This window comes from Bubalus kerabau, chromosome 19 (genome assembly GCF_029407905.1).
Source record: "Bubalus kerabau isolate K-KA32 ecotype Philippines breed swamp buffalo chromosome 19, PCC_UOA_SB_1v2, whole genome shotgun sequence".
Classification (NCBI taxonomy): domain Eukaryota; kingdom Metazoa; phylum Chordata; class Mammalia; order Artiodactyla; family Bovidae; genus Bubalus; species Bubalus kerabau.
In genome coordinates this window covers 31,714,573-31,823,387 of record NC_073642.1, presented here as the reverse complement: position 1 = coordinate 31,823,387, position 108,815 = coordinate 31,714,573, and the positions used below count along the sequence as shown (strand labels likewise).

The 108,815-nt window shown below is 39.7% G+C and overlaps 2 protein-coding genes and 1 non-coding gene across 8 annotated transcripts; all 3 read right to left on the bottom strand.

Moving 5' to 3' along the window:
• Positions 1 to 3,043: 3,043 nt before the first annotated feature.
• Positions 3,044 to 29,366, bottom strand: FBXO22 (F-box protein 22). Of its 6 annotated transcripts, none has more exons than XM_055555968.1 (8): positions 29,241 to 29,366; positions 28,532 to 28,670; positions 18,839 to 18,925; positions 17,895 to 18,033; positions 14,219 to 14,383; positions 13,298 to 13,411; positions 6,921 to 7,086; positions 3,044 to 4,231 (listed from the first exon to the last, which is right to left on the bottom strand). In XM_055555968.1, exons 3-8 carry the CDS (start codon positions 18,890 to 18,892, stop codon positions 3,814 to 3,816), a joined length of 1,056 nt encoding a protein of 351 aa, XP_055411943.1. In that variant the 5' UTR covers positions 18,893 to 18,925; positions 28,532 to 28,670; positions 29,241 to 29,366; the 3' UTR covers positions 3,044 to 3,813. The 6 variants fall into 6 exon arrangements, with proteins under 6 accessions (XP_055411943.1, XP_055411940.1, XP_055411939.1 ...); XM_055555965.1 differs by lacking the exon at positions 29,241 to 29,366 and adding an exon at positions 29,060 to 29,233 and having other exon boundaries at positions 17,895 to 17,990; positions 18,838 to 18,925; XM_055555964.1 differs by lacking the exon at positions 29,241 to 29,366 and adding an exon at positions 29,060 to 29,233.
• Positions 3,049 to 3,172, bottom strand: LOC129634632 (small nucleolar RNA SNORA3/SNORA45 family). The gene has a single exon (XR_008705810.1). It is a non-coding gene; the product is annotated as a small nucleolar RNA SNORA3/SNORA45 family (small nucleolar RNA).
• A 1,808-nt stretch (positions 29,367 to 31,174) lies between the features above and the next one.
• UBE2Q2 (ubiquitin conjugating enzyme E2 Q2) lies at positions 31,175 to 96,662 on the bottom strand. Its single transcript, XM_055556795.1, has 13 exons — positions 96,227 to 96,662; positions 83,836 to 83,937; positions 79,212 to 79,316; positions 71,833 to 71,889; positions 68,917 to 69,057; positions 65,689 to 65,773; positions 64,236 to 64,296; positions 63,391 to 63,481; positions 53,307 to 53,365; positions 39,445 to 39,493; positions 38,916 to 39,011; positions 34,937 to 35,003; positions 31,175 to 32,835 (listed from the first exon to the last, which is right to left on the bottom strand). The coding sequence occupies exons 1-13, from the start codon at positions 96,413 to 96,415 to the stop codon at positions 32,804 to 32,806; spliced, it is 1,134 nt and encodes a 377-aa protein (XP_055412770.1). The 5' UTR covers positions 96,416 to 96,662; the 3' UTR covers positions 31,175 to 32,803.
• Between the last annotated feature and the right edge of the window lie 12,153 nt (positions 96,663 to 108,815).

Here is a 108,815-nt window from a genome sequence, read left to right as displayed (position 1 = left end):
TGGTGTCATCTACATATCTGAGGTTATTGATATTTCTCCCAGCAATCCTGATTTCAGCTTGAGCTATTTCACATGATGTACTCTGCATATACGTTAAATAAGCAGAGTGACAATATACAGCCTTGACATACTCCTTTCCCAATTTGGAACCAGTCCGTTGTTCCATGTCTGGTTCTAACTGTTGCTTCCTGACCTGCATACAGCTTTCTCAGGAGTCAGGTAAGGTGGTCTGGTATTCCCATCTCTTTCAAAATTTTGTAGATGTTGTGATTCACACAAAGGCTTTAGTGTAGTCAGTGAAGCAGATGTTTTTCTGGAATTCTCTTGCTTTTTCTATGATCCAGCAGATGTTGGCAATTTAATCTCTGGCTCCTTTGCCTTTTCCAAATCTAGCTTGAACATCTGGAAGTTCTCGGTTCACATACTGTTGAAGCCTTGCTTGGACAATTTTTAAGCATTTCTGTGCTAGCATGTGAGATGAGGACAGTTGTGCAAGTTTGAACACTCTTTGGCATTGCCTTTGTTATTGGGATGAAAACTGACCTTTTCCAGTCCTGTGGCCACTGCTCAGTTTTCCAAATTTGCTGGCATATTGAGTGCAGCATTTTAACAGCATCACCTTTTAGGATTTGAAATAGCTTAGCTCGAATTCCATTCCCTCCACTAGCTTTGCTCATATGAAAAGGCAAAAAGATACGATGTCCACAGAACACTAACTTTTATAAAGCCTTTCTGAAATGAAATGCTCCATACACTCAGTACCAAAACATTAAATGGTGTTTATTGGCTTCTGCCAATGTTTTCTGCTTTATAGTAGTGTATGTTCTTCTGTCTCCAATCATGGCATAGTGCAGAAATGAAATAAAACAAAAATAACATGTCTCGTATAAATATTTGACTTTTTCTATAAATGGGCCAATATTAAAATGACTTCCTGGTAACACTCTTTTACTTAGTATAGGTGTTACTTTTGTTATTTAACAAGGATGTTATTATTAATATTCACTATGTTTTAGGACTTTCATAAAGCAAGACTCAAATTGTTTCTACGAGTGAAAACCAAGTCAGTCATCTAAAATCTCAGTTTCAAATCAAGAGGATTTAGAGTCTTCTGTTTTTATTAAAATGGAATTTGTGGTGGTGTTTAAATGGGTTAGGCTGTGTGGGCACAAAATGACAAAAGTAGATTTAATTATTTTCTCAAAAATTTCTGTAGAATGCATAGGAAATTATCAGATTTGTAAAAGTTTATTTTACATTCTTTCATGTTCACTGTGTTAAATTTGTAGTATAAATCAGTGGCAAAACCTTTGCTGTTTGGCTTCTCTTGCTAGATTGAAAAGTGGTTTTATTTACCAATGGTCCAGGTTTAAGCAAAGCTGAGAATTACAGCGATGAACTGGCCTTCTGGACCTCTTCATTAGTCTAGGTCACAGGCTATTAACTAACAATATGCAGGATGTCTGTTTCCAGGTCTTAATCCCAAGCTTCCGTCCTCTTCCTTACATTGTTACTTGGCTTTTCAAGTTTATTCCTTAAAGCAGACTTTAACAAGGCAAAGCGTAGCTGCAGCAAGATTCTGCTTTGAAAGCACATAAGAAAGCATTTTTTAAACATTTTGATTGAATAAACAATCCTGTCAACCCTGTCTCTTGATAGAAGGCAGTTCAGTATGCGAAGACACTAAGAATACATCTTTAGTTTTTTTGTGCTTGTGTCAATTTTTTCACGTGATCATTTTTCCGGTTTTGCAAATGAGTATACAACAGTTGCCATTCTAGGAATTTAATATTTTTAGCTGAAACAGTAATAATGCTTGCTTTTAAGACAAGCCTTTCAAATACAACTAAATACTAATATTCAAAAATATTCTATTGCAATCAAACTTTTCTTTGGACTTTCTTCTCACTCCAGTACTCTCGCCTGGAGAATCCCAGGGATGGGGGAGCCTGGTGGGCTGCCGTCTATGGGGTCACACAGAGTCGGACATGACTGAGGTGACTTAGCAGCAGCAGCAGGAACTAATATTGCGGATAATCATAATTTAAAGAAACTTTATTTTCATCATTCATATAAATAAGTAGCAGAAAGAAAATCTTTTGGAGTAAAAATTGGTTTAACAAATTATTGAAAACAGAAAAGTGTGACTGTTCATATATTTTGATTTCACTTACCTTGCAAGTTTCCTTCTATGCTGTTAGAACTACTGACTGTTACAAAAGGGCCATATATTATGTCATACTGTATTAGAATATGCTAATACACATGTCCTGTAACAAAGACCTGGGAAAAAAACAAGTGGCTTTTCTGTCTTGTAAAACAGTCTAAAGATAGGCAGTCCAGATCAGTTATGCACTTCAGCAAAAAACTGTATCCTGTTCTGTATGGCTCTCTTCCACAAACCAGCACCGGCCCTGCTGTGGAGTCTAAGATGGCTCACTATCAGATCCGCTTCTAAGCAACAGGCTGGATTAAAGGAAAACTGAGCAAAAATGGTCACACTGTTAAAGGAAATACTATCATTTCCCTCACACTTCACTGTCCTGAAGAGTCATACTTGCAAGGGAGACTAGGAAATGTAGGCTTTATTCTGGTGTGCATGTGCCTAGCTAAAAACCAAAGGTGTTATCTGTGTGAACAGGAAAGAATGGGTGTCAGGAGAAAATTGGTATTCTCTGCACCTGTTTTGATATATTTACAAATAATTAGAAATTTAAACTTGAAAATCCTTTTACTGGAAATGTGCCAGGATTTGCTAGCTGACAAATACCATCATCCTGGGTGTTCCTCTTAGCTTCCTTCACTCACTCATGAAAAGTGGTGAAGGAGATGGTGAAGGACACGGAAATATGCCATGCTGCAGTCCATGGGGTTGCACAGAGTCGAACATGGCTGAGCAACTTAACTGAGTTTCCAAGGTATGTTATATTGGTATAAAATCAAAGAAAGGTGATGTAATTGCCTGATCTGCCAACTAGCTATATAGAAGTAGGTGAAAAAGGAATCTTCCGATGCATTTTTTTTTTTTTTTTTTTAATCTCAACATTGATGTTTATTTGCTGGTGACTATGCCCTGAGGGCCACAGTGAGTGACTAAGGTCAGCAGTTACTCTTCAAGGACTCCAGCACACAAAGGCAACAGCTGATACCCAAGTGTGACTCTAGCTTCGATCCTTTGTCCATGATGCAAAAGGAAAATGTTTTCCCTTAGAATATGGATTAGTCTTGGCAATTCATTTGACTAAGCAACTTTATAGAGTACTAAAACAAAACAGTTCTTTAATATACTTATCAAGTAAAAAGTCAGTAATAATTTTGTTACAGCTTCTGAAAAACATGGTGAAACTGTAAAGCAGAGAAAAATTTATCAAGCCATCTGTATAGTTTTCTCTTTTATTAAGGAAGGAAAAAAAATCTTCATGATGCTGCTGAAAGATCGTCTCCCACTGCAGAGGTAGTCATGGAATGTCTCAGCTCTCCTTCCTTTGATGGATCCTTTCTCAGTCTTTCCATGCAGAAGACTATGTAAAGTCCTGTCATACAGCAGTCACACAGCCTGGTGCGCTAGTCATAATTGTTCACTTGTGCCTGATGCAAAAGTTCTCAACTCTGGGTCCCCATTATGTTATATACAAAGTTATCCTTCCTCTAATACATTAAAAACTGCCAAAAAAAATCTTTAGAGTGTCAAAGCTATAAAACAGATACATATAAAGTTTCTTTTGTCTGAAATATACACCTCCCAAGTTTCCATTTTCCAGAAAAGGCAGAGCCTACAAGCCATATATTGTGAAAGCCACTTTACAGGTGGCTTTATTTAGATGACCCAAGGTGAATCAGCGCCATTATTGTTGTATAGCTGTGAAACAGATCGTTATAGTTAAACTCATTACATTTCTTCAATATGAAGTTCCCAGTGACTATGCGATCACATCCAATTTCTCCATTTCCAAAGAACCCAAATAAAGGAACACTAGGAAAAAACTTTCTAAATGCATCAGCCTCCACATTCTTCTTGGCTCTGTAATACTGAGAACCCCTGCCGACGCATGCAAACATGAAGCCAATGGTGTTCTGCTCTGGAATGTCCGCTGCCTTGAGGCGCTGCATTGCGGCGTCAGCAGTCTTCTCGTCACTGACATCCTCGCTGAGGAGCACTGTGGCACCCTGGACTTGGTGTCCGCTAAATGACAGTCCGACCACACCAGTGGCATCAATGTCCAGGGGGCTCCTAGGAAATTAGAAAGGTGGTGACGTGTCATGAAACACAATTCAGATTTACACTGTAAAAGAAAAGAAAACTCCCAATTCTCACTGGTTGAGAAGTGCTGCCTTAATTTACGGTTAGTCTGAGGTGCTCTCTCCCTGATCAGAGGTAAGGCAGAAAGGGTTGAAAATGAAACTACTGAAATTAAAACAATACAAGAATGCAGAAGGCAGATCTGGGAGAAGAAAGCAATTATTTCTTCAAACATAGATACAAAGGGGCCAATGCATCACCACAAAGATTCTAAAATCCAGCCTGGGCTTTAGAGGGGAACAGCATCCTTACCTTACCCTCTTCCTTAGAAAGGAACCTTACAACTTTACTCATATATACAATGCTGAAGCTTTCGGCATTATTTACAGCTTCAGTACCTTTTTTATCTCCTACCTCAGCTTGTCAAATTTAATATTCAATCATGGAGGATAATTTTATTAGAACCCATAATTCCAGAAGTTTTAGCTCTCTTCTATTTGGTCCATAAAGAAACAGGTTACACTGCTGTGTCTTATTTATTGCTTTGAGCCAGTAATTAAGTTTAATCTGAAGGAAAAAATCATACATTTTCTTTTTGTTTCTATTTACCTGGCATTTTTTAAAATGAAATACTTTATGGTTACTAAAGAAAATATAAAGTGTTAATAAAGTTGTAACACCCACTGGGGGAAACCAAGTAAGTACCTTTTTTTATCAGGCTTAGCAACATCTGAGTCTGTGAACAGGCAGGATTCACTGGGTTAAAAAGAAACTGAGACTTAAAAGGCATAAGCAGGAGGTCCCTTAAGGCTAACCAGTGGCAAAACGGGTCTCTGAGGGGCAGAATCCATCTTCCGGAGTCTGCTGCTGCTCCTTTAACTTTATTGCATTTCCTCTTCAGTGTCCAATGGCGACAGGTGTCTCCTGCCTAAAAGAATCAGTCTTCTTTTTTTTAGAGGGAGAGGGGTTTACATCTGGACACCACTAACATGAAGCACTGATATACTCGATGGCTTCCCTTACTCAATGACACAGTATAAAGACCACATTAATGTGTCACGTAAAAGGGTAATGATTGCTGGAGGGTGTATCTCCCCATATTAGGTAGAAAGGGTGTGTTATATACAGACAGCCATGCTAAACTAACTGGCCAGCATCTCAGATGGTACATGTCTGAATGAGATGGCATTTCAAAGATAAACTGTAAGCTAATCACCATTGCCCTATCCGTATATAATTTAAAAGTGAAAGACAATAAGGAAGATTAAACAAGAGGGGAAATAACCCACACACAGCGACCAAGAATCAGGTATACTTATGCATGAAATCCAGTGCTTAGAGTTCAGTGCACTTGGCTTTCCTCCCTTCTTCCTCAAGTTCCAGGAAACTCAACTTAGCATCTGCTTTCCCTGACCTCTTGGTGCTGACAACCAGGATGGAGATTATGACTGGGATGATTTAAATTGCTCTTAAAGATACTGATCTCTAACAGTCCGTCTCCATGTCACTGCTCTAGGGTCCAAATACTAAAAATGAATACACAAACAACGAGGTTTGCAGGAAATATTTGGGGTCGGGGGAATGTTTCATTTTCTTCCTTTTGGAACAGCTGGTATTTATGTCCACTTAATTAGCTGAAACTCAAAATACTACATACTTTCAATGGACATGGTAAAGTAGAAATAGTTCAAGATAGAAGAGCAAATATTTTTATCTTTGAAAACAGATGCCTTAGTAATAAAATCAAAGAGATATCATTTTTGAACTTGAAAAAGCCTTTCAAAAGATCTAGTATAGTATTTCCCAAAATGTGTTCCAAGCAATATTGCTTATACATGGAATCTGAAAAAATGGTACAAATGAACTGATTTACAAAACAGAAATAGTCATAGACGTAGAAAACAAACAGGGTTATCAAGGGGGAAGGAGGGGGGTATAAACTGGGGGCTGGGATCGACATACACACACTATATAAGATAGGTTAGTATATAGCACAGGGAACCCTGTTCAATACTCTAATGGCCTATGTGGGAATAGAATCTAGAAGAGTGGATGTATGTGTAACTGATTCACTTTGCTGCACACCTGAAACTAGCACAACACTGTAAATCAACTACACTCCAATAACATTTTTTTAAAAATCTAATACAGTATTTTTTAAAATGTGTGCTGAATAATACCAGTAGGCCTGCAAGATGCTTCAGGGACAAAAGGTTCTGTGGCCAAATGTATTTAAGAACTGCTACAAGTAACAGTATTACCCCTCCCTCTGAAAGATCCAAAGCACTGAGCACAGTACTAGGGGTTCCAAGAAGTTTTACCACAAAGCTGTGCCACTGAACCACACATTTCCTTTAGAGGAGAGCAGAACCAGAGAGGAAGTGATATGCTGTAGTTACAGAGTGATGGAGCCATCAAGAAACGCAATAATGTTGAAGGTCAATTTTAAGGAGAGTGTAAATCCAACTAGGAATAAATTCTTAAAAGGATAACATATATAAATTTTGTTCTTCAAAGATAAGCAAAATTACGCTGTGTAAGCCCTTCAACCTATGTCTGCTGCAAAATGGGATGAACTATTAGCAATCCTTTAAACATGATTTTTAAAAAACCCAAAGTAATGTAAAGCTGAGAACATGACCCATCCCTGCAGAAGAAGTCAAAAGCACTTCAAACATACTTTTCAGAAGTCAGCGACGCCAGGTTGTCCACCTGGCCTCCAGCCAAGAGGACATTCATATCACTGAAAGTGCTGACGACTCGCTGCAGGTAATTACTGGCTCCCACCTTACAGCAGTTATAGCCAAATACAAGGACCACGCGAAGCTCAGGGTTATCTAAAAGACCTGCAGAAAAACGAAGAGTGACAATCTAAAAAGAGAGTCTTTGAAAGAAATCCTTAAAAAGGAATTGTGAATCATTTTTCAAAATGAAATGTTGTTGCTAATGTCTTATATGCCTAATTAAGTACAACTTAGTGCTTAAGCTGTCAAGTCTTCCATTTTTTTTTTGCAAGCTCTAACATTACTCAAAACCTTTGCTATAATTAATTTTTAACCATTAAGAAAATTAAATGGCTATTTGAAAATAATATAGTCAACCTTCAACACAAATAAGGAAGTAGCTGTGTAACCGAGTAGCACCCCTTGGTGGGCCTGGGCACAAGCCATCTCCACTCAGGCCGCCGCCTGCCATGGAAGGGAACACTGGTTTACAAAACAGAGTTAGATGCAGTGGGAATTTAAACGTCCAGAGAAAATGAGATGCCACGTACCCCCTGTAGAGGGTTGAATGTGATCTCCCCCCACATTCCCAGGAACGAAGAATGTGACCCAACTTGGGAAAAGGGTCTTTGCAGGTGTGATTAAGGATCTTAAGATGTGATCATCGGGACTGTCTAGGTAGGCCCTAAATACTACACAAGTATCCTTACTAGGGAGAGGGCAATGGCACCCCACTCCAGTACTCTTGCCTGGAAAATCCCATGGATGGAGGGGCCTGGTGGGCTCCAGTCCATGGGGTCATGAAGAGTCAGACATGACTGAGCAATTTCACTTTCACTTTTCCCTTTCATGCATTGGAGAAGGAAATGGCAACCCACTCCAGTGTTCTTGCCTGGAGAATCCCAGGGACGGGGGAGCCTGGTGGGCTGCCATCTCTGGGGTCGCACAGAGTCGGACACGACTGAAGTGACTTAGCATAGCATCCTTACTAGAGAAACAGACAGAAGAGGCAGTGTGACCTCAGAAGCAGAGACTGAAATGATGCAGCCGTAAGGAATGTCAGTGGCACCAGAAGGAGGAAGAGAAAAGAGATCCCCGCTCCCGGAACCGCCTGACTCCAGCCTTCTGGCCTTCTGTACTGAGACAGAATAAATGGTGCTTTAAGCCACTGAAGTTTGCAGTAATTTGTTACAGCAGCCTTAGGAAACCAAAACACCACTAAAATACAGGCCTTATCCACATATTCCAGGAGAGAGAAGGTGGTTAACCATGGGAAACTCATTCCAAAGCAGGGAAATACTCAATTCTGGAGCCCTTCTGGGATGTAATTCTGGAATGAAAAGCAGCTACCACTAGAGGGCAGCACAGTCTGGTCAGGAGGCAGGCAGGACACACACATCCCCAACAACCTCCCAGGCTTTCATATGTGCCTCTGGCACCCTGTTCATAGACTATCAATTTGAAATCTGACAAACAGGTGGCTCTGGGAGAGGAAAAAGAAAAAAAAAATCAAACACCTGACCCACATTTGAGTATCCACTGACTCAGCCACATGACTTCCACCTTCATAGGGTAAAGGCTGCCTGAAGTAAAGCTCATTCAAGCAAGCTGGGGTGGGGTGGAGGTGAATGACCAGTTCCTAACACGAAGTAATGACTTCTCCAGGGAGACTGCCTCTGGTCCATTTCTAATTCTCTCCATAGCATCACTGATTTGGACGGTAAGAAAGTGAAAGTGAAGTCACTCAGTCGTGTCCAACTCTTTGCGACACCATGGACTGTAGCCTACCAGGCTCCTCCAACCATGGGATTTCCCAGGCAAGAATACTGGAGTAGGTTGCCATTTCCTTCTCCAGGGGATCTTCCTGACCCAGGGATCGAACCTGGTCCCCTGCACTGCAGGCAGACTCTTTACTTAAGTCTGAGCCACCAGGGAAGCCCACATTGCATGGAGAGTAAGAATATTAGTAAAAGCCAGTACTTTCAAGACACCATATACCCCAAACCATTACTAAAGGGCTCTTTTTCTCCACACAGACCAGGCCAGCAAATTTTCAGAAAATGTTTCTTTTTCTTTTTCCAGAATGACTATTTCAAGTCAGAAGAGGCCTGTGGGGTCAACAGTGTAGTCTTATTTTACAAATAAAGGCTGCTAATCTCAGGAAAGCGACTGGCCCAGGACATCTTAGCAGACTCGACCCACCTCTCTTGACTCTCAGTTTTAAGTTTTAGAAACCTGAAGACTTCTAATCTCTCCCCTTCCCACTGTTTTCTAAGCTCTAGACTCTTTTACAGTTGCCGACTAGGCACCACCCTCGTTCAGCCAGCGCATACCCGGTGCTTTCAACGTCTCCCTCCAGCGGTCTTGTTCTACAGCCGACCACGCACACACACACTCATCTAGAAACCAGACCCACTTCCCTCCACCCAACTCAGAGAACAAGTCCACCGCAGCCCAGGCTGGCTGCCTGTCAAGGCAGACAGGTCTCTATCATGTACCGGAAGGAAGGTTCAAACGCCACGCCACTCAAAATTGAGAGGCCTAAGATTCATGAGCCTGAGAAGATGACCACCCAGCTCATTTTGAGAGGCACTGCCTTCAGTCCTGCCTCTGGTGAAACAAGGGGGTCCTCTACTCGGTACAAGTGTCTCAGAACGTTCAACTTCAAGAAAGCAGGCTAGCCATCTTCCCAGCTCTGATGTTTGCTGGGCAGATGACACACTCAACCAGTGAGCTCCAGGTCCCTGTTCCTGGAAATCCAGCGTGAGACGGAAGTCACAGCAGACGGTGCCTGAAGGGCACGTGGGCCAGCCATTCCCTTGGCAGCCCCAAACACGGTTCGATCGCACACAGTGCTCAGTGCCCAGGCCTCACTGGCTTGGATCCTACCACTGCTATTTTAAGGAATCACAGCTGGGGTGATGCCACTGGTGTTCATAGAGAGACATGGTATGAAACAGCTTGCAAGACCCAACGTGTTTACTGTAAAGGCATATGGAGCCACTAGAATGTATCACAGTTCTCGGAAGACTGGGTAGAGTTCTACTTCTGTCCTGGCTCAGCAAACCAGGGCCCCACCTCTAGCAAACGCTGACAGTCTGCACCTCAGGTACATGGCCCTGGCTGCACTCTGCCTCTCCTACATGTGAGCCTCAACTCAGAATTCCTCCACCGATCGTCTACATATCTTTTTTGTAAGCTGCCTTAAATTCATTTTCAAATAAGGCAGAATATAAATTCATTATAGATATGATCAAGCTGGAAGGTTAAAAGGAAAAAACTAAAATCTAGACACCAAGACCAGCATCAGATTCAGGAAAGCCTACTATGAAGAACTATTCCAAAGACCAGCCAGGACTGCCTGAAAAAACTTTAAGTCTGTGTGTTCAGATTTCTATTCTTTTTAGAGAAACCTCTCTCTGAAGACAGCTCTTTTATGAACTATTTGAAAGTGATATAATCTAAACGCATGTAGAATATCGATAATTACTTTAAATAGGTACGCAACAAGCAACAAAGTTTTATTGTATAGCACAGGGAACAATGCCCGGGTAACTCAGCTGGTAAAGAATCCACCTGCAATTCAGAAGACCCCAGTTCGATTCCTGGGTCGGGCAGATCCACTGGAGAAGGGATAGGCTACCCACTCCAGTCTTCTTGGGCTTCCCCAGTGGCTCAGCTGGTAAAGAATCTGCCTGCAATGCAGGAGACCTGGGTTTGATCCCTGGTTTGGGAAGATCCCCTGGAGAAGGGAACAGCTGCCCATGGGAGGGACATGCTGGCATCACGTCAGGGTCAACCAATCAGCAACATCAGCTGCTGAACCTCCTTCCCCTCCTCCTCCAATTACTGTGCCAGCTCCTTTTTCTTCAATCACCATTACCTGGTGTTCCCAAATTTCCATCTGTGGCTGAGACCATTCTCTTGAGCTTCAGACCCACATATTAACTGTCGAATCAATGTTCCCATCTCAGATTCAACGTGTCCAACCCAGAACTGGCAGTCTGACTCTTCTGACCTCCGTCCCCGTCTATTCTGTTCCTCAGAGCGCCTGCCGTGGCAGAAACCTGGGTAGCAACACTGCCACCCTCCTCATTCTCAACTCCCAACGTTTAAATCCATCACCTCAACCTCGATTCCACCTCGAAACTTCATCGTGAATCCATCCATGTCTCGAAACTCCACTTGTCACAACCACAACAGCCCTGATCTTCCTGCATCCTCTCTCGTGTCCCTCCAAAATGAGCACGCCACAGCCAGAGGGGCAGCTTCAGAAGACTTAGCTGGCTGTGCCCCTCCTCTGCCTCGAGTCCTGGCTTGCCGCTGTCCTTATGTACATAAAAAGCCTTGGTGTGTCCCCACAAGGCGGAGCCGGCCCCAGCCTGCCTCCTGGCTCACACCACACTCCCTCCCCTTCCATCTCACTGTTCTCCAGACACACTGGAACGCCTTGTATTTCATAAATGAGCCAGTGGCTGCACAGCAGTCCTGAAGGTGAGCTGCCAGGCCCTTTCTATTTCCTGTCCTTTGATCTATTTTTGTCAATAACCGGGAAAGAAGGCACAATACTTGTACGATCCTCTTCCTGACTCCACATGTGAGGGATTCCTGCCCACTCCAGTTCACTCCTCCTCAGGGCTCTGCCCAAATGTCACTTTCCCAAGACCCCAGGGTGGATTAAGTCCTGTGCTTATGTTTGCCAGCACTTCTGTGCATCCACTCAGTAACACTCACACATCGGTGTACCGCATTCAAAGTCAGCCTGGCCCGCTGAACCGGGAGCTCCAGGAGGCATCTCCACGGCCCCGCACATGCAGGCCTGGCAGAGCATCTGCACACGAACAGTTTCCAATGAACCAACACTGGCTTTTACAGAACATGGTATTTCTGCTTTCACTTCGAAAGAATCAAGTGCTGGCCCATCTACATGTGTATATCTATATATTTTTTTTCATTCCAGAGACTATTTTTTAACATGGAGTGGATACCATACAGATCTCAGAACAACCTGTGTCTCTTTAGGGCTTCACTTGTGGTTCAATCGGTAAGGAATCTGCCTGCAATGCAGGAGATCGGAGTTCGATCCTAGGTGGGGAAGACCCCCTGGAGAAGGAAATGGCAACCCACTCCACTATTCTTGCTGGGGAAATTCCATGGACCGAGGATCCTGGCGGGTTACAGTCCACGGAGTCACAAGAGTTGGACACAACCTAGCGACTAAACCACCACCACCACGCCTCTTTTAAAAAACACGCCATTTTGTTAAGTTCTTCAAAAAGAAAGTAACCAGGGTATGTGTGTGTGTATTATATATATGTATATTTATATATATAAAGTAATATGTACTGGGATGCTGGGTCTGATTATGACACACCCTATATACAAGGTCTAGAAGGACTATAATATCTCATGCAAGGTCCCTGCCCATCTCGCAGGAGGCTGAGGGGGCTTTGTTTATTCACCACACGCTTTCCACACACCACCTTCTACTCAGAGCAGCCAAGTCTACAACGCAGGGGAACACAGCCCAGGCACCAAATCTGGCCCCTTGCCTTTGCATATAAAGTTTTACTGGAACAAAGCTGATTTTTTGTGTACTGTCTACAGCTGCTTCTGTGCTCCAATGGCAGAGCTGAATAGACGCCACTAGGCCGCATGCCTGGTGAAGCCTGAAACGGTCACTACCCGGCCTTTAGAGAAAGTGTGCTGAGCCTGTGGGACACTTGAGGAACAGAGTGCCGTCCACGGCCACAGAACGTGGCTGGCAAGCTGCGCCGGGCATCTGGCTCAGGGCTGCAGGCTGGGGCTCTGTGGAGAAGGGATGCCCACATCACAGCCTCCCTCCCTGCCCCCCTCAAATGCCTCCATCTTCCTGTCCACATACAAGGCAACAGTCCAAACAGAGAAGTACAGAAAATAGTACAGGAAAGGATAGAGATTACCATCTCAATCTAGGCAAAGCCTCAGTTTCCAGAAGGTCATGAACAGGATGAAAACAATGCCTTGGAATAAGTCAAAACTGTTGCCAGCAAACAGTTCAGCGAAAGGACACCAATAAAATCACATCACAGAGCAGAAAAATGCGGGGCTCTTTTTCCTGTCACTTTTCTGATTCCTATACTTACAGCCACAATGCAAACAAGGTCTAAAGCAAATCCAGTAACTATTTGATTATAAAATAGATGGTTACTCCCACTCAAGATTTTGAGTCTTTCTTAAAAATGGACAAAACTAGGCTTCTAGCTTCAAGCAGTGCTACCACGAAGACCTCAACCATGGATCCCCAGGCTACTTTAAAACAGAAGAAAACATGCCCAGGAGGCACCGTACTCACTTCCGGACAAAAAAAAGAGACAGCACAGAAGAAGAAACCATATGATCTTCAGCAAGAGCACCAAGTCAAAGGCCAAACAAGTTCCTCTTAACAAGTTAACCCCAATCAGTTCACCTGCAGAGTAGATGAAAGGCCTTAGCGCTGCTTTGCTTGAATAGTTTAATGCTTCCTATATTAAATTAAGCTTTCTCATTAGTGCTTAGAAACGGAGCCAACCCTTTCTATCAACTCTCATGCATGACCTGTCTACATCAGCCAAGTCTCCTGCCTGGTATTTCCTAGTAAACCTTTGTCTGATAGACTTTGCTTTAACTTACACTATCTGCTGCTGCTGCTGCTGCTAAGTCGCGTCAGTCATGTCCGACTCTGTGCGACCCCATAGACGGCAGCCCACCAGGCTCCTCTGTCCCTGGGACTCTCCAGGCGAGAACACTGGAGTGGGCTGCCATTTCCTTCTCCAATTAAACTATCTCTAAAACTTATCAAATTCATCACACTTATTTCTTTCTAATTAGTCGGTATTGAACTAACCTGTATCTTCTAGTTTTTTTAAACAAATGCTTATTACTATCACAAAAGAGAAATAAAACCTTAAACTTTTCAGCTTCAAAAAACAAAACAGGACAAAATGATAAGAAAATATTCAAAGAGGAAGAAGTCCTTCAAAATTCAGAATTAAATACAAGGGAGTTTTTAATCAATGGAGGATGTGGAAAATTCATCTCTAGTTCTCTCAGGTTTTAATGTAAGTAAAATAATTTAAAAAGTGGGTCTATTCTATCAAAACTATTGCACCAGCCTCTGTTAATCACTAGTTTGAACTGTCCATCTCTGCAGTAACTTGTACTTAATTCAGACTCTCTTGCGAACAAACAAATCAATCAACAATGTGGGCAATTAATGGTAAATGTAACAACTTACCTACTTCAGTGAGCTGATGCCTTTCTAGAGTTAATTTCTTTGGATCCTTAATAAAATGAAAGGTCTTTATTTTTATTCCTTCAATTTGAGGAAATAATAGAGCGAAACCAGATTCTCCAATCTCTATCTCCTGAGGTCGATTGCTGCGTGATCCTATTGGTGTCACTAGGAAAGAAGTTAATCCATTTTGTGAACAAATTCAATGGAGGCAGCCTCACCTCATACACATTACCCAGCCACACCCAGGGGACTGCGGCTCAGTTTACTAACATCGTCAATAAGATAATAGGCCACTTCCCAAGTAAAAGTTTCTCAGCTTTCACATGTTTAGGAGTAGAAGGTCATGATGCCTACAGTTTGCTTTCAAACTGTTTAGAAAGAAATGTTTTCATAAACACAGAAAAAGCACATGTTTTTCACAATGGTGATCTAGATGAAGGCATATGGGTGTTTACTGTACTATTCTATTATTCTGCCAACTTTTCTATAGATTCAAAGTTTTGCTAAATAAAAAGTTGGGGAGGTAGTAATTACAACTTCACAGCAATTCTACTTCAAAAACATTTATCATCAATGGCTGTTTTAGAAATAGTTACTAATTGTAGCCTAAGAAAAAGGAATCCAATCAGCTGCCGTGGTGGAAGTGTTGTTGTGACATGTGTGGAACTGGCTCAAAGAAAGCACTCAGCTGCAGGGGAATGAGAATCAACAGACAGGGTGAGGAGTGGGTCCAGGTCCCGAATAAAGGGAGTTGGAATGATACTCCCTCCCAACATCAAGATAACACGGGAACTTAGGGAGAAAGATGCGCAATGCTCTGAGCGTGAGAGGAAGGCTTCAGGTAGACTGCCCACCCCTCACTATGGGGTCATGGAGGCAAGAGTGTCGCCTGGGTCTGCCTGCCCTCTCCTGTCCCTGACCCCCAACTCAAATTTTAGAGTTTCTACTTGCTCATGCTTTGAGGAAGTCACAGCGGGCAGCGTGACTGCACGCACACAGGCCCAACAAAATTAACTCAAAGAACAAAGAACTCAAAGCTGTTTTTATAGAAGCACTTGATAATAACTAATAATGGGTAACTAGATCACTCATTTAAGGAAAAATTAAGAGTTAAAAGAAAATCAGTCACTGCCATCCTTTTTTCAATCCAATGAGAAACAAAATTTGTGATGAAGGGGCTGATATAATAATATAGGAGCAGGAGCTAATTGCAGGAGGCATGAAACAGTCCCCATCAACCATGTATCTACCCTTCAGATCAGATCAGATCAGTCGCTCAGTCGTGTCTGACTCTTTGCGACCCCATGAATCACAGCACGCCAGGCCTCCCTATCCATCACCAACTCCCGGAGTTCACTCAGACTCACGTCCATCAAGTCAGTGATGCCATCCAGCCATCCCATCCTCTGTCGGCCCCTTCTCCTCCTGCCCCCAATCCCTCCCAGCATCAGAGTCTTTTCCAATGAGTCAACTCTTCGCATGAGGTGGCCAAAGTACTGGAGTTTCAGCTTTTGCATCATTCCTTCCAAAGAAATCCCAGGGCTGATCTCCTTCAGAATGGACTGGTTGGATCTCCTTGCAGTCCAAGGGACTCTCAAGAGTCTTCTCCAACACCACACTTCAAAAGCATCAATTCTTCAGCGCTCAGCCTTCTTCACAGTCCAACTCTCACATCCATACATGACCACTGGAAAAACCATAGCCTTGACTAGATGAACCTTTGTTGGCAAAGTAATGTCTCTGCTTTTGAATATGCTATCTAGGTTGGTCATAACTTTCCTCCCAAGGAGTAAGCGTCTTTTAATTTCATGGCTGCAGTCACCATCTGCAGTGATTTTGGAGCCCAGAAAAATAAAGTCTGACATTGTTGCCACTGTTTCTCCATCTATTTCCCATGAAGTGGTGGGACCGGATACCATGATCTTCGTTTTCTGAATGTTGAGCTTTAAGCCAACTTTTTCACTCTCCACTTTCACTTTCATCAAGAGGCTTTTGAGTTCCTCTTCACTTTCTGCCATAAGGGTGGTGTCATCTGCATATCTGAGGTTATTGATATTTCTCCGGGCAATCTTGATTCCAGCTTGTGTTTCTTCCAGTCCAGCGTTTCTCATGATGTACTCTGCATATAAGTTAAATAAACAGGGTGACAATATACAGCCTTGACGAACTCCTTTTCCTATTTGGAACCAGTCTGTTGTTCGATGTCCAGTTCTAACTGTTGCTTCCTGACCTGCATACAAATTTCTCAAGAGGCAGATCAGGTGGTCTGGTATTCCCATCTCTTTTCCACAGTTGATTGTGATCCACACAGTCAAAGGCTTTGGCATAGTCAATAAAGCAGAAATAGATGTTTTTTTGGAACTCTCTTGCTTTTTCCATGATCCAGCAGATGTTGGCAATTTGATCTCTGGTTCCTCTGCCTTTTCTAAAACCAGCTTGAACATCAGGAAGTTCACGGTTCACATATTGCTGAAGCCTGGCTTGGAGAATTTTGAGTATTACTTTACTAGCGTGTGAGATGAGTGCAATTGTGCGGTAGTTTGAGCATTCTTTGGCATTGCCTTTCTTTGGGATTGGAATGAAAACTGACCTTTTCCAGTCCTGTGGCCACTGCTGAGTTTTCCAAATTTGCTGGCATATTGAGTGCAGCACTTTCACAGCATCGTCTTTCAGGATTTGGAATAGCTCAACTGGAATTCCATCACCTCCACTAGCTTTGTTCGTAGTGATGCTTTCTAAGGCCCACTTGACTTCACATTCCAAGATGTCTGGCTCTAGGTCAGTCTGTAAACACTTGAAATCCTTTGTACTTCCCTGCACAGGACTTAATATCCAATCAAAAGTCTTTCAGTGAAGATTACAAATGCCAATTGTGGAGTAGTACTGAGGGCAACAAAGTAAAGGATCACAGCTAACATTCACTCCCTGCTCACTACATGTCTCTATTCTAAACACTGCACGTGTGCAATTCACTGACTCCTCAGACTCTCTGGGAAAGGTGCTGTCAATCACCCCCATGTCAGAGAGGGGGAAACGGAAGCTCCATGAGGTCAGCGACTCGCTCAAAGTCATGCAGACATAGAGTGGTATAGCTGAGATTTCCACCCAGGATCGGAACCACTGCACCATGATGGCCTCAATGGGCTCTCCCTCCCCCACGAGCTAGAGAACAGTCAAAAATAATTAAAAGCAGCAAAAACTCACCAGGAGCAAACCTAAAAAAGAAAACTTCATGCTATACGCTTCAAATAGTGGCAGCCAAGGAGAGAAAGAGAAGTGTCTGAGGAAGGTTGAAGGCAGCTCCTGCCCAGGCCGACCTCACCTCCACCCACCAGAAAGAGTTCTGGCTGAACTGCCAGAAGTGGGAATCCTCACTAATACTTTCTAATTTGTAGACAGGATGAATGAGATCTTTGTCTTTCTCTGAATGGCTACTGGGAAGATATGAATTATTAATACATGTGGCTTATATGGACAACCCTGAGATTTGAAATATTAACCACAATAACCTAAGGAACATGAATGTAAGTCAAATATAACTTGAAGGTATAGAAGGCCAACGTTATTGTACTTCGGATGGCCAAAAACATAAATCTGCTTTAAGCTACAAATAACCTACCGATCCATAGGACCCCACATTAATGAAAGCCAGGAAATCAAGTTGGTATTCTCTTACCTACAATTCCTGGGGTAGCAATCCCAAGGACTTGGCATTGTTTTGGGAAGAGCTTCTCAAGGGCAAACGCCGCTTCCATAGTAGTTCTTTTCCTGGCTGCAGTAATACAGAAGATTATCCAGGCCATCCATTTAAGGTCAAATTTGATGAGGAAAATAAAAGCAAATATTAAATAAAGTTTAAGTCACTTAACACTAGAACACATTACAAGGACGTCTAAAAGCTTTGATTAAAAACAAAAGTCGTGTTTTGTTGTTGTTATGAGTCCCTGTTTTATAAGTTAAATTCTAAATCTGACCTTCAGCACTGCCAGTTTGTCTTTTCCAGTTGCTCACATACTGCTTTTGCCTCAATGACACAAGCAGTAGCCGCTGAATTTCAGATGTACTATTCTTTCTGTTAAGCTGATACGAAATCATGACTTTTCTAGAGCACAGTCATCTGGAATCAAATCACACAATGATAATCCACTAAGTCTTAACTCTGGGGTCAGTGTGCCCATCATGGGACACAGTCTGCTTCTTCACTTAGCAAGCCAAGAAGAATGCACAGTACTGCCAGAGAACTTCGGTAAATAGTCATCCAACACAATAAAAGGCTTGAACAGCCAAAGACAGACATTCCATTTTAATAGTAAAATACAAATGCCTGCACATGCAAGTCTTTCAAAATGAGAAAACAGCTCTCCAAAGAACTTGTGTCAACTGCACCACAAGGTTAGGGATCTCTGGACAGACTCTCTGAATCTTTAGACTGCAAGCTGTGCAATCTCGGACGCCAACGCTTCCCCAAAAGTTCAGAGACGCTATATTCCTGCATTCTTCAGGGAGCAGGCCCACAGCCTCAGAAAGTCAGTAACTCTCAGGATGAAAACAGTGCTCATCTCCAAACAGAGGTGCACAAGGAAGCAAGAGCATCCAAAACTTTGTCCTCTGCTGCTCACCTCTCTTATGGCCACGACACTCCTCCAGATTAATGAAATTTTCTGAATCAGCCATGTAAAGAACTGTCTGTGGTAATATATGGACATTCTGCAAAGGAAAAAAGAAAAAAAACAGAATTTGATCACACAAATCTACCAATGCTTTTGTGGAGCTTTTCGAGCTTTCGAGTGGAGCTGCCCTGCAAACTGCTGTCGCCCTACCCTTCTTCAGGCCAGGGTTGGTGTTCTGAGTCCATCTACTCATTCGTGTTTCACTCACGCTCTTTCCTTTTCAGTCCATTCATTTGTTGAACATATATTATTTCTTGAGGTCACACTCATTCCAGCCTGACTCAGGAAGTTCATTTTCACAATAATTTACGCTCTTAGACAAAAACATTAAGTACCAGCAAAAGATTCCACTGGCTCTATGTGAACAGGTATCACAGCAACAGAAACATCTCAGCAAGAGGAAAGGTACAGACTTGTATCACTCCTCTTTTCTTTGCCAAATTAAATAATCCAGGCCTTCACTTCCGGCTTGGTAACTAGTTCCTACAGGAATCTATCGCTCACCATTATCTGGACAAGCTCACGTCTGTATTTATCCTTCTGCAGCTTTCTTCCTTTTGCTGAAGATTGTTTTTCTCCTAAGAAAGAGCTAAGTGCCACACTCCATAAAACCTTTTCCTAGACTTCCTAAGGACCTCTGGCCTCGTGTGTGACACCTGTCTTCCTAGTCCTTCTTACTTGTGCCTTATCTCTTACAAGGGACAGCTGTAAGCCCTTACAACCTGGGCTTATTCAGACTCATGTTTTCCACCAAAATACATATAACAGACAAGTGGCAAAGCAGCTCAACTAAATGAAAAGGGTGTACACAGTTTTCCTCCTAAGCTGGTTACTTTCAAAGATTTTTACTATCAAAATGGAAGGAAGAAGATAGCATTCAGCAAAGCCTCAATAGGAGTTAAATGAAAAAGAAATGTTGATCTGGGAAAGTTAAGTTGTTCTGGAGTAGATTCCATATAGACAAACTCATAAAAGATACTGAGACAATGATGACCCTGTACTGGCCTCAGGGCTGGATAATGAACTATGGATATAGTTTCTGTGGTCCACAAGGCATCTTCAAAGAATATAATTTGGGGAGTAGGGGGCAAGATAACAGTAATAAGACCTTCAGCCCACATCCTACACTCCAAATTTACAATTATTTACAGAGGAACTACTGATGGGAACAACCTCAAGACTAATGGAAAAAAATTTCCACAGCTGAAGACATACAGCAGGAACCACCATGAGAAGGCAGAAGGGGGAAACTGGAGATACAGCACAGCGGAGACCACACCCTGAACAGGCAACCTACAAATGTGAGGATAATCACAACCGCAGAGGCTGTCCCCAAAGAGGAAGGGATCCGAGCCCCACACTGGACCCCCAGCCCATGGGCCCTAAAGCCGGGAAGATGAGGCCCTAGAACATCTGGCTCCGAAGGACAGAAAGGCTTGTGTACAGAAGAGCCAGAGGGCTGGAGGAAACAGAGACTCTATTCACAAAGGGTGTACACAAAATCTCATATGCTCTGAGTCCAAGCTCAGAGGCAGTAATTTGAAAGGAGGCTTGGTCAGATCTTGGAGAGCCTCCCGGAAAAGCAGGAGGCAACGGGGACTCTCCCCTAGGGACAGAGATGCTAGCAGCAGCCATTCTGGGGAGCTTGTTCTACCAGGAGGACCCTGATGCCGCTAGCACCACTGTGGAGTCCCTCGTCTAGCCTATTAGTGCCGCGGGCTTACCTACCTACCAGCCCTGGTCCTCCCTTGGCCACAAAGCCAACTGCACTGGAACCCAATGCCACCCGCCAGCAGCCTCCACATGAGCTCCTGGCAGCCAACCGGGCTTGGGGGCCAGCCCTGCTACCAGCACACCCACAGCAGCCAGCTCCGCCACAAGAGATGAACCCTCGCAGCCCACATGAGGGGTGCTCCTAGAGAATACAGCTCTGGTGATCAGAGAGAACTGTGCTTCTGGGCCCCCTAGGACATCTGCTTCTCCAAGATCAGGAAGCATAACTGATCTACCTGATATAAAGAAATAAAAACAGAAAATCAGGAGAAATGAGGTGACAGAGGAGTATGTTCCAAACGAAGGAACAAAACAAAATCCCAGAGGGAGAACTAAGTGAAATGAGATAAGCAATCTACCTGATACAGAGTTCACGGTAATGATCAAAAAGACACTCAATGAACTCAGGAAAAGAATGGATGAACACAGTGAGAAGCTTAAGAGTGACTTATAAAGAAGCAAACAGATCAGAAATACAGTAGCTGAAATAAATTTAGCTACAATAGAAGGAATCAACAGTTGATTAGAAGACACAGAGAAATGGATGAGTGAAGTTAAAGAGTAGTAGAAACATCTCAAGCTGAAAAAAAAGAAAAAAAATCTTAAATGACAGTAGTTTAAAAAATCTCTGGGGTAACATCAAGAGTACTAACATTCACATTACAGGAGTCCCAGAAGTTGAGGAGAGAGAAAGTGACAAGAGAAGTTACTGGAAGAATAATAGCTAAAAACTTCCCTAACCTGGGAAAGGAATATCCAGATCCAGAAAGCACAGATCCCAAACAAGAAGAACTCAAAGAGGTCCACACCAAAGCACATTATAATCCAAAGGGCAAAACTTAAAGCGAGACTCTTAAAAGCAGCAAGAGAAAAACAACTAGTTATGTACAAGGGAACTCCCATAACATGGTCAGTTGACTTTTCAGCAGAAATTTTGCAGGGCAGAAGGGAGCAGCAAAGTATGTTCGATGTGATGAAAGGAAAAAACCCACAATCAGGAGTAGTCTATCCAGCAAGGCTATCATTCAGATTTGAAAGAGCAATAAAGAGTTTCACAGACAAGCAAAATCTGAGTTCAGCACCTCTAAGTAGAATTTACAAGAAATGTTTAAGAGACTTCTCTAAACACCTCACCTGGAAATATAAAAATCTAGAAGGAAGGTTAAAAGACAAAAGTAAAGTAAAATCATCAATATCCACAAAAAGTTGTTAAGGGATACAGAAACCAAAAAAAGGGAAAATACGATGTCAAAAATAATAAAGGGTGGGGGTGGATGTAGGTTTGTTTGAAATGTGTTCAAACTTAAGAATCACCACCTTAAAATAATCACACACACACAGAGGACAAAGGAATCCAAACTTAACACTAAAGACAGTCATGACATCACAAGGGAAGCAAGCAAAAGAAGGAAAAAAAGGACTACATAAACAATCAGAAAACAGTAAACAGGAGTAAGTACATACTTAATTTTTATTACTTTCAATGTAAATGAACAAAATGCTCCAATCAAAAGACACAGACTGGCTGAATGGGTAGAAATTTAAAATAAGACCCATATATATGCTGCCTACAAGAAACTCACTTCAGATCTAAAGACACACGCTGAGAGTAACGGGATGGAAAAAAAGTGTTCCATGGAAATGGATATGAAAAGATAGGTAGCACTACTTTGATAAAGAGATTGATACAACAAGATATGACAATTGTAAATATATATGCACCCAAAAAGAGAACACGTAAATACATAAAGCAAGCAGAAACAAAGGGAGAAAGTGCCAGTAACATCATAATAGGTGGGAACTTTAACACCCCACTTATATCAATGAACAGAATCGTCCAGAGAGAAAATCAACAGGAAACACTGGCCTTGAACAATACATTAGGACAGACAGACTCAATAGATATAACATATAGAACATTCCATCCAAAGGCAGCAGAATACACATTATTTTCACGTGTACAAGGAACATTCTCAAGGATAGATAACATGCTAGGCCACAGAACAAGTCTTAATAAATTAAGAAGTCAGAAATCACATCAAGAATCTTTTCTGACCACAACACTATGAGACTAGAAATTAACCACAACAAAAGGAAACACTGGTAGGCCAAATATGCAACTAAGTAACCAATGGGCAACTGCAGAGGTCAAACACCTGCTGACAAATGGAAATGTGAACACAGCCCAAAAATGGTTCCAAGAGATAAGTGTACAGCAATACAAGCCTACCTCAGAAGACACGAAAAATCACTATTTAAAAACCTAATCTTACACTAAATGAACTAGAAAAAGAATGCAAAAAAACCAAAGTTAGCAGAAAAATCATAAAGCTTAGAGCAGAAATAAATGAAATAGAGACAGTAAAATAATAAAAAAAGATCAAAGGAACTAGGAGCTGGTTCTGTGAAGATAAAACTGACAAAACCTTTAGCCAGACTCATCAAGAAAAAGAGCCCAAATCAATAAAACAAAATGAACAAGGAGCTATTACAACTGACCCCAGAGAAATACAAAAAGATTCAAAGAGATTACTATGAACAACTATAAGCCAACAAGATAAACACCTAGAAGAAAGGGATAAACTTCTAGCAACACATAATCTCCCAAGAGTGAATCAGAATGAAACAGAAAATATGAACAAACCAATTACTGACAATGAAACTGAATCAGAAATTTAAAAACTCCCAACAGACAAAAGTTCAGGAGCATAGAGCTTCACCAGTGAATTCTATACCAAACATTTAGAGTTAACACCTATCCTACACAAATTATTCCCTAAAAATGAAGAGGAAGAACGACTTCCAAACTCATTCTTATGACATATACCCTGTACCAAAACCAGATAAAGACACCACAAAAAAGGAAAATTACAAGCTAATATCCCTGATGAACAAAGATTCAAAACTCCTTAAAAAAAAAATCAGCACATCAAATTCAATAATACATTAATAGAGTCATGCACATGATCAAGTGAAATTTATCCCAGGGATGCAAGGATAGTTCAATATATGCAAATCAGTCCATGTAATACACCACATTAACAAAATGAAGAATAAATACCTGATCATCTCAATAAATGCAGAAAATTTTTTGACAATACTCAGTATCCATTTATGAAAATAACTGTACAAACTGGAGACAGAGGGAAAACACATCTACATAGAGGACAAAAATCACAGCTGAAATCATACTCAACAGGGCAAAGCTGAAAGAAAACAACTCATAACATAAGGAAAAAGACAAAGATGTCCACTCTTGCCACTTACTCAACATAGTATTGCAAGTTCTAGCCATGGCAATCAGACAAGAGAAAGAAACAAAAGGATACAAATTTGAAAGAAGAAGTAGAACTGTCATGGTCTGCAGATAACACGACACTACATACAGAAAACCCTAAAGACACTACCAGAAAACTACTACAGTATTAAATGAATTCAGTAAAGCTGCAGGATCCAAAATTAATATACAGAAATTTGCTGTGTTACTATATGCTAACAATGAACTATCAGAAAGAGAAATAAATAAAATAATCCCCAAAGAGTAAAATAACTAGGAATATAACAACCAAGACATAAAGGACCTATACTCAGAAAATCTTAAGACACTGATGAAAGAAACTGAAGATGACACAATGGAACAATATACTGTGGTCACCAAATGGGAGAATATTGTGAAAATGACCATCTACCCCAATGTAATCTATACATTCAGTGCAATCCCTACAAAAATACCAATGACATTTTCATATAATCTAAATCAATAATCTAAAATTTGTTTTGATTACTGTAATATAGTTTGAAATCATGGAACATGATACCTCCAGCCTTGCTCTTTTTTCTCAAGGCTGTTTTGGCTATTCAGGGTCTTTTGTGTTTCCATACAAATTTTAGAGGCTAAAATCCAAAGAACTATCATTTGACCAGCAATTCCACCTCTGGGTATTTTTCTGAAGGCAAAAAAAAAACTATTTTGATAAGATATATGCTGTAAAGAGCAATATTGCATAGGAACCTGGAATGTTAGATCCATGAATCAAGGCAAATTGAAAGCGGTCAAACAGGAGATGGCAAGAGTGAACATCGACATTTTAGAAGTTAGCGAACTAAAATGGACTGGAATGGGTGAATTTAACTCATATGACCATTATATCTACTACTGTGGGCAAGAATCCCTTAGAAGAAATGGAGTAGCCATCACAGTCAACATAAGAGTCCTAAATGCAGGACTTGGATGCAATCTCAAAAACGACAGAATGATCTCCATTTGTTCCCAAGACAAACCATTCAATATCACAGTAATCCAGGTCTAGGCCCCGACCAGTAATGCTGAAGTTGAATGGTTCTATGAAGACCTACAAGACCTTCTAGAACTAACACCCAAAAAAGATGTCCTTTTCATTATAGGGGACTGGAATGCAAAAGTAGGGAGTCAAGAAAAACCTGTAGTAACAGGCAAATTTGGCCTTGGAGTACAGAATGAAGCAGGGCAAAGGCTAATAGAGTTTTGCCAAGAGAACGCACTGGCTGTAGCAAACACCCTCTTCCAACAACACAAGAGAAGATTCTACACATGGACATCACCAGATGGTCAATACCGAAATCAGATTGATTATATTCTTTGCAGCCAAAGATGGAAAAGCTCTATACAGTCAACAAAAACGAGACCAGGAGTTGACTGTGGCTCAGATCATGAACTCCTTATTGCCAAATTCAGACTTAAATTGAAAAAAGTACAGAAAACTACTACACCATTCAGGTATGACCTAAATCAAATCCCTTACGATTATACAGTGGAAGCAACAAATAGATTCAAGGGATGAGATCTGATACACAGACTGCCTGAAGAACTATGGACGGAGGTTCATGACACTGTACAGGAGGCAGGGATCAAGACCATCCCCAAGAAAAAGAAATGCAAAGAGGCAAAATGGTTGTCTGAGGAGGCCTTACAACTAGCTGTGTATAGAAGAGAAGTGAAAGGCAAAGGAGAAAAGGAAAGATATACCCATCTGAATGCAGAGTTCCAAAGAATAGCAAGGAGAGATAAGAAAGCCTTCCTCAGCAATCAATGCAAAGAAATAGAGGAAAACAATAGAATGGGAAAGTCTAGAGATCTCTTCAAGAAAATGCGAGATACCAAGGGTACATTTCTCACAAAGATGGGCCACAATAAAGGGTAGAAATGGTATGGACCTAAAAGAAGCAGAAGATATTAAGAAAAGGTGGCAAAACTACACAGAAGAACTGTACAAAAAAGATCTTCGCGACCCAGATAATCATGATGGTGTGATCACCAACCTAGAACCAGACATTCTGGAATGTGAAGTCAAGTGGGCCTTAGGAAGCATCACTATGAACAAAGCTAGTGGAGGTGACGGAATTCCAGTTGAGCTATTTCAAATCCTGAAAGATGATGCTGTGAAAGTGCTGCACTCAATATGCCAGCAAATTTGGAAAACTCAGCAGTGGCCACAGGACTGGAAAAGGTCAGGCAATGCCAAAGAATGCTCAGACTACCACACAATTGCACTCTCTCACACGCTAGCAAAGTAATGCTCAAAATTCTTCAAGCCAGGCTTCAACAGTACATGAACCATGAACTTCCAGATGTTCAAGCTGGATTTAGAAAAGGCAGAAGAATCAGAGATCAAATTGCCAACATCCGTTGGATCATCGAAAAAGCAAGAGTATTCCAGAAAAATATCTACTTCTGCTTTATTGACTATGCCAAAGCCTTTGATTTTGTGGACCACAACAAACTCTGGAAAATTCTAAGAGATGGGAATACCAGACCCCCTGACCTGCCTGAGAAATCTGTATGAAGATCAGGAAGCAACAGTTAGAACTGGACATCAAACAACAGACTGGTTCCAAATAGGGAAAGGAGTACGTCAAGGCTGTATATTGTCACCCTGCTTATTTAACTTCTATGCAGAGTACATCATGAGAAACGCTGGGCTGGATAAAGCACAAGCTGAAATCAAGATTGCCGGGAGAAATATCAATAACCTCAGATATGCAGATGACACCACCCTTATGGCAGAAAGTGAAGAACTAAAGAGCCCCTTGATAAAAGTGAAAGAGGAGAGTGAAAAAATTGGCTTAAAGCTCAACAGTCAGAAAACTAAGATCATGGCATCTGGTCCCATCACTTCATGGCAAATAGATGGGGAAACGGTGGAAAATTGTGACAGACTTTATTTTCCTGGGCTCCAAAATCACTGAGGATGGTCACTGCAGCCATGAAATTAAAAGACCTTTGCTCCTTGGAAAAAAAGTTATGACCAACCTAGACAGCATATTAAAAATCAGAGACATTACTTTGCCAACAAAGGTCCATCTAGTCAAAGCTTTGGTTTTTCCAGTAGTCATGTATGGATGTGAGAATTGGACTATAAAGAAAGCTGAGCACCGAAGACTTGATGCTTTTGAACTGTGGTGTTGGAGAAGACTCTTGAGAATCCCTTGGACTTGGAGATCCAACCAGTCCATCCTAAAGGAAATCAGTCCTGAACATTCATTGGAAGGTCTGATGCTGAAGCTGAAACTCTAATACTTTGGCCACCTGATATGAAGAACTGACTCATTGGAAAAGACCCTGATGCTAGGAAAGATTGAAGGCAGGAAGAGAAGGAGACGACAGAGGATGAGATGTTTGGATGGCATCACCGACTGAATGGGCATGAGTCTGTATAAACTCCCGAAGTTAGCGATGGACAGGGAGGCCTGGACTGCTGCACTCCATGGGGTCACAAAGAGTGGGATACGACTGAGTGACTGACTGAAGTGAACTGATGCACTGCAGCATTATTTACAATAGCCAAGATATGGAAGCAACCTAAGTGCTCACAAAGAGATGAATGGATAAAAATGTGGTACACTTACTAGACAGTGTATTAAAAAGTAGAGACATCACTTTGCCAACAAAGATCTGTATAGTCAAAGCTATGGTTTTTCAGGTAGTCATGTACAGATGTGAGGCCTGGACCATGAAGAAGGCTGAGTGCAGAAAAATTGATGCTTTCAAATTGTGGTGCTGGAGAAGTCCAAATTCCTTGCACTGCAGAGATCAAACCAATCGATCCTAAAGGAAATTAACCCTGAAGATTCATTGGAAGAACTGATGCTGAAGCTAAATCTCCAACACTTTGGCCACCTGATGTGCAGAGCCTATTAACTGGAAAAGATCCTGATGCTGGGAAAGACTGAAGGCAAAAGAAGGGAGCAGCAGAGGATGAGTTGGTTAGATAGCATCACCAATTCAGTGGCAGTTTGAATAAACTCTGGGAGTTGGTGATGGACAGGGAAGCCTGGCCTGCTGCAGTCCATGGGGTCACAGAGTCGGACACGACTGAGCAACCGAACTGAATTGAAAATGCCCAGTATGTGGAGAATGGTCAAAGAAACCATGGCTCATCCTTACAATACGCAGTCATTAAAATTGCTATTTATAAAGTCTTCATGCCCCGAGAAAAATTTCCCTAAATTACAGAATAGCATCACCAACTCAATGGACAGGCGTTTGAGTAAACTCCGGGAGTTCGTGATGGACAGGGAGCCCTGGCGTGCCTGAACTGAACTGAAATGCTGTGCTTAGTCGCTCAGTCGTGTCCGACTCTGCGACCCCATGGACTGTAGTCTATCCATGGGGTTCTCCAGGCAAGAACTGGAGTGGGCAATTGCCATTTCCTCCTCCAAGGGATCTTCCCAACCCAGGGATCAAACCCAGGTCTCCCGCATTGCAGGCGGTCTACTTACCGTCTTGAGCCACCAGGGAAGTCAGGCCATATACGAATTGTTTTAAAGTATTTAATCTCAACGACTGACCCACCAACCTTGCAAAGGACTGTACGCGACACCCTTTACTTGCCTCAAGCTCTTCAGCTACCACGCGGACCAGGCAATGCTGCGCCAGATGGCAGGGATCCGACGAGAGCGCGGAGATCCAGGTCACATTCCGATGAGTCCGCAACACTCTGCGCACACACTCCCTCCATAAGCGGCACACGCTGGAGACGCACACGCACAAAGGACTGTGAACGGACGTTCACTTCCCTTTCTCCCGCAGCTCTCTACAGACCTCCCTCCGCTCGCCACCACCCATAACCTCAACAGCAGGAGATCGCTACGGGATCCCGAGTCCCCAGGACGGCGAGGCGTCTAACACCGGTTCGGAGGCAGAGCTGGGGGCGGAGAGAACCGTAGGGGGAAACTGGCTCCTCTGGGAAGGGTCCCCGGGAGCACTACGGCAGGTGTGCAGGGGTACGGGAGCGCCACCTGGGGACACGGGGTCCGGAGCCGGGGTCAGCCCTGGGTCCCGACGGTATCCGCCCACCCACCAGCCCAGGCAAGCCCGAGCCAAGTCCCGAGGTCAGCTTCCCGCCTCCTCTGCCCTCACCCGGCCACCCGCAGCAGCGCCTTAGCGGGCAGGAAGGTGAAGACACGCTCCACCACCTCCGCTAGGTTACTCAGCACGAAGGTGCTTCGCGGGTCTGCGGAGGAGGAGCCGCAGCAATCGCCGCCGCCGCCCACCCGCTCCATGCCTCACCAACCCCACCAACCCCACCGGGAAACAGTACGGCGGCTCGGAGGGAGCGGCTTAGACAGGGCCCTCGGCGCACTGAGCAGGCGCGCGCGCCACTTCCGGCCGATCCGGGGAGGCGGAACTGCTGCAGGGAAGCCCACGTGACTCCAGGCTAGTATGTTTCCGGCGCTGGCTTTGGATGGCGGGCAGGTGTTTGGAAGGGGAGGTTGGCGGACTCAAGAGTCCATGGGGTAGCAGAGTCGGACAGGACTGAGCGACTAAGCACAGCACACACACAGTCACGCGTCCTGTAATTCTTCTGGGACTTTCCCGGAGGCTTCACGGGAAACCAGATCCACCTCATTCTGTGCCGCTCACTGCTCTTGTAGCCGTATTTCCAAGTCTTTCATGAATTCTTGGAGTGAGACTAGAAAGTGTTTTATCAATCTTTACAGTCCCGATGTCAGTTAACAACAGCATGAGTCTGATTTTTGAACAGATAGTATATGCTTTTAAAAGTGTGAAAATCAATACCTTTATTCAACACCGTGTAGCCCTCAAGTTCTGAACGTGTAAATCAGCTTACAGAGTACCTACCATTGCTGTGAAACCACGCCCCAAACAGCATTAGTTCCCTGCCTATAGCATCAGATTCACCTGGGAAATACTCGGCTTGGCGCGTTCTCGGTCCCCACCGCAGGCTTACTATGCGGGCTGGGGCCCAGCAGTCGGAGTTTTAGCTTTACTGTGATTTAAATTTACCCCTGATGCAAGTTCAAGTTGAGAACCACAGACAGAAAAATGTAAGCACAGCAGATACTGCTGTCTCCCCAGAGAACACCCACTCCTCCTGTAGCTTCCTTGCTGACAAGGCCCTGGTCTGGTGCCCAGCTTTTGGCTGGTAAATGTGATAAGTCTAAAAAAAGCAGGTCTCAAACATTTTGACTTCAGGACTGCTTCACATTCTTAAATACTGACAACGCCAAAGAACTTATTTACGTGGTATATTTACGTGGTATATTTATCATACTAATTCACTTAAAATAGTTCATCACACAGAGTAACTTATGAAAAAATAACCTTACCAGATCTCCACCCCACTCCCCAATATTGCATAGAGTAGCATCTTTACATCTTATAAACCTAGTTAGTATTAGACAGCTGGATCTGCTTCTGAATTCAGTCTGTTCAATATCATGTCTATCACATCATGTAGCCTCTGGAAAACGCCACTGTACACTTGGGAGAGAATGAGAGTGAAAATATCAAATAATGGTTTAGTGTTGCTTTGACCTTGAACACCTCCTAAAAGGGTCTCAGGAGTCTCCAGAGTTCTCCAACAAATTATACCTTGAAAACCACTGATCCAAACTAATCATGATAGTTTTATTCTTTTGACCAGCCATTAATTTAGGGGTAGACAAATGCTCTAGTTCTAGGCCCAGAAAAAGTTGTGTTTTTTTGGGAGGGGGGTAGGGGGACCTCTAAAGACTTTCTCACTTCCTAAGGAGACACTAGACCACAAGGCCATTATCTACCTCTGGATGGATTTTTAAGGTGGCTGCACATTCAAGTCTATCCAAAGATGAAACCAACACAGAAAGATCTCAAAGCAGCAGAGGTACTATGCCTGGAGTTTTCCTACCTCTGTACTTCTTGTATGTGAGAAATTGACAATTGTGTGAAGAGGCTATGGGTACACTGAACAGGGAACAGATTACTGTACCTTGGGGAATTAGGAAAGCGATGCAGAAAGTAGCACCTGAATTTATATTAAACAATCAGTGTGGGCAAGGGAAGAGGTTGAGGAAACCCTGAGTATGCCAAGTGTATACACACCAATTCTGGGTTCTCCAGCTTTCTCTTGTGAAATCAATCTACCTTAAGCCTCTCCTCACCCCATCCCACCATATATGATCCTATTCCAGAAACCCAACAGAGCCTATAGAAACTCAAAGAGTATCTGTTACAAAAGGAAAGTGAAAGAGGTTATTTTTTAAATGGTTCTTTATTCATAAACTTGATGCAAGTTTACAAAATTTACTGTACATTGCCAAATAAATCTGCAATGAAAAATAAAGTCCAAACCCCCCCCAAACCAAAAACCAAAGCATGCCAAATGTGCAGCTGTCAATCTGCTAGCCATCAGGATATTAAAGAATTCAATAATGTATTCAAGATTTAGCCTTAGGTTTAAGGAACTTTAATGCTTTAAAGAATTTTGCCTTGTCACTTGTTATCTGAGCAACTGGCAATCCGAATTGTATACAAATTAACCAAGTGAACAAGAATGCCAGAAAATCTTTTTCCACTATCCTCTTAACCAAAATAGGAAAAAAAAAAAAAGGAAGAAGAAGAAGAAAAGAAGGAAAAGAAATTAAACACAATAATGCAGAAGTGCCAAGTCTTTCAGATGTGGTTTACAAAGTTAAAAACTGAGTCTTAAAGCATAAGACACACTTTTGAACTTTGTAACTGGTTTGTGCAGAAAAAAATGTGCTTCTGGGTTTCTTTTTAAAAGTGCTTAATAACTAGAGTTTACTTTTAAGTCAAATTTGGGTATATTAAAAAAAAAAATCTATTACCAACCCAACAGGACTAATTCAGGTAAGGCAATAAAATGGAGAGTACACTGATTTGAGTCTAGATTTTATAAAAGAATTAATATATGTAGAATTCCTATTAGTCTTTCAATGTAAAAGCCATTATTATGACTATAGAAAAAATTTAAGTCTCCAAATTAGATACTTTTTGTACTTAACTGCAGTTTTGTTCAAGAAGTCTTTGTGCCAATCACTTTATAAGATTATTAGTTTACAACTGATTGCAACATCCCGTTAATAAAATGGAAACGTAGAATGACTTAGTATTTTAAATAATTCAAGCTCTATACTTCAAGCTCTTCTTCATAAGAAATATTGAACCAACAAGAAGCAGATTCAGCTCAGCAAGACTCTGATGCCCCAGTGGAAATTACTACGTACAAGCTGAATTGACACAGCCTTGCTTTGCTCTGCCTAAAAAGTTCAACTCAATTAAGAGCAAATCTTCGGGAGATAGTTCAGATCTTCATAGCCATTAAAAAAAAAAAAAGTTTAACAGTTTAACAAGTACATTTCCTGTCATTATTTTGGCAATATCATAAAATAGTTTTAACCTGAAAAAGCTACTGTGATTCAGAACACCTTAAATTTTCTAAACCAATATTAAACATTGATTAAACTTTATTGGCTTTAATGGAACAATATATTGTAAATCCTCATAACACACGAGCTCAAAAATGGGAAATTTGCCCTCAAGTCATAACTTCAGTAACCTGATGCTGACTTGTCTGCTTAAGACATTTCACCTTTAAGAGAGAGATGATTAGGAGTGGCCAGTATGTGTATTTATCAGAAAAAATACAGTAAAGGCCCCACTGCTCAGTCCAAGATACCTAAAATGAGAAAAATGGAAAGGCTGTAACTTATACTGGATCAGTTGACAGATTATCCACTAAAATATCTATTAGCTAACATCTTCGGTACTGCTGTTATAGGGGCACTCAAAGCTTATGTCTGCATGTTGGAAAGATTTTCTTTAAAGCAACACTGGTCCAAGCATACAAAGTCAACACATTTAGCCATCTTCCTTTGGAGGGGTGTACCAGCCTGAAAAAGAATGGGAAAAAAAAAGTTAACATATTTTAATTCTTAAACCAGCTAGGAGAAGCGAAGGCAATGGCAACCCACTCCAGTATTCTTTGCCTGGAGAATCCCATGGATGGAGGAGCCTGGGAGGCTGCAGTCCATGGGGTCGCTAAGAGTCGGACACGACTGAGCGACTTCACTTTCGCTTTTCACTTTCATGCATTGGAGAAGGAAATGGCAGCCCACTCTAGTATTCTTGCCTGGAGAATCCCAGGGACAGAGGAGCCTGGTGGGTGCCGTCCACGGGGTCACACAGAGTCAGACACGACTGACGTGACTTAGCAGCAGCAGCAGATACTTTCTCTACCCATAATTTTCTACTCATAATTTCCCTGTTTAAACCTTCTTGTAAAAATTAAGCTTATACTTGGGTTGGTAACACAACATTCTGATATATTCACAAGTTATTTTCTATGAATAAACTGTACTTGAATTTTCAAGGTGAGATTTCTGTATTAATGGCATTTCTACCTAAAGAGAAGAGTGTGGACTATTAGACAACAAGCTAAGTTTTATATAGGAAACTGAACTAAAAATAACTGTCCCCCAAACAAAATCCTGGTATTTGCGAGTACGAGGGACTGTCATCAGTGCAGTGATGTCATTTTGCCAGTGAGGGTGCCATCTCAGCAGGTGCCCTGATTCAGTGACTAAGCCCAAGATCAGATTTAGCAGCAGCAGGTTAACCAGAATCCATCTCCTGAATCTGAATCTATTGCTCTTTCTTCAAAGCTAATTATACACAAACTTCCACATTTTTGAATGCTGACTATAATGTCTAATTTAACAAAAATACGAGATAAGAAAAACGTGTTTCTATGCTCAACAACAAGATAAGCTCTCTCTAAAAAGGCAAATGAGACTGAGACAAAGTATTGTTTGGTACGAAGCTGCCCTTCCAACAGTATAAATATACCAAGATTTGTGGAGTGTCCACGTGCTTAATAAAGGAGCATGTAGGCATCTTTGGGTCTATTATTTTATCGTGCTAGGGATGATTATTATGAAAAGCCAGCTTTGTCCTCAAATTTTATCATTTTCCTCTTCAGAAGCTTGAAAATTGTTTTGAATACTATTCTTTCAAAAGTAAGCAGTCACTGCAAAAGCGACACGTTTGCTCTATCACTTAAATGAAAGTGAGCACACACAAAACACAAATATGAAGTCACAAGCTACCACATTCTAACTAAAGAACACTTTACTGTAGATACTCTTGAAGAAAAACTACTTCCTATCAATTAACCTCCTCTGCACAAAAATGCATCCATTCCACTACCCCAGCTACCTTGAATATCAGCACACTTGGTTATTAAGTGCTGCACACACACACACACACATAGCTTATCTCCTTCCTCACATTTGGCAAGACAGACATCATACCAACTTTAGAGATGAGAGAACTGAGGCTGAGAGGTAATGGGACTTGCTCAGGGCCCCAGAGCTAGTGAGTGACGCAAATGGCACCTGGTAATAGGTCCTGACTCCAAGTCTACTTCTTGGTCATCTCACTATTAGAGACAAAAACTCCAAACATGCCTTGTGAATACAAGAAAAATTGAAAATAAGTCCAATAAACTTTTGAAAGATATTTTTTTTTAATTTACAATTCAAATATTTTTAAGTGTAGACTGAAGTTAGAACTTTTTTACTTGAATAAATAAATCTGCACAATTGTCAAAAAGCATTAAGTGGTCTGAAAATGGTTCAGCAACTTGTTCATGATCCTGATTGCACTTACTCAGTATTAACAGCAAGAACTCCACCTTTAGAATTGCCTTTAACTCAGTTCCTATCCCAGTATCACACATTTCAAGTGAGTAAAGTGATTCATTCATCAATCTACTCAAAAATGTTTGACTCAGAGATTCCCAGGCCAAGTATTTAGGATACAAAGATTTTGAATGAAGCACAGTATGTGTATCCTCAAGTTAAATTTTTTCACTCTGGTAACCATACTTTGTAAGAAATTAAAGCAAAAACAGAAGAATAAAACAAAATAAGTAAACAGTACATTATGTAAAATTTCACATATGGCAATAAATACTTATTGAAGTAAACATACCATTTTTCTCATGTATCTGTACAATGGAATTATAAGATTGCTGGGCTCTTGCTAGATTATATTGATTCTGAAAGAGAATTATACATTTTATATCAAAACTGTAAGTAGATGAAAATCATTACAAATAATTGATGGATTATTTGCATCACTGCTGTACTTAACACAAGAAACCAAGTATTTCCATTTCAAAAATAAACTTCCCAATTTCATTATTCCCAACTATTTTAGAGGGATAACAAAACCAAAATTGTTTTCTAATAAAGATCTACAAAATTCACAGTTCATTTTCTAAGTCCTCCTGCCACTGCACAAGTACAAGGCTTTATGAATAAAGTTAAAGGATGTTGTTTGGATGCAAGGAGAATGTACATGTACATATATATGTGTGTGTGTGTGTGTGTGTATATATATGTATGTATAACAAGCACTGCTGTAGAGCAGAAATTAAGACATTATAAATCAACTGTTACTTCAAAAAAGAAAAAAACATTTGTATCTAGAAATATAAAATTATAAATGTCCACTGACAGAAAACTCTTCCTTGTAACTTCCATCAAAAAACAAAAAAAGAAAGAAACTACAAAATACTGCCTTCAGGTAAGGAAACATGAGGTTTTAAGGCCTATACATATGGATAACAATTTGGGTTAAACACGTGAAGAATGCCCGTAAGTGATATCAAGTCACACTACTAAAGGAGTCTTCTTTTGTTAACCTCTACAGATTAGAATGTCTTCTAAGGGACCAAGTTTAGGATTGATTTTATTAATTTTATCCCCATAAGTACAACTTGCCTACATCTTAACTTCCAATTCTCCATCGTGGAGAATTATCATAAGCATTCTCTATAGTGGTTCACATCTATTATGTTATGTCACATAATTTTTTAATAAATTCATAGCATAAGAATGTGTATAAACACATTCCAAATGACAGCTTTCATTCCTACCTGGCCTGCTACCACCCAGTTCCTCCTCTCACCCACCTTCCTTCTTCCATTTGAATAAACTACTCTTATGAGTATCCCTGTATATCCTTAAGATTAAATAAGAAAATTAATGTACAGCCTATTGTTATTAGTCACTGTCCCCTGCTTTTTTTAAGAAATGATAGATAGCATGACCTAGAGTATAAAACTATATCCTCCTGGTTAAATGAGACTTTTATCATTAAATAATCACTAATGCTTTGTTCCAAAATCACACTGTTTACACAGCTAAATCACCTTTGTCAGTGTACACAGGCAAACCTCATTTTACTGCCCTTCACTTTACTGCACGTAGCAGATACTACATTTTTTCGTTGCTGTTCTTAACAGTTTGAAGATTTGTGACAGCCCTGTACCAAGCAAGTCTATTGGCTCCATTTTCCCCCAAGAACACCGGCTGACTTTGTGTGTCTGTGTCACATTTTGGCAATTTGAAATACTTCAAACTTGGTCATTATCATGTTTGTTACAATGATCTGGGATCACTGATTTTTGGTGTTAACCACTACAACTAGCTGAAGGCTCGGATGATGGTTAGCATTTTTTAGTAATATTTTTAAATTAAGGCATGTACATTGTTTTTTAGACATAATGCTATTACACACTTAGGAGACTGCAGCGCAGTGCAACTGTTAGACATACTAGGAAACCAAAAAGTTCATGTGGTTTGCTTTGTTGTGATACTGGCTTTACTGAAGTAGTCTGGAACTGAACCCATAATATCTCCAAGGTGTGCCTATACTGGTCTATCTCTATTATCTTCTTCCTTAAAAAAAAATCCCATCTCTTTGTATCCCCACATGTTAAACATACTTCTTGTGACAAATTACAATAGAAGATTAAAAAGAATATATTCATAAATGTGTAACTGAGTCACTTTGCTGTACAGAAAAAAATTAACACTATAGATCAACTATATTTCCAAAAAACTTTAATAAAAATAAATAAATACACTTCTTAAAGACCACTTAATTCAAACTAACTGGTAACTTTTGTGCATTTATATTTGTTATGATTTATTTATTTGGATTTGCTTTTATAACTTCACTTTCTGATTTCTATTCCTCACTAAATATGATTTTATTATCTCCTCCTGGGATTCAAATAAGACATGTTTTAGACCTCATTCTGATCTGTACCTCTTAACTTCTGCTGTCTATTCCTGGGTCCCTCTGTGCAACATTCTGAGTTATTTCTTCTAATAATTCTCTCTTCTGACGTCCAGTTTCTCATTTTAACATTCTTCATTTCTATAGATTCTTTTCTCTGAGCACTAGATATTACACATAAGTATTCATTTTCTCACAATGTTAGTATCTGCTACTTCCAGAACTTCAAGTCTTTGTGACTCTGTGTCTCTTAGTCATTGTTTCTGCCAGTTCTCATGTATGTTAGGTTGTCTACTTGGGTGCTTGTCATCTTCACTGTCAAGTGAAAAAGCTGGCTTAAAACTCAACATTCAAAAAACAAAGATCATGGCATCCAGTCCCATCACTTCATGGCAAATAGATGGGGAAACAATGGAAACAATGACAGACTTTATTTTTGAGGGCTCCAAAATCACTGCAGATGATGACCGCAGCCATGAAATTAAAAAAACACTTGCTCCTTGGAAGAAAAGCTATGACCAACCTAAACAGCATATTAAAAAGCAGAGACATTACTTTGCCAACAAAGGTCCGTCTAGTCAAAGCTATGGTTTTTCCAGTGGTCATGTATGGTTGTGAGAGTTGGACTATAAAGAAAGCTGAGCACCTAAGAATTGATGCTTTTGAACTGTGGTGTTGGAGAAGACTCTTGAGAATCTCTTGGACTCCAAGGAGGTCAAACCAGTCCATCCTAAAGGAAATCAGTCCTGAATATTCATTGGAAGGACTAATGCTGAAGCTGAAACTCCAATACTTTGACCACCTGATGCAAAGAACTGACTCACTGGAAAAGACCCTGATGCTGGGAAAGATTAAAGGCAGAAGGAGAAGGGGATGACAGAGGATGAGAGGGTTGGATGGCATCACCGATTCAAAGGACATGAGTTTGAGCAAGCTCTGGGAGTTGGTGATGGACAGGGAAGCCTGGCATGCTGCAGTCCACAGGGACACAAAGAGTCGGACATGACTGAGTGACTGAACTGAACTGAACTGATCTTAATCTCTGAGAATCTTATACTCTTAATTCAGAAATCCTTTCTTCTAAAGAGTATTGGCATTTGCTACTGATGAGAACTGTGGATACAATTAACATGAGACCACTTTAGTCCCCTTAGGGAATCAATTTTCTGCTTCCTCTGTGAGTTAAGATTCCAGTGAGCTTGTGACTTGATGTGCAATACAGTTAAGAAATACTTCCTTAGATTTCGTACTATTTGGATAGGTATTTAATACAAAATTCACAAGGAATTTTAGGAACATACAGAATTTTTTAAAAAATGTCAGGTAGGGATGATTTCCATCACACACTTTTCCAAAATATACTAACTTCAGAGTTTGTTTTGGTCTTAAGTGTTCACAGATAAACTATAATTAGACATGAAAGATATTTCTGATATAGTAAGTGAATAAAGAACAGAACACGGTGGGTAAGAGCAGAGACTAACGGCCAGAACGTCTGGTTCCAATCCTCACTCTCCACCCGTGACCTTAGATGAGTCACCTAACTTCTCTGTGCTTCAGTTTCCTCATCTACAAAATGAGGACAATAATAGTACCTACTTCTAGGTTATTAAGAGGATAGAAAGTTAATACAAATAAAAAGTTTAGATTAGAGCCTAGGACATATATGCTTACTAGGAGTTAACTATTACAATGGGATCTCAATTTGGGGAAGCATGTAACTACATATAATTTTTTATTCACTAGTATATATAAACCAATAATAAATTTTAAACCATAGACATTTAATTATAGTAGAAATAACAAAGACTAAAAGAACAGGTAGAAGCTTCTTAACAGGAAAAGTATCTCATAGTTAATGCAGCATTCTTAATAAAAGTACCTTATTTGCTCCAAACTGCACTCTGGCTTTGCCTTTAACTAAGGTGGCATTGATCTGCATGATGACCGATTCTATTGAATAGGCACTGCTCCAGCCCTATAGAAAGAAGAAAACACTTCTCTAAAACACTGTGGTATTCCTGATTCTCACTCAGGAAAGCTTAAGAAAATGGCATATAACAACTTAGTAGTATCAAATTTATGTTAAGTTTGTAGTCAAGGAGTAAAATTTGGACCATTTCCAAAATCTCACAAAACAAAGAAAGCTGTGTTGTAAGAGCAACAAATGAGCAAATTATAACATACATCACTCTTATTGCCCATTCTAGCATAGATTAAGCACCAAGTACAATGTCATTTTACTGGTTTCAATAGCTTTCATTATTAAAATAGGTGCTATTAGCAAAAAAAAAATTATTTTAAAGTGGGTACTATTACAAAGAGCTCTCTGTCCACTTAGAATCTAATTTACATAATTAAAACACTCTACAGAGGTTGAAATACTTGAGTGCCATAAGAAAAATAGTCACCTGTTTTGTGAGTAGTTCCATGCACAGTGCTCCACCACCCAACACGTACCTTAAAAAGAAAAAGGAATCATATAAAATTCTCTAGATCTTGGTATTCTTTCTTCAGTTTTTAAAGTATCACTACTCAGAAAGCATGCATACAAGTAAAGATTAAAAGATAACATGCAAAAATGAAAATAAGTTTTTAGGGTTACAGAACTATGGGTAATTCTAAAATTCTGATGTCATCATCTAAATGTCTTTTTTTTAACTAAATAATGGTTCTTAACAACAGAACACTTGAAAACTTTTAAGGTATCAGAAACTAAGAACTTAGCCCTAAACATTCCAGAGAATGGGGGCAGGAGAAATCTTCCTTAAATGGTTTTCAACTGTTCTACTCATCTTAAGATTTCTCCAACATCATGTTAAATAGCCAAGAGCTTTTCCTTTGACAGCAGTGATGATTTTACCCTATCTATAGTAATGAACATCTGCATTTATAGTTAAAATATTTCTCATTCTGTTGTGAAGATCAAATGGTTCTGACCAAGGAGCCTCTCTGGAGCTCCCCTATTTCTCTTTCTAGTCCTGAGGACTCTTCTCTGAACCAAGGACAACTACAGGGGATTTCATTAGAAATCTGCATTAGATCTCCCTTAGAAATCATTATTTAGATCAAGATTCTTCAGCCTTTGACATTTTCTCAAACAAAGTAACTCCTCCTTTAATGTTAAACTTTAAAACACATTAAAAATAAAATTTAAAACACATGCCTAAAAATAAAAGGAATGGTAATTACAAAAGAAAAACTGTGGCAATCTTGAAAACACATAAGGTAGGACCGCTGATTAGGTCTATGTGAAAACTGTGTCCACCACAAGTTTTGTTTGTCCTCTGGGACTCTGTCCATGACTTTCCCTTGCCTGAGATTCCTTCCACTGCCTACTCTCCCAAATGCCTGTTCTTCCTCCTGCCCCATAAACCTTGCCAAGACCATTCGAGCCTGTAAATTTTGCATTCTGGCTAAGCAAATGAATCCTTGTGTTGACTAAACCAAGTAACAGAGAAGTAAGGAATCTAAAAACTTCTACTGTAGACCACTAGTAATAATAGTTACAGTGGAATTACTAACAGAAACTAGTCAATAACTCTCCCCTATCCTGGAGAATGTGGTCCACTGGAGAAGGGAACAGCAAACCACTTCCGTATTCTTGCCTTTAGAACCCCATGAACAGAACGAAAAGGCAAAATGATAGGATACTGAAAGAGGAACTCGCCAGGTCAGTAGGGGCCCAATATACTACTGGAGATCAGTGGAGAAATAACTCCAGAAAGAATGAAGGGATGGAGCCAAAGCAAAAAAAATACCCAGCTATGGATGTGACTGGTGATAGAAGCAAGGTCCGATGCTGTAAAGAGCAATATTGCATAGGAACCTGGAATGTCAGGTCCATGAATCAAGGCAAATTGGAAGTGGTCAAACAAGAGATGGCAAGAGTGAATGTAGACATTCTAGGAATCAGCGAACTAAAATGGACTGGAATGGGTGAATTTAACTCATATGACCATTATATCTACTACTGTGGGCAGGAATCCCTCAGAAGAAATGGAGTAGCCATCATGGTCAACAAGAGAGTCCAAAATGCAGTACTTGGATGCAATCTCAAAAACAACAGAATGATCTCTGTTCGTTTCCAAGGCAAACCATTCAATATCACAGTAATCCAAGCCTATGACCCAACCAGTAATGCTGAAGAAGCTGAAGTTGAACGGTTCTATGAAGATCTACAAGACCTTTTAGAACTAACACCCAAAAAAGATGTCCTTTTCATTATAGGGGACTGGAATGCAAAAGTAGGAAGTCAAGAAACACCTGGAGTAACAGGCAAATTTGGCCTTGGAATACGGAATGAAGCAGGGCAAAGACTAATAGAGTTTTGCCAAGAAAATGCACTGATCTTAACAACCACCCTCTTCCAAGAACACAAGAGAAGACTCTACACATGGACATCACCAGATGGTCAACACCGATCAGATTGATTATATTCTTTGCAGCCAAAGATGGAGAAGCTCTATACAGTCAATAAAAAGAAGACCAGGAGCTGATTGTGGCTCAGATCATGAACTCCTTATTGCCAAATTCAGACTTAAATTGAAGAAAGTAGGGAAAACTACTAGATCATTCAGGTATGACCTAAATCAAATCCCTTATGATTATACAGTGGAAGTGAGAAATAGATTTAAGGGCCTAGATCTGATAGATAGAGTGCTTGATGAACTATGGAATGAGGTTCATGACATTGTACAGGAGACAGGGATCAAGACTATCCCCATGGAAAAGAAATGCAAAAAAGCAAGATGGCTGTCTGGGGAAGCCTTACAAAGAGCTGTGAAAAGAAGAGAAGCAAAAAGCAAAGGAGAAAAGGAAAGATATAAGCATCTGAATGCAGAGTTCCAAAGAATAGCAAGAAGAGATAAGAAAGCCTTATTCAGCGATCAATGCAAAGAAATAGAGGAAAACAACAGAATGGGAAAGACTAGGGATCTCTTCAAGAAAATTAGAGATACCAAGGGGACATTTCATGCAAAGATGGGCTCGACAAAGGACAGAAATGGTATGGACCTAACAGAAGCAAAAGATATTAAGATAAGGTGGCAAGAATACACAAAAGAACTGTACAAAAAAGATTTTCATGACCCAGATAATCGCAATGGTGTGACCACTGACCTAGAGCCAGATATCCTGGAATGTGAAGTCAAGTGGGCCTTAGAAAGCATCACTACAAACAAAGCTAGTGGAGGTGATGGAATTCCAGTTGAACTATTTCAGATCCTGAAAGATGATGCTGTGAAAAGTGCTGCACTCAATATGCCAGCAAATTTGGAAAACTCAGCAGTGGCCACAAGACTGGAAAAGGTCAGTTTTCATTCCAATCCCAAAGAAAGGCAATGCCAAAGAATGCTCAAACTACCGCACAGTTGCACTCATCTCACACGCTAGTAAAGTAATGCTCAAAATTCTCCAAGCCAGGCTTCAGCAATATGTGAACCATTAACTTCCAAATGTTCAAGCTGGTTTTAGAAAAGGCAGAGAAACCAGAGATCAAATTGCCAATATCCGCTGGATCATGGAGAAAGCAAGACAGTTCCAGAAAAACATCTATTTCTGCTTTACCGACTATGCCAAAGCCTTTGACTGTGTGGATCACAATCAACTGTGGGAAATTCTGAAAGAGATGGGAATACCAGACCACCTGACCTGCCTCTTGAGAAATCTGTATGCTGGTCAGGAAGCAATAGTTAGAACTGGACATGGAACAACAGACTGGTTCCAAATAGGAAAAGGAGTATGTTAAGGCTGTATATTGTCACCCTGCTTATTTAACTTCTATGCAGAGTACATCATGAGGAAAAGCTGGGCTGGAAGAAACACAAGCTGGAATCAAGATTGCCGGGAGAAATATCAATAACCTCAGATATGCAGATGACACCACTCTTATAGCAGAAAGTGAAGAGGAACTCAAAAGCCTCTTGATGAAAGTGAAAGAGGAGAGTGAAAAAGTTGGCTCAGAGCTCAACATTCAGAAAACGAAGATCATGGCATCTGGTCCCATCACTTCATGGGAAATAGATGGGGAAACAGTGGAAACAGTGTCAGACTTTATTTTTTTGGGCTCCAAAATCACTGCAGATGGTGACTGAAGCCATGAAATTAAAAGACGCTTACTCCTTGGAAGGAAAGTTTGACCAACCTAGATAGCATATTCAAAAGCAGAGACATTACTTTGCCAACAAAGGTCTGTCTAGTCAAGGCTATGGTTTTTCCTGTGGGCATGTATGGATGTGAGAGTTGGACTGTGAAGAAGGCCGAGCGCCGAAGAATTGATGCTTTTGAACTGTGGTGTTGGAGAAGACTTTTGAGAGGTCTTGGACTGCAAGGAGATCCAACCAGTCCATTCTAAAGGAGATCAGCCCTTGGATTTCTTTGGAGGGAATGATGCTGAAGCTGAAACTCCAGTACTTTGGCCACCTCATGCAAAGAGTTGACTTATTGGAAAAGACTCTGATGCTGGGAGGGATTGGGGGCAGGAAGAGAAGGGGACGACAGAGGATGAGATGGCTGGATGGCATCACTGACTCGATGGATGTGAATCTGAGTGAACTCCAGGAGTTGGTGATGGGCAGGGAGGCCTGGCGTGCTGCGATTCATGGGGTCGCAAAGAGTCGGACATGACTGAGCAACTGAACTGAACTGAACTGATCCTGGAGAATTCAGGCAACCATCTCTCTTACTTTCTTGTCCCAACTTTAGGGAACTTTCAAAGCAAAAGTTGAATAGGAAGAAAAAAAACCTCTAAAAAAATTAAATCAGGAAGGAGAATCATGAGATTTTACACTTTGCAGGGGAGGAAAAAATTGGGAGATTGGGATTGGCATACACACCACTCTATATAAAATGGATAACTAATGAGAATTTACTGTATAGCACATGGTACTCTACTCAACACTGTGTAATGACCTATATGGGAACAGAATCTTAAGAAGAGTGGATATACATAAATATATTAATTGATTCACTCTGCTGTACAGCAGAAAGTAACATAACATTGTGAATCAACTATACACCATAATTTTTTTTTAATAAAAGATAAACTGTGTATATTCTCTTATGTTCCTAAAACTCAGAAATTTGTCTACAATTCTCTAAATCTCCCACTGGGCTCAAAGTGTATCTTGCATATTTAAAAATCTTGCAGCTTTAAATATGCATTTGCTGATTTAACAGAATTACAAGATACAAGTTCTCATTTGATTTTGATTTCTCCAAAACCAAAGTCTAGTAATCTGTTAATGAGTTAACACCATTCTTGGTCCTTACACTTCATAAATGCTAAAGAGAAACTTATTTTAGGAAAAGGACATATGTAGTTAATGCTGAGCTACTAATTATCTAATCACCACCTTCCCCTTTCGCACCCCACTCTTCATTTTGGGGGTGGAGAGTCTTGTCAGGAGTGAAGGGAAAGTTTTCATACTTGTAGATTAGAAGAAAGTACATTTTCTACAAGCACGTTCTAACTATAACAGTGTTTGATATCTCAACACAGGACAGAAGTAGTTCTAGTACCTGTATAAAAAGTGAGCTAAGCATATATTAGTGCGTAATAAACTTTCCTTAGTATATACAATTACTAAATTTCTCTTTCATATATACCACCAGCAGCATTTACATATGAAAAAAAGTCAATTCTACTTTTGTATTGCATCATTTTATCAGCATGTGTTCTAAGCTCCTATTGCTCTTAGGGTCCAAACAAAAAGCTCCTGCAGAATATTGAGACAATGCAAGGACACTAGAAAAAAAAATAATCTAAGGGTCATTTACAGATAAAATGCCATATACATATACATGGGCACAGTAACATTTTAAACTTAAAAAATTTTTCAGTTGCCAAAGTTATATAGCAAAACCTATCCTAAGTTCAGCCTCTTCAGGCATTAGTTTATAAAATTTTTGTTTTACTAGGAGGTTCTTGCAAGAATGTTTGCCAGCTAACCTCCCCACCCACAATCTAGGATGATCACTTAATTGCTATGAGGGGACAACAGATACCAGTACTTAAGTGGACAACAAATACCATTCATCATGCAACACTGATTCTTGCAAGGATCCAAATAACAGATGAGAAATAAAATTTTATATTAAGTCAAATTCTTGATAATGATCACATTTTTTTTTAAAAAGGCAGGCTTCCAACACAATACTCTAAAGCAGTTATCCTCCAATTAAAAATAAATTTTTAAAAAAGGCAGATTTATCAGCCTACATAAAACAGTCATGATCTTTCCCTTTGTTGAGGTAAGGAAAGGGGCCATGGATAAGAACAGAGCCCTAAAAGAGCAATAAAGTTCTGGCATTTAAAACCAGATTCTTAAAATAATGTTCCCTCAATACAGACAAAAAACCCATGGTCATATAGAAGTAGAAGTATTCTCTTTGTGAATGACTGGGACACAAACAATACCTCCTATTATATCAGCCAATAAAGCATCTTTAGTTGCTTACAAAGAGCTCTCTAATAATGTATTGTATTACCGCCAAATAATCTTTCTGATTCTCACTACACTGTAACCTGGACTAAGCAAGAAAGACAGCCAAGTTTTGATGGCTCAGTAAAGCAGCTCATAAAACACCAGTGGATTGGAAATTCTATACTACCCTAAACTGCCTATTTACTGTATTTGCCTACATCTTGCTAACTTATTATAATAAAGCTATAAAGCTAAAGGCAAAGGAAAGATATACCCATTTGAAAGCAGAGTTCCAAAGAATAGTAAGGAGAGATAAGAACGCCTTCATCAGTGATCAGTGCAAAGAAATAGAGGAAAATAACAGAATGGGAAAAACTATAAGATCTCTTCAAGAAAATGAGAGATACCAAGAGAACATTTCACATAAAGATGGGCACAATAAAGGATAGGACCAGAAGATATTAAGAAGAGGTGGCAAGAAAACACAGAAAAACTATACAAAAAAGATCTTCATGACCCAAATAACCATGATGGTGTGATCACTCACTTAGAGCCAGACATCCTGGAATCTGAAGTCCAGTGGGCCTTAGGAAGCATCACTACAAACAAAGCTACTGGAGGTGATGGAATTCCAGTTAAGCTATTTCAAATCCTAAAAGATGATGCTATGAAAGTGCTGCACTCAATATGCCAGCAAATTTGGAAAACTCAGCAGTGGCTATAGGACTGGAAAAGGTCAGTTTTCATTCCAATCCCAAAGAAAGGCAATGCCAAACAATGTTCAAACTACCGCACAATTGCACTTATCTCACACGCTAGCACAGTAATGCTCAAAATTCTCCAAGCCAGGCTTCAACAGTACATGAGCCCTAAACTTCCAGATGTTCAAGCTGGATTTAGAAAAGGCAGAAGAACCAGAGATCAAATTGCCAACATCTGCTGGATCATCGAAAAAGCAAGAGAGTTCCAGAAAAACATTTACTTCTTTATTGACTATGCCAACGCCTTTGACTGTCTGGATCACAACAAGCTGTCAAAAATACTTAAAAAAAAAAAAACTTAAAAGAGATGGGAATACCATACCATTTTACCTGCCTCCTGAGAAATCTGTATGCACGTCAGGAAGCAACAGTTAGAACTGGACATGGAACAACAGGCTGGTTCCAAACTGGGAAAGGAATATGTCAAGGCTATATATTGTCACCCCGCTTATTTAATTTACATGCAGAGTATATCATGCGAAATGCAGAGCTGGATGAAGCACAAGCTAAAATCAAGATTGCTGGGAGAAATTTCAATAACCTCAAATATGCAGATGACACCACCCTTATAGCAGAAAGCGAAGAAGAATTAAAGAGCCTCTTGATGAATATAAAGAGGAGAGTGAAAAAGTTGGCTTAAAACTCAACATTCAAAAAATGAAGGTAATGGCATCTGGTCTCATCACTTCATGGCAAATAGATGGGGAAACAATGGAAACAATGACAGACTTTATTTCCTTGGGCTCCAAAGTCACTGCAGATGGTGATTGCAGCCATGAAATTAAGAGACGCTTGCTCCTTGGAAGAAAAGCTACGACCAACCTAGACAGCATATTAAAAAGCAGAGATATTACTCTGCCAACAAAGGTCCATATAGTTAAAGCTATGGTTTTTCCAGTAGTCATGTATGGATGTGAGAGTTGGACTATAAAGAAAGCTGAGCGCCAAAGACTTGATGCTTTTGAACTGTGGTGTTGGAGAAGACCTGAGAATCCCTTCGACTGCAAAGAGATCAAACCAGTCCATCCTAAAGAATGGACTAAATATTAGAAGGACTAATATTGAATCAGTCCTGAATACTGGAAGGACTAATGCTGAAGCTGAATCTCAAATACTTTGGCCATCCGACATGAAGAACCGACTCATTTGAAAAGACTCTGATGCTGGAAAGATTGAAGGCAGGAGGAGAAGGGGATGACAGAGGATGAGATGGTTGGATGGCATCACCGACTAGATGGACATGAGTTTGAGCAAGCTCTGGGAGTTGGTGATGGACAGGGAAGCCTGGCGTGGGGCAGTCCATGGGGTCACGGAGTCAGACACGACTAAGCGACTGAACTGAACTGCTAAGTTACTATATTTTCTTATCTCGTTCATTCATTCACAAATATTTACTGCATATATAGTAACAGTATGTATGCATGCTAAAAACTGAAGCAGACACAAGAATATACAATGAAGACGTGTATGACAAGTATGACTTGTACAATGATGACTTGCCTTCATGATGTTTGCAATATAGTAAAGATTAGATGTTAAATGAACAATAAAGTAGTGGAGGGGGTCCCAAAGTTCTGTAAGAAGGAAAAACCAGAAGCATTTTAAATTTGGTGGTCAGGAATAATATACCTACGAGTGACACACAAGCTGAGACTTGCAGGAATTAAAGTGTGGGTGGAAACAAGAGGACTGAAGAGGCAAGCAAGGGCAAGATGACAGACAGTGTATGGAATATGGTAAGGACATCAGCCTGCAGGAGCAGCGGGAAGACATGGGATGTGTTTAAGCAGAGGAGCAACACAATCAGAACAAATCTGTAAAAGCTCACTCTAAAGAGCTTTATGAGTGAGGGGATAGAAGCAGGAGTCTGATCAGAAATTCTCTGAAGTGATCCAAGTGAGAACTGATGGTGGTAGCAACAAAACTGGAAACTATTGGATCTGAAAACCCTTTAAAGTGGAGAAACAAAGGAAAATGAGAAAAAGATGAGATATAAACAATGACTCTAGGTTCATTAAGTGAGAGAAGGAAGACTGGCGAAGGGAGGCTGAAAAAGAGATGGGCTCAAGTTTTTGTCCTGAAGGCCTGTGTAAGAGACATTCAAGTAGAGGTGTCAATAAAGCAGAAGAATATTGGAAACACCAAAGACATAGGGATGTGCGATACAAGCCTAGGAGTCACTGGCACACAAAAATATTTTAAAAGCCATGGAGCTTTTTCAACAAATCAAACAAGAGCAACTGGACTTTAGGTAAAAATCTATGATCTAAACCTCATACCTTATACAAAAATTAATTCAAAATAATTCACAGGCGTATCTGTAAAATGTAAATTGTAAAACCTTGAGGAACAAAAATAGAAGAAAAATCTTTGGGATCTAGGACTAGGCAAAGAGTTCTTAGACTTGATACCAAAAGCATAATTTTACTTCAAAGCTAAAATATTTTGTTCTACAAAAGATTCTGTTAAGATGAAATTAAGCTAAATACTAGAAGAAACTAAAAAACCACACATCCAAAGGATTACTGTGTAGAATGCACCTTAAAAACTTTCAAAATTCAACAAAAGAACAATCCAATTAGAAAACTGGCAAAAGACATGAGCAAGTATCTCTTGGAAGAGTACATAAAGTTGTCAAATAGGCACATGAAAGATGCTCAACACTGAGGAGTATTCATTACGGAAGCGCAAGTTAAAACCACAATGAGACATCACTGCACAGCTAACAGAACGGTCAAAATAAAAACCAATGACATCATCAAGTGCTGGCGAGGGTGTGCACAAAGTGGATCACTCACATATTCTTGATAGGAATGTAAAATGGTAAAGCCATTCTGGAAAATAGTGTAGTAGTTTCTTTTAAAACTCAATATGCGATAACTGTGCATGTGTGCAATGGTGCTCAGTCGTGTCCGACTCTGGGTGACCCTATGAACTGTAGCCTGCCAGGTCCCTCTGTCCATGGGGTTCTATGACCTAGCAATTGCATTCCTAGACATGAATCCCAGACAAAGGACAATACATTCACATTCATTCACACACATATACACACACACTGTATACAAGTATTCATAGCAGCTTTATTTGTAATACTCTTAACACTGAAATCAGTCTAGAGGTCCTTCAGTGGGTTACTGGTTAAACAAACTGTGGTACATGACACACCATGGAATACTACTTAGCAATAAAAAGGAACAAACTAGTCAGACACTTAGATGACTCTCCAGGGAATTATGAGTAAAAAAACAAAAAACCAGCTAATCCCCAAAGGTTACAATACAAAACTTTTAAGATTTCATTTATGTAACTTTTTTTATAATGACAAAATATTAGGAATGCAGGATAGATGAGTGGTTACCAGGAGTTAAGGGATGAGGGACACTAGAGGAAAATGGGTCTAGTTTCAGGGGCAACAAAGAGGATCTGTGTGGTGCTGGAACTGTACAGTGCCTTGACTGCTGTGCTGCATACACACATCTACTCAATACAAAATTCAGTACACACATACGCATGCAAGCACGCCAAGGTGCTTCAGCCATGTCCAACTCTTTGCGACCCCATGATCTGTAGCCTATCAGGCTCCTCTGTCCATGGGAATTCTCCAGACAAGAATACTGGAGTGGGTTGCCATGCCCTCCTCCAGGGGATCATCCTGACCCAGGGATTGACCCCACATCTCCCTCATTGCAGGCCAATTCTCTACCATCTGAGCCACCAGGGATGTATATGAGTTATACATAAAACTGGGAAAATCTGCATAAGCACTATATATTGCATCCCTGTCTCTGTATCACTATTTCATAATACTATACTATACAGCTTTGCAAAAATCGTACCACTAGGGAAACTAGGCAAAGGGTACAAAGTATCTCTAATATTTCTTACAACTATGTGCAACTATACAATTAACTCAATGAAAAAAAATTTTTTTTAAAGGCAAAGGAATGAAGGGAAAAGAAAAGACAACAGACCTAGTACCAAATTCTAAAGAACCCCAACAGGTAGAAGTTAAGTGAACAAGGAGTTCCCAGCAAAAAGAGACTGAGAGGAGGCAATCAGAAACCAAGGGAAAAATGTTTTGGTGTTGCTGAGAAATCTAATAATCAGGTATGATAGAACCTGAAAAGGTACTTCTGGATTTACCGAACTCCCTAGTGGAAATACCAGACTGGGAGGAACAGTAACAGCTAATGCCAAATTACATGGGGCTGAAAAGTGAACAGGAAGGAAATGAAGAGAGTTGGTTACATACACACTGCTTGTGGGAATGTAAATGGTGCAGCCACTTGGTAGAAGTGTGGCACTTGATAAAAAGTTAAAAAGAGCTATTACCAAAGGACCTAGTGACTCCTCGCGTAGGTATATGTGATACAGAAATGAAGATGTGCACACAGAAACCTGTCTGTGAAAGTTCATAGCATTATTCATAACAGCCAAAATGTGGCAACAAATGTCCACGGATAAATAAAATGGAATGAGCTACTGATATATGCTGCAACATGGATGAACCTTGAAAAATTTTAAGTGACAGAAGCCAGTCACAAAAGCCTGTACTTGGTTTGCTTCCTTAAATGAAAATGTCCAGAATACGCAAATCCATAGAGATAAGAATTAGTAGTTGCTGGTGGGTGGAGGGATAGGAGAGAGGAATGAGAAGTGATTGCTAATGGGAACAGAGTTTCTTCCGGAAGGTGATGAAAGCATTTTTAAATTAATGGTAATGGTTACACAACTGAGTATACTATACCACTGAACTGTACACTTTAAAAGGGTGAGTTTTATCATGTGTGAATTGTATCACAATGAAGCTGTTATGTTTAAAATATTTTTTGACAAGAAACAAATAAGGAAGTAGCTAGGAGATGTAGGATATAAAATACCTGGAACAAAAACTGTTCAATAATCTGTCCAGAGTCACAGTGTTTAATTAAGCATTAGCCTGAGTCAGAGATCGCAAGCTGTTCTCTCAGGCTTCACACTTTTTAGTTCTTCCCATGTCAGTCATAATTCTTACTTTTTACTTAATAGTTGACCGTGAAGATCAAGTCATATTGATTTTGCCTCAAATTACCCTCATCCTTCATTCATCTTTCCATTCCCATCACTACTGTAACAACTCAGGTTGTTATCACTTTACCTAAGACAGTGGCATCAGCTCTTAACTAGCCTTGCATTCTTCCAGACTTTGTGAATATAATTTGTCCTGTAGTATTTTCTACTGTCAACAGATTTAGCTTTCCAAGACATTCTTTTTACTGTTATTTCCCTATTTCTGAACCAGTTAAAGAAAAATAAATTAAATATCCATGGGTAATAGTTTGCTCACCAATCTATGCTCCTATATAATTACAAGCTATTGTCAACACAATTGCCTATAATTCTTCTATAGGAACTCTACCCCTCATGTGTTATAGCTCAAACTGTTCTGGTAAACTGAATACACCATGCTCTTTCCTAAATGTGTGATTGTGTTTACTTTTCACCTATGTAGACAATTTTCCTTCAACCTCCATAAGTTGACCAAACCCCACCCAATACTTCAAGACCTAGCTGAGATCCCACCTACTTGTCCAAGTCTTCCCAGATCACTATTGCCAGAAGCAATCTCCTTTTCCTTTAAGGTCAGAGAACTTAAGTCCATACTTAACACCTGACAAATCAATTGAATACTCAATACTTCTAATGGTTTATTATTGTTGCCTTTTGGTATAATGGAAAAAACATTTTATTAGAAGATATAAAGTTTATTTGGATAAGTCACAAACTGACTTCTTATTCTATTTATTTGAATAATGGGAAAATAACCCCATTTGGTAAAAGTAATCAACGAAGAGAAACTATATAGCAGATTTTAAAACTGAAAATGGCATGATTTATAATTTAATTATCTCCACAAGATGGTAAACTACTAAGACCATAAACTCGGGAATTTTCTCCACAACAGAATATGAAAAAAATCTATGCTAGTGAAGTTTACATCAGATTTCAAAATAATTTTACAAAAATATTTTTTATACATTTATCCTGAATTTGAAAAAAGTTTCCAAATATTTTCCTTAATCATTTATAGCCACCCATATTGTTTTAATCTAAATTAGACTATTACTATATCAAGCATAGAAATGATCAAAGGATTGGATATTTTTAGATTTTAATTACCATAATATGATTGTTTCACAGAGTGGACTTGATCAGCTGAGCATATCACAATTCTCAAACTATTTTAACTCCTGTTATTTCAAGGATCTACAGAACCTTCCACAACTAATCTAGGTACAAATTCTGATCTTTTTCCCATCATTCATACGATTTCTAATCACCAAAAAAAAAAAAAATACAAGTTTCAATAAAAAATGCCAGGCAATTACCATTTAATTCTACCAAACTGAGACCACCCCTTTAGAAAATCAATGACCAGCTCCATAGGCCTGTGAGATTTCCTGTGATTATTCCTCGCATAATGGGCATGTGGGAATCACTCTCTAATCCTAACTTTCTCTAAACCCTCAATCACAACTTACATTTGAAAAACATTTGATTTTTTAAGGTGAAGTATATACACATAAGGGTCATTTAAAAACCCCTATAAACATAATGAGTTATACCAGTGATGCTTAAATTATGGTTCGCAGCCTGGAACATCAGCTTCACCTGAAACTATCTTAGATATGGAAACTCTCAGGCCCCATGAGGAAGGCAATGGCACCCCACTCCAGTACTCTTGCCTGGAAAATCCCATGGACGGAGGAGCCTGATGGGCTGCAGTCCATGGGGTTGCTAAGAGTCAGACAACTGAGCGACTTCACTTTCACTTTTCACTTTCATGCACTGGAGAAGGAAATGGCAACCCACTCCAGTGTTCTTGCCTGGAGAATCCCAGGGACGGGGGAGCCTGGTGGGCTGCCGTCTATGGAGTCGCACAGTCGGAAACGACTGAAGCAATTTAGCAGCAGCAGGCCCCATAACAAGTCCTATTGAATCACAAACTTTGAGTTAAAGTTTAGCATTCTAGGCCTCCTGGCATTTTACTAGCCCTCCAAATGATTCTGATGTATACTATCAAAGAAAATAATCACTTAAACTTACCCTCCTGAGAGAACAGGTAATACCACTCGAACAAATGGAGGATCAAATGGAAAGTTATCCTAAAAAACAAATAAGCAAGTTTAATTTTAAGAATATCCTTAATATTGTATTATTTAGAAGATTTTAAAATAATCTATAAAGAATGCATACATTTATTATCTAATGATGAATGAGAGTCATAAACGTAAAAATAGTCCCCCAAAATGAAATGAAAACCAAAGCAAATAAAAATGAAGATCAGGCCCAAATAGAACAGTATATTTGCAAAATTATAAAATACAGAAAGAGGTTCCCACTTCCCAGAGAACTATATAAAGGAACCATTCCAATAATGATGGACTAGGTAATTTGGATCAATCCTCTGGCCATGAACTAGAAAAGGTAGACAAATGTATAACTACAGAGCTAAGATCAAGAAAAGGGAACCTCAGAGTGCAGCCTTTTTTTCCCTTTGGATTTTCTTTCAATTGGAGGAGAGGAAGATAAGAGGTTAAGAAGCTGAGAAGAACAAGACTCCTTACAAGTCGCTATAGCACACGTTAGCTTGGAACCCTGAAGGACAAAGTACAAACTACACAGGTAGAGAACAAAGCCCATCTTTATATCATCTCACTGCCATTTGGGATTCAGGGATCCTGGGTTACAATGCCCAAGTACCTGATGGGCAGACATACATCTTCTATTTAGAGGACTAGCATCCAAGGCTTCAAAATAGCTCTCTAATCATTCATATATAACATCTATCACCAAAAATAACCAGTCATATGAGACTTAAAGACAGCATTATCAGAAAATGACAGACAAAACTACAAGGTGTCAAGATAAAGGTTATCTGACACAGATTTTAAAATAACTAAGCTGAATATTTTGTATGCAGGTCAGGAAGCAACAGGTAGAATTGGACATGGAACAACAGACTGGTTCCAAATAGGAAAAGGAGTTCGTCAAGGCTGTATATTGTCACCCTGCTTATTTAACTTATATGCAGAGTACATCATGAGAAACGCTGGACTGGAAGAAACACAAGCTGGAATCATGATTGCCGGGAGAAATATCAATAACCTCAGATATGCAGATAACACCACCCTTATGGCAGAAAGTGAAGAGGAACTCAAAAGCCTCTTGATGAAAGTGAAAGTGGAGAGTGAAAAAGTCGGCTTAAAGCTCAACATTCAGAAAACGAAGATCATGGCATCTGGTCCCATCACTTCATGGGAAATAGATGGGGAAACAGTGTCAGACTTTATTTTTCTGGGCTCCAAAATCACTACAGATGGTGACTGCAGCCATGAAATTAAAAGACGCTTACTCCTTGGATGGAAAGTTATGACCAACCTAGATAGCATATTCAAAAGCAGAGATGTTACTTTGCCAACAAAGGTTCGTCTAGTCAAGGCTATGGTTTTTCCTGTGGTCATGTATGGATGTGAGTGTTGGGACTGTGAAGAAGGCTGAGTGTCGAAGAATTGATGCTTTTGAACTGTGGTATTGGAGAAGACTCTTGAGAGTCCCTTGGACTGCAAGGAGATCCAACCAGTCCATTCTGAAGGAGATCAGTCCTGGGATTTCTTTGGAAGGAATGATGCTAAAGCTGAAACTCCAGTACTTTGACCACCTCATGCGAAGAGTTGACTCATTGGAAAAGACTCTGATGCTGGGAGGGATTGGGGGCAGGAGGAGAAGGGGACGACAGAGGATGAGATGGCTGGATGGCATTACTGACTCGATGGATGTGAGTCTGGGTGAACTCCGGGAGTTGGTGATGGACAGGGAGGCCTGGCGTGCTGTGATTCATGGGGTCACAAAGAGTCGGACACGACTGAGCGACTGAACTGAACTGAACTGAAGCTGAATATTCAATATCACAGTAATCCAAGTCTATGCCCCGACCAGTAGTGCTGAAGAAGCTGAAGTTGAACGGTTCCATGAAGACCTACAAGACCTTTAAAAACTAACACCCAAAAAAGATGTCCTTTTCATGTCCTAAGGGACTGGAATAAATAGCAAGTCAAGAAACACCTGGAGTAACAGGCAAATTTGGCCTTGGAGTAGAGAATGAAGCAGGGCAAAGGCTCACAGAGTTTTGCCAAGAGAACACACTGATAATAAAAAACACCCTCTTCCAACAACACAAGAGAAGACTCTACAAATGGATGTCACCAGATGGTCAGCACTGAAATCAGATTGATTATATTCTTTGCAGCCAAAGATGGAGAAACTCTATACAGTGAGCAAAAACAAGACCGGGAGCTGACTGTGGCTCAGATCATGAACTCCTTATTGCCAAATTCAGACTTAAATTGAAGCAAGTGGGGAAAACTACTAGACCATTCAGGTATGACCTAAATCAAATCCCTTATGATTATACAGTAGATCTAAGATTTAAGGGACTAGATCTGACGGACAGAGTGCCTGATGAACTATGGATGGAGGTTCGTGACATTGTACAGGAAACAGGGATCAAGACCATCCCCAAGAAATGCCAAAAAAGCAAAATGGCTCTTGAGGAGGCCATACAAATAGCTGAGAAAAGAAGAGAAGCGAAAAACAAAGAAGAAAAGGAAAGATATACCCTTTTGAATGCAGAGTTCCAAACAATAGCAAGGAGAGATAAGAAAGCCTTCCTCAGTGATCAGTGCAAAGAAATAGAGGAAAACAACAAATGGGAAAGACTAGAGATCTCTTTAAGAAAATTAGAGATACCAAGGGAACATTTCACACAAAGATGGGCACAATAAAGGACAGAAATGGTATGGGCCTAACAGAAGCAGAAGATATTAAGAGGTGGCAAGACTACACAGAAGAACTGTACAAAAAAGATCTTCATGACCCAGATGATCATGATGGTGTGATCACTCACTAGAGCCAGACATTCTGGAATGTGAAGTCAAGTGGGCCTTAGGAAGCATCACTACAAACAAAGCTAGTGGAGGTGATGGAATTCCAGTTGAGCTATTTCAAATCCTGAAAGATGATGCTGTGAAAGTGCTACACTCAATATGCCAGCAAATTTGGAAAACTCAGCAGTGGCCACAGGACTGGAAAAGGTCAGTTTTCATTCCAATCCCAAAGAAAGGCAACACCAAAGAAAGTTCAAACTACCACAAAATTGCACTCATCGCACACACTAGTAAAGTAATGCTCAAAATTCTCCAAGCCAGGCTTCAGCAATACGTGAACCGTGAACTTCCAGATGTTCAAGCTGGATTTAGAAAAGGCAGAGGAACCAGAGATCAAACTGCCAACATCCGCGGAATCATCGAAAAAGCAAATAAGTTCCAGAAGAACACCTACTCCTGCTTTATTGACTACACCAAAACTTTTGACCATGTGGATCACAATAAACTGTAGAAAATTCTGAAAGAGATGGGAATACCAGACCACCTGACCTGCCTCTTGAGAAATCTGTATGCAGATCAGGAAGCAACAGTTAGAACTGGACATGGAACCACAGACTGGTTCCAAATAGGAAAAGGAGGAAGTCAAGGCTGTATATTGTATCCATGCTTATTTAATTTATATACAGAGTACTTATATCATGAGAAACGCTGGGCTGAATGAAACACAAGCTGGAATCAAGATTGCCGGGAGAAATATCAAAAACCTCAGATATGCAGATGACACCACCCTCATGGCAGAAAGTGAAGAGGAACTAAAGAGCCTCAGGATGAAAGTGAAAAAGGAGAGTGAAAAAGTTGGATTAAAGCTCAACATTCAGAAAACGAAGATCATGGCATCCAGTCCCATCACTTCATGGCAAATAGATGGGGAAACAGTGGAAACAGTGTCAGACTTTATTTTTTTGGGCTCCAAAATCATTGCAGATGGTGATTGCAGCCATGAAATTAAAAGAGGCTTACTCCTTGGAAGGAAAGTTATGACCAACCTAGATAGCATATTAAAAAGTAGAGACATTACTTTGACAACAAAGGTCCGTCTAGACAAAGCTATGGTTTTTCCAATGGTCACATATGGATATGAGAGGTGGACTATAAAGAAAGATGAGCACCAAAGAATTGATGCTTTTGAATTAGGGTATTGGGGAAGACTCTTGAGACTCCCTTGGACTGCTAGGAGATCCAACCAGTCCATCCTAAAGGAGATCAGTCCTGAGTATTCACTGGAAGGACTGTTGTTGAAGCTGAAACTCCAATACTTTGGCCACCTGACATGAAGAACTGACTCATTTGAAAAAACCCTGATGCTGGGAAAGATTGAAGATAGGAGGAGAAGGGGACGACAGAGGATGAGATGGTTGGATGGCATCACCGACTCAATGGACGTGAGTTTGGGTGGACTCCAGGAGTTGGAGATGGACAGGGAGGCCTGGTGAGCTGCAGTCCATGGCGTTGCAAAGAGTGATGATCGGACATGACTGATCGACTGAACTGAACTGAAAGCGAATATGTGCAAGAAAAGACAAGACTGAAAACCATGGCAAGAAAACTAAAATTATAAAAATGAACTATATAGAAATTCTGAAGCTTAGAAATAAATAAATGAAATTAATAACTTGATGGATGAGTTTAACTACCGTGGAGACCTGGAAGAGAAATTTACTATACTGGAAAAATAAGTCAGAAAGCATCCCAAATGAAGCCAAGAGAGAAAAAAGTGGAAAATACAGATAATAAGCAAGATGTAGGAAAATGAATTGAAAAGGCTAATCATATATGTAGAGTTCTAGAAGAAGAGAGAATGGGATAGAGGTAATATTTGAAGAGATAATGTCTGAGAATTTTCTATAAATGATTAAAGATTTCATAAGATTTACCCACTGTAAATACTTCAAGAGAAACAATGGAAGCTATAATAGAGGAATGACATCTTTGAGGTAATGAAAGAAAGGAATTTCCAACCTAAAAATCTATACCAAATGAAAATACTTTTCAAAAATGAAATCCAAATAAAGATATTTTCCTATAAGCAGACCCACTCTAAAGGAAACAAAAATGGATATTCTTCAAGCAAGAGGAAGGTAGTAGATGGAAACATGGAGAATAAAGACCATGAAGAGAGCTAATACATACACAGGCCCAAAAGAATACTGATGAGTTATGTAATAGTGACATGTAAGGGTTTAGATAAATATAGAACTAAAAGGAATGACAACAAGAGCACAGAGTACGTGTTCTAAGCTCTCTGTGTTGACAAGGAAAAAGAAAAACACTAACAAATATACATTACACTTTGACAAGCTAAGGATATGCGTTGTAATTGTAAGGTAGTAAAGAGTAAAGGAATGATAAGCACCATGCTAATAGAGGCAGGGGAACTAGAGTAATTTCTCAAAAATCTGAACAAAGTGAGAAAAAAGAGATGGTTCAAGGACAAATAGAATGAGACACTAGATTGAAACCCAAATAGCAATAACAACATTAAATGTCAATAGATGATCGCTTTGGCAAAGATCAGGCTTGACAAACATATAAAGAAGGCAAAATAAGAGAAAAGAATCTTAGTTAATTCTCAGGCTGCACAATTCTTTCAAATTTTCAGTCCTGGAAACTGAGGTTTCCAGAACAAAACTTTTTCTCTCAGTGAACTTAAGCAAAGACTGTAGCTGAGGTAGCCTCAGAGTGTCAGAGGTCTTGGCCTCTGACAAAGTGTCAGTGTCAGATGAGTCCAAAAAAGGTCCCAGCCACTACAACAGAGGAACAAGGTAACGGCATACTGCCTCCCATGAAGATATGTCAGGAAGTCTAAGAGAAATTACCAATTTCTATGTTCAAATAAAAAAGAATTAGTCAACAACTAATGCCCCTTAAATAAAAAATCAATCTGCAGGTAAAGGAGCTAAACAAACATTTGTTTCATCCAGTCATTTCTAAGAACGCAAAAATACAATGTTTACTTCTAAGAAACAGAAAAATAACAGTGTTTATTTCTAAGAATACAAAAATACTGTGTTTAACTCCCTACCTTTACCTATCCTCCAGCAAGGCTCTGAGGAACATATAAACTATGAAAATTAAATCCTAATAGGAGAGGGAGATAAAAAACATACTTCTGATGGGTAGAACAGGTAATCTTAGCTATCTATTGTAAGGCAGAAAAAGAAGAAATCTATCCACACAAGAAACCAACTTAATGACAGTTATTATAATCTACTTCTGAATAAGTAGCTCACCTTTTTTCTACAATAAAGAAAGGCATAGATGCAAAGTTTGGTAAAGCACAACTTGATTTAATTTCCTATATTTTAGATTGTTGAATGTGTGATTCCCTATGAGTGACTACAAACCTCTCTCAATTCATTATGTGACAGTGAGGTTTCCCTTCACTTTAAGTAATGCCTCAGATTAACTACTCTATCAAAACTTAGGGATTCTATTCCACAAACTCTGTACCTTGGAACTCAGTAACCAAAATTTTACAGAAATAAGGTGTCAGGGTGGGGGAGGGTAGGTACAGGCACTGGGGGCAAGAGAAAAAGGTTTCTGTTAAAATAGATATATGAGAGGGAATTCCCAGGCAGTCCAGCAGTTAGGACTCCACACTTTCACTGCCAGGTTCAATCCCTGGTGGGGGAACTAAAACCTGCGAGCCATGCTGTGTATCTAAAACAAAAACAAAAATATAGATATGCGAGTTACTGTGGTGTATTAACTCAGAAACTAAGAAGATCAGAGTTTACAGTGATCTCACACAGTTATCTAATTTCGAAATAAACTGTCTAGGCCTTCCAAGCTATTCTTAACGATGAGGAACATTCTATTTTTGAATGACTACATCATTGGATGGCTCTAAATAGTTACAAATCACTTCCTTATAGTGAGTTGAAAACCGTCACTTTACAGTCTGACTTACTAATTGCCATGCCTTGTGTTCATCAAAAACAAAATCAAACTAATACTTCCTCATCCTCAGTCCTTCAAATAGTTGAAGACAAGCTATCACAAACCCCCATGTTCTCCTCTCCAAATCTACAATCCCACCATCTTAGGACATGGCATGGAATCTCTAATCCCAGCTGCTATTCTCTAGATGAACCCAGACTTGTCTAAACAAACTCTTTTTAAAGTACTACCTCAGAATTCAACTCTGTAATTCACACGTGGCCAGAAAAGCCAGACCACCACTTCCTAACCAAGCCGCTGACAAATCTAATACCCTCTGGCCTCTTTCGCCTTCCCAACCTGGTGTCACACTGTATCTCAAGTTTCATTTTCTTCTTCTTCAGGACCCTCAAGGTGTCACTGTGGACATTCGAGGCCTCGAATACTATTCCTGCTCCTTCTGTGGATCCTTCTTTCTGAGTCATATCTGCTATACTCCAAAATCTATGAATTGAGATACTTATAACTTGGCAACTGAGTTTAAGGTCCTCTTCACAAGGCCAGTTAGCTCAGGGCAATCTTAACCTTCCCAGGCCTCTTAAATACTTCAACCCTAGCAAAGGCCCTTCTTTCTGGTATCAGAAACCATGGTCCAGAAACACAAATCCAACAGAATCTCAGCCATTTATTTACCTCCCAGATTGTCCTCCCTGAAGTTCTATCTAGAGCAAGAAAATGTAGTGAAAACACTATCCGCAGTCACAAGTCTCAAACAGTTTCCTGGTCAAGATTTCATATTCCTTTAAAGATATGTCTGAAAGGAGAATGTGGGAGGGGAGTGGCCCGCATTGGGCTTCAAAGATACTGATATGGTTCTATTTCTTAAGCTTGGTATTGGGCATATGGTTTAATTATTTAGATTTTAAGTTAAAAATAATTTACATAGGGGAATTCCCTGGCAGTCCAGTGGTTAGGACTTCATGCTTTTACTGTCAAGGGCCAGAGTTTGATTCCTGGTCAAGGAAGTGGGACCCCACAACCCACACAGTATGGCCAAAAATAAATAAAATAAAAATTTGCTTTTTAAAAAAAGATACATTTCTAGGTTCTTTGCACCACATGAATCAGTAAATATATGCCCAGGAAGGTAACCCAGCTGATAGCTCAATAATTTCTACAATAACAAAGCTGTGGGAAAATAGTGACATTTGACATTTGGGTTATTTGAAGAAAGTTCAATCATAAATGAGGATATAAGCCCAAACAAGAATATACACACACAAACAAGCAGCTTTCAGAAAATTACTCCTTTCTGCAAGTGTAAAAGTATCCTTTCATGTCTTTTCTTCCTTCAAAACATCTCATATTTATCTAATGGTAGTGAAAGTCACTCAGTCGTGTCCAACTCTTTGCAACCCTGTGGACTGTACAGTCCATGGAATTCTCCAGGCCAGAATACTGGAGTGGGTAGCCTTTCCCTCCTCCAGGAGATCTTCCCAACCCAGGGATCAGACCCAGGTGTCCCACACTGCAGGCAGATTCTTTACCAGCTGAGCCACCAGGGAAGCCCATATTCATCTACTTTCATCTATTCCTACCACTACCAATCTTCATTACTCTTCCGCCCAGATTAAAATCAATGCCCCCAGCTTGTCTCCCAGAAGTCTACTCTATCTTATCCAAACCCTACTCTGATGCTGATGGCATACTAATTGTTTTTTAAAAATAAAGTAAAAAGCCTAATAGATCAATCCTACCCCTGCCTAAAAACCCCTGCTACCTTTTTAACTACATAAAGGTAAGCTCCCAGACTCTCCATCATGATCTCCACAGCGCCTCAGTTTTCATCACAGATTTCTCTCCAGAAAGACGACAGGTCCTTAAAGAACAGGGATTACACTTTAGATGCCTCACGTCCTCAAGCCTTCTATAGCAGGGGTCCCCAGCCTCCGAGATCTAATGCCTGGTGATCTGAGGTGGAGCTGATGTAATAATAATAGAATAACACAAAAAATGTAACACACTTAAATCATCCCCAAACCACCTCCAGACCCAGTCTGTGGCAAAACTGTCTTCCATGAAACCCATCCTGGTGCCAAAAAGTTGAGGACTGCTGTTCGTTCTATCACACTAAAATGTACTGAAGTCTAACTGAAATAGAAAAAAAATGTTTATCTGCAAGACAGCTGTTACACAATTTCTCAATTTCACAGAACAAGTCAAAAACCAACTCCAAATAATTAAAACATAATCCCTTAGAAACGCTTCGCAATGTTTTTAAACAAAGGCTTAAAACCACTACACTTATCCAGAGTCCATAGTAAATCAATACATTTTATCTAGATTCCATTGCCATTCTTCTTTAACTTTTGTTTCTTAGCAACTTGGAAAAAAAAAGTTGTTAAATACAACACATAAATTTAGAAAAGTATATAGGTATACTGTTACACATTAGCACGAAACTGTATCCACACAACCACCACTCTGGTCAAGAAACAGACAACAGCCAGTATCCAAGAAGCCCCGAAATGTCCCTTTCAGCTCACAACTCCCTCCCTCTTACCTAGACGTACTTGCTATCTTAACTGTATGGTACTCACATCTTCATTTCCAAGTATGAATCCATTAATGTTTCTCAGCCTTCTTTTCATTTCTGTCCCACTAACAAGCCTTTTTAAGAGTATTTTTTTCCTAATTCTTCCCTGTCCTGCTCCCTCATCAAATTTTAACACCTCAGACATAGTGTGTGTGTATATACATACTATGGTCCCTTGAACGGCTACAGGCCATCTTAACATCTAAGCCTTTTTCACTCCAAGGTCCAATTTTCACTGCATTGGGTGTGGGGTGGGGGAGCGAGGAAGGAGAGAGACCTGCCTTCAATGAGAATGCATGCCCTAAACAATTTAGTTTTACCTTTTTTTGAGCTCTATATAAATGAAACTGTACAAAACATGTTTCTGGATCTGCTTTCTGCTCAAACCGTGTTCAAGATTCATCTATCTTGTTGTACATAGCTCTATTCCATTTTATGAATACCACAGTTCTCAATTTTACTGGGAGACACTTAGGTTATTTTTATTTGAGCCTATTATAAACAATGCTGCTTTGAACATTCTTGTGTTGGTCTCCTGGCACATTTAAGTACTCATTTCTTGCAGATTGTGTATCTAGAAGGAGAATTCCTGGACCATAGGGTACAAGTATCTTCTACTTTGCCAAGTTATACCAAATAGTTTCCAAAGCAATTGCACAAATATATGTTGCATTAGAAGCATATGTAGTCCCCTTACAATTTTTCTTACCTTAAAAGAGAAGTTAAGCAAAATATATTCTATGCCTTCTTTTTCTTTTAAAATCTGAAGATCACTGTGCAAAGGACTATCAGGATCCACCCTAAGAATTACAAAACAGAAAAACAGTTCAAACAAAAAGGTCAGATTTTTTTTCTTCACTAACTTCAAAAATGAACCATTCCAAAAGCTAAAAACAGAGCCCCTAGGGTAAGTTTCAAACAGAGAAAGTCTAAAGTTGTTCTATGGTGCCTAGAAAAACAAATTACTATAGTCTCCAATTCCTTGAGATTAAATGTCCAAAGAAGAGATCACAGTATTCTAAATCTCTTTTCTCAAATGGCATGCAAAGTTAGCAGTTATCCTAAAGGAAAGGGTCATATGTACACAGTCTTCTCAAGAACTCAAAAATTTAATCTGCTTCTCTCAAACTAAATTATTAGACAAAGGGTTCAATGAGAGAAATTTACCAAGGACAAGTGAAATCACTAACAAAACCTAAATTTGTCTACAACTGTTTATATAAAGATCTCCTCATTTCTTACTTTGAGTACACAATGGATACTAACTCATCAAGTTATTTATACACTTTTGTTTGTATAGTTCCTAATTGTCTCACTAACTCCATGAAACACTTTCTCCCACAGCTGGCCCTCCTTTTCCTCCTCCTGCTTTCTCATTACTTATTAAGCCCAAGAAACAGCTCATTTTAACAACCTAAGAACTACTTCTATACAAACAGGATCTAAAGTTCTAAGTAAAAGCCATAGTAAATAGGTACCAAATTAAGCAGGGAGGAAATCTCATTGTGATAGTCTACCATTAAAAAGAGTGGGTTAGCATAAAAAAGCACTTACTTCTGCAGTTTAACATGCCAGTCATATAAACTGTCATTTATGAGTTCCACTGAATAAATCCCTGTAATGATATAGGGCATGTTAGTTACTCTTTACTTATAACTGTTGCACTTGATCTTATAACTATTGCTCTGCTGTAAATGTACACACTATATAGCCAACAAAATCAAGAAATTTTGCTATTAAAACATAACAGCTAAGTTGTAATGTAATAATTCTTGTGATGGAACAGAGTATCTTATGCCCTAAATAGATAACTAAAGTCATCATGAAGAGGATTGTGGGGTTGAGAAACTGTTTACCATTCACTGCAAAAGGAAAAAAAAGATTATGCAAAATCACATGTACTTAAGACTTTTCCCCTATGCATATACAAACATTTCTATTAAAATGGAATCCCTCTAACATATAGTTTTATAATCTTTCAGGGGGCATTTTTCCAGCTTAGTATATAGAAATTTATTGTTAATTTTTAAAATAATTCTACAGTAATTTACTTTATGGATAAGCCATGATTTAACTAAGCTCACTATATATCTGGTTATTAATTTAATTTTTTAATTACTACAAAATAATGCCATAACAAACATGTGATGATTTTCGCTATAAATAGTATTCAAATATTAAACTTTATTAGGTTTATACACACAAACTTTCAGACTTCTTATAAGAACTGTTAGGACACCAAAACTTGTAATAATCTCAGAAACAAGTTTGACTTATCTTGTTCTATAAAGGGGAGAGGCTGATTGTTTGGTTTTTTTGTTTGTTTGTTTGTTTGTTTGTTTTTAAGTAAGCTCTAATGATTTAGGTTTGATCACTCTGACAAATTCTGAATGAATTATAATGCTACTTTTTTCAAAGAAAGTAAAGTTTGGCTCTTTATCTTATACAGTACTTTTAGACTCTCTGCAATAGTATGAGGGAATTTTATGTCAGTTATGAAGGTTCCACAATATTTAAGTCTTATTGGTTAAGAAAGAACTCTTAAGTCAAACTATAATTTAAAAAAAAACAAACCTATTTTAACTCTCTCTATAACAGTTGATTATGTTTATGAGTTTGTCGTTTCAAAAAAAGGAATAAAAAACATAAATTAACTTGGCAATAGTTCTTTGTACAATAAAACATATTCATCTTATTTACTTTCTAAAGCAGCTATTTCTTGTACCTTTCTATACCCAGAAGATAAAAATCCTATGAATCCCTATCAACAAGAAGACAAAAAATGTGTCCATAAAAACAATTTCTAAAAATCCAAACAATAAGTGAACTCATGCTATTTTATCCCCTACATCTTTTGGTTACTTAAATTTGCATTTTCATTTCACATTCCTAAAATAAAGTTAATAAACATTTCTGTTTCTGTCCAGTTATACTATGAGAAATTAAGTTATATTATATCTGAAAACTTTAGGCATAAGGACAACAGCAGAGATCCAGAGGTCCTTACCTGTTTTATAACTCTGTGATCTGTATATGTCCCTGAGCTCTTTCATAAGTCTATCTGAAGCTTGTACAGACCCAGACACTGCACCCTGAAACATAAAACTTGCTGTTTACCAGGATTTATTGATTCAAATAACTAAAGATTTAAGGTATCTGAACCTGAAATAAATATTCACAATGAGACTGTAAAAATGGATCACCACGTAACACTTTAAGAAGTCAAAAAAATTAAATCAATGATCATAAAGTTGCAACAGGAATACAAATTTGGAACAGGTCTGATTCATTTACTATTTGTCATCTGAAAAAAATTTTTAAAAAAGACTAATTTATGTCCAGATCACCATGACCACTTCAATACCCTAGAACTAATAAGAGTCTATTTCAAATTCATCAATTTTTTAAAAATTTATTTTCTTTTTTGTGGTTTTACTGGGGTGGGAAGTTTCGTGTTCACAGCAAAATTAAGAGGACAGTACAGAGATTTCCTATATAACTGCTCCTCACAATCAATAGTCACCCTCATTATCAAGCATTCTTCAGGGGCGTATTTCTTACAACTTATAAACCTACTTGGACACATCATTACACCATCTTATGGTTCACTTTCGGTGCTGTACATTCTATGGATCTGGACAAACGTATAATGACATGCATCCACACGTTACAGTAACATACAAAGTACGTTCATTGCCCAAAAAGTCCTCGGCGCTTCACCTATTAATCCCACCCCAGCCCCCAATCCCTGGCAACCACGGATGTTTTTACTGTCTACATAGTTTTGCCTTTTCCAGAATGCCATATAATTGAAACACAGTCTGCAACCTTTTCAGATCGGCTTCTTTCACCTGTAACATGGATTTAAGGTTCCTCCAGGCCTATGTCTTGTCTTGACAACTCATTACTTTTTTTCTATCAGGGATTAATATTCCATTGCCTGGATGTACTACAGTTTATTTGCTTTCCTACCAAAGATTACCTTGGTTGCTTCCAAGCTTTGGCAATTACGAACAAAGCTGCTATAAAAATCCATGTGCAGGTTTTTGTGTGGACATAACTTTTCAGTTTATTTGGGCAAATACCAAGGAGCTCAACTGCTGGATTGTATGGTAAGAATATGTTTAGTTTTTAAAGAATCTGCTAGACACTATTTTTCTATCAGCAATCAGAAAAGTTTCCTGTTGCTCCATATCCTCACCAGCCATTTGGTATTGTCAGTGCTCCAGATTTTGGCCGTTTTAATAGATGTGTAGGCGCTCCATGCATTTTTTAAAATACTAGAAGACCCTCAACATGATACATTAACTAAAGCAGTTTTCTTATAATCAAGAATATATTAATGATCTATAGTTTACATATTAAGAAATAGAGAAACATGTCCACATACATACAACTGGTTTCAGTACTTTTCAGTGTTCCAACTCCTCTGAAGATTAAAAGGCACCAGTATTTTATCCTAAGACTGAATATGAATAGAACTATTTATCATAAGAAAAACATTTAGAATGTCTTCTGAATTAAAAAAAAAAGAAAACCTGACCTTGTAAAATTTTATTTTATTTTTTTGTTTGTTTTTTAATATAAATTTATTTATTTTAATTGGAGGCTAATTACTTTACAATATTGTATTGGTTTTGCCATACATCAACATGAATCCGCCACAGGTATACACGTGCTCCCCATCCTGAACCCCCCTCCCTTCTTCCTCCCCATACCAGCCCTCTGGGTCATCCCAGTACACCAGCCCCGAGCAACCTGTATCATGCATCGAACCTGGACTGGCGATTCATTTCACATATGATATTATATATGTTTCAATGCCATTCTCCCAAATCATCCCACCCTCGCCTTCTCCCACAGAGTCCAAAAGACTGTTCTATACATCTGTGTAAACTTTTAAATGCTGCACCTTAAAAATTGCACTACACTTTAAGGTGAGGTAGAAAATCTGGCTACGTTACTTGATGAGTTAAAACCCCAGTTTCACATCTGTAGAGTAGGAAGAATATTTCACACAGTGGTTATGAAAATTAAATGCAAAGGTATATACAAAGTTTAAAGGACTTAGTATATGTCATGTGATAGTATTCAATAATTTGTAGTTGTTTGACTATAACACACAAACTGGATGCAATCACAAGATATAGAAAGTAAGAGTAACTATCTTTAACTTGAATACCACGAGCTTTTATTTATTTTTTAATAATCAAGGTAAAGACTTGGCTAAATTTCTTTGCTCTCTAAAGAAAGATCTGCCAGTTACATTAGTACAGTAAGTAAGACTGACGACATGAGTAATCTTCCTGTTTACAACACTTCTCATCTCCTTGCACAACAATTCACTCCCTGTGTTTGAGAATCTGTGCTCAGGACAAAAGAACTGGTTCTCAGATTTCATGGGGTTGATAAATAGCTTTAACAGAAAGGCAGTAGGTAAACAGTTAAGTGTTGAGATGGAGAGCTAGACTTTCATTTGATATTTCTCTACACTGAACATTTTATATACATCATTCTCATTTATTATTTACAGAAATCATCTAAACGGTACATAATGTCCACATTATAGAGTTGGGAAACTGAAGCCACACAGCTGTGTTTGTTACCATGCTGCTTCATATAAAAGATGTTAAGTCAAAAGAAAAAGTTACTTTTGGTTCTGTCATGGCAGAGCAAACCAGATGCCAGCTTTGTGAAGAAGAGAGAATTTGAATTACACTTTGTAGGAGAGACTGAATTTAAATTTACAGATTCCATAGGAAAAGGGTAAAGAGAGAAAACAGGATAAGCAGGTTGGATAGTAACTGATTTCAGATGAACAGAGTAGAAAAACAGATGAACAGGGTAGAAAGGAACTATCAGTAGATGAGAAACGTTAGGGGAAAAAATAAAACTAGGGCAATAAAACATATGACTGAACCTACTACCAAGGCAGGGATGGAGGGGCCTGGCTGAGGTTGGTATCTTATTGAATTGCCCTGTATTTATATTATTCCTCTACAGCTGACTCTTGAACAAGACAAGTTGGAACTGCATGGATCCACTTAAATGCAGACTTTTTCAATAAATACATACTACACTATCTGCAGTTGAATCCTTCAATGTGGAACTGCGGATATAGAAGGCTGGCTGTAGTTACATGTGGATTTCTGACTGTGCAAGGTCAGCATCCAAGAGTCAACTGTAATCACTTAACCACAAAAGTTCAGGTTCTAGATATTTATACAATACTTACATTTAGATGGTCTTGCCTTTGAGTCTTCCTAATTTTCTCTAATATTGCCAAATTTTCTTTTTCAATTCCTTCATCCTCTGACTTTTTCCCACTAATAGGCTCTTCTTCCTTCATCTCATAATGATCCAAGTCTTCTATATCCTACAAAAAAATTAAAAATTTAGCTACTCAAGCTCATGCCAAAAGTTAAATTATTCTTGACCTAGAACATAGAAGAGAGAAACACATATATCCTATGAGGAGGGGAAAAAAGCTTTCACCATTCAATTTAAAAGGTTCTCTCCTTTTATATCCTATATTTTAAAGCTAGAAACTGAGTAAAGCATATTTAATAATTTTAGAGAGCCATAACGATCTTAAATGGCTTTGAATCTCCTATTAAGAGGAATTTTTGAAACAGTACAGCATGAAGTACCAAGAATTTTAACCTGACTTCTAAAAATCTATTAGATTTAGTTTAGTACCTAGTCTAAAATGTGAACACAGATATAGGCATAAATCTATTTGTCCATTTCAACTTTATAACCACAAAAACAAAATTTTCATGTGCAAAATATCAGAACAGTTAATTCAATGGAATGCCAGAAGACCGTTAAAATGCCAATACAGTATAATGGCTTCTTTTATATTAGTAATGAAATAAAAGACAGAATACAAAATTGAATACACAGAATGTTAATTATGTCAAAATAAGCACAGAAAAAAGAAAAGGACATATACTGAAATACTATTATCAGCGTTTTTTCTTCTTTTCCAAGTTTTCTGTAGTGAGCACATATTGATTTTTTATAATTAGGAAAAAAGTTAAAAAAAAGAATTCAAACACCATCTCTAGGTCAACATCATTCATCTCCACATAATTCTTCTCCCTCCTTTCCCTTATCATCTGCTCTTACACATTAAAAAATTCTGCATACATTTGTATAAATCTATTATCTTATTTCCAACTTTACTTCAGTCATCAAAATCTCTAAAGAAGTAGTCTATACTTTATCTCCATTTTATCAAGCAGATTAATTCATGATTTCTAGACCAGGCTGATTTAGACCACTTCCATCCAGACTCAATGATCTTTTTCTTGGACTGCCATCTCTTCAACTCCTATTCCTTTCTTATTTAGACCCTGTCTATGACTTCACGCTTCATAGAGCTGATTTCCCCTGGATTGCACATTTCAGCTATGATTTACCATCTACACTTGTTTTCTTCAGAGTGCTGGACTGTATCTCCTCCTCCAACTTCAACCTCAGCCATATCCCAACCCACAAAATTTCTCCACTCAGTATTAAACAACACAGAAGTCATCATTATCATCTTTACAAAACAATATTCATGGTACACTATTTTCTGCTTAAGGCCTTATCAACAATCACACCAAATATAAACAAATATTGTCTCTAATTCAAAACTCAGCCATCTGCTTTTTCTAGACAAACTTGCTTTCCAAGACTCCAACATATCAATCTTCTTCCAAAAGGACAACCTCCAATGTGCTCAAACACCATGCCCAGGGTTGTTCTGGGCCTTTTTACCACATTATTTTAGTTGCCTAGAATATCTTTTCACCTATCCTAATCTGACATCTCCAAAGTCTATCCTACCTTTCCAGGTTTCCCCAAATGTTGCTATCCTTCCTTCATATTATCTTGTGAATGGAAAAAAGAAAGGTACATAAACTCTTTGAGTACAATGTCTACTTTATTATATACTGGGCTCAATAAAAAGTTTAAAATTTTAATTCAGTTTATTCCAAAGTTAAACTTCATGTAAACATTAAAAAAAAACTTCCTATATCTCCAAAATTCATTCTAATTGGATAATGTTAAGAATTATTTTAGGGCTTCCCTAGTGGCTCAGTGGCAAAGATTCTGCCTGCCAATGCAGAAGACAGGTCCGATCCCTGGTCCAGGAAGATCCCACGTGCCACAGAGCAACTAAGCCCCTGCACCACAACTACTGAGCCTGTGCTCTAGAGCCCGGGAATGACAACTCTAGAGCCCATGTGCCATAACCACTGAAGCCCCCACACCCTAGATAGAGTCTGTGCTGGGCAACAAGAGAAGCAACCACAATGAGAAGCCCACGCACTGCAAGGAAGAATAGACCCTGCTCTCTGCAACTAGAGAAAAACTGGCACAGCAACGAAGACTCAGCACAGTCAAAAATAAAGTTATTTTTTCCAAAAAAGAATTATTTTTACTTTCGACTCACAAAACAAACCTCCAACTACATTAGTTATAAGGCATTCTAAGAAGTGAATTTTAGATTTAAATTTTTCCAAATCAAGAAAAATAAGGTAATAACCTGAATCAATTCTAAGACCCAAAACAGAAAATAAAACCAAGGTTGTGGAACTTGCCTTTTATCAGGTCAGTATAGAGAAAGAGATCTTCATTATGAAGTTTGAATTTAAATGCAAAGCTTCAGAGTCTGAAAACCTCTAAAATTTTATCAATGACTGGCAACTAAACTGATGTAAGCTCAGTGTCTTTGGAATTTCCTCTTTGACATTCTTAAGTTTTCAATATGAGATAGTTTTCATTACTTCTAATGAATAGTCCCTTAAATGTTCTCAAATTCCCCTTTTATTCAAACTTTTGAAACTTAGTAGTTCCTATTAAACCAAATCAGGTTAAGTATTGATTACTATTAAATGCAAATATAATTTTAGTACTAAATGTTAAGAGCTCTTATTTTCCATGAAATCAAATCCAAGGACATTAGATAAGCAATTTGCTAAAAAGCATATGATGAATTAGAGATAAAGCCAGATTTTTAAACTGTATTAAACTTCAAATACAATGTGCTTCTCATTATTCCACATTAACAATGGTTTTATAAAGGAGACTAGAAAATTACTAAAATGTCCAAAAATGAAGATATTTATGAAATGCTACTTTTACATAAAATACCTACTTCAGCCATCTCTTCCTCTTCCTCCTCTTCTGAAGTCACGTCTTCTGTTGTCCCATTCTGAAAAGAAAAAAAGTTTGCCAGGACTACACAGAACAAGTAAGCACACAGCATATCGGAAGACTTTAGGGACAAACTACTTGTCACTGCAATTCCACTAACAGCTCATTAAAACTGAAACATTTACTCTTAAATTCTGCTTTGACAAATATTTATCAGCTTTTTAAGAAAAATTTTGAAAAATTCAACTTAACAGATGCCTTAGAAATTAACAAAGGCCATTAGTCAAATATAAAGCAAACAGAAAAAAATTTTAAACATATTCTAATTAATATTTTAAATATTCTAATTTAAAATAAGAAAACATTTTATACATATCGCTATGCCTATAAGGCCAATGGCTTCTTTTTGGCTTAAAATACCCCAAACCAAGCGTTCCTTAAAAATATCTACCTTTTAAGGTTTGAAAAACCTGAATCTTTCCATAAATTCTACAGTTTACATTTTAAAAAGTTAAATGTGTTATAAAGGCATAGACACTGCACAAAACTAAAAGTTATAAAGTAATCACCATTTCACTAAAGAGCTATTTTTCTTTTTTTATAACATGCTATTTACCACAGAATATTTCTGTATAAGCTACAACTTAACTCTCATTCACAATGAGTCAGATGGGGTTTTAAGAAGAGCTTTTATATTTAGTTTAATCAGAGTTCATAAAGACAAGCTTCCTGGACCCAGAGCACAGTTCTCCAGGACACGGAGTTCTCTAGGACTTTAAAAACTTGGTATTTTTTCCCCCCAGAAATTCCTACTCTATTTGTCCAACTACAGCTGGTAAGGATCACACTCATATAGGAGGTCAACCTTGCTGGCCTCTCAGTGTCAGTGTCAGAACCAGAGGAAACAAATTTTTTTAATGTAACTCAATGCAGCAGCAAACTCTCCAAACAGATTTCTCTCTTCCTTTTACTCAGGAACTGCAAAGGCCACCTGTCAAGCACCTCCCATTCACACACCACAGGCAAAGCACAGGTTTGAAAAACCAGGAGAGGCTACAGCAGAGAAGAGTGACAACTGCTGAGGACACGCGTAACAACTCATACGCCATCTAAAAACGAGGAGATAATCGGGCATCACCAGATATTTCAAGAAACTAGCAATCTGAAAGAAAGGCACCAAGTTAAACAAGCAGAAGTGGCCTGAAGCATGATCAATGAAAGCAATAAAACAATTTAAAATCTGAATTGGAGGGACTTGCCTGGTGGTCCAGCAGTTAAGGAATCACCTTCCAAAGCAGGGGATATGGGTTCGACCCCTGGTCGGGGAACTAAGATTCCATATGCCGCAGGGCAACCAAACCTGTGTGCCACAACTACTGAGCCCTTACATCCTTGGAGCCCACACACCATGACTAGAAAACAGTCCATGCACTATGACAAAGACCCAGCGTGCCACAACTTAAGACCAAAAATTAAACAAATACTTTAGAAAATCTATCTGGAATCTTTAGCAGTAATTGAGAAGATACTGCATCCACAAAATCTAAAAATATTACTATGTAAAAGAACAAGAGAGTTCTGGGAAATCAAAAATATCTCCCCTCAAAGGAAAAAAAAAAACAACTTAGTAGAAGGGCCAGAGAGCACAACGGACCTGAATGAACAAAATATTTATGATTAAAGAAGACAACCAAACTGTGACATTCCCCTAAAATGTGGAGAAAAAGGAGATGGGGGGTTGGGTGGGAAGAAGGCAATTAAAATAAGAGAAGAGTTAAGGGAAAAGAGACCTGGAATATAGAGATCCAATATTCATTCAGAAAATGAGGGAAAGAAAGAGACAAATGTTACCAACCTAAAGAAGGATGTCAAAATATCAAGTAGCTCTGAATGCCCCAAAGTAATGTTGAAAAGTAAAACCCCATACTTTACAGTTAAAGAAAAAAAAACATATCAAGTTCCAGAGAGAAAAAGTATAAAGAACTAAGAATCAGACAGGTTTCAGACTTTTCATCTGTAACAAAATATACCAGAAGAAAAAAGTATAAAGAACTTGGAAAAGACTCAGGTATGAATTTAGAATTCCCTGAGTTCCATCAGGATGCAAGCCATACCTGTGTTTATTCAGCACCGGATCCTCAGCACTTACACAGAGTACTTTACACAAAGTCAAATAAATATATTAAATAAATAATAAAAACAGACACTGAGTATTCAAGGAACACTCCTCATATCCACCCTCAGAAATCCTTTCTAGAAAAAAGAATACATTATTCAGAGATATATTTCAGAGAGGGAAAACCACGGAGTACAAGAAACAGCAATAATCAAAGATATCACTGGTAAAGTCTAAGCAACTGCTGCTAATGCAGCTGAAAGTTTACAGGCCATATTCTGATCACAGTGAAAAACTAAAAACCCCAAAGCTGGCTGAGAATCTTTAAAAAATTTTTTCTCAATAATTTTTGAGAATTTTTAAGAAGAATTAAGAATTCTCTTAATTTGAGAATAATTAAGAAGAATAATTTCTTCTTAAATGAAGAAATTGACCTTCATATGCCCCTGTAATTCAATTCCTAAATACATGCCCAGAGACATACTTGCACAGGTGTACCATGTACTATAGACAAAAATGATCATGGTAGCACTGTTCCTGATAGCACACTGGAATCAAACCAAAAGTCAGTAAAGTCAGACGGATAAGTATGTATGGTACAATGGAATAAATACAGCAATAATAAAGAACTATAACTACACACCATATAAATGAATACACTCACAATGCTGAGCCAAAGACAGACATGAAAGAACACACAGATAGTATAACTCTTAATATGAAGCTCAAAAACAGGCAACACTAAACCATATTGTTCAGGGATGGATATATGAGCAATAAAACTAGAGAAAAGTAAGGGGAGGATTACATAGAGGAGAATGATAATCTGGAAAGGGCCTGGAGAAGGTTTCTGCAGTGCAAGCAATGTTCTATTTCTTTACCTGAGTGGTGGCTAGGCAACAGTTGCCAGGTATTCCCTATCACTAGTTATTATTCTAAACTTATGTTTATATACTTTCAATACATATTATTTAAATCTTTTTCTTGTAAAATATAAGAAAAGTAATATGAACTAGAGATGGACTCAAACTACTTAAGAAATACAAACTGTTTAGAAAATTAGTAAATTTTAAGATCTATGCAATAAAGTCAAACAACACTGTAAAAGAAAACAAATACCCTTACATGTTTCATTATAAAATTTAAATCACATTGATCCAGTAAACTAAAAGAGAAAAAGAAGAAATGATAAGGACTAGAGTAAAAAATAAAAACATTTAATAAATAAAACTAAGGGTCAATTCTTTCAAAAGACCATTATAATAAAACAGACAAGCCTCAAGATAAAGAAAACTTTAGAAAAGATTATAACCACAGATGAAGATGATGCAAAAAGTGAATACTTTGCATATCTTTCCAATAGCTTCAAATGTACAGATGAATTTATCTATTTTTTAGAATCTAAAATTACTAAAACTGACTGAAGAAATGGAAAATCTAAGTAGAATACTACATAGAAAAGAAAAATGGAACAGGCTCAGGTGTTTGTTTAAATCAGGGCTTCTCAAACTTGGAGCTATTGAGTTTTTGAACCAAATGACTGTTTGTTGTGGGGAACTGTCCTGACATTGCAGGATGTTTAGCAATATCCCCTCTACGCACAAAAAGCCAACAGCACACTCCCCCACCCCTGCCACCATGACAATACAAAGTATCTCCAAATACTTTCACATGTCCCATGGGAGGCAAAACTACCCTCTAGCTGAAAATTGATTTCAACTGTTTGAGATCTTAGGAAAAAAAAATACACAAAGCTTCCCAAGTCATGAGACTGCTTATATTCTGATACCAAAATTAAACAAGAGGAGCCTAAAAGGAAAGAGACTATATTAGACTCTACTTAAAGTAGAAAAACCCCAATATAAGGTATCATATCTATTGTGTTCTACCCCCGACTCCCAACCTACATAGGTACTAAATGTATATTATGTGAATGCAAGAAAGAGTCAAAATTAGGAAACTTATTCATGTAATTTATAAGTTGTATCCCTATATGGAATTATTAATATATGCATGGCCATGAAAAACAAGGTAGGTCTATATGTACTGTGTCCATGATATACTGTTAAGTGAAAAACCTATGTCTTCTAAAGAAGCAAAGTTGAACACAGAATGGACTTTTCTCCCATCTCTTTCCTGAGGCTCCACTAGAACTACGATGAAGACATACCATGAAGGTTGAACACTGTACACACACACAATGTAACAAAAAAATAAAAGAGGGCTACCAGCAGAAAAGACAACTCATGCTAGAAGATGACAGTGAACTGGAGAATGGTGATTTAAGTGGAGCAAACAAGCCAAGCCACAGGTTAGGGGATAAACCGGCAGGCTAATCTGTCCCGCAGTGCCCTGGAGAGGCTCCAGACGAAGACACCAGGACACCTGACAGCAGGGGTGATGGATGGAGCAAGACACAGACTAACCAAGGCCAAGGACAGAGTGACTGTCCAGCCCCAAAACACACCGCTCTCCTTAAGCAGAACTCTGGCAGGCATGAAACACAGACTAACCAAGGCCAATGACAGAGCGACTGTCCAGCCCCAAAACACAATGCTCTCCTTAAGCAGAACTCTGGCAGACACATCTATCTCAAGCAAGAGACAAGGTTTCATGTCCAGAGAAACCAGACAGTTCCAGCCATCACTTATGATTATACCAGGAAACAGGGCGTGGAGGATAAGGAATGGAAGCCAGCTTAAATTCCTCCAAAAAGCTGTATCAGTTGGCAAGTCTTGGCCACAAAGGACTCCTTATCAGCCTTTTAGTACCTCTTTCAAATACAAATGAAAAAAAAAGGAAAAAATATGAAAAAGCAACAGAATAAAGAGATACATGAGGAAAGTCTTCAAAAAGAAAAAAACAAACCAAGATAAATTAGAAAAAAAATTATTAAACTTATTAAAGAGAAATAGAGATGCTTGAGGGAGAATATCAAAGTAACTCCTTAAAGACACTTACGATTACATCAACAAAACAAAAATAGAATGCTACGAATAAGGAATAATCAGAGAACAAGCTTTTAGAACTTAACGGTTCGTTCATCTTTGGAGAGGACCCACAATGAGACACACTCCCGGCATTCGCCCCTTGTATGGACCCTGCCCACTGTCAACTTGGGCTGGCCCTGGGACTTGCTTTAACCAGCAAACATGGTGGAAATGACACTGTGCCAATTTCAGATCTAAACTTTAAAAAAAGCCTGACAGCTTCCACTTTTGTGCTCTTGAAAGCCAAAAATAAGAATTCTGACTACCTTTCTAAAGGAAAAGAAGCCACGATAAGAGACCTGGAATGATGAGATGCCATGCGGTAAGAAGGGCCATGAGAGGAAACAGCAGGCACCAGACATGCGAACAAAGAAGCCATGTTGGACATTCCAGTGCGGTCACATGTCCAAATAACGAGTCCCAGCCACTCTCTGACTGCACAGTGAGGTCAGCAGAAAAACTGTCCAACTAAGCCTAACCAACCCACACAATCCTAAGACAGAGAATAAAGTGTTGTTTAAGCCATTATGTTCTGGGGTAACTGGTTAACCAGTACTAAAGAGCCAAAATAAAACTTATAAAGTTATGACTGTTCAAATAAAATTTTCAAAAATTGAAAGGTAAATGTTTAAGAATTTGAAATTAAGACAAAGAGACAGAATATAGTGATAATAAGATACAAAGATTCAAGCAAGAAGGTCTAAAATCCTATTGGTAGGTATTCCAAGGTGAACAAAGAAAAGAATGGAAAGGAGAAAGTGTCACAGGAAAAAAATATAAGAACATCTACCCAAAAAGAAAGACTCAAGAGTCCAAATTTGACAAAATCCATCCATACTAAGTGCTCAAAAACAACGGAAAACCAAACAAACCACGACTCAGTAAACCACTGTGATATTTCAGAACACCAAGGGAAGGACAAAGTCCTAAAAGCTTCCTGAAAGTCACGCAGAGATGACTAAGACTAAGAATGGCATACCTACTGACTAGACAGACAACAGCACAGTCTGAAATTCTGAGGTAAAATTTTTTTCAACCAAGAATTACACATTGAACCAAACTATCAATCAAGTGAAGAATATAATAGCAGTTAACATTAATGGGCATTTATTATGCACCAGGCACTGCCCTAAATGATTTACATGTAACAACCTATTTAAACTTTTCATGTCCCCCCAGATATATGTATTACTAGCATTTCTCCCAGTTTGCACATGGGAAACTGGTGAACATACTGCTAGGTAACTAGCCTAAGTTAATTAGGTGATACAACTAAGGAGCAGTGATCAAGATTCAAACCTATGGTGGTCTGGCCTTTTTTTTTTTTTTTTTTTTTTAAGAAGTTAAGAACTCAGAAATGTACCACCTCTTCATGTTTTCTTAAGATTTTACTTGACTAAAATCATTTTACTCCAGGGAAATGAAAAGAGGTAAGCCAAGAAAGAAACATGAAATCTGAAAACAATGTATCTACTACTCCAGTAGAAGAAACAAGAAAAATTTCAAGATGACCGCTGAATAGCCAGCCCAGAAAACAACCTGCTGAGACTGGTACAGAAGAAACCAAAGGCTGAAGAAGAGAGGGGAGATCTCACAGAAAAAAGACAGGACATAACTTTTTTAAACTAAGAATTATTACTAAGGAAGACACCGCAAAGCAAAAAGCTGTACAAAGGAAATATAACAGGAAACTATACTACAAAGTCCTAATGATGATTATTCATATGACTAAATATAAAGATGTTTTAGGAAGGGGAGGTGGGTGGGTAAGTGGGTGGTATAAGAGTTAAATCTTTATTATAGTACAAGTCACGAAATTATACCTAAATAGGTAAATCCAGAAATCCAGAGAAGTTAGAGGTGGTGGTGAGCAAGTGGGTACTTCTGCTGCATGGAGGAGATAACATTCGAGTTAGGCCTTTCGAAGCACAAAAGGGCAGAGAGATGGCATTCTCAGGTGAAGGTAAGTAAATAAACAAAAGCAAACAACTGCAGAAGCAAGGAACAGTTATGGCAACCAGAAATATTAACAACAAAAAGGTGGTGATGGGGACAAGGGCAACTGTTTGCCTGTCATAGTAAATATAACCAGCAGCTCCTAAGAATGAAAAGGCTATTTTTAGTATTTAAAACAAACAAAACAATTCAACAGGAAAACAAAAACTAACTCCTAAATAAGTTGTATAATAATGAGAAATCATCCTAATTTTATTTGTGCATGAGACAATGTATTTTATATTTTAGCTCTTGAACACTTGAGAATTTTTACTTTACCTGACCCGTGGGTAGTGGTTGATCTAGCATCTCAACATCCAGGTGCTTAGGAAGGTTATATAATCTGCAGAGTTCACATATCAACCACTTCAACTGCTGACGAAGCTACAAAACACATTTCAGTAAATAAGCATTATGTTAAAGAGCCCTTAGAAGACATGCATAATGCTACAACTATTGTAACTAATCCAGTAGGAAATGGAAAAAAAAAAAAGTTTACTATTGCTCAATTACAGCCTACAGATAAAATAACAATCTTAAGAAATATTTTAGGGGCTGCCTAGCAGAATGACATGAAAAAAATGGCGGAGGAAGAGAAGCTCCAAACACTGCCTAATTTTCAGTTGTTAACTTCTTTTCTTAGTAACTTATAAGAGCACATTAATACATTAACAAGGCTACAGAAAACAGAAGCAGCGTTGTTGCACATGGATTATAAAATTATATATTTCACAGCCACTCATTTGAAAGTACAGAGGCAAATGTGGTCTAGCAGACAGAGCCTTGGAACCTAGGCAACCTTGGATACAGTACCTAATGCCCTGAGTCTGAATCTCCTCATCTGGAAAATAAGGAAATTAAAACCTTCTCATAAGGGTAAAGATTAAATGAAATCTTCTGCAAAAACACTTGACACCTATAGGCTCTTAAGTGTTTGTCAAAAAAAAAAAAAGGCCTCACTAGGAAAACTGCAAAGAATAACTCCTTTCCACTTTTAAATTCAGATTTGTAGAACATATTTACTTTAAGTAAGCAAGGTAAATTATATGCACAAATACATTTTTCATTGTTTAAAAAATATACATTGTTTTCAATGTATAAGTTTAGCACCATGATTTCAGAAGAATGGTCACTATCAGTAGACCTGACTGGGAGCAAATAAGGCAACTTACTTCAATTGGTCAGAACAGTTTCCTAGATGTTGCCAACCAGGAAAAGAGATGAAGAGAAAGAAGCAGATTTATGAAGGACTAAGGGAAAACAGAAACAGAATTAGAATGGGCTAAACAAAGCAAAGAACAAGCCTTTCCAAAGTGGACAATGGAGCAAATGAAAATGAGGAAAGCTGAGCAGTAAATTAGTATCAAAAGTATCCTCAAGCTTAAAAAACAGCAAAGCCCCACCGTGGATTTGTTCTCCATCTGATAAGCTCTGTTCTGTGCTCAGTACATAATAAAGAGGCGGCTGGGTGAGCTGGACAGACCAGGACACTCCACCCCCTGGTATAGGAAGAGCTCCCCAAGCACTGTGGGAGAGATGGCCGCGTGGTCGTAGAGGTGCACCAGGCAGTAAGAAGCAGGGCCATACACCTCCCGGGAATTTCAACGCCATGCTCCCCCAAAAAGGTGTTTAAGGGATCAGAAGAAGAAACTAAAACCAGGGGGGAAGAATTTAGGAAATATTTAGAAGGGAGATGAACAAGCCTTAGAAATTTACTAGATAGTTTGGGGTTGAGGAGGCAGGGGTCAGGAAACACTGGTATAAAAAAGAACTCTAAGATAGTTCCCACATTCAGGCATGGGTAACAACTTTCATTATTTCATTTTGCCCCATTCACAATCACAGAGGGAAATTTTTGAGGGGAAATGTGATGGGGGTGGTGGAGTACTAAGATGCAGATGAACTTAAATTTTAGATGTAATCATTTTGAACAGCCATGGCACACCTGAGTGAGATTCCCTGAATCTATGTGATATATAGACAAATAATGGGTGTCAAACTCAGGAGACAAAATTTTATCTAGATACAAATTTAGGAATCATTGGAATATAGGCCACAATTTAAGTACTAGGGGTAGAAGAGATTACTCAGAGAAAGCACAGAAAGAGAACAAAGAGGTGGACCAAGGAATAAGAGCTCAGAGAAGACCAAGGCAAGGTAGTAAGAGACAGAAACAGGATAAAGTGATTTGATGGAAATCCTCAGAGGACAGAGACAGGACTTGTCTTGTATACTGACCACTTATCACAAAGCCTGGCACAGAAGCCAGGCACGTTTTTAAAAACACTTTTCTGTGTCCTACTACTAATAGTTCCCTGTAAAACCCCAGGTAAAAAAAGGTACGTACAAACCAGTGTACACATAGATATATATTTACTTATATATTTTTTACAGCACTGTATACGTGCTTCCCTGGTGGCTCAGTCAGTAAAGAATCCGCTTCCAATGCAGGAGACTGCCTGTAGCACAGGAGACCTGGGTTCGATCCCTGGGTCTGGAAGATCCCCTGAAGTAAATGGCAACCCACCCCAGTATTCTTGCTTGGGAAATCCCATGGACAGAGGAGCCTGGTGGACTACAGCGCATGGGATCACAAGAGGCAGACACGACTTAGTGACTGAACCACCATACAAAAGGGGCCAGATTATAGAAAATATGCTTTGCCTCGTTTTTTCACTTTAGTACATCTTGGAACGTTGCATGTGCTCTTGTGGAAAGACTGGCTGCATTCTTAACAACATGATGTTCTATCATAAAACCATACAGCAATTTTTTTTTAACCAGCTCTTTACTGGTGGACAGTAAAGCATATGTGTTTGCTGAATGAAGGACTGTTTCAAAAGGAAAGAGTCAACAGTATCAAAATGCTGCAGAAACTTTAGGACTAAAAAAGTAGTCCTGGATTTGGCAACTAGGGGTAAAAACTTTAGTACAACAAAGGTGGCAGCATCCATATTATAATGAATTAAATGTGAGAAAAGATAGCTTATTTGATCAAGAAACTAGATTATAAAATAACTGGCAGAGAGCACAAGAAAGGGTAGAGGATGAATTTGTTTTTTTCTTTTATGTAAATACTCGTTCATAAAATTGGACCAAATTTTTTATCCTATGTCATTTTACTTTAGGAGCATTTTTTGATGGAATATTTTAGACATCAAAAAATAAGCCTACTCATTTCTACTATTATAAAACTTACAACTTTAGATCTTTGAGGCAACCTCCTAAAGGGAAGCACTGGTAAGGGGGCTATGTCTATTGCTCATTACCTGTCCTGTTGCCCCTCCCTTGCTGGAGATGTGAACACATGTCTGTCTAGCTTTTAATTTTTTCCTCTAATCTTCATGGCTTTGTTATTACTCTTGTAATACTCACACTGAAGTTCCTTTGATCTTAATTTTAAGAATAGATGGGAACACATGTATACCTGTGGCGGATTCATTTTGATATTTGGCAAATCTAATACAGTTATGTAAAGTTTAAAAATAAAATAAAATTAAAAAAAAAAAAAAAAAAGAATAGATGTTTAAACCACCTCTAACTTATTGTGACAAAAATCTGAGGTCAGTCTTTAACTTCCTCAAATGGTCAGTTCTCCCAGTACTATTCATAAAATAATCTATCCTTTATTTACTGAGTATTTTGGTTTAATTTAACTGATTCTAAATTCTCAATTGCATGATTATGTTTCTAAATTTCTAACTGCCTTTACCTGTCCAGCTTAGTGCTAGTACTTGATATTTTATTTAGTATCTGATCAGATAATTACTATTATTTACTCTTCAAAACAAACTTTAGAGTCATTTTGTCAAGTTCCAAAAATAAATCTGTTGGGATTTTTACTGGAATTGCATTCAATTTATAAACTCACATGAAGTTACAGATAACTGACATATTTATAATATGGGAGTCTGCACATCTAGGAACACAGTTGTCAAGTCTTTAATTCCACTCAGCAAATGTTTATAGTTTTCTTGATACAAAATTTGCACATCTAAGCTTATTCCTAGGTGTCTAATTTTTCTTTAATTGTGGCTGTCAATAAAATACCTGTCCACTGTATTTTTTGATTATAGCTGATATTTAGGAAAACTTGATTTTTATATAACATAACTTTTAATCAATCATCTTAAAAATTGCTTTTTCAACTGACTCCTTTGGATTTAAGGTAAACAATCATGTCACCTGCAAATAATGACTGATATTCTTCTATAAGAACTTTGTGATATCGTGGAAAAATGCAAATGATATAACTTTAATAATTTAAATGTATGTTTAAGAGTATATGTATTTTACAAGCAAAAGAAAAATACTGATTTTTTAAAATTGCCATCATGTCAACAATGTTTATTATCAGGTAGAGAAAAATTAGGGTAACTTCTATTTTGCTTTTATTGTTTTTAATTTCACTAGTTCTTTCACAAGGGTCACTTAATGGTTTTATAATCAAAGAAATCTGATTTCTTTATATATTAAAAAATAATTTTTAATTTATATTCCTTTGGTTTTTACTGCAGAGTTATATAGACTCTTGACAGAAACATCAATTGGGGTCATTCTATCATTATTTCCCCCTCACATCTATCTCAGTCTTTTTCCCTTTTCCTATTTCCTACCTTGGATAGTGGACCCAATCAAAAATGCTTACTTAATTTAATGATTAGGATTCATGGGAAAGAGACAACCTAATTCCTGAGCTAAACTAAGACTATAGTTACAGGGAATAAAAATGAGAAACCAAGTACTAAACAGAATTTGAAGGACAAAAAAAAAATCTTAGAGAAGCTAAAGACTAGGTTATCAAATAGTCATTAATCAAGCTTTTGTATCATATTACCTCTTAACACTTGAATTCTGTTATGTTCATAAGGAAAAAAAAAAGTAGTGTTGTTTATTTTCTCACCGAATTGTTGTTCTTAGTGTCTTCGAGACGTTCCAGAACTGAAGTCAGATTTGGATCATCAGAGTCCACAAACCATATTGGTGAAGAAGATGGATAAGATTCCTGTTACGGAGACACTGATGTTAAACACATTTACATACAGGCTAACCTGGATATGCAATTAAACCCCACCACTAAATGGCAAGATGATCACAAATTTAAGTAAAACATTTCACAGAAAGAAAAGTAACACATTAAAATCCATGTCTTTAAATTCATTAAAAATCCATGTTTTTAATTTTTTAAACAAAAATTATTAAGCTCTATAGTTTAATCTTGCCTGCTTCATGTTATATGATTTATAAACCTTAAAAAAGGACTTGCAGGCTGATTTAAAACAAACAGAAGAGAATATACTGCAAAAGTTGTTCCATCAAAAGCAGAAAAAAATGTTATGCAAGTACCAAGGATGATGGGTTTCCTTCCTTTACAAAGAAAGGTCTATCATGGCATGGATTTGCCAGTTTTAACATTTTTTAAGGGCTTTAAAATCTAGAATCATAATAAATCCTTCAAGAAACACAAACAAAAGCAAGAACAAAAATTTCCAACCTTGAAGTAGTCTACAGAGTTAAACCATACTACTTTTTGCCTTTCAGTATAATAAAGCTACATTTCTAGGCTTTATCTAGATGAGATGTAACTCAATTTTTTAAACAAAGTAAAGGAATACATACCTAGGCACATGTTTTTAAATCCTTACAAATGCTAAAACTAATTTTTTAAATCCACTCACTGTATGCCTTGTCTTCTCAGTAGTGTAACTATAAAAGTTACTTTGAGATTTTTTTTCTCCATTAGAAAACTGGCCCCTAAAAGCAATCCCATTTAATTTTCGCCTTTTTCCTAATAATTTCCCTTCCTTTCACAGACTGCAAACAAGAATGTAGTTTCTAAAGGACAGATTTCTTAAATGAGATTAAGATTACTTCTTAAATACAGCAAGTGTTAGAAAGGCAGAACAAACAGCAACACAGCTATCTTAGGGCTACCTTCAGTGCTCACTTGCCATGGGAGCTGGACTCTGAGACAGGCATTCTCCTTGTACAGCTACTGTCTGTGGGCTCCCACTCATCGAGGTCAGCCGTGTTCTTGAACACTGTAATAAGCTGCCTCTAAAATGGCCCCAATAATCCTAACCTCCTGGTATTTACCCCCTTGTATAATTCCCTCCCCTAGACCTAACAACTCACTTGTAACAAGCAGAATACAGTAAAGTAATAGATGTCACCTCTGAAATTAGGTTACCAAAAGATGGGAAGTTCTGTCTTGCTTGCCCTCCCTTGCTCTTTCATTTGTTCCCCCAGTGGAAAACAGTTCCCTACGGAGAGATCCAAACCCACTGAGCAAGGGATTGAAGAGGCCTCTGACCAAGTGCCAACTAGAATCTGAGGCCCTCAGACCAACAGCGTTTGAGGAGATGAATCCTACCAACAAGTGCATGAATGAACTTGGAGGTGGAGAGGACTGTCCTGTCCTGCCTTGAGATGACTACAGCCTCAGCCAACACCTTGAATGCCTGGTCAGGGACCCTGAGCCAAGGAACCCAGGTAAGTCACACACAGATTTTTGACCCATAATCAAAATGAGATAATGAGAGATAGATAATGTCTGTTTTAAGCTGCTAAACTAGTTGCAGAGCAATAAATAATTCAAACACCATAAAATTCCAATATTTTATTACATCACACAAACTGAATACTACCTAGAAATGCTATTACTACCTATATACTTTTTTAAAGCACAATTACGTGTTGACTTTTTAAAGTTAATGAATTAAGCATTACACATTTCCATCTACTAACATTTACTCTGTTCATTTGTACTGCTTTCTGTTACATATTAGGGAAAGCCGTTATTATTAGTATTAGCTGCAGTTAGGATCTAGTCACAGAAACATGACAATTTTACCTAGTTTTAAAGAAGCACTGCTTTGAGAATTATAATCTCAATTATAATATAGTTGGAGCCACAGAATATTTTTAAATATTTTTAAAGCATTTTACCAAATGTTCTTTAAAGAAAAAAACTTGAAGTAGAACATCATTATATCCATTCAGCAATGGTTTATTTCTGTATCTCCATCCCTCAAACTCTTACTGTGTTCCAAACCTCTTTAAGGCTAAAACGTAGATGGTCTTCAAAATTAATCCCTTTTTAGCGAGAATTACTTAACTGAATATTACATTTTCTTCAAAGTCTTCAGCCTAATCTGGAGAATACACTATCTAAACCATTTTGTTTTATATTTGTATTTTCTTTAGTCTTAAAAGAAGAAGAAAAAAAAACTACATTTTGAGCTTCATTGCATTGATTAAAGTTCTGCATGAGCAAAAGAAAATATATCAATTGGTGCTCTGGGCTAAAACCCCTCAAAACCATAATATGAAAATTACAAAAATAAAAGAAATACTGAGATCAGTTACTACCTATGCCATATTTTTCTAATCCTAGACAAAAGACAGGATATATAGTAGGTCTAAGCAACTATGTTAACAGTTCTCTAAGTGGGGCCCTTGGACTCCAAGGTCCAAACTATTTCTACAGGAATACTAAGATGTTAATTGCCTTTTGCACACTTAACATTCTTACCAATGGTGCCAATACAATGGTGGGTACCTTAGCACAGATAAAGGCAGTGACACCAAACTATACTTGAAGTCATGGTATTATTCACCACTATGCATGAAAGGTGTTTCAAAGAAGAAAAAGGCATTTCACTTACGAATGTCTGTGATGAGGCAGTTATTTTACTAAATTTCAATCCTTATGTCTTTTTAATATTGCAAGTGATGAAATGGGCACACATGAGCATTCCTACAGAATACATGAGAGCACGTGTGTGTTTGAGTTCTGAGCTGAACTAACCACTTTGACAGGACACCATTTTCACTTGAAAGAATGACTGACAAACAATGGTTATTCCAACGTGGGTTTCTGATAGGTGTTTTCTCAAAAAAAGAATGAAGAGAACCTGTCATTTCAAGGAAAATCCAAGGCAGTATTTATTGCCAATAATAAAATTAAAGCTTTTAAGCAAAAATTAGAAGTTTGCAAAGCCTGTTTCCACCATGTGAGCCTGACAGCTTCCCAAGAGTATTTTGACGAGGGTGATGATGATATTAATGGATATAATGTCATGTTATGTAATGAAATATATTAACATTTATAAGATTCCAGCAAACTAATATTTTCCAAATAACAACGCATGATGTCATATCATGCAAGGGTGAAAGATCCAGTCAAAATCCAAGAAAAACCAAGTTTGGGTACAGTATCCAAAAAGAATGTCTACAGCTATCTAAAATGGCTATTAAAATATTTCTTTTTCCAATCAAGTACCTGTGTGAGGCTGGATTTTCTTATTATTATTTCAACCACAACAACATACCACCATAGACTGAATGCAGAGGCAAATGACAGACCAGATATCAAAGAGTTTAACCCCCCAAAAATGTAAAATTGTGCCACTATTCTCATTAAAACTGCTGCTTGTCCCCATCTGCCAACCTTTTCCCCCTTCACTTTCAGAATTTCTTCCTTGGAAGAAACATTCTTTTCAGATCAGATCAGATCAGATCAGTCACTCAGTCGTGTCTGACTCTTTGCGACCCCATGAATCACAGCACACCAGGCCTCCCTATCCATCACCAACTCCCGGAGTCCACTCAGACTCACGTCCATCGAGTCAGTGATGCCATCCAGCCATCTCATCCTCTGTCGTCCCCTTCTCCTCCTGACCCCAATCCCTCCCAGCATCAGGGTCCTTTCCAATGAATCAACTCTTCGCATGAGGTGGCCAAAGTACTGGAGTTTCAGCTTTAGCATCATTCCTTCCAAAGAAATCCCAGGGCTGATCTCCTTCAGAATGGACTGGTTGGATCTCCTTGCAGTCCAAGGGACTCTCAAGAGTCTTCTCCAACACCACAGTTCAAAAGCATCAATTCTTCGGTGCTCAGCTTTCTTCACAGTCCAACTCTCACATCCATACCTGACCACAGGAAAAACCATAGACTTGACTAGACGGACCTTTGTTGGCAAAGTAATGTCTCTGCTTTTGAATATGCTATCTAGGTTGGTCATAACTTTCCTTCCAAGGAGTAAGCGTCTTTTAATTTCATGGCTGCAGTCACCATCTGTAGTGATTTTGGAGCCCAGAAAAATAAAGTCTGACACTGTTTCCACTGTTTCCCCATCTACTTCTCATGAAGTGGTGGGACTGGATGCCATGATCTTCGTTTTCTGAATGTTGAGCTTTAAGCCAACTTTTTCACTCTCCACTTTCACTTTCATCAAGAGGCTTTTGAGTTCCTCTTCACTTTCTGCCATAAGGGTGGTGTCATCTGCATATCTGAGGTTATTGATATTTCTCCCGGCAATCTTGATTCCAGCTTGTGTTTCTTCCAGTCCAGTGTTTCTCATGATGTACTCTGCATATAAGTTAAATAAACAGGGTGACAATATACAGCCTTGACGTATTCCTTTTCCTATTTGGAACCAGTCTGTTGTTCCATGTCCAGTTCTAACTGTTGCTTCCTGATCTGCATACAAATTTCTCAAGAGGCAGATCAGGTGGTCTGGTATTCCCATCTCTTTCAGAATTTTCCACAGTTTATTGTGATCCACACAGTCAAAGGCTTTGGCATAGTCAATAAAGCAGAAAGAGATGTTTTTCTGGAACTCTCTTGCTTTTTCTATGATCCAGCGGATGTTGGCAATTTGATCTTTGGTTCCTCTGCCTTTTCTAAAACCAGCTTGAACATCAGGAAGTTCACGGTTCACATATTGCTGAAGCCTGGCTTGGAGAATTTTGAGCATTACTGTACTAGCGTGTGAGATGAGTGCAATTGTGTGGTAGTTTGAGCATTCTTTTGCATTGCCTTACCATTCTGTATTAATGTGGTTCCACTGAGGATACTTTTCCTATCTCCTTTTCATCTTCCTACCTTCCTCTCTTGACCCAAAACCTGATCACTGGTCTCTACCAGCCTATCCTATTCCTGATTAGCTGTCAGATGCGCTAAACTAGGCAAATCTGGGTCTTCTCTGGGACTAGAGCTCTCTTTCTCAGAGATCTAGCATCACAAGGTCAATGCTGGCCAACAGGGGCAGTCAGCATTTATCTTGCTAAATGGAGAGGGTTAAAAGAAACCAACGGAGAAGGCAATGGCACCCCACTCCAGTACTCTTGTCTGGAAACTCCCATGGACGGAGGAGCCTCGTAGGCGGCAGTCCATGGGGGTCTCGAAGAGTTGGACACAACTGAGCAACTTCACTTTCACTTTTCACTTTCCTGCATTGGAGAAGGAAATGGCAACTCACTCCAGTGTTCTTGCCTGGAGAATCCCAGAGACCGGGGATCCTGGTGGGCTGCCGTCTATGGGGTCGCACTGAGTCAGACAGGACTGAAGCAACTTAGCAGTAGCAGCAGCAGCAAAAGAAACCAAACTGTTTTCTAGAGGGTCACAGATAGTTACACTTTTGCCTTGACTATGAGAATGCCCATTTCACTTGACACTTGTTAACATTATTGCCAATCTGATAAATAAAAGCTGCTACATAAAAGGGAAAAAAAAGGTTCCTACACAATATAATGTGTTACAACATCTCCAAAAACCAATTCTTCAATAAGAAAGGAAAGTTATCACTACTAGGAAATTTTCAAAGGATATTACCTAATACATTAGGATTTAGCTTGATCTAGTAATGTTTGGACGGAGGAACCTGATAGGCTGCAGTCCATGGGGTCCCTGCGAGTTGGACATGACTGAGCAACTTCACGTTCACTCTTCACTTTCATGCATTGGAGAAGGAAATGGCAACCCACTCCAGTGTTCTTGCCTGGAGAATCCCAAGGACAGGGGAGCCTGGTGGGCTGCCGTCTATGGGGTCGCACAGAGTCGGACACGACTGAAGTGACTTAGCAGCAGCAGCAGCAGTAATGTTTAAGGCATTATTTAAAACAGAAAAAAAACCAGAAACCACTGATAATAGGGACATGACTGACTCAATGCTAAAGTCATATAATAAGACAGCACACAATAATTGAAGACATTGTAGAGTAATGGTTACTACAAAGGTCTACAATATTATTGAGTAAAAAATAAAATCAGATTATAAAATAATCTGATTTTTTTAAGAGAGAGGGAATCTACATAAATATAACAGAAAAAATATGACCAGTTGACAATACATACATCAAAGTTTGGATAGTGGTGTGTTCTGAATGGTAGAATTACGGGCGGTTTTTTTTCTAGTTTTGCTTACCTGGTTTCTAGACTTCTTAATTAAATAAAAATGTCTTGTCTTCCACATTATAAAATATCCACTACCATCACCTCTGGAAACTGAACCTTCAGCACAAATTCTACATCATGGTCAAGGCTTGTTCAGTGTAATGTTTAAAAGACAATCCACATACTTTGAAAGGCATCTAAAATTATTACCGAAACTTAGAAACCTAAGCATTCATGCTTTCATCCTCTTATACTTCAAGCTTTTAAATTTTTACAAGATTAATAACTAAGCTTTCTATCTTGAAAAGATAGTTTCCTTACTATTTCTCTTTAAAATGACCCATTTTATACAATTTTTAAACAATGGATGGTGCTGAAAAATCCCAATATAAGTTCAAGCAACTTTCCCCACATTAAATGTTTAAATGCTTCTAACATAGCTCTTTGTCACTACAGTTATGAAAATTTTAGACAATTATCTAAGCATCTAATTATTCAGGGGCCCTGTTTTTCCTCAATTTTACTAATACTATTGTTTTTATAGTAATTTTAAGGCTTGAAGGACGAAGTTGTCTGTGACCACCACCCTAAAAGTTACCATAATTGGACAAATTACAAAGAAGCTCACTGCCACCATACAATGTTGTGTTGTCCTAATCTAAGACAACATAACTCAAGGTCAATCAAACCGGCCTCTTTGCTTCTCATTGTTTAAGGAGCTTGCCTTGTTCAGAAATAACTTTATCTATTTTCCACATAAATCCACTACAAGACCAATGTGCAGCTCTATATCAAGCACCTGCCAGCAAAACTGCCTGCCAGAATGCTCAGTTTCTGGTATTTTTCCAAATGATATGAAATCCTTGGAGACGGCTGTGTCTTAACTTTTTGAAAATTGACGCACATACTTCTTGTTGAAGGTTTAGAGGTCTAACAACTGTAACACTTCTGGAGAACAGTTATAGAACACATTATTTTCACATTTTGCCATTCAATAAATGTGGGATGGAGAATGAAATAAACTTACAGAATTACCATATGGTACTATATAAAATCCTAAATGACCTGACAACATTAAAAAAGCTATCCCCTCCTCCCAAAAAGAAAAAAAGAGATTGCTCCCTGATAATCATTTTACAAGTAAACAATGTACAACCAAGTATCTAACATGACTGAAACCCACAGAAGCAGAGTAAATACACTAATATTTAGTAAAAGAATACTGCATACACACTTATGTGATCTGAAAAATGTTAACTGTTTGAGGAGCAAATTACAGCTAATTAAAACTTCATTCTAAATGAATTGAAGCAGAGAAATCAAAAGTGCTGAAAAAGATTCAAACCATTGAATCTGCAGAAACCACTGGTTTCCTTGGTTCCAAGTCTGCTTTGTCTTTCAAAATAATCTTTTAGAAGAGAACACAGAACACTATTACAATGACCTTGGAAAAAGGGACCTCTGCTTTACCACTCTGATTCTCCAATAATGCTTTATTTGGCAGGGACTATTTAAATTCAATTCCCAGCCCCTCAACTAGCTGACATTTATCTAACACTATCCTTTTCCAGGCCTAAGGAAGTTTAACAAAGGAAAAAAAAAATCAAATTACTAAAGGATACCCCATTCACAAAATGGAAACCTAAATCTCCCCTTCATATATCTGTTCCTTTCAAGGAAGGTCATAAAAATGGGGATGAGGGAGACTAGATAGGAACTAGGAATTTGACTCTATAGTATAAACTGGTCAAATGAATGGAAACAATGATTCCTCTGGAGTGAAAGTATCATTTAAGCACTTAACATGACAGTTCTGATACTTTCAAAAGATTCTCCAGGAGTTCAAACTGGAAAAGCAATCTGTCCCAGGAGTACAGACCAAAGAAAAGGTCTTGGGCTTTTCAGTCAAGTTTTGTTACTTCCCTTGTATAACATTGTCAGGGCTACTTTTTTTTTTTTTATCAGTGTAAAGACAAGAAACATCAAAAATTAAATTAACAGCACTGGTTCATTTCCCATGAAAAGCTATTAAAAAGTATTTTCAAACCAATGTTATTCAGCCACTAATGACATCATCACTTTTATATTTATAGAGGTTATTATCACTGTTAGAGAATTCTCCTAAATACGTTCTCATGTGGGTCAAAAAGTATTATCTATTTCATAGAAAAATACAGTAAAAGTAGTAGTTTGCTTGAGGTCCCAAAGACTAAGACTAAAAATTTTTTTCCCATCTCCTAAACTCAGAGCTCTAACATTTTTAATTTAGTATCTTGTTGTTGGGGTGGGGAAAAGAGTACCCTTTTTGGCAATGATGAATAGAAATTTAATTAGTTAAACAAAAAAATGTTCCACCACAAATAGCCTGGCAAAGCCACTCATACAGAAAGAGTAATGATTTATGCTATACAAATAATAAAGTACTATGAGATTTTATTTGTTTACCAGCTAATTTACTTCCGGGGGGTGGGGGTCACGGATTTCTCACTTTAAAACAGTGATTCTCTACCAAGAGTTCCCAGATGCCAAGAAGTCCATAAAAGGAGTAATGGAGTTGTTATGCTAAATATTTCAAAAGAACTAAAACAAAGTCCTATACTGGCTCTGAATAAGGCTGCACAGGTTATTAAAATGAGCTGCTTTGCTTTTAGGTGTGATCATAACAACTGGATGTTAGCTCTGGCAATTAAATCTATTTACTGAAAATGGAAAAAAGTAACTTTTTAAGTCTGCACGACAAACTTTTTTATCATGAGTTTACAGAAAACAAGTAAAAAAATGACTCCTTGAAGTTGAATTTAGCCCTCTTTCCCCTTTGTATCTAAGATTAGGACAAATTTATGAAACAGAAAAGAAATTTAGTTCCACTCCCTTGGCCTAAAGAGTAAAAAACATCTACACTTTCGCCTGTTTTTTTTACTTCTTAAACCACTTTCATGTGAAGTCAAATTGAAGATTTCCTATCAAGCCCTAAGTGGCCTTTCAAATATTTATGCACGACCCATGACACTTTCTTGATGTTTTCTCTGCCCTTTTGACCAGTTCTTGACAGTTAACTTATTAAGATTAAGTAATTAAGATTTTTGTTCAAAGAGAATGTAGTTAAAATGGTGGCCAACAACACAAATATTTACTGAGCATTTACTGAGTGGAGGATGAAAAGCAAAACCACTGAATAGTCTCCCCTGCCACCATGAAAAACACTTTCCAAAAAACCCACCACTGTATTATAACAGAATGTAAGAAAACATAACCAAAGCAGCAGTTAAGGACTATAGGAGGCAGGAAGGGAAACAGATACACTTTATGACTAGAGAGCCTTGGGGATGGTCAGACATGTCAAGACAGAATGACTTGGGGAAAGGGGCACATTCCACACAGGGAAAACTGCTGATGCAGAAGCCTGAAAGAAAAAGGGGGCACCATATCTTTAGAGGATTACTCAAATTGACATGCATGTGTGTAAGAAACAACTAATGAGGTACCATTCACTCAAACATTATAGAAAGTGCCTAAGGATGCTTCTTGGTAAGCATGGAGAAGACAGGGCCTGGCAAGAACTCAATGAATATTTGGGAATAAGAGGAAAAGATTTTTTAAAAAATAGATCAAACAGTACATTTTTATTTTTAACAGCTAAAACTTTTTAGATAATAGCAAATCAAACACAGTAGACAAATCCTGGCATTTGAAATCCAACCCCACTCTTTCCTTGCTCCTTCCCCTCTAAGAAAATGGTATCGACAAGAGCAAACTGTATTGATTTTATCTAAACACTAAGCCATGCCTAAACAGTCTTTATCTTTTAGAGATACACACAGAAATATTTACAGATGAAGTGCTATGTCTGGAATCTGCTTCAAAATAATCCAAGGTGGGGCAGAGATGAAATAAGATTGGCTAAAAGTTTATCACTGTTGAGGCTGGATACACGGAAGTTCTCCATGCTACTGAACTTCTTGAATATGTTTGATGTTTCTCCATAACGATGTTATTAACACAGCACCTACAATGATAATTATCTTCTGATAATGTGTCATAATTCACTGACACCTCAGTCTGAGTAGTTTGTATTAATGGTACCATTATCCTAGTCCCCACCAAGTCCTCCTTTTGCCCGGCATCTCTCACTTTGTGCTCCACTCCCTAATCCATGTCATCATTCAGTATCTTTGTGTGCAGCTGACTCCATCAGCCTCCAATATGGTTCTCAATAGGGCACTGCTGGCACTTGAAGTGGGATAATTCTGTCTGGCAGACTGCCTGAATATTACACTTGGCATCCCTGTACCCCTGCCACTTAAATGCCAGCTCAGCACAGCAACACCACCATCCCACCCCCACTAGAATAACCAAAACCACACACACGTTTCCTAATGCCACCCACTACAGAGAACTACTCCTAGTCCTCTTCCCATTTACCTGAGCTTGCGCCTCCCCAGGAGCCTACAAGTTCAGTTTGTCATTTAAACCAGCCCTACTTTTTCCGGGCCATACTTCAACTTGTGCCAGAATAATCATCATTCAGATCAGCCAGTCTCTTTATTATCACCTACTTTGTGCTCACTACTACTTCCTGTTTTCCATTCTTGAAAAATGTTCTCCTTCACCCGCCTATATCCTGGGCTTCTCAAGTCTCATTATAACGTCTCTATTCCTAAACCAACCACATTTTCAAAGCTGTGGTGTCTTTTTCCGGATGGAGTTTCCTCTGCCTGAAATGCCCTTTGGCTCCCTTCCAAAATTCGACTCACCTGTGAAAACCCAACTCCACAAATCAGCCTCTCCTCAAGGCCCTTTCTGAAGCGCCCCCTGCCCCCAACCAAAGTCAAAGCTAATTGCTCTCTTTGGCTTTCGCGAGCATACCATAGAACTTGATCACTTTGTTGTGTAAAGTAAAACTCTTCCCTCAAGAAGCCTGAGCTCTGAAAGCAGGGACTGCTCTACCCATTTTTGCGAAACCAGCGCCTAGAAGAGAACACCTCAGTACAGCTCTTTATTGTACTTTTTTTTTTTTTAATATACACCTGCTCCCCGGTATTCTGAAAACTATTTTAATATTATCATAACCTCAAGGCCTTTGCTGACTCCGGAGGACCAGGTACGCTGTAGGACTTAACTACCTACTAACTTAACCAAAGGGAGTTTAACGACGCTAGAGTCAGCTTTAACCGTATTCACAGAGGAACATGAAACCACCACCTTGACTCCGGTTATAATAAGCGGCACATCCCGCAGTTTGGAACCGATACCGTAGGTCAATTTCACAATGAACATCCTCATCATACACTTTTATGAGGAAACTTATTTAACTTTTTTTTTTTTTACGGGTTTATCACGAGCTTTCCGACGAAGCAAATGAGAGAGCTTTAAAGGATCTTTCCGACTTTGAGACATAAAAACGATCTTCCTGGGCAGTAGATTTGGGCACGGATCTCCTTTCCCCTGCTCCCGATTTACCACAGGAGGGGCTACACAAACATCCCCCCAGAACACCTGCCGCATCCAAGGTCCAACGCGCCTTCGGAACGCTTTAGCGCGGAGCCAGGCCAGCGGGAAGGGGATCATTCAAACAGCGCCAGAGGCTGCATTCTAAACTTTTCCCCCGACAAACGCGTCAGTTTTCAATGTTAGTTTCTCCTTAAAGCCAAACTTAAAAAATAATTGGGGGGACAGACGGAACCAGGGAAACCTGACTGGAGAAGGACGCGTTCAAACTTGAGGGCCTTTCGCCTGCCCCGCCGGGGCTCAAAACAACAGCCGACCCGCGGGCCGCGGCCCCCGGGGGCAGGCCCCTGGCTGTGGGCGGCCATGACGACCCGAGGAGGACTCGGCCGCCTCGAGGTGCGGCGACCGGGTCCGCGAGGGGCCAGCAGCCCCAAACCCAGCCCCGCCAGGAAAGCCGGAGAAACGCGCCGTCCGCCTCCTCCCACCCCAGCCGCGCGCAGTCCCGGCGGGGCCCCAGCCGGGCCCCTCACCGGGAAAAGGGGCGGACCCGCCCCGCCCCGCCCAGGGTCCGAGGGGCCTCTCCGGGGCAGCCTCCCCTTTGTCCGAGCACTCGGGGCGCCCCTTTCCTCCCCGGCCCGGCCCTGAGGGGCAGCGGCCGGGCGCCTCACCGTGATGTTGCAGTGGAGTGTGAGCGGCGGCGGCGGGGAGTGCGGGCTGCCCGGCGGCGCCGGTGGCGGCACCAGGAACTGGCAATGCAGTTCGTCCAGCTTCCAGCTGACGATGCGGAATCGCTCGTGGTTCTTGTCGAAGATGGACGCCAGGAACTTCAGCTCGGCCTTGAGCCCTGATACGGACATCTTCCCCTCATCTCCGGCGGGAGGGGTGCGGAAGGGGAGCCGGGCCCGGAGCCGCCGTCACGGCCGCGACCGCCCCGCGGGGCCGGCCCGGGCCGCGCTCTCGCGGCTCCGCCTCTCCTCGCCGCCGCGGCCCGCGTCGGATCGGGGCTGGAAAATGGCGAGAGACACCGAGGCCTCAACGAGCGGCGGTGCGGCGGCCTGGGCGGCTGCTCCCTTTGTAACTGACTCCACCGGCAGGAGGCGGCGGCCCCGTGGCTTAAAAGGGCAACAGCGACACCACCCCCGCTACCGCCTGGGAAAGGGCTGCCCCCACCCCGCCCCCTCCCCACCCCTCCCCTCCCCTCCCCTCCCTCCCCTCGCCTCCCCTCGCCTCCCCTCCCCTCGCCTCCCCTCGCCTCCCCTCGCCTCCCCTCGCCTCCCCTCCCCTCCCCTCTCCGGCACTCCTGCACGCCCCCGTTTCGGCGCGTGCGCGCGGCTGAGGCGCGCGCCCGCCTGGCCGCCCCCTCCTCCCTGTGACCCAGCTCCCTTCCCCTCGGCCCATCTCCTCTGCTCGCGCCCACGGACGCCAGGGTTAGGCCAGCTGGTGCCCCGGCCCCTAATCACCAGAAGGACCCGGAGACCCCCGCGCGCCCCTGTCCCCCAGCCTGGGATCAGACACGTGCCCGGCCTATTGCGCCGGCCACGTCGGCGGGGCAGCGGCCACGCGCCGGTCCCTAGGGGCGGGGCTCTGCGAGGCTCTGAGCGGGCCACCCACTCACCTGACCCAGCCCGGGGCCCTCCCAGATAGAAGGCTGCAGATAGCACTCTGGACCCAAATCGACCCACTTAGCTTCATCTCCACTACTCTCATCCTAGTCACCTAGCCATCACTTCTCTATCTAGCCTGAGTTCCTGCCAGGACCTTCTCTCCGGACTCTGCCCACTCCTTTGCTCTCAAACAATCCTTTTACCGATGATGGTAATTTGGTCCCTGCCAGCTGCTCCCTCCCACCTCTCGCAATTTCATCCTTTCCGTACCCACTACCTCTGTTCACTCTGGCATTCATTTTTCTCTCCCTCTTTCCTGTCTCGAGCTTAAGATAACTCTCTCCACCTCCCATGGAGGCAGGGCTGGCCTATTTTCAGTGAAGTCTTAGCTCAGGGCCTTCCTGAACACCTAATCTAAAATAGCCTTCTAGTCACCCTGTATCATACCATCCTATGTTAATTTTTTGCTAGACACTTTTCACTATCTGATATTTTTCCTGTTTATTCGTTGTTTTCCCCAACGTGAATGTCTTATCCAGAGCCATAGTCTAGTCCCAGGACCTAGAATGAGGCCTTTTATATAATAGACACTCAGTGTTACTGAATGAATGCTCCTATCTGGAATCCTCAGCACTTAACACAATCCCTGGCATATTCTCACTGCTCCCGAAATGGATGGAGGGCTGCATGGTAGTCCAAAGGAATATAACATAATTGGGCAGGTAATTAATTAATAGTGTATGTAGTGTGTTTAGTGATATGCACTAGAAGCAGCACCAGTTTCATGAGCATGCAACCTGCAGTTGCATAAGTCTCCTAGTTAGAAGGGCCTTGTGTTAGGTTTAATGCCCTGCTATAGACATTTTGAAAGTCTTAATAATTTTCCAGCAAGTTGCTCTGCATTTCCTTTTGCACTTTAAAAAAAAATTATTTTTAATTGGAGAATAGTTGTTTTACAATATTGTGTTGGTTTCTGCCCTATATCAACATGAATCAACCATATACACATGTCCTCTCCCTCTTGTTTGCACTGGTCTTAACTAGAGGTACCTAAGCCTTCTCCGGTGCCTAAATGTCTTCTCCTCCATGATCTACAAGTGGTCCCTGATCTACTTGTCCTTTAGATAACAAAATACAGGACAACATAAAAAGATATGATACAAACTTATTTACAGAACAGGAACAGACACACAGAGAACAAACTTATGGTTCCCCAGGGGAAGGATTAGGGAGTTTGGGATGGACAGGTATACACTGCTATATTTAAAACCAACATGGATCTGCTGTGTGGCCCAGGGAACTCTGCTCAATGTTATGTGGAAGCCTGGACGGGATGGAGTCTGGGGAAGAATGGATACATGTGTTATGATGCCTGAGTCCCTTTGCTGTCCGCTTACAATTATCACAACATTATTAATCAGCTATGTGTGTGTGTTTAGTCATTTCAGTCATGTCTGACTCTTTGTGACCCCATGGACTGTAGCCTATCAGGCTCCTCTGTCCATGGGGACTCTCCAGGCAAGAATACTGGAGTGGGTTGCCATGCTTTCCTCCAGGGGATCTTCCCAACCCAGGAATCAAACCCAGGTCTCCCACATTGCATGGGAATTCTTCACCTTCTGAGCCACCAGGGAAGCCCATTAATCAGCTATACTTCAATACAAAATAAAGGAATTTAATAAAAAGTTTTAAAAATACAGAAACACACAAGGAGGTAATAAGTCCACTGAATGGGGAACATATTTAAAGTTTTTATTTTCATTTACTTCTGTAATAGTGTATCATGTTATATTGTTTCTTAGCCTTCCAGTGGTTCACAGACCACTCTAAGAATATAATAAAAGCTATGATCCATCTTCTCAGGAAAATACCTCTGCATATAAAGTGTTTTATTTATGGGGATTCCTGGCCCTGGAACTAGGGGCACCATTATGAACTGGGACTGAGAGAAAGAAGAATGGATTCCAGTGCCAAACTCTGAGCCAGAAATAACTAGCACTGGCATTATTGCTGGGTTAGGCACACATGTAGCTTGCTGCTTCTTTTTTCTTCAGTCTCTGTTACTCCTAATAAGCATGGTAGTCACAGACAAGGATTTGAGACAAAGAGGAACAAACTGTTCAGAACTTTGTATGACTTTGAGAAATAAAATTCCCTGAATAAGTTATTTAATCTCTCTAAGCTTTATTTTATCTCTAAATTGCTATGAGAAAATAGAAAGCTTTATAAATTGTAAACACTTTTATATCTCAAAAATACACATACACACATCCCCATGGACTGTAACCTACCAGGCTCCTTTGTCCATGGGATTTTGCAGGCAATAATACTGGAATGGATTGCCATTTCCTCCTCCAGGGGATCTTCTTGACCCAGGGATCGAACCCACGTCTCTTGCATTGACAGGCAGATTGTTTACCACTGAGCCACCAGGGAAACCCTAATTAAGTTGACTCCACAATATGCATTCCATCCCAAATGACTGGAAATCCAATGAGGGATCCTATCCATTTTCCTGTAATTGGTTAAGGGGCTGGCTTGTGACACATTTCTGGTCAACAACACAGAAGAGAAGTCATAAGATGTCACAGAAGAAGCTTTAATCAACCAATCCTAGTGCCTGCCCTGATTCTGGACCTCTTATTGTGTGAAGTAATATATTTCCTTATTGTCCAGGCCATTTTAAGTCAGTTTTTTGTTATTTGCTCCAGGATACAGTGGTTTTTTTCCAATGCTAGACTTTAAGTTTCTTGAATTCAGGAACTATCCGTCAGTTCAGTCACTCAGTCGTGTCCGACTCTTTGCGACCCCATGAATTGGAGCATGCCTGGCCTCCCTGTCCATCACCAACTCCTGGAGTTCACTCAGACTCACGTCCATCGAGTCAGTGATGCCATCCAGCCATCTCATCCTCTGTCGTCCCCTTCTCCTCCTGCCCCCAACCCTCCCAGCATCAGAGTCTTTTCCAATGAGTCAACTCTGCATGAGGTGGCCAAAGTACTGGAGTTTCAGCTACTTACATTTCTAGCCCTTTTAGGGCTTGGAACACAGCTGCTGCTGCTGCTGCTAAGTCGCTTTAGTCGTGTCCAACTCTGTGCGACCCCACAGACAGAAGCCTACCAGGCTCCTCCATCCTTGGGATTCTCTAGGCAAGAACACTGGAGTGGATTGCCATTTCCTTCTCCAATGCATGAAAGTGAAAAGTGAAAGTGAAGTCGCTCAGTCGTGTCTGACTCTTCTCGACCCCATGGACTGCAGCCTACCAGGCTCCTCCGTCCATGGGAGTTTCCAGGCAAGAGTACTGGAGTGGGTTGCCATTGCCTTCTCCTGGAACACAGCAGACCCGAAAAAAATGATTGTGAAATTTAACAATCATTTTTTGAGCATCTTCAATGATATCAAGAGCCCAGACTGTTTCCCTTGTCAAGCTGAGAGCAAGGTGGCTGGAAGTGTTCTTTCAGGTTACCAGACACAAGAATATCCAAATCAGAAAGGACTGTTTCTTCCATGTCTTCTTCCAAGACGTGGGACTTTTCTGAGAGTATACCCACTGGCTTCTCTTCTGTGTCATTGGCCAGAAATGTATCAAAAGCCTACCCCTAAACTAATCACAGTTATAAATGGATGGGATCTCTCACTGGCCTTCCAGTCATTTGGGATGAAACAGATACTGGAGAGTGTCTACTACTACAATGTCTACTACAGACTCATAAATAAAGACAACATCAGAGCACAACATCTGCTGGATCATAGAAAAAGCAAGGGAATTCCAGAAAAACATCTACTTTTGCTTCATTGACCACACTAAAGCCTTTGACTGTGTGGATCATAAAAACTGGAGAAAATTCTTGAAGAGATGGGAATACCAGATCATCTTACCTGCCTCCTGAGAAACCTGTATGCAGGTCAAGAAGCAACAGTTAGAACTGTACATGGAACAATGGACAGGTTCAAAATTAGGAAAGGAGTATGTCAAGGCTGTGTATCATCACCCTGCTTATTTAACTTATATGTAGAGTATAACATGAAAAATGCTGGGCTGGATGAAGCTCAAGCTAGAATCAAGATTGCCAGGAGAAATATCATAAGATTTCTTTATGGTGGAAAATGAAGAGGAACTAAAGAGCCTCTTGATGACGGTGAAAGAGGAGAGTGAAAAAACTGGCTTAAAACTCAATATTCAAAAAACAAATATCACGGCATCTGGTCCTATCACTTCAAGGCAGATAGATGGGGAAAAAATGGAAACAGTGACAGACTTTATTTTCTTGGTCTCCAAAATCACCATGGACGGTGACTGCAGCCGTGAAATTAAAAAACAGTTGCTCCTTGGAAGAAAAGCTGTGACAAACCTAGACAGTATATTAAAAAGCAAAGATATCATTTTGCCAACGAAGGTCTGTATAGTCAAACCTATGGTTTTTCCAGTAGTCATATATGGATGTGAAAGTTGGACCATGAAGAAGGCTGAGAGCTGAAGAATTGATGCTTTCAAACTGTGGTGCTGGAGAAGACTCTTGAGAGTTCCTAGAACAGCAAGGAGCTCAAACCAGTCAATCCTAAAGGAAATCAACTCCGAATATTCATTGGAAGGACTGATGCTGAAGCTGCAATACTTTGTCCACCTGAAGCAAAGAGCTGACTCATTGGAAAAGACACTGATGCTGGGAAAGATTGAGGGCAGGAGGAGAAGTGGGTGACAGAGGATGAGATGGACGGATGGTATCACTGATTCAATGGACATGAGTTTGAGCAAATTCTGGGAGATAGTGAAGGACAGGGAAGCCTGGTCCTCTGTAGTCCATGGGGTCACAAAGAGTCATACACAACTGAGCGACTGAACAACAACAAATGACATATCAGAGAAGGAAGAATTTAATTCTAGAAATTATTTGGATAAAAGTACAGCCATTCTTAGAGAACATCCAAGAGACCAGCTGATTGTATAGTACAGGAAGGGACCAAAAGGAAGATAAAGCTGAGATGCTATTTGAGCCCAGATCTTGAAATCCTAATACCATTCCAGAATGACTACAGTTTCATTTAATGAGAGTCATCACTTTTCAGAAGATTAATTTGGCATTAGTACACAAAATAGATCACAGTGGGTTTAAAACTGTAAGGTAGCCATGAAGAAGAGGCAGGAAACCCAGATCTAGATCTGGCATGCCATTAATTCCATGGGTCAAGTCACATCCAACTCAGGCATTCTCCAGCTCCAAACAACAGAGTCTTTTGGATTGGTCCAAGTCAACAATGAGAAGCACTGAAATGGCAGTGGGCATGGAAAAGACTATACTGATTCTAGGGACATATCTGAGGTAGAACTGCTAGATCTTAGAGCTGATATGGGGCTTCCCAGGTGGCGCTAGTGGTAAAGAACCTGCCTGCCAGTGCAGGAGACATAAGAGATGCGGGTTAGAACCCTGGGTAGGGAAGATCCCCTGGAGGAGGCCATGGCAACCCACTCCAGTATTCTTGCTTGGAGAATTCCATGGACCAAGGAGCCTGGTGGGCTGTGGTCCATAAGGTCACAAAGAGTTGGGCACAACTGAAGTGACTCAGCACGCACACATTGTTTTTATTAGAGTATGAACAGATGTGGAATTACTGTGTCCCTCAAACTTCAGGGCCCCTTACACAGGCACAGGCCCCTTCTAAATAAATATTAACTTTTGTTTTTTAGTTGATATTTGTAGTTTTGTGTTCTTTTTCTTGAAGAAAGCTCCCAAGATTGAATAAGCTTCAGGCCCTACAACACCTGGACCTGACCCTAAGGAGAGGGCCGATTATAAGCAATGAAACCTGAAGACATAAGAGGCAATAAGATGTAGCACTAGATTCTGGAAGAGGAGGGAAAGGCTGGGATGAGTTATATGTGGAAAAGAATCACCCCTTCAAAGAGGCTGGGGGCGGGAGAGAGAATTGGGGAAGACACAAAGAAATGTTGAGAGAGTAGAGAGTTGGTGAGAGACCTTATGCTGAATAAATGACCTTGATTACAACAAGGCAAGTTTGGGAACAGGCAAGACAGATAAATACAGAGGACAGGTAGTGTTGACAAAAATGGGCTGAAAACTCTTAACCATGGAGCCCCACCTGGATGTGCATGAAGGACCCTGAGAAGAAGATGAAAGTCTCCAGGGAGACAGAGCAAGTGCAATATGAAAGAAAGAGTGGGATAAGTCACAACATGTACAGAAGACTTGCAAACTCCTAGAATTTGAATGTGGAGTAATTCCCAGTGACGGCATATTCCATGCTACTCTCTTTAAGCATATCTGTAGAAAGTGGTAATCACACGGTCATGCCCGACTCTTTGTGACCCCATGGACTATGTATGGCCCACCAGGCTCCTCTGTCCATGGGATTCTCCAGGCAAGAATACTGGAGTGGGTTGCCGTTCCCTTCTCCAGGGAATATCTGTAGGGCTGCTCTCAAATGCCTTTATCAAGCCTTCCCTAGTTCCCTGAATGGAATTTAATCTCCCTTTCTCCAATTTCACAGCACCTTGCCTGTTCCAGTCTCCTGGAAAAGGGAATGGCAATGCACTCCAGTATTCTTGCCTGTAGATTCCCACGGACAGAGGAGCCTGGTGGGCTCTAGTCCATGGGGTCGCAAAGAGTCGGACACGACGGAGTGACTAACACACTTGTCTGTTCCAGTACTTATTTCACTGGTGTTGCTTTGGTTATGACTAGCTGGTTCTACGTGTGTCTACTCTACTAGACTGTGAACTTCTTGTCTGAAACATCTTTCTGTCTATAGCCTAATCCGTGGGACATAGAAAGCATGCAGTAAGTAATCACAAAGTGAACACGGCCTACTGGAAGCAAAAGCCTTGAAACACCTTCAGTTAAAGAGACTGCAGGTAAATTGTGAGAGAAATGATCGTTTCACTGAAATCTCAGGGAAGCTGTGAGAACCTCTCTTCCTCTCCCAATGTCTGAAGTGTGCACACATCAGCCTGTGGCCACATAACCCCAGACAACCACAGGGCTCCCCACGAGGCACAGGAAATGGAGCCCATCCCTGTTGAGGTGAACAAGTGACTCATTATTCTGCTGCAGCCAACTCAGCCAGAAACTGTTCTAAGCTGAAATTTTCACAAGTCTGGGCTCTGGCTTATAGTAAAACTCCTATCTTTGAGTTTTAGTTACCAATGCCCATCTCTTACCTGTATGGTAAGAGGCTATCAGACCAAGGTGCAAACACCCTGAAATTGTATGAATTTGAAGTATATATGCATATGAATATTATTCTGGGGAGAAAGTCAGAAGTAGCCCTATCCCATAGAACTTTCTGCAGTGGTGGAAGTGTTCTGTATTTGCACTGTCCAATACAGTAGCTGCTGGCCGTATGTAGCCATTGGCACTTGAAAAATGATTGATGTGATTCAGAAACTGAAATTTACTTTGATTTAATTGAATTATAAGTTAACTTCAATTTAAATAGCCACACAGAGCTAGTGGCTACCATATTGAGCAACATAGCACTAGACAATTCTATAATACCATGTATTAGCTCGGTCTAGTGCTTTTTAAAACTTGTCTATCCTTCTTTACCCTTGAAAGCAGCAGCCATCTGTTGCTAATTATCATATATTTGGTGCCTGACACAGACTCAGTGATTAATAAATGTTTGTTAAACGAATGACTGAAAGACCAAATGTCACATTTTCTCTGAACTTAGTTTTCTTGTTTCTAAAATAAAGAGGATGTACACTAAGATTGGAGAAGGAAATGGCAACCCATTCCAGTATTCTTGCCTAGAGAATCCCGTGGACAGAGGAGCCTGGTGGGCTGCTGTCCATAGGGTTGCACACAGTCGGACACAACTGAAGCGACTTAGCAGCAGCAGCACTAAGATTTCTTCTAGCTAAAAGCAAATAAACAACAACAACAACAAAAAAAAACCCTAAGAATCTAGTAAGCAAATACTCACTCATTAAACAAATATCTATTGAAGTAGCCAAGTTACTTCATCCTTGTGGCAGCCTGAGGAAACTATCATTATGCTTCCAAATAACTGAATTTTAGAAAAGGAAAGTAATTTGCCCAAGTGTGTTAGTCTTTCAGTGGTGTCTGACTGTTTGCGACCCCATGGGCTGTAGCCCACCAGGCTCCTCTGTCCATGGAATTCTCCAGGCAAGAATACTGAAGCGGGTTGCCATTTCCTTCTCCACGGAGTCTTCCCGATCTAGGGATCAAATCCAGGTCTCTTGTGTTGCAGGCAGATTCTTTACCCTCTGAGCCACCAGGGAAGCCCCAAGGTGACACAGTAAACCTGAATCCAGATCTGTCTAGCTATTTCCACTACACTTCAGCTTCTACGTAAATTATAAACATAAATTTGTGCTGTGCTTAGTCACTAAGTTGTGTCCGACTCTTCACGACCCCATGGACTGTAGCCCACCAGGTCCCTCTGTTCTTGGGGATTCTCCAGGTGGGTTGCCGTACCCTCCTCCAGGGCATCTTCCCAACCAGGGATCAAACCCAGGTCTCCCACATTGCAAGCAGATTCTTTACTGTCTGAGCCACCAGGCAAGCCCTAAATATAAATTTAGATAAATATAAAACAGCAAATAACTTAGCATTGAGAGGGCAGGGTGGCACAGAAATGTCAATGGAGTGAAATACAGATCTTCCTGTTAGGAAGATAATGGGTTCTACAGATAGATTCTGAGTGAGAACTGCCAGCTTTTTCAGAAAGACCACCTGGCTCTTGAGGAGGGGCACATGCTTCCCTGGAGAAGCTAATTAATCTAATGGGAAGAACTCCTGACCCCACTGATGCTGATGAAAGGAGGCAGCAGGGAAATCAGCCTGGGGTTTATTATAGTAAATCCCTAGAAACCTTTCAGAGCATTATCTTGCCTCTGTCATCAGCAAATGAAAGCTTCAAACAAAAAGATTCCTTCCTTATTCCATCCCCAGACACATTCTTACAAAATGTGCTTTTGGACTGTTTAAGGCTAATGAGTGAGAATATCTTTCTCGATCTAGGTATAACATACCTTTGACCCAGTAATTTTTCATATCTAAGCATTTATCCTAAAGAGCTACTTAGGCACATAATCAAGGTATAGTTACCCAAGTGGTTACTAAAAACATCAAACATTTATGAGCCAATTGGAGAAGTTTGAACATTTAACATTTGATGATATTATGGAATTATTGTTTAGTTTCTTAGGTGTGGCAATAGTATTGTTATTGCTATCCTATTTTTTTAAATGAACATTCTTCTCTTTTGGAGCTATTTACTGATGAAATAACAAAGACTTGGTTAAAATATTTATCCCAGCTCTTTTTACTTTATTCGTTTATTTTTTAATATTTATTTGGCTTGTCTGGCTTTAGTTGCAGCATGCAGGTCTTTGTTGCGTCGTGTGGGCTCTTTTGCCGAGGCGCACGGCGTCTCTAGCTGTGGTCTGTGGGTTCCCGTGCACCCTGGTTCAGTTGTTGCAGCTCTAGGGCTTAGTTGCTCAGCAGCACATGGGATCATAGTTCTCTGACCGGGGACCAAACCCATGTCCCCTGCATTGCAAAGTGGACTCTTAACCAGTGGACCACCAGTGAAGTCCCCCAGCTCTCTTTATGATAGCAAAATGCAAGGAAGGACCACGTGATTAGAACTGGGTCTATTAGGATGGCCAAAAATTTCGTTCAGATTTTGGAAAGCTGGTATGGAAAATCCAAACGAATTTTTTGGCCAACCTAAGAAAAGTTTTTGTCTATCCTCAGAATGAAATAATATGCACCCATTAAATCAAGTTGTGTGTATATGTCTGGAAGGATATACTAAAATGTTAACAGTGGTGACTTTTCAAGCAGTTTCAGTTTTCTTTCTGTTTCTATTTTCTGAAATAGTTTTATTGAACATGTTATTTATGTAATAAAACAATTTAAAATTGATTTATAGATATTTAAGGTGGAGAGAGGTAAATGAGAGAATTTTGCAAAGAAATTTAAAGGACCGGTGAATGTGTGGCTGTTACTGTTTTTTTTTTTTTCTTCACAAAATGATACCTGATCTAGAGGCAGCTCAGAGGCTGACAGACTTTAGGCCCCAGGACAGATTAACCATTACAACTGATATTTTTGAAGTTGTACCTGCCTTTGGATGAATTCCCCCTCCCCAGACCAAGAGGAGTGATACTGCCAATGTTTTGACTTCAGGTTGTGGGCCTTAGACCTCCTTCTCTGGCTGACTTGCTGTTGGGTTGTTTGTGAAGTCTTTGATCTTCACTCTCTGCAGAGCCACTACAGGCTAAATTGAGCCTCACCCTGCCCATGCTCCAGGGCTTCAAGGTGCTACTATTTCCAAGAGGAATTTATGGAAACACAGACTTGATTCTGTGTTTGGGGTTTGCCGTAATCAATTAATGCATTCTATGACTCTGAATAGCCCAAATGCCTAGAATCTATAGTCTTCTCCTTGGCTACATTTAGGTCTCATCTTGCACGATATGAAAAATTAATTAGCAACAAACACAACCCTTCAGATCTAATGGGCCTAAGGGAAGAGGCCCTGGCTCACTCAAGACAGGTATATTTTTAATACTGACAAACATGCTTCTCCTGCTAAAAGCCTCAGGCTCCACTCAGATGATGAAATGAAACCCAGGAGGAGATGCTGTGTTTGTGGTAGAAAACCAGAGGAGTGGTCAGGAGATTTGTGAGCCAGTTCTGGCTTCCCTGGTCACTGTGCATGGAACATGTGGCCAGTCATGTCCCCTAACTGAGTCTCCATTTCTATGTATGTTGGACAATGTTCATATTTTCATAATTCAAACACCTACTTAGTCTCAACTATCTGTGAGCCAGCCACTTTGCCAGCTCAAAAGGAAATAAAGTGTCAAAGAACTTACAGGCCTGAAGACAGTACCAACATGAACGCCACAAAAGCCAGACAGTGGGAAACAGGACGGTAAGTAGTGCTTTATTTTGGAAAGGGAGGCAGGGGTAGGGGAGGAAGAAAGACTGTCTCAATTGAGAAACTGATTTGTTTTCTACTTTCTAAATACAGCAGTTATATTATTTAGTTTCCCTCTGGATTTCCAGGAAGTCCAGAGCTGGTCTTAGTTGGGTGCTCCCAGAAGTAAACTCTGAGACAGAGATTCCAGTGCAAGCAGTTTATTTTGGAGGTGATCCCAGGAAGCACTGACAGAGGACTGGGGCAGTCAGACAGGGAAGGGGAGCAGGTTACCTTGCAGGCAACTACAGCTTATTCCCCTCCATGGAAGTCCGAGAACATTATGGAATACGCCTCCAAGTTATCCCAGCCATGGGGAAGGGCGCTGGTGTCTTCATTCACAACTCCCCATTCGCTTCTGGCCACAAGCTGCTTCCGGTGGCATTTACTCGGGCACTGCCAGCTTCTGTCATGCATGGCAGAACGTGCTCCCCACGATAGAGGGTTGCAAATGCTCACAGATTTCTTAATTTCGGATATCCATGTTCTCTCTGTGATAGACTGTTAGTTTCCCACCTCTGGTCCACCTCAACCCCACCTGTTCTCCTAATTTCAAAAGAAGAATTTAAGTTGGGCATGTGGCTACCTAAGTAGAGAGGACTTTTTCGATTTTCCTCTCAGGTAAGTGTGGCCAAATAGCCTAGTTATGGACAATGGGGTGTACCTGGAAGGATGTATA

Coding starts and splice junctions, on each gene's coding strand:
- FBXO22 (XM_055555964.1), bottom strand. CDS start 29,202: ATGGAGCGGGTGGGCGGCGGCGGCGATTGCTGCGGCTCCTCCTCCGCA. Junction 18,926..28,531: donor TGGTAGCTGAAGAGCTTGAG/GCAAGTAAAGGG, acceptor TTTCCTTTGCAG/AATGTCCATATATTACCACA. Junction 18,034..18,838: donor AGTGTCGTGGCCATAAGAGA/GGTGAGCAGCAG, acceptor CTCATCAAATTT/GACCTTAAATGGATGGCCTG.
- UBE2Q2 (XM_055556795.1), bottom strand. CDS start 96,415: ATGTCCGTATCAGGGCTCAAGGCCGAGCTGAAGTTCCTGGCGTCCATC. Junction 83,938..96,226: donor CACTCCACTGCAACATCACG/GTGAGGCGCCCG, acceptor TCTCCGTAACAG/GAATCTTATCCATCTTCTTC. Junction 39,012..39,444: donor TGGAACTACTCACAAAACAG/GTGACTATTTTT, acceptor TTCTTTCTATAG/GGCTGGAGCAGTGCCTATTC.